We start from the raw sequence: 144,179 nt of genomic DNA, 5'->3' as shown, positions 1-144,179 counted from the left end.
AAGCTGAGAGAAGCTTGATTTGGATGGTTTTGCAATATCTTCATTCTGTAAAGTTAGATGTGCTCAACTGCATTACATATGCTCACAAATGCAATTTTACAACATTTCATGTTGTTTCAGGTCAGAACTGACTTGGTTTCAAGAGTTTGATGAATTGTAATGTAAACTTGCAAATACACATGTAAACTCTTCACCTATGATAGAGAATGCCCTTATGTACAGTGTGGAAGCATATCAAGCTGAGAGAAGCTTGATTTGGATGGTTTTGCAATATCTTCATTCTGTAAAGTTAGATGTGCTCAACTGCATTACATATGCTCACAAATGCAATTGTACAACATTTCATGTTGTTTCAGGTCAGAACTGACTTGGTTTCAAGAGTTTGATGAATTGTAATGTAAACTTGCAAATACACATGTAAACTCTTCACCTATGATAGAGAATGTCCTTATGTACAGTGTGGAAGCATATCAAGCTGAGAGAAGCTTGATTTGGATGGTTTTGCAATATCTTCATTCTGCAAAGATAGATGTGCTCAACTGCATTACATATGCTTACAATTGCAATTTTACAACATTTCATGTTGTTTCAGGTCAGAACTGACTTGGTTTCAAGAGTTTGATGAATTGTAATGTAAACTTGCAAATACACATGTAAACTCTTCACCTATGATAGAGAATGCCCTTATGTACAGTGTGGAAGCATATCAAGCTGAGAGAAGCTTGATATGGATGGTTTTGCAATATCTTCATTCTGTAAAGTTAGATGTGCTCAACTGCATTACATATGCTCACAAATGCAATTGTACAACATTTCATGTTGTTTCAGGTCAAAACTGACTTGGTTTCAAGAGTTTGATGAATTGTAATGTAAACTTGCAAATACACATGTAAACTCTTCAGCTATGATAGAGAATGCCCTTATGTACAGTGTGGAAGCATATCAAGCTGAGAGAAGCATGATTTGGATGGTTTTGCAATATCTTCAATCTGTAAAGTTAGATGTGCTCAACTGCATTACATATGCTCACAAATGCAATTCTACAACATTTCATGTTGTTTCAGGTCAAAACTGACTTGGTTTCAAGAGTTTGATGAATTGTAATGTAAACTTGCAAATACACATGTAAACTCTTTAGCTGTGATAGAGAATGCCCTTATGTACAGTGTGGAAGCATATCAAGCTGAGAGAAGCTTGATTTGGATGGTTTTGCAATATCTTCATTCTGCAAAGATAGATGTGCTCAACTGCATTACATATGCTTACAATTGCAATTTTACAACATTTCATGTTGTTTCAGGTCAGAACTGACTTGGTTTCAAGAGTTTGATGAAATGTAATGTAAACTTGCAAATACACATGTAAACTCTTTAGCTATGATAGAGAATGCCCTTATGTACAGTGTGGAAGCATATCAAGCAGAGAGAAGCTTGATTTGGATGGTTTTGCAATATCTTCATTCTGTAAAGTTGGATGTGCTCAACTGCATTACATATGCTCACAAATGCAATTTTACAACATTTCATGTTGTTTCAGGTCAGAACTGACTTGGTTTCAAGAGTTTGATGAATTGTAATGTAAACTTGCAAATACACATGTAAACTCTTCACCTATGATAGAGAATGCCCTTATGTACAGTGTGGAAGCATATCAAGCTGAGAGAAGCTTGATTTGGATGGTTTTGCAATATCTTCATTCTGTAAAGTTAGATGTGCTCAACTGCATTACATATGCTCACAAATGCAATTCTACAACATTTCAAGTTGTTTCAGGTCAAAACTGACTTGGTTTCAAGAGTTTGATGAATTGTAATGTAAACTTGCAAATACACATGTAAACTCTTCACCTATGATAGAGAATGTCCTTATGTACAGTGTGGAAGCATATCAAGCTGAGAGAAGCTTGATTTGGATGGTTTTGCAATATCTTCATTCTGTAAAGTTGGATGTGCTCAACTGCATTACATATGCTCACAAATGCAATTTTACAACATTTCATGTTGTTTCAGGTCAGAACTGACTTGGTTTCAAGAGTTTGATGAATTGTAATGTAAACTTGCAAATACACATGTAAACTCTTCACCTATGATAGAGAATGCCCTTATGTACAGTGTGGAAGCATATCAAGCTGAGAGAAGCATGATTTGGAATGTTTTGCAATATCTTCAATCTGTAAAGTTAGATGTGCTCAACTGCATTACATATGCTCACAAATGCAATTGTACAACATTTCATGTTGTTTCAGGTCAGAACTGACTTGGTTTCAAGAGTTTGATGAAATGTAATGTAAACTTGCAAATACACATGTAAACTCTTCACCTATTATAGAGAGAGCCCTTATGTACAGTGTGGAAGCATATCAAGCTGAGAGAAGCATGATTTGGAATGTTTTGCAATATCTTCAATCTGTAAAGTTAGATGTGCTCAACTGCATTACATATGCTCACAAATGCAATTGTACAACATTTCATGTTGTTTCAGGTCAGAACTGACTTGGTTTCAAGAGTTTGATGAAATGTAATGTAAACTTGCAAATACACATGTAAACTCTTCACCTATTATAGAGAGAGCCCTTATGTACAGTGTGGAAGAATATCAAGCAGAGAGAAGCTTGATTTGGATGGTTTTGCAATATCTTCATTCTGTAAAGTTGGATGTGCTCAACTGCATTACATATGCTTACAATTGCAATTTTACAACATTTCATGTTGTTTCAGGTCAGAACTGACTTGGTTTCAAGAGTTTGATGAAATGTAATGTAAACTTGCAAATACACATGTAAACTCTTCACCTATGATAGAGAATGCCCTTATGTACAGTGTGGAAGCATATCAAGCTGAGAGAAGCTTGATTTGGATGGTTTTGCAATATCTTCATTCTGTAAAGTTAGATGTGCTCAACTGCATTACATATGCTCACAAATGCAATTGTACAACATTTCATGTTGTTTCAGGTCAGAACTGACTTGGTTTCAAGAGTTTGATGAATTGTAATGTAAACTTGCAAATACACATGTAAACTCTTCACCTATGATAGAGAATGTCCTTATGTACAGTGTGGAAGCATATCAAGCTGAGAGAAGCTTGATTTGGATGGTTTTGCAATATCTTCATTCTGCAAAGATAGATGTGCTCAACTGCATTACATATGCTTACAATTGCAATTTTACAACATTTCATGTTGTTTCAGGTCAGAACTGACTTGGTTTCAAGAGTTTGATGAATTGTAATGTAAACTTGCAAATACACATGTAAACTCTTCACCTATGATAGAGAATGCCCTTATGTACAGTGTGGAAGCATATCAAGCTGAGAGAAGCTTGATATGGATGGTTTTGCAATATCTTCATTCTGTAAAGTTAGATGTGCTCAACTGCATTACATATGCTCACAAATGCAATTGTACAACATTTCATGTTGTTTCAGGTCAAAACTGACTTGGTTTCAAGAGTTTGATGAATTGTAATGTAAACTTGCAAATACACATGTAAACTCTTCAGCTATGATAGAGAATGCCCTTATGTACAGTGTGGAAGCATATCAAGCTGAGAGAAGCATGATTTGGATGGTTTTGCAATATCTTCAATCTGTAAAGTTAGATGTGCTCAACTGCATTACATATGCTCACAAATGCAATTCTACAACATTTCATGTTGTTTCAGGTCAAAACTGACTTGGTTTCAAGAGTTTGATGAATTGTAATGTAAACTTGCAAATACACATGTAAACTCTTTAGCTGTGATAGAGAATGCCCTTATGTACAGTGTGGAAGCATATCAAGCTGAGAGAAGCTTGATTTGGATGGTTTTGCAATATCTTCATTCTGCAAAGATAGATGTGCTCAACTGCATTACATATGCTTACAATTGCAATTTTACAACATTTCATGTTGTTTCAGGTCAGAACTGACTTGGTTTCAAGAGTTTGATGAAATGTAATGTAAACTTGCAAATACACATGTAAACTCTTTAGCTATGATAGAGAATGCCCTTATGTACAGTGTGGAAGCATATCAAGCAGAGAGAAGCTTGATTTGGATGGTTTTGCAATATCTTCATTCTGTAAAGTTGGATGTGCTCAACTGCATTACATATGCTCACAAATGCAATTTTACAACATTTCATGTTGTTTCAGGTCAGAACTGACTTGGTTTCAAGAGTTTGATGAATTGTAATGTAAACTTGCAAATACACATGTAAACTCTTCACCTATGATAGAGAATGCCCTTATGTACAGTGTGGAAGCATATCAAGCTGAGAGAAGCTTGATTTGGATGGTTTTGCAATATCTTCATTCTGTAAAGTTAGATGTGCTCAACTGCATTACATATGCTCACAAATGCAATTCTACAACATTTCAAGTTGTTTCAGGTCAAAACTGACTTGGTTTCAAGAGTTTGATGAATTGTAATGTAAACTTGCAAATACACATGTAAACTCTTCACCTATGATAGAGAATGTCCTTATGTACAGTGTGGAAGCATATCAAGCTGAGAGAAGCTTGATTTGGATGGTTTTGCAATATCTTCATTCTGTAAAGTTGGATGTGCTCAACTGCATTACATATGCTCACAAATGCAATTTTACAACATTTCATGTTGTTTCAGGTCAGAACTGACTTGGTTTCAAGAGTTTGATGAATTGTAATGTAAACTTGCAAATACACATGTAAACTCTTCACCTATGATAGAGAATGCCCTTATGTACAGTGTGGAAGCATATCAAGCTGAGAGAAGCTTGATTTGGATGGTTTTGCAATATCTTCATTCTGTAAAGTTAGATGTGCTCAACTGCATTACATATGCTCACAAATGCAATTCTACAACATTTCAAGTTGTTTCAGGTCAAAACTGACTTGGTTTCAAGAGTTTGATGAATTGTAATGTAAACTTGCAAATACACATGTAAACTCTTCACCTATGATAGAGAATGCCCTTATGTACAGTGTGGAAGCATATCAAGCTGAGAGAAGCTTGATTTGGATGGTTTTGCAATATCTTCATTCTGTAAAGTTAGATGTGCTCAACTGCATTACATATGCTCACAAATGCAATTCTACAACATTTCAAGTTGTTTCAGGTCAAAACTGACTTGGTTTCAAGAGTTTGATGAATTGTAATGTAAACTTGCAAATACACATGTAAACTCTTCACCTATGATAGAGAATGTCCTTATGTACAGTGTGGAAGCATATCAAGCTGAGAGAAGCTTGATTTGGATGGTTTTGCAATATCTTCATTCTGCAAAGATAGATGTGCTCAACTGCATTACATATGCTTACAATTGCAATTTTACAACATTTCATGTTGTTTCAGGTCAGAACTGACTTGGTTTCAAGAGTTTGATGAATTGTAATGTAAACTTGCAAATACACATGTAAACTCTTCACCTATGATAGAGAATGCCCTTATGTACAGTGTGGAAGCATATCAAGCTGATAGAAGCTTGATTTGGATGGTTTTGCAATATCTTCATTCTGTAAAGTTAGATGTGCTCAACTGCATTACATATGCTCACAAATGCAATTGTACAACATTTCATGTTGTTTCAGGTCCAAACTGACTTGGTTTCAAGAGTTTGATGAATTGTAATGTAAACTTGCAAATACACATGTAAACTCTTCACCTATGATAGAGAATGCCCTTATGTACAGTGTGGAAGCATATCAAGCTGAGAGAAGCATGATTTGGAATGTTTTGCAATATCTTCAATCTGTAAAGTTAGATGTGCTCAACTGCATTACATATGCTCACAAATGCAATTGTACAACATTTCATGTTGTTTCAGGTCAGAACTGACTTGGTTTCAAGAGTTTGATGAAATGTAATGTAAACTTGCAAATACACATGTAAACTCTTCACCTATTATAGAGAGAGCCCTTATGTACAGTGTGGAAGAATATCAAGCAGAGAGAAGCTTGATTTGGATGGTTTTGCAATATCTTCATTCTGTAAAGTTGGATGTGCTCAACTGCATTACATATGCTTACAATTGCAATTTTACAACATTTCATGTTGTTTCAGGTCAGAACTGACTTGGTTTCAAGAGTTTGATGAAATGTAATGTAAACTTGCAAATACACATGTAAACTCTTCACCTATGATAGAGAATGCCCTTATGTACAGTGTGGAAGCATATCAAGCTGAGAGAAGCTTGATTTGGATGGTTTTGCAATATCTTCATTCTGTAAAGTTGGATGTGCTCAACTGCATTACATATGCTCACAAATGCAATTTTACAACATTTCATGTTGTTTCAGGTCAGAACTGACTTGGTTTCAAGAGTTTGATGAATTGTAATGTAAACTTGCAAATACACATGTAAACTCTTCACCTATGATAGAGAATGCCCTTATGTACAGTGTGGAAGCATATCAAGCTGAGAGAAGCTTGATTTGGATGGTTTTGCAATATCTTCATTCTGTAAAGTTAGATGTGCTCAACTGCATTACATATGCTCACAAATGCAATTTTACAACATTTCATGTTGTTTCAGGTCAGAACTGACTTGGTTTCAAGAGTTTGATGAATTGTAATGTAAACTTGCAAATACACATGTAAACTCTTCACCTATGATAGAGAATGCCCTTATGTACAGTGTGGAAGCATATCAAGCTGAGAGAAGCTTGATTTGGATGGTTTTGCAATATCTTCATTCTGTAAAGTTAGATGTGCTCAACTGCATTACATATGCTCACAAATGCAATTGTACAACATTTCATGTTGTTTCAGGTCAGAACTGACTTGGTTTCAAGAGTTTGATGAATTGTAATGTAAACTTGCAAATACACATGTAAACTCTTCACCTATGATAGAGAATGTCCTCATGTACAGTGTGGAAGCATATCAAGCTGAGAGAAGCTTGATTTGGATGGTTTTGCAATATCTTCATTCTGCAAAGATAGATGTGCTCAACTGCATTACATATGCTTACAATTGCAATTTTACAACATTTCATGTTGTTTCAGGTCAGAACTGACTTGGTTTCAAGAGTTTGATGAATTGTAATGTAAACTTGCAAATACACATGTAAACTCTTCACCTATGATAGAGAATGCCCTTATGTACAGTGTGGAAGCATATCAAGCTGAGAGAAGCTTGATATGGATGGTTTTGCAATATCTTCATTCTGTAAAGTTAGATGTGCTCAACTGCATTACATATGCTCACAAATGCAATTGTACAACATTTCATGTTGTTTCAGGTCAAAACTGACTTGGTTTCAAGAGTTTGATGAATTGTAATGTAAACTTGCAAATACACATGTAAACTCTTCAGCTATGATAGAGAATGCCCTTATGTACAGTGTGGAAGCATATCAAGCTGAGAGAAGCATGATTTGGATGGTTTTGCAATATCTTCAATCTGTAAAGTTAGATGTGCTCAACTGCATTACATATGCTCACAAATGCAATTCTACAACATTTCATGTTGTTTCAGGTCAAAACTGACTTGGTTTCAAGAGTTTGATGAATTGTAATGTAAACTTGCAAATACACATGTAAACTCTTCACCTATGATAGAGAATGCCCTTATGTACAGTGTGGAAGCATATCAAGCTGAGAGAAGCTTGATATGGATGGTTTTGCAATATCTTCATTCTGTAAAGTTAGATGTGCTCAACTGCATTACATATGCTCACAAATGCAATTGTACAACATTTCATGTTGTTTCAGGTCCAAACTGACTTGGTTTCAAGAGTTTGATGAATTGTAATGTAAACTTGCAAATACACATGTAAACTCTTCACCTATGATAGAGAATGCCCTTATGTACAGTGTGGAAGCATATCAAGCTGAGAGAAGCATGATTTGGAATGTTTTGCAATATCTTCAATCTGTAAAGTTAGATGTGCTCAACTGCATTACATATGCTCACAAATGCAATTGTACAACATTTCATGTTGTTTCAGGTCAGAACTGACTTGGTTTCAAGAGTTTGATGAAATGTAATGTAAACTTGCAAATACACATGTAAACTCTTCACCTATTATAGAGAGAGCCCTTATGTACAGTGTGGAAGAATATCAAGCAGAGAGAAGCTTGATTTGGATGGTTTTGCAATATCTTCATTCTGTAAAGTTGGATGTGCTCAACTGCATTACATATGCTTACAATTGCAATTTTACAACATTTCATGTTGTTTCAGGTCAGAACTGACTTGGTTTCAAGAGTTTGATGAAATGTAATGTAAACTTGCAAATACACATGTAAACTCTTCACCTATGATAGAGAATGCCCTTATGTACAGTGTGGAAGCATATCAAGCTGAGAGAAGCTTGATTTGGATGGTTTTGCAATATCTTCATTCTGTAAAGTTGGATGTGCTCAACTGCATTACATATGCTCACAAATGCAATTTTACAACATTTCATGTTGTTTCAGGTCAGAACTGACTTGGTTTCAAGAGTTTGATGAATTGTAATGTAAACTTGCAAATACACATGTAAACTCTTCACCTATGATAGAGAATGCCCTTATGTACAGTGTGGAAGCATATCAAGCTGAGAGAAGCTTGATTTGGATGGTTTTGCAATATCTTCATTCTGTAAAGTTAGATGTGCTCAACTGCATTACATATGCTCACAAATGCAATTTTACAACATTTCATGTTGTTTCAGGTCAGAACTGACTTGGTTTCAAGAGTTTGATGAATTGTAATGTAAACTTGCAAATACACATGTAAACTCTTCACCTATGATAGAGAATGCCCTTATGTACAGTGTGGAAGCATATCAAGCTGAGAGAAGCTTGATTTGGATGGTTTTGCAATATCTTCATTCTGTAAAGTTAGATGTGCTCAACTGCATTACATATGCTCACAAATGCAATTGTACAACATTTCATGTTGTTTCAGGTCAGAACTGACTTGGTTTCAAGAGTTTGATGAATTGTAATGTAAACTTGCAAATACACATGTAAACTCTTCACCTATGATAGAGAATGTCCTTATGTACAGTGTGGAAGCATATCAAGCTGAGAGAAGCTTGATTTGGATGGTTTTGCAATATCTTCATTCTGCAAAGATAGATGTGCTCAACTGCATTACATATGCTTACAATTGCAATTTTACAACATTTCATGTTGTTTCAGGTCAGAACTGACTTGGTTTCAAGAGTTTGATGAATTGTAATGTAAACTTGCAAATACACATGTAAACTCTTCACCTATGATAGAGAATGCCCTTATGTACAGTGTGGAAGCATATCAAGCTGAGAGAAGCTTGATATGGATGGTTTTGCAATATCTTCATTCTGTAAAGTTAGATGTGCTCAACTGCATTACATATGCTCACAAATGCAATTGTACAACATTTCATGTTGTTTCAGGTCAAAACTGACTTGGTTTCAAGAGTTTGATGAATTGTAATGTAAACTTGCAAATACACATGTAAACTCTTCAGCTATGATAGAGAATGCCCTTATGTACAGTGTGGAAGCATATCAAGCTGAGAGAAGCATGATTTGGATGGTTTTGCAATATCTTCAATCTGTAAAGTTAGATGTGCTCAACTGCATTACATATGCTCACAAATGCAATTCTACAACATTTCATGTTGTTTCAGGTCAAAACTGACTTGGTTTCAAGAGTTTGATGAATTGTAATGTAAACTTGCAAATACACATGTAAACTCTTTAGCTGTGATAGAGAATGCCCTTATGTACAGTGTGGAAGCATATCAAGCTGAGAGAAGCTTGATTTGGATGGTTTTGCAATATCTTCATTCTGCAAAGATAGATGTGCTCAACTGCATTACATATGCTTACAATTGCAATTTTACAACATTTCATGTTGTTTCAGGTCAGAACTGACTTGGTTTCAAGAGTTTGATGAAATGTAATGTAAACTTGCAAATACACATGTAAACTCTTTAGCTATGATAGAGAATGCCCTTATGTACAGTGTGGAAGCATATCAAGCAGAGAGAAGCTTGATTTGGATGGTTTTGCAATATCTTCATTCTGTAAAGTTGGATGTGCTCAACTGCATTACATATGCTCACAAATGCAATTTTACAACATTTCATGTTGTTTCAGGTCAGAACTGACTTGGTTTCAAGAGTTTGATGAATTGTAATGTAAACTTGCAAATACACATGTAAACTCTTCACCTATGATAGAGAATGCCCTTATGTACAGTGTGGAAGCATATCAAGCTGAGAGAAGCTTGATTTGGATGGTTTTGCAATATCTTCATTCTGTAAAGTTAGATGTGCTCAACTGCATTACATATGCTCACAAATGCAATTCTACAACATTTCAAGTTGTTTCAGGTCAAAACTGACTTGGTTTCAAGAGTTTGATGAATTGTAATGTAAACTTGCAAATACACATGTAAACTCTTCACCTATGATAGAGAATGTCCTTATGTACAGTGTGGAAGCATATCAAGCTGAGAGAAGCTTGATTTGGATGGTTTTGCAATATCTTCATTCTGTAAAGTTGGATGTGCTCAACTGCATTACATATGCTCACAAATGCAATTTTACAACATTTCATGTTGTTTCAGGTCAGAACTGACTTGGTTTCAAGAGTTTGATGAATTGTAATGTAAACTTGCAAATACACATGTAAACTCTTCACCTATGATAGAGAATGCCCTTATGTACAGTGTGGAAGCATATCAAGCTGAGAGAAGCATGATTTGGAATGTTTTGCAATATCTTCAATCTGTAAAGTTAGATGTGCTCAACTGCATTACATATGCTCACAAATGCAATTGTACAACATTTCATGTTGTTTCAGGTCAGAACTGACTTGGTTTCAAGAGTTTGATGAAATGTAATGTAAACTTGCAAATACACATGTAAACTCTTCACCTATTATAGAGAGAGCCCTTATGTACAGTGTGGAAGAATATCAAGCAGAGAGAAGCTTGATTTGGATGGTTTTGCAATATCTTCATTCTGTAAAGTTGGATGTGCTCAACTGCATTACATATGCTTACAATTGCAATTTTACAACATTTCATGTTGTTTCAGGTCAGAACTGACTTGGTTTCAAGAGTTTGATGAAATGTAATGTAAACTTGCAAATACACATGTAAACTCTTCACCTATGATAGAGAATGCCCTTATGTACAGTGTGGAAGCATATCAAGCTGAGAGAAGCTTGATTTGGATGGTTTTGCAATATCTTCATTCTGTAAAGTTGGATGTGCTCAACTGCATTACATATGCTCACAAATGCAATTTTACAACATTTCATGTTGTTTCAGGTCAGAACTGACTTGGTTTCAAGAGTTTGATGAATTGTAATGTAAACTTGCAAATACACATGTAAACTCTTCACCTATGATAGAGAATGCCCTTATGTACAGTGTGGAAGCATATCAAGCTGAGAGAAGCTTGATTTGGATGGTTTTGCAATATCTTCATTCTGTAAAGTTAGATGTGCTCAACTGCATTACATATGCTCACAAATGCAATTTTACAACATTTCATGTTGTTTCAGGTCAGAACTGACTTGGTTTCAAGAGTTTGATGAATTGTAATGTAAACTTGCAAATACACATGTAAACTCTTCACCTATGATAGAGAATGCCCTTATGTACAGTGTGGAAGCATATCAAGCTGAGAGAAGCTTGATTTGGATGGTTTTGCAATATCTTCATTCTGTAAAGTTAGATGTGCTCAACTGCATTACATATGCTCACAAATGCAATTGTACAACATTTCATGTTGTTTCAGGTCAGAACTGACTTGGTTTCAAGAGTTTGATGAATTGTAATGTAAACTTGCAAATACACATGTAAACTCTTCACCTATGATAGAGAATGTCCTTATGTACAGTGTGGAAGCATATCAAGCTGAGAGAAGCTTGATTTGGATGGTTTTGCAATATCTTCATTCTGCAAAGATAGATGTGCTCAACTGCATTACATATGCTTACAATTGCAATTTTACAACATTTCATGTTGTTTCAGGTCAGAACTGACTTGGTTTCAAGAGTTTGATGAATTGTAATGTAAACTTGCAAATACACATGTAAACTCTTCACCTATGATAGAGAATGCCCTTATGTACAGTGTGGAAGCATATCAAGCTGAGAGAAGCTTGATATGGATGGTTTTGCAATATCTTCATTCTGTAAAGTTAGATGTGCTCAACTGCATTACATATGCTCACAAATGCAATTGTACAACATTTCATGTTGTTTCAGGTCAAAACTGACTTGGTTTCAAGAGTTTGATGAATTGTAATGTAAACTTGCAAATACACATGTAAACTCTTCAGCTATGATAGAGAATGCCCTTATGTACAGTGTGGAAGCATATCAAGCTGAGAGAAGCATGATTTGGATGGTTTTGCAATATCTTCAATCTGTAAAGTTAGATGTGCTCAACTGCATTACATATGCTCACAAATGCAATTCTACAACATTTCATGTTGTTTCAGGTCAAAACTGACTTGGTTTCAAGAGTTTGATGAATTGTAATGTAAACTTGCAAATACACATGTAAACTCTTTAGCTGTGATAGAGAATGCCCTTATGTACAGTGTGGAAGCATATCAAGCTGAGAGAAGCTTGATTTGGATGGTTTTGCAATATCTTCATTCTGCAAAGATAGATGTGCTCAACTGCATTACATATGCTTACAATTGCAATTTTACAACATTTCATGTTGTTTCAGGTCAGAACTGACTTGGTTTCAAGAGTTTGATGAAATGTAATGTAAACTTGCAAATACACATGTAAACTCTTTAGCTATGATAGAGAATGCCCTTATGTACAGTGTGGAAGCATATCAAGCAGAGAGAAGCTTGATTTGGATGGTTTTGCAATATCTTCATTCTGTAAAGTTGGATGTGCTCAACTGCATTACATATGCTCACAAATGCAATTTTACAACATTTCATGTTGTTTCAGGTCAGAACTGACTTGGTTTCAAGAGTTTGATGAATTGTAATGTAAACTTGCAAATACACATGTAAACTCTTCACCTATGATAGAGAATGCCCTTATGTACAGTGTGGAAGCATATCAAGCTGAGAGAAGCTTGATTTGGATGGTTTTGCAATATCTTCATTCTGTAAAGTTAGATGTGCTCAACTGCATTACATATGCTCACAAATGCAATTCTACAACATTTCAAGTTGTTTCAGGTCAAAACTGACTTGGTTTCAAGAGTTTGATGAATTGTAATGTAAACTTGCAAATACACATGTAAACTCTTCACCTATGATAGAGAATGTCCTTATGTACAGTGTGGAAGCATATCAAGCTGAGAGAAGCTTGATTTGGATGGTTTTGCAATATCTTCATTCTGTAAAGTTGGATGTGCTCAACTGCATTACATATGCTCACAAATGCAATTTTACAACATTTCATGTTGTTTCAGGTCAGAACTGACTTGGTTTCAAGAGTTTGATGAATTGTAATGTAAACTTGCAAATACACATGTAAACTCTTCACCTATGATAGAGAATGTCCTTATGTACAGTGTGGAAGCATATCAAGCTGAGAGAAGCTTGATTTGGATGGTTTTGCAATATCTTCATTCTGCAAAGACAGATGTGCTCAACTGCATTACATATGCTTACAATTGCAATTTTACAACATTTCATGTTGTTTCAGGTCAGAACTGACTTGGTTTCAAGAGTTTCCAGAATTGTAATGTAAACTTGCAAATACACATGTAAACTCTTCACCTATAATAGAGAATGCCCTTATGTACAGTGTGGAAGCATATCAAGCTGATAGAAGCTTGATTTGGATGGTTTTGCAATATCTTCATTCTGTAAAGTTAGATGTGCTCAACTGCATTACATATGCTCACAAATGCAATTGTACAACATTTCATGTTGTTTCAGGTCCAAACTGACTTGGTTTCAAGAGTTTGATGAATTGTAATGTAAACTTGCAAATACACATGTAAACTCTTCACCTATGATAGAGAATGCCCTTATGTACAGTGTGGAAGCATATCAAGCTGAGAGAAGCATGATTTGGATGGTTTTGCAATATCTTCAATCTGTAAAGTTAGATGTGCTCAACTGCATTACACATGCTCACAAATGCAATTGTACAACATTTCATGTTGTTTCAGGTCAGAACTGACTTGGTTTCAAGAGTTTGATGAAATGTAATGTAAACTTGCAAATACACATGTAAACTCTTCACCTATTATAGAGAGAGCCCTTATGTACAGTGTGGAAGAATATCAAGCAGAGAGAAGCTTGATTTGGATGGTTTTGCAATATCTTCATTCTGTAAAGTTGGATGTGCTCAACTGCATTACATATGCTTACAATTGCAATTTTACAACATTTCATGTTGTTTCAGGTCAGAACTGACTTGGTTTCAAGAGTTTGATGAATTGTAATGTAAACTTGCAAATACACATGTAAACTCTTCACCTATGATAGAGAATGCACTTATGTACAGTGTGGAAGCATATCAAGCTGAGAGAAGCTTGATTTGGATGGTTTTGCAATATCTTCATTCTGTAAAGTTAGATGTGCTCAACTGCATTACATATGCTCACAAATGCAATTGTACAACATTTCATGTTGTTTCAGGTCAAAACTGACTTGGTTTCAAGAGTTTGATGAATTGTAATGTAAACTTGCAAATTCACATGTAAACTCTTCACCTATGATAGAGAATGCCCTTATGTACAGTGTGGAAGCATATCAAGCTGAGAGAAGCTTGATTTGGATGGTTTTGCAATATCTTCATTCTGTAAAGTTAGATGTGCTCAACTGCATTACATATGCTCACAAATGCAATTGTACAACATTTCATGTTGTTTCAGGAACTGACTTGGTTACAAGAGTTTGATGAAATGTAATGTAAACTTGCAAATACACATGTAAACTCTTCACCTATGATAGAGAATGCCCTTATGTACAGTGTGGAAGCATATCAAGCAGAGAGAAGCTTGATTTGGATGGTTTTGCAATATCTTCATTCTGTAAAGTTGGATGTGCTCAACTGCATTACATATGCTCACAAATGCAATTTTACAACATTTCATGTTGTTTCAGGTCAGAACTGACTTGGTTTCAAGAGTTTCCAGAATTGTAATGTAAACTTGCAAATACACATGTAAACTCTTCACCTATGATAGAGAATGCCCTTATGTACAGTGTGGAAGCATATCAAGCTGATAGAAGCTTGATTTGGATGGTTTTGCAATATCTTCATTCTGTAAAGTTAGATGTGCTCAACTGCATTACATATGCTCACAAATGCAATTGTACAACATCTCATCTTGTTTCAGGTCCAAACTGACTTGGTTTCAAGAGTTTGATGAATTGTAATGTAAACTTGCAAATACACATGTAAACTCTTCACCTATGATAGAGAATGCCCTTATGTACAGTGTGGAAGCATATCAAGCTGAGAGAAGCATGATTTGGATGGTTTTGCAATATCTTCAATCTGTAAAGTTAGATGTGCTCAACTGCATTACATATGCTCACAAATGCAATTGTACAACATTTCATGTTGTTTCAGGTCAGAACTGACTTGGTTTCAAGAGTTTGATGAAATGTAATGTAAACTTGCAAATACACATGTAAACTCTTCACCTATGATAGAGAATGCCCTTATGTATAGTGTGGAAGCATTTCAAGCTGAGAGAAGCTTGATTTGGATGGTTTTGCAATATCTTCATTCTGTAAAGTTACATGTGCTCAACTGCATTACATATGCTCACAAATGCAATTGTACAACATTTCATGTTGTTTCAGGTCAAAACTGACTTGGTTTCAAGAGTTTGATTAATTGTTATGTAAACTTGCAAATACACATGTAAACTCTTCACCTATGATAGAGAATGCCCTTATGTTACAGTGTGGAAGCATATCAAGCTGAGAGAAGCTTGATTTGGATGGTTTTGCAATATCTTCATTCTGTAAAGTAAGATGTGCTCAACTGCATTACATATGCTCACAAATGCAATTGTACAACATTTCATGTTGTTTCAGGTCAAAACTGACTTGGTTTCAAGAGTTTGATGAATTGTAATGTAAACTTGCAAATACACATGTAAACTCTTCACCTATGATAGAGAATGCCCTTATGTACAGTGTGGAAGCATATCAAGCTGAGAGAAGCATGATTTGGATGGTTTTGCAATATCTTCAATCTGTAAAGTTAGATGTGCTCAACTGCATTACATATGCTCACAAATGCAATTGTACAACATTTCATGTTGTTTCAGGTCAGAACTGACTTGGTTTCAAGAGTTTGATGAAATGTAATGTAAACTTGCAAATACACATGTAAACTCTTCACCTATGATAGAGAATGCCCTTATGTACAGTGTGGAAGCATATCAAGCTGATAGAAGCTTGATTTGGATGGTTTTGCAATATCTTCATTCTGCAAAGTTAGATGTGCTCAACTGCATTACATATGCTCACAAATGCAATTGTACAACATTTCATGTTGTTTCAGGTCCAAACTGACTTGGTTTCAAGAGTTTGATGAATTGTAATGTAAACTTGCAAATACACATGTAAACTCTTCACCTATTATAGAGAGAGCCCTTATGTACAGTGTGGAAGAATATCAAGCAGAGAGAAGCTTGATTTGGATGGTTTTGCAATATCTTCATTCTGTAAAGTTGGATGTGCTCAACTGCATTACATATGCTTACAATTGCAATTTTACAACATTTCATGTTGTTTCAGGTCAGAACTGACTTGGTTTCAAGAGTTTGATGAATTGTAATGTAAACTTGCAAATACACATGTAAACTCTTCACCTATGATAGAGAATGCCCTTATGTACAGTGTGGAAGCATATCAAGCTGAGAGAAGCTTGATTTGGATGGTTTTGCAATATCTTCATTCTGTAAAGTTAGATGTGCTCAACTGCATTACATATGCTCACAAATGCAATTTTACAACATTTCATGTTGTTTCAGGTCAAAACTGACTTGGTTTCAAGAGTTTGATGAATTGTAATGTAAACTTGCAAATACACATGTAAACTCTTCACCTATGATAGAGAATGCCCTTATGTACAGTGTGGAAGCATATCAAGCTGAGAGAAGCTTGATTTGGATGGTTTTGCAATATCTTCATTCTGTAAAGTTAGATGTGCTCAACTGCATTACATATGCTCACAAATGCAATTTTACAACATTTCATGTTGTTTCAGGTCAGAACTGACTTGGTTTCAAGAGTTTGATGAATTGTAATGTAAACTTGCAAATACACATGTAAACTCTTCACCTATGATAGAGAATGCCCTTATGTACAGTGTGGAAGCATATCAAGCTGAGAGAAGCATGATTTGGATGGTTTTGCAATATCTTCAATCTGTAAAGTTAGATGTGCTCAACTGCATTACATATGCTCACAAATGCAATTGTACAACATTTCATGTTGTTTCAGGTCAGAACTGACTTGGTTTCAAGAGTTTGATGAAATGTAATGTAAACTTGCAAATACACATGTAAACTCTTCACCTATGATAGAGAATGCCCTTATGTTACAGTGTGGAAGCATATCAAGCTGAGAGAAGCTTGATTTGGATGGTTTTGCAATATCTTCATTCTGTAAAGTAAGATGTGCTCAACTGCATTACATATGCTCACAAATGCAATTGTACAACATTTCATGTTGTTTCAGGTCAAAACTGACTTGGTTTCAAGAGTTTGATGAATTGTAATGTAAACTTGCAAATACACATGTAAACTCTTCACCTATGATAGAGAATGCCCTTATGTTACAGTGTGGAAGCATATCAAGCTGAGAGAAGCATGATTTGGATGGTTTTGCAATATCTTCAATCTGTAAAGTTAGATGTGCTCAACTGCATTACATATGCTCACAAATGCAATTGTACAACATTTCATGTTGTTTCAGGTCAGAACTGACTTGGTTTCAAGAGTTTGATGAAATGTAATGTAAACTTGCAAATACACATGTAAACTCTTCACCTATGATAGAGAATGCCCTTATGTACAGTGTGGAAGCATTTCAAGCTGAGAGAAGCTTGATTTGGATGGTTTTGCAATATCTTCATTCTGCAAAGATAAATGTGCTCAACTGAATTACATATGCTTACAAATGCCATTTTACAACATTTCATGTTGTTTCAGGTCAGAACTGACTTGGTTTCAAGAGTTTGATGAATTGTAATGTAAACTTGCAAATACACATGTAAACTCTTCACCTATGATAGAGAATGCCCTTATGTACAGTGTGGAAGCACATCAAGCTGAGAGAAGCATGATTTGGATGGTTTTGCAATATCTTCAATCTGTAAAGTTAGATGTGCTCAACTGCATTACATATGCTTACAATTGCAATTTTACAACATTTCATGTTGTTTCAGGTCAGAACTGACTTGGTTTCAAGAGTTTGATGAATTGTAATGTAAACTTGCAAATACACATGTAAACTCTTTAGCTATGATAGAGAATGCCCTTATGTACAGTGTGGAAGCATATCAAGCAGAGAGAAGCTTGATTTGGATGGTTTTGCAATATCTTCATTCTGTAAAGTTGGATGTGCTCAACTGCATTACATATGCTCACAAATGTAATTTTACAACATTTCATGTTGTTTCAGGTCAGAACTGACTTGGTTTCAAGAGTTTGATGAATTGTAATGTAAACTTGCAAATACACATGTAAACTCTTCACCTATGATAGAGAATGCCCTTATGTACAGTGTGGAAGCATATCAAGCTGAGAGAAGCTTGATTTGGATGGTTTTGCAATATCTTCATTCTGTAAAGTTAGATGTGCTCAACTGCATTACATATGCTCACAAATGCAATTCTACAACATTTCAAGTTGTTTCAGGTCAAAACTGACTTGGTTTCAAGAGTTTGATGAATTGTAATGTAAACTTGCAAATACACATGTAAACTCTTCACCTATGATAGAGAATGTCCTTATGTACAGTGTGGAAGCATATCAAGCTGAGAGAAGCTTGATTTGGATGGTTTTGCAATATCTTCATTCTGTAAAGTTGGATGTGCTCAACTTCATTACATATGCTCACAAATGCAATTTTACAACATTTCATGTTGTTTCAGGTCAGAACTGACTTGGTTTCAAGAGTTTGATGAATTGTAATGTAAACTTGCAAATACACATGTAAACTCTTCACCTATGATAGAGAATGTCCTTATGTACAGTGTGGAAGCATATCAAGCTGAGAGAAGCTTGATTTGGATGGTTTTGCAATATCTTCATTCTGCAAAGACAGATGTGCTCAACTGCATTACATATGCTTACAATTGCAATTTTACAACATTTCATGTTGTTTCAGGTCAGAACTGACTTGGTTTCAAGAGTTTCCAGAATTGTAATGTAAACTTGCAAATACACATGTAAACTCTTCACCTATGATAGAGAATGCCCTTATGTACAGTGTGGAAGCATATCAAGCTGATAGAAGCTTGATTTGGATGGTTTTGCAATATCTTCATTCTGTAAAGTTAGATGTGCTCAACTGCATTACATATGCTCACAAATGCAATTGTACAACATTTCATGTTGTTTCAGGTCCAAACTGACTTGGTTTCAAGAGTTTGATGAATTGTAATGTAAACTTGCAAATACACATGTAAACTCTTCACCTATGATAGAGAATGCCCTTATGTACAGTGTGGAAGCATATCAAGCTGAGAGAAGCATGATTTGGATGGTTTTGCAATATCTTCAATCTGTAAAGTTAGATGTGCTCAACTGCATTACACATGCTCACAAATGCAATTGTACAACATTTCATGTTGTTTCAGGTCAGAACTGACTTGGTTTCAAGAGTTTGATGAAATGTAATGTAAACTTGCAAATACACATGTAAACTCTTCACCTATTATAGAGAGAGCCCTTATGTACAGTGTGGAAGAATATCAAGCAGAGAGAAGCTTGATTTGGATGGTTTTGCAATATCTTCATTCTGTAAAGTTGGATGTGCTCAACTGCATTACATATGCTTACAATTGCAATTTTACAACATTTCATGTTGTTTCAGGTCAGAACTGACTTGGTTTCAAGAGTTTGATGAATTGTAATGTAAACTTGCAAATACACATGTAAACTCTTCACCTATGATAGAGAATGCACTTATGTACAGTGTGGAAGCATATCAAGCTGAGAGAAGCTTGATTTGGATGGTTTTGCAATATCTTCATTCTGTAAAGTTAGATGTGCTCAACTGCATTACATATGCTCACAAATGCAATTTTACAACATTTCATGTTGTTTCAGGTCAAAACTGACTTGGTTTCAAGAGTTTGATGAATTGTAATGTAAACTTGCAAATTCACATGTAAACTCTTCACCTATGATAGAGAATGCCCTTATGTACAGTGTGGAAGCATATCAAGCTGAGAGAAGCTTGATTTGGATGGTTTTGCAATATCTTCATTCTGTAAAGTTAGATGTGCTCAACTGCATTACATATGCTCACAAATGCAATTGTACAACATTTCATGTTGTTTCAGGAACTGACTTGGTTTCAAGAGTTTGATGAAATGTAATGTAAACTTGCAAATACACATGTAAACTCTTCACCTATGATAGAGAATGCCCTTATGTACAGTGTGGAAGCATATCAAGCAGAGAGAAGCTTGATTTGGATGGTTTTGCAATATCTTCATTCTGTAAAGTTGGATGTGCTCAACTGCATTACATATGCTCACAAATGCAATTTTACAACATTTCATGTTGTTTCAGGTCAGAACTGACTTGGTTTCAAGAGTTTCCAGAATTGTAATGTAAACTTGCAAATACACATGTAAACTCTTCACCTATGATAGAGAATGCCCTTATGTACAGTGTGGAAGCATATCAAGCTGATAGAAGCTTGATTTGGATGGTTTTGCAATATCTTCATTCTGTAAAGTTAGATGTGCTCAACTGCATTACATATGCTCACAAATGCAATTGTACAACATCTCATCTTGTTTCAGGTCCAAACTGACTTGGTTTCAAGAGTTTGATGAATTGTAATGTAAACTTGCAAATACACATGTAAACTCTTCACCTATGATAGAGAATGCCCTTATGTACAGTGTGGAAGCATATCAAGCTGAGAGAAGCATGATTTGGATGGTTTTGCAATATCTTCAATCTGTAAAGTTAGATGTGCTCAACTGCATTACATATGCTCACAAATGCAATTGTACAACATTTCATGTTGTTTCAGGTCAGAACTGACTTGGTTTCAAGAGTTTGATGAAATGTAATGTAAACTTGCAAATACACATGTAAACTCTTCACCTATGATAGAGAATGCCCTTATGTATAGTGTGGAAGCATTTCAAGCTGAGAGAAGCTTGATTTGGATGGTTTTGCAATATCTTCATTCTGTAAAGTTAGATGTGCTCAACTGCATTACATATGCTCACAAATGCAATTGTACAACATTTCATGTTGTTTCAGGTCAAAACTGACTTGGTTTCAAGAGTTTGATTAATTGTTATGTAAACTTGCAAATACACATGTAAACTCTTCACCTATGATAGAGAATGCCCTTATGTTACAGTGTGGAAGCATATCAAGCTGAGAGAAGCTTGATTTGGATGGTTTTGCAATATCTTCATTCTGTAAAGTAAGATGTGCTCAACTGCATTACATATGCTCACAAATGCAATTGTACAACATTTCATGTTGTTTCAGGTCAAAACTGACTTGGTTTCAAGAGTTTGATGAATTGTAATGTAAACTTGCAAATACACATGTAAACTCTTCACCTATGATAGAGAATGCCCTTATGTACAGTGTGGAAGCATATCAAGCTGAGAGAAGCATGATTTGGATGGTTTTGCAATATCTTCAATCTGTAAAGTTAGATGTGCTCAACTGCATTACATATGCTCACAAATGCAATTGTACAACATTTCATGTTGTTTCAGGTCAGAACTGACTTGGTTTCAAGAGTTTGATGAAATGTAATGTAAACTTGCAAATACACATGTAAACTCTTCACCTATGATAGAGAATGCCCTTATGTACAGTGTGGAAGCATATCAAGCTGATAGAAGCTTGATTTGGATGGTTTTGCAATATCTTCATTCTGCAAAGTTAGATGTGCTCAACTGCATTACATATGCTCACAAATGCAATTGTACAACATTTCATGTTGTTTCAGGTCCAAACTGACTTGGTTTCAAGAGTTTGATGAATTGTAATGTAAACTTGCAAATACACATGTAAACTCTTCACCTATTATAGAGAGAGCCCTTATGTACAGTGTGGAAGAATATCAAGCAGAGAGAAGCTTGATTTGGATGGTTTTGCAATATCTTCATTCTGTAAAGTTGGATGTGCTCAACTGCATTACATATGCTTACAATTGCAATTTTACAACATTTCATGTTGTTTCAGGTCAGAACTGACTTGGTTTCAAGAGTTTGATGAATTGTAATGTAAACTTGCAAATACACATGTAAACTCTTCACCTATGATAGAGAATGCCCTTATGTACAGTGTGGAAGCATATCAAGCTGAGAGAAGCTTGATTTGGATGGTTTTGCAATATCTTCATTCTGTAAAGTTAGATGTGCTCAACTGCATTACATATGCTCACAAATGCAATTTTACAACATTTCATGTTGTTTCAGGTCAAAACTGACTTGGTTTCAAGAGTTTGATGAATTGTAATGTAAACTTGCAAATACACATGTAAACTCTTCACCTATGATAGAGAATGCCCTTATGTACAGTGTGGAAGCATATCAAGCTGAGAGAAGCTTGATTTGGATGGTTTTGCAATATCTTCATTCTGTAAAGTTAGATGTGCTCAACTGCATTACATATGCTCACAAATGCAATTTTACAACATTTCATGTTGTTTCAGGTCAGAACTGACTTGGTTTCAAGAGTTTGATGAATTGTAATGTAAACTTGCAAATACACATGTAAACTCTTCACCTATGATAGAGAATGCCCTTATGTACAGTGTGGAAGCATATCAAGCTGAGAGAAGCATGATTTGGATGGTTTTGCAATATCTTCAATCTGTAAAGTTAGATGTGCTCAACTGCATTACATATGCTCACAAATGCAATTGTACAACATTTCATGTTGTTTCAGGTCAGAACTGACTTGGTTTCAAGAGTTTGATGAAATGTAATGTAAACTTGCAAATACACATGTAAACTCTTCACCTATGATAGAGAATGCCCTTATGTATAGTGTGGAAGCATTTCAAGCTGAGAGAAGCTTGATTTGGATGGTTTTGCAATATCTTCATTCTGTAAAGTTAGATGTGCTCAACTGCATTACATATGCTCACAAATGCAATTGTACAACATTTCATGTTGTTTCAGGTCAAAACTGACTTGGTTTCAAGAGTTTGATGAATTGTAATGTAAACTTGCAAATACACATGTAAACTCTTCACCTATGATAGAGAATGCCCTTATGTTACAGTGTGGAAGCATATCAAGCTGAGAGAAGCATGATTTGGATGGTTTTGCAATATCTTCAATCTGTAAAGTTAGATGTGCTCAACTGCATTACATATGCTCACAAATGCAATTGTACAACATTTCATGTTGTTTCAGGTCAGAACTGACTTGGTTTCAAGAGTTTGATGAAATGTAATGTAAACTTGCAAATACACATGTAAACTCTTCACCTATGATAGAGAATGCCCTTATGTACAGTGTGGAAGCATATCAAGCTGAGAGAAGCTTGATTTGGATGGTTTTGCAATATCTTCATTCTGTAAAGTTAGATGTGCTCAACTGCATTACATATGCTCACAAATGCAATTGTACAACATTTCATGTTGTTTCAGGTCAAAACTGACTTGGTTTCAAGAAATTGATTAGTTATGTAAACTTGCAAATACACATGTAAACTCTTCACCTATGATAGAGAATGCCCTTATGTACAGTGTGAAAGCATATCAAGCTGAGAGAAGCTTGATTTGGATGGTTTTGCAATATCTTCATTCTGCAAAGATAGATGTGCTCAACTGCATTACATATGCTTACAATTGCAATTTTACAACATTTCATGCTGTTTCAGGTCAAAATTGACTTGGTTTCAAGAGTTTGATGAATTGTAATGTAAACTTGCAAATACACATGTAAACTCTTCACCTATGATAGAGAATGCCCTTATGTACAGTGTGGAAGCATATCAAGCTGAGAGAAGCTTGATTTGGATGGTTTTGCAATATCTTCATTCTGCAAAGATAGATGTGCTCAACTGCATTACATATGCTTACAATTGCAATTTTACAACATTTCATGTTGTTTCAGGTCAGAACTGACTTGGTTTCAAGAGTTTGATGAATTGTAATGTAAACTTGCAAATACACATGTAAACTCTTCACCTATGATAGAGAATGCCCTTATGTACACTGTGGAAGCATATCAAGCTGAGAGAAGCATGATTTGGATGGTTTTGCAATATCTTCAATCTGTAAAGTTAGATGTGCTCAACTGCATTACATATGCTCACAAATGCAATTGTACAACATTTCATGTTGTTTCAGGTCAAAATTGACTTGGTTTCAAGAGTTTGATGAATTGTAATGTAAACTTGCAAATACACATGTAAACTCTTCACCTATGATAGAGAATGCCCTTATGTACAGTGTGGAAGAATATCAAGCAGAGAGAAGCTTGATTTGGATGGTTTTGCAATATCTTCATTCTGTAAAGTTGGATGTGCTCAACTGCATTTCATATGCTTACAATTGCAAATTTACAACATTTCATGTTGTTTCAGGTCAGAACTGACTTGGTTTCAAGATTTTGATGAATTGTAATGTAAACTTGCAAATACACATGTAAACGCTTCAGCTATGATAGAGAATGCCCTTATGTACAGTGTGGAAGCATATCAAGCTGAGAGAAGCTTGATTTGGATGGTTTTGCAATATCTTCATTCTGCAAAGATAGATGTGCTCAACTGCATTACATATGCTTACAATTGCAATTTTACAACATTTCATGTTGTTTCAGGTCAGAACTGACTTGGTTTCAAGAGTTTGATGAATTGTAATGTAAACTTGCAAATACACATGTAAACTCTTCACCTATGATAGAGAATGCCCTTATGTACACTGTGGAAGCATATCAAGCTGAGAGAAGCATGATTTGGATGGTTTTGCAATATCTTCAATCTGTAAAGTTAGATGTGCTCAACTGCATTACATATGCTCACAAATGCAATTGTACAACATTTCATGTTGTTTCAGGTCAAAACTGACTTGGTTTCAAGAGTTTGATGAATTGTAATGTAAACTTGCAAATACACATGTAAACTCTTTAGCTATGATAGAGAATGCCCTTATGTACAGTGTGGAAGCATATCAAGCTGAGAGAAGCTTGATTTGGATGGTTTTGCAATATCTTCATTCTGCAAAGATAGATGTGCTCAACTGCATTACATATGCTTACAATTGCAATTGTACAACATTTCATGTTGTTTCAGGTCAGAACTGACTTGGTTTCAAGAGTTTGATGAAATGTAATGTAAACTTGCAAATACACATGTAAACTCTTCACCTATGATAGAGAATGCCCTTATGTACAGTGTGGAAGCATATCAAGCAGAGAGAAGCTTGATTTGGATGGTTTTGCAATATCTTCAATCTGTAAAGTTAGATGTGCTCAACTGCATTACATATGCTCACAAATGCAATTGTACAACATTTCATGTTGTTTCAGGTCAGAACTGACTTGGTTTCAAGAGTTTGATGAAATGTAATGTAAACTTGCAAATACACATGTAAACTCTTCACCTATTATAGAGAGAGCCCTTATGTACAGTGTGGAAGAATATCAAGCAGAGAGAAGCTTGATTTGGATGGTTTTGCAATATCTTCATTCTGTAAAGTTGGATGTGCTCAACTGCATTACATATGCTTACAATTGCAATTTTACAACATTTCATGTTGTTTCAGGTCAGAACTGACTTGGTTTCAAGAGTTTGATGAAATGTAATGTAAACTTGCAAATACACATGTAAACTCTTCACCTATGATAGAGAATGCCCTTATGTACAGTGTGGAAGCATATCAAGCTGAGAGAAGCTTGATTTGGATGGTTTTGCAATATCTTCATTCTGCAAAGATAGATGTGCTCAACTGCATTACATATGCTTACAATTGCAATTTTACAACATTTCATGTTGTTTCAGGTCAGAACTGACTTGGTTTCAAGAGTTTGATGAATTGTAATGTAAACTTGCAAATACACATGTAAACTCTTCACCTATGATAGAGAATGCCCTTATGTACAGTGTGGAAGAATATCAAGCAGAGAGAAGCTTGATTTGGATGGTTTTGCAATATCTTCATTCTGTAAAGTTGGATGTGCTCAACTGCATTACATATGCTTACAATTGCAAATTTACAACATTTCATGTTGTTTCAGGTCAAAACTGACTTGGTTTCAAGATTTTGATGAATTGTAATGTAAACTTGCAAATACACATGTAAACTCTTCACCTATTATAGAGAGAGCCCTTATGTACAGTGTGGAAGAATATCAAGCAGAGAGAAGCTTGATTTGGATGGTTTTGCAATATCTTCATTCTGTAAAGTTGGATGTGCTCAACTGCATTACATATGCTTACAATTGCAATTTTACAACATTTCATGTTGTTTCAGGTCAGAACTGACTTGGTTTCAAGAGTTTGATGAATTGTAATGTAAACTTGCAAATACACATGTAAACTCTTCACCTATGATAGAGAATGCCCTTATGTACACTGTGGAAGCATATCAAGCTGAGAGAAGCATGATTTGGATGGTTTTGCAATATCTTCAATCTGTAAAGTTAGATGTGCTCAACTGCATTACATATGCTCACAAATGCAATTGTACAACATTTCATGTTGTTTCAGGTCAAAACTGACTTGGTTTCAAGAGTTTGATGAATTGTAATGTAAACTTGCAAATACACATGTAAACTCTGTAGCTATGATAGAGAATGCCCTTATGTACAGTGTGGAAGCATATCAAGCTGAGAGAAGCTTGATTTGGATGGTTTTGCAATATCTTCATTCTGCAAAGATAGATGTGCTCAACTGCATTACATATGCTTACAATTGCAATTTTACAACATTTCATGTTGTTTCAGGTCAGAACTGACTTGGTTTCAAGAGTTTGATGAAATGTAATGTAAACTTGCAAATACACATGTAAACTCTTCACCTATGATAGAGAATGCCCTTATGTACAGTGTGGAAGCATATCAAGCAGAGAGAAGCTTGATTTGGATGGTTTTGCAATATCTTCAATCTGTAAAGTTAGATGTGCTCAACTGCATTACATATGCTCACAAATGCAATTGTACAACATTTCATGTTGTTTCAGGTCAGAACTGACTTGGTTTCAAGAGTTTGATGAAATGTAATGTAAACTTGCAAATACACATGTAAACTCTTCACCTATTATAGAGAGAGCCCTTATGTACAGTGTGGAAGAATATCAAGCAGAGAGAAGCTTGATTTGGATGGTTTTGCAATATCTTCATTCTGTAAAGTTGGATGTGCTCAACTGCATTACATATGCTTACAATTGCAATTTTACAACATTTCATGTTGTTTCAGGTCAGAACTGACTTGGTTTCAAGAGTTTGATGAAATGTAATGTAAACTTGCAAATACACATGTAAACTCTTCACCTATGATAGAGAATGCCCTTATGTACAGTGTGGAAGCATATCAAGCTGAGAGAAGCTTGATTTGGATGGTTTTGCAATATCTTCATTCTGTAAAGTTGGATGTGCTCAACTGCATTACATATGCTCACAAATGCAATTTTACAACATTTCATGTTGTTTCAGGTCAGAACTGACTTGGTTTCAAGAGTTTGATGAATTGTAATGTAAACTTGCAAATACACATGTAAACTCTTCACCTATGATAGAGAATGCCCTTATGTACAGTGTGGAAGCATATCAAGCTGAGAGAAGCTTGATTTGGATGGTTTTGCAATATCTTCATTCTGTAAAGTTAGATGTGCTCAACTGCATTACATATGCTCACAAATGCAATTCTACAACATTTCAAGTTGTTTCAGGTCAAAACTGACTTGGTTTCAAGAGTTTGATGAATTGTAATGTAAACTTGCAAATACACATGTAAACTCTTCACCTATGATAGAGAATGTCCTTATGTACAGTGTGGAAGCATATCAAGCTGAGAGAAGCTTGATTTGGATGGTTTTGCAATATCTTCATTCTGCAAAGATAGATGTGCTCAACTGCATTACATATGCTTACAATTGCAATTTTACAACATTTCATGTTGTTTCAGGTCAGAACTGACTTGGTTTCAAGAGTTTGATGAATTGTAATGTAAACTTGCAAATACACATGTAAACTCTTCACCTATGATAGAGAATGCCCTTATGTACAGTGTGGAAGCATATCAAGCTGAGAGAAGCTTGATTTGGATGATTTTGCAATATCTTCATTCTGTAAAGTTAGATGTGCTCAACTGCATTACGTATGCTCACAAATGCAATTCTACAACATTTCAAGTTGTTTCAGGTCAAAACTGACTTGGTTTCAAGAGTTTGATGAATTGTAATGTAAACTTGCAAATACACATGTAAACTCTTCACCTATGATAGAGAATGCCCTCATGTACAGTGTGGAAGCATATCAAGCTGAGAGAAGCTTGATTTGGATGGTTTTGCAATATCTTCATTCTGCAAAGATAGATGTGCTCAACTGCATTACATATGCTTACAATTGCAATTTTACAACATTTCATGTTGTTTCAGGTCAGAACTGACTTGGTTTCAAGAGTTTGATGAATTGTAATGTAAACTTGCAAATACACATGTAAACTCTTCACCTATGATAGAGAATGCCCTTATGTACAGTGTGGAAGAATATCAAGCAGAGAGAAGCTTGATTTGGATGGTTTTGCAATATCTTCATTCTGTAAAGTTGGATGTGCTCAACTGCATTACATATGCTTACAATTGCAAATTTACAACATTTCATGTTGTTTCAGGTCAGAACTGACTTGGTTTCAAGATTTTGATGAATTGTAATGTAAACTTGCAAATACACATGTAAACGCTTCAGCTATGATAGAGAATGCCCTTATGTACAGTGTGGAAGCATATCAAGCTGAGAGAAGCTTGATTTGGATGGTTTTGCAATATCTTCATTCTGCAAAGATAGATGTGCTCAACTGCATTACATATGCTTACAATTGCAATTTTACAACATTTCATGTTGTTTCAGGTCAGAACTGACTTGGTTTCAAGAGTTTGATGAATTGTAATGTAAACTTGCAAATACACATGTAAACTCTTCACCTATGATAGAGAATGCCCTTATGTACAGTGTGGAAGCATATCAAGCTGAGAGAAGCATGATTTGGATGGTTTTGCAATATCTTCAATCTGTAAAGTTAGATGTGCTCAACTGCATTACATATGCTCACAAATGCAATTGTACAACATTTCATGTTGTTTCAGGTCAAAACTGACTTGGTTTCAAGAGTTTGATGAATTGTAATGTAAACTTGCAAATACACATGTAAACTCTTTAGCTATGATAGAGAATGCCCTTATGTACAGTGTGGAAGCATATCAAGCTGAGAGAAGCTTGATTTGGATGGTTTTGCAATATCTTCATTCTGCAAAGATAGATGTGCTCAACTGCATTACATATGCTTACAATTGCAATTTTACATCATTTCATGTTGTTTCAGGTCAGAACTGACTTGGTTTCAAGAGTTTGATGAAATGTAATGTAAACTTGCAAATACACATGTAAACTCTTCACCTATGATAGAGAATGCCCTTATGTACAGTGTGGAAGCATATCAAGCAGAGAGAAGCTTGATTTGGATGGTTTTGCAATATCTTCAATCTGTAAAGTTAGATGTGCTCAACTGCATTACATATGCTCACAAATGCAATTGTACAACATTTCATGTTGTTTCAGGTCAGAACTGACTTGGTTTCAAGAGTTTGATGAAATGTAATGTAAACTTGCAAATACACATGTAAACTCTTCACCTATTATAGAGAGAGCCCTTATGTACAGTGTGGAAGAATATCAAGCAGAGAGAAGCTTGATTTGGATGGTTTTGCAATATCTTCATTCTGTAAAGTTGGATGTGCTCAACTGCATTACATATGCTTACAATTGCAATTTTACAACATTTCATGTTGTTTCAGGTCAGAACTGACTTGGTTTCAAGAGTTTGATGAAATGTAATGTAAACTTGCAAATACACATGTAAACTCTTCACCTATGATAGAGAATGCCCTTATGTACAGTGTGGAAGCATATCAAGCTGAGAGAAGCTTGATTTGGATGGTTTTGCAATATCTTCATTCTGTAAAGTTAGATGTGCTCAACTGCATTACATATGCTCACAAATGCAATTCTACAACATTTCAAGTTGTTTCAGGTCAAAACTGACTTGGTTTCAAGAGTTTGATGAATTGTAATGTAAACTTGCAAATACACATGTAAACTCTTCACCTATGATAGAGAATGTCCTTATGTACAGTGTGGAAGCATATCAAGCTGAGAGAAGCTTGATTTGGATGGTTTTGCAATATCTTCATTCTGCAAAGATAGATGTGCTCAACTGCATTACATATGCTTACAATTGCAATTTTACAACATTTCATGTTGTTTCAGGTCAGAACTGACTTGGTTTCAAGAGTTTGATGAATTGTAATGTAAACTTGCAAATACACATGTAAACTCTTCACCTATGATAGAGAATGCCCTTATGTACAGTGTGGAAGCATATCAAGCTGAGAGAAGCTTGATTTGGATGGTTTTGCAATATCTTCATTCTGTAAAGTTAGATGTGCTCAACTGCATTACATATGCTCACAAATGCAATTGTACAACATTTCATGTTGTTTCAGGTCAGAACTGACTTGGTTTCAAGAGTTTGATGAAATGTAATGTAAACTTGCAAATACACATGTAAACTCTTCACCTATGATAGAGAATGCCCTTATGTACAGTGTGGAAGCATATCAAGCAGAGAGAAGCTTGATTTGGATGGTTTTGCAATATCTTCATTCTGTAAAGTTGGATGTGCTCAACTGCATTACATATGCTCACAAATGCAATTTTACAACATTTCATGTTGTTTCAGGTCAGAACTGACTTGGTTTCAAGAGTTTGATGAATTGTAATGTAAACTTGCAAATACACATGTAAACTCTTCACCTATGATAGAGAATGCCCTTATGTACAGTGTGGAAGCATATCAAGCTGAGAGAAGCTTGATTTGGATGATTTTGCAATATCTTCATTCTGTAAAGTTAGATGTGCTCAACTGCATTACTTATGCTCACAAATGCAATTCTACAACATTTCAAGTTGTTTCAGGTCAAAACTGACTTGGTTTCAAGAGTTTGATTAATTGTAATGTAAACTTGCAAATACACATGTAAACTCTTCACCTATGATAGAGAATGTCCTTATGTACAGTGTGGAAGCATATCAAGCTGAGAGAAGCTTGATTTGGATGGTTTTGCAATATCTTCATTCTGCAAAGATAGATGTGCTCAACTGCATTACATATGCTTACACTTGCAATTTTACAACATTTCATGTTGTTTCAGGTCAGAACTGACTTGGTTTCAAGAGTTTGATGAATTGTAATGTAAACTTGCAAATACACATGTAAACTCTTCAGCTATGATAGAGAATGCCCTTATGTACAGTGTGGAAGCATATCAAGCTGAGAGAAGCTTGATTTGGATGGTTTTGCAATATCTTCATTCTGTAAAGTTAGATGTGCTCAACTGCATTACATATGCTCACAAATGCAATTCTACAACATTTCATGTTGTTTCAGGTCAGAACTGACTTGGTTTCAAGAGTTTGATGAAATGTAATGTAAACTTGCAAATACACATGTAAACTCTTCACCTATGATAGAGAATGCCCTTATGTACAGTGTGGAAGCATATCAAGCAGAGAGAAGCTTGATTTGGATGGTTTTGCAATATCTTCATTCTGTAAAGTTGGATGTGCTCAACTGCATTACATATGCTCACAAATGCAATTTTACAACATTTCATGTTGTTTCAGGTCAGAACTGACTTGGTTTCAAGAGTTTGATGAATTGTAATGTAAACTTGCAAATACACATGTAAACTCTTCACCTATGATAGAGAATGCCCTTATGTACAGTGTGGAAGCATATCAAGCTGAGAGAAGCTTGATTTGGATGATTTTGCAATATCTTCATTCTGTAAAGTTAGATGTGCTCAACTGCATTACGTATGCTCACAAATGCAATTTTACAACATTTCATGTTGTTTCAGGTCAAAACTGACTTGGTTTCAAGAGTTTGATGAATTGTAATGTAAACTTGCAAATACACATGTAAACTCTTCACCTATGATAGAGAATGTCCTTATGTACAGTGTGGAAGCATATCAAGCTGAGAGAAGCTTGATTTGGATGGTTTTGCAATATCTTCATTCTGCAAAGATAGATGTGCTCAACTGCATTACATATGCTTACAATTGCAATTTTACAACATTTCATGTTGTTTCAGGTCAGAACTGACTTGGTTTCAAGAGTTTGATGAATTGTAATGTAAACTTGCAAATACACATGTAAACTCTTCACCTATGATAGAAAATGCCCTTATGTACAGTGTGGAAGCATATCAAGCTGAGAGAAGCTTGATTTGGATGGTTTTGCAATATCTTCATTCTGTAAAGTTAGATGTGCTCAACTGCATTACATATGCTCACAAATGCAATTGTACAACATTTCATGTTGTTTCAGGTCAAAACTGACTTGGTTTCAAAAGTTTGATGAATTGTAATGTAAACTTGCAAATACACATGTAAACTCTTCACCTATGATAGAGAATGCCCTTATGTACAGTGTGGAAGCATATCAAGCTGAGAGAAGCTTGATTTGGATGGTTTTGCAATATCTTCATTCTGCAAAGATAGATGTGCTCAACTGCATTACATATGCTCACAATTGCAATTTTACAACATTTCATGTTGTTTCAGGTCAGAACTGACTTGGTTTCAAGAGTTTGATGAATTGTAATGTAAACTTGCAAATACACATGTAAACTCTTCACCTATGATAGAGAATGCCCTTATGTACAGTGTGGAATCATATCAAGCTGAGACAAGCTTGATTTGGATGGTTTTGCAATATCTTCATTCTGTAAAGTTAGATGTGCTCAACTGCATTACATATGCTCACAAATGCAATTGTACAACATTTCATGTTGTTTCAGGTCAAAACAGACTTGGTTTCAAGAGTTTGATGAATTGTAATGTAAACTTGCAAATACACATGTAAACTCTTCACCTATGATAGAGAATGCCCTTATGTACAGTGTGGAAGCATATCAAGCTGAGAGAAGCTTGATTTGGATGATTTTGCAATATCTTCATTCTGCAAAGATAAATGTGCTCAACTGAATTACATATGCTTACAAATGCCATTTTACAACATTTCATGTTGTTTCAGGTCAGAACTGACTTGGTTTCAAGAGTTTGATGAATTGTAATGTAAACTTGCAAATACTAATGTAAACTCTTCACCTATGATAGAGAATGCCCTGATGTACAGTGTGGAAGCATATCAAGCTGAGAGAAGCTTGATTTGGATGGTTTTGCAATATCTTCATTCTGTAAAGTTAGATGTGCTCAACTGCATTACATATGCTCACAAATGCAATTGTACAACATTTCATGTTGTTTCAGGTCCAAACTGACTTGATTTCAAGAGTTTGATGAATTGTAATGTAAACTTGCAAATACACATGTAAACTCTTCACCTATGATAGAGAATGCCCTTATGTACAGTGTGGAAGCATATCAAGCTGAGAGAAGCTTGATTTGGATGGTTTTGCAATATCTTCATTCTGTAAAGTTAGATGTGCTCAACTGCATTACATATGCTCACAAATGCAATTGTACAACATTTAATGTTGTTTCAGGTCAAAACTGACTTGGTTTCAAGAGTTTGATTAATTGTTATGTAAACTTGCAAATACACATGTAAACTCTTCACCTATGATAGAGAATGCCCTTATGTACAGTGTGGAAGCATATCAAGCTGAGAGAAGCTTGATTTGGATGGTTTTGCAATATCTTCATTCTGCAAAGATAAATGTGCTCAACTGAATTACATATGCTTACAATTGCAATTTTACAACATTTCATGTTGTTTCAGGTCAGAACTGACTTGGTTTCAAGAGTTTGATGAATTGTAATGTAAACTTGCAAATACACATGTAAACTCTTCACCTATGATAGAGAATGCCCTTATGTACAGTGTGGAAGCATATCAAGCTGAGAGAAGCTTGATTTGGATGGTTTTGCAATATCTTCATTCTGTAAAGTTAGATGTGCTCAACTGCATTACATATGCTCACAAATGCAATTTTACAACATTTCATGTTGTTTCAGGTCAAAACTGACTTGGTTTCAAGAGTTTGATTAATTGTTATGTAAACTTGCAAATACACATGTAAACTCTTCACCTATGATAGAGAATGCCCTTATGTACAGTGTGGAAGCATATCAAGCTGAGAGAAGCTTGATTTGGATGGTTTTGCAATATCTTCATTCTGTAAAGTTAGATGTGCTCAACTGAATTACATATGCTCACAAATGCAATTGTACAACATTTCATGTTGTTTCAGGTCAAAACTGACTTGGTTTCAAGAGTTTGATTAATTGTCATGTAAACTTGCAAATACACATGTAAACTCTTCACCTATGATAGAGAATGCCCTTATGTACAGTGTGGAAGCATATCAAGCTGAGAGAAGCTTGATTTGGATGGTTTTGCAATATCTTCATTCTGCAAAGATAAATGTGCTCAACTGCATTACATATGCTCACAAATGCAATTTTACAACATTTCATGTTGTTTCAGGTCAAAACTGACTTGGTTTCAAGAGTTTGATGAATTGTAATGTAAACTTGCAAATACACATGTAAACTCTTCACCTATGATAGAGAATGCCCTTATGTACAGTGTGGAAGCATATCAAGCTGAGAGAAGCTTGATTTGGATGGTTTTGCAATATCTTCATTCTGTAAAGTTAGATGTGCTCAACTGCATTACATATGCTCACAAATGCAATTTTACAACATTTCATGTTGTTTCAGGTCAAAACTGATTTGGTTTCAAGAGTTTGATGAATTGTAATGTAAACTTGCAAATACACATGTAAACTCTTCACCTATGATAGAGAATGCCCTTATGTACAGTGTGGAAGCATATCAAGCTGAGAGAAGCTTGATTTGGATGGTTTTGCAATATCTTCATTCTGCAAAGATAGATGTGCTCAACTGCATTACATATGCTTACAATTGCAATTTTACAACATTTCATGTTGTTTCAGGTCAGAACTGACTTGGTTTCAAGAGTTTCCAGAATTGTAATGTAAACTTGCAAATACACATGTAAACTCTTCACCTATGATAGAGAATGCCCTTATGTACAGTGTGGAAGCATATCAAGCTGAGAGAAGCTTGATTTGGATGGTTTTGCAATATCTTCATTCTGTAAAGTTAGATGTGCTCAACTGCATTACATATGCTCACAAATGCAATTGTACAACATTTCATGTTGTTTCAGGTCCAAACTGACTTGGTTTCAAGAGTTTGATGAATTGTAATGTAAACTTGCAAATACACATGTAAACTCTTCACCTATGATAGAGAATGCCCTTATGTACAGTGTGGAAGCATATCAAGCTGAGAGAAGCATGATTTGGATGGTTTTGCAATATCTTCAATCTGTAAAGTTAGATGTCCTCAACTGCTTTACATATGCTCACACATGCAATTGTACAACATTTCATGTTGTTTCAGGTCAGAACTGACTTGGTTTCAAGAGTTTGATGAAATGTAATGTAAACTTGCAAATACACATGTAAACTCTTCACCTATGATAGAGAATGCCCTTATGTACAGTGTGGAAGAATATCAAGCAGAGAGAAGCTTGATTTGGATGGTTTTGCAATATCTTCATTCTGTAAAGTTGGATGTGCTCAACTGCATTACATATGCTTACAATTGCAATTTTACAACATTTCATGTTGTTTCAGGTCAGAACTGACTTGGTTTCAAGAGTTTGATTAATTGTTATGTAAACTTGCAAATACACATGTAAACTCTTCACCTATGATAGAGAATGCCCTTATGTACAGTGTGGAAGCATATCAAGCTGAGAGAAGCTTGATTTGGATGGTTTTGCAATATCTTCATTCTGCAAAGATAAATGTGCTCAACTGAATTACATATGCTTACAATTGCAATTTTACAACATTTCATGTTGTTTCAGGTCAGAACTGACTTGGTTTCAAGAGTTTGATGAATTGTAATGTAAACTTGCAAATACTAATGTAAACTCTTCACCTATGATAGAGAATGCCCTGATGTACAGTGTGGAAGCATATCAAGCTGAGAGAAGCTTGATTTGGATGGTTTTGCAATATCTTCATTCTGTAAAGTTAGATGTGCTCAACTGCATTACATATGCTCACAAATGCAATTGTACAACATTTCATGTTGTTTCAGGTCCAAACTGACTTGATTTCAAGAGTTTGATGAATTGTAATGTAAACTTGCAAATACACATGTAAACTCTTCACCTATGATAGAGAATGCCCTTATGTACAGTGTGGAAGCATATCAAGCTGAGAGAAGCTTGATTTGGATGGTTTTGCAATATCTTCATTCTGTAAAGTTAGATGTGCTCAACTGCATTACATATGCTCACAAATGCAATTGTACAACATTTAATGTTGTTTCAGGTCAAAACTGACTTGGTTTCAAGAGTTTGATTAATTGTTATGTAAACTTGCAAATACACATGTAAACTCTTCACCTATGATAGAGAATGCCCTTATGTACAGTGTGGAAGCATATCAAGCTGAGAGAAGCTTGATTTGGATGGTTTTGCAATATCTTCATTCTGCAAAGATAAATGTGCTCAACTGAATTACATATGCTTACAATTGCAATTTTACAACATTTCATGTTGTTTCAGGTCAGAACTGACTTGGTTTCAAGAGTTTGATGAATTGTAATGTAAACTTGCAAATACACATGTAAACTCTTCACCTATGATAGAGAATGCCCTTATGTACAGTGTGGAAGCATATCAAGCTGAGAGAAGCTTGATTTGGATGGTTTTGCAATATCTTCATTCTGTAAAGTTAGATGTGCTCAACTGCATTACATATGCTCACAAATGCAATTTTACAACATTTCATGTTGTTTCAGGTCAAAACTGACTTGGTTTCAAGAGTTTGATTAATTGTTATGTAAACTTGCAAATACACATGTAAACTCTTCACCTATGATAGAGAATGCCCTTATGTACAGTGTGGAAGCATATCAAGCTGAGAGAAGCTTGATTTGGATGGTTTTGCAATATCTTCATTCTGTAAAGTTAGATGTGCTCAACTGAATTACATATGCTCACAAATGCAATTGTACAACATTTCATGTTGTTTCAGGTCAAAACTGACTTGGTTTCAAGAGTTTGATTAATTGTCATGTAAACTTGCAAATACACATGTAAACTCTTCACCTATGATAGAGAATGCCCTTATGTACAGTGTGGAAGCATATCAAGCTGAGAGAAGCTTGATTTGGATGGTTTTGCAATATCTTCATTCTGCAAAGATAAATGTGCTCAACTGCATTACATATGCTCACAAATGCAATTTTACAACATTTCATGTTGTTTCAGGTCAAAACTGACTTGGTTTCAAGAGTTTGATGAATTGTAATGTAAACTTGCAAATACACATGTAAACTCTTCACCTATGATAGAGAATGCCCTTATGTACAGTGTGGAAGCATATCAAGCTGAGAGAAGCTTGATTTGGATGGTTTTGCAATATCTTCATTCTGTAAAGTTAGATGTGCTCAACTGCATTACATATGCTCACAAATGCAATTTTACAACATTTCATGTTGTTTCAGGTCAAAACTGACTTGGTTTCAAGAGTTTGATGAATTGTAATGTAAACTTGCAAATACACATGTAAACTCTTCACCTATGATAGAGAATGCCCTTATGTACAGTGTGGAAGCATATCAAGCTGAGAGAAGCTTGATTTGGATGGTTTTGCAATATCTTCATTCTGCAAAGATAGATGTGCTCAACTGCATTACATATGCTTACAATTGCAATTTTACAACATTTCATGTTGTTTCAGGTCAGAACTGACTTGGTTTCAAGAGTTTCCAGAATTGTAATGTAAACTTGCAAATACACATGTAAACTCTTCACCTATGATAGAGAATGCCCTTATGTACAGTGTGGAAGCATATCAAGCTGAGAGAAGCTTGATTTGGATGGTTTTGCAATATCTTCATTCTGTAAAGTTGGATGTGCTCAACTGCATTACATATGCTCACAAATGCAATTGTACAACATTTCATGTTGTTTCAGGTCCAAACTGACTTGGTTTCAAGAGTTTGATGAATTGTAATGTAAACTTGCAAATACACATGTAAACTCTTCACCTATGATAGAGAATGCCCTTATGTACAGTGTGGAAGCATATCAAGCTGAGAGAAGCATGATTTGGATGGTTTTGCAATATCTTCAATCTGTAAAGTTAGATGTCCTCAACTGCATTACATATGCTCACACATGCAATTGTACAACATTTCATGTTGTTTCAGGTCAGAACTGACTTGGTTTCAAGAGTTTGATGAAATGTAATGTAAACTTGCAAATACACATGTAAACTCTTCACCTATGATAGAGAATGCCCTTATGTACAGTGTGGAAGAATATCAAGCAGAGAGAAGCTTGATTTGGATGGTTTTGCAATATCTTCATTCTGTAAAGTTGGATGTGCTCAACTGCATTACATATGCTTACAATTGCAATTTTACAACATTTCATGTTGTTTCAGGTCAGAACTGACTTGGTTTCAAGATTTTGATGAATTGTAATGTAAACTTGCAAATACACATGTAAACGCTTCAGCTATGATAGAGAATGCCCTTATGTACAGTGTGGAAGCATATCAAGCTGAGAGAAGCTTGATTTGGATGGTTTTGCAATATCTTCATTCTGTAAAGTTAGATGTGCTCAACTGCATTACATATGCTCACAAATGCAATTGTACAACATTTAATGTTGTTTCAGGTCAAAACTGACTTGGTTTCAAGAGTTTGATTAATTGTTATGTAAACTTGCAAATACACATGTAAACTCTTCACCTATGATAGAGAATGCCCTTATGTACAGTGTGGAAGCATATCAAGCTGAGAGAAGCTTGATTTGGATGGTTTTGCAATATCTTCATTCTGCAAAGATAAATGTGCTCAACTGAATTACATATGCTTACAATTGCAATTTTACAACATTTCATGTTGTTTCAGGTCAGAACTGACTTGGTTTCAAGAGTTTGATGAATTGTAATGTAAACTTGCAAATACACATGTAAACTCTTCACCTATGATAGAGAATGCCCTTATGTACAGTGTGGAAGCATATCAAGCTGAGAGAAGCTTGATTTGGATGGTTTTGCAATATCTTCATTCTGTAAAGTTAGATGTGCTCAACTGCATTACATATGCTCACAAATGCAATTTTACAACATTTCATGTTGTTTCAGGTCAAAACTGACTTGGTTTCAAGAGTTTGATTAATTGTTATGTAAACTTGCAAATACACATGTAAACTCTTCACCTATGATAGAGAATGCCCTTATGTACAGTGTGGAAGCATATCAAGCAGAGAGAAGCTTGATTTGGATGGTTTTGCAATATCTTCATTCTGTAAAGTTGGATGTGTTCAACTGCATTACATATGCTCACAAATGCAATTTTACAACATTTCATGTTGTTTCAGGTCAGAACTGACTTGGTTTCAAGAGTTTCCAGAATTGTAATGTAAACTTGGAAATACACATGTAAACTCTTCACCTATGATAGAGAATGCCCTTATGTACAGTGTGGAAGCATATCAAGCTGAGAGAAGCTTGATTTGGATGGTTTTGCAATATCTTCATTCTGCAAAGATAGATCTGCTCAACTGCATTATAAATGCTCACAAATGCAATTGTACAACATTTCATGTTGTTTCAGGTCAAAACTGACTTGGTTTCAAGAGTTTGATGAATTGTAATGTAAACTTGCAAATACACATGTAAACTCTTCACCTATGATAGAGAATGCCCTTATGTACAGTGTGGAAGCATATCAAGCTGAGAGAAGCTTGATTTGGATGGTTTTGCAATATCTTCATTCTGCAAAGATAGATGTGCTCAACTGCATTACATATGCTTACAATTGCAATTTTACAACATTTCATGTTGTTTCAGGTCAGAACTGACTTGGTTTCAAGAGTTTGATGAATTGTAATGTAAACTTGCAAATACACATGTAAACTCTTCACCTATGATAGAGAATGCCCTTATGTACAGTGTGGAATCATATCAAGCTGAGACAAGCTTGATTTGGATGGTTTTGCAATATCTTCATTCTGTAAAGTTAGATGTGCTCAACTGCATTACATATGCTCACAAATGCAATTGTACAACATTTCATGTTGTTTCAGGTCAAAACTGACTTGGTTTCAAGAGTTTGATGAATTGTAATGTAAACTTGCAAATACACATGTAAACTCTTCACCTATGATAGAGAATGCCCTTATGTACAGTGTGGAAGCATATCAAGCTGAGAGAAGCTTGATTTGGATGATTTTGCAATATCTTCATTCTGCAAAGATAAATGTGCTCAACTGAATTACATATGCTTACAAATGCCATTTTACAACATTTCATGTTGTTTCAGGTCAGAACTGACTTGGTTTCAAGAGTTTGATGAATTGTTATGTAAACTTGCAAATACTAATGTAAACTCTTCACCTATGATAGAGAATGCCCTGATGTACAGTGTGGAAGCATATCAAGCTGAGAGAAGCTTGATTTGGATGGTTTTGCAATATCTTCATTCTGTAAAGTTAGATGTGCTCAACTGCATTACATATGCTCACAAATGCAATTGTACAACATTTCATGTTGTTTCAGGTCCAAACTGACTTGGTTTCAAGAGTTTGATGAATTGTAATGTAAACTTGCAAATACACATGTAAACTCTTCACCTATGATAGAGAATGCCCTTATGTACAGTGTGGAAGCATATCAAGCAGAGAGAAGCTTGATTTGGATGGTTTTGCATATCTTCATTCTGTAAAGTTGGATGTGCTCAACTGCATTACATATGCTTACAATTGCAATTTTACAACATTTCATGTTGTTTCAGGTCAGAACTGACTTGGTTTCAAGAGTTTGATGAATTGTAATGTAAACTTGCAAATACACATGTAAACTCTTCACCTATGATAGAGAATGCCCTTATGTACAGTGTGGAAGCATATCAAGCTGAGAGAAGCTTGATTTGGATGGTTTTGCAATATCTTCATTCTGTGAAGTTAGATGTGCTCAACTGCATTACATATGCTCACAAATGCAATTTTACAACATTTCATGTTGTTTCAGGTCAGAACTGACTTGGTTTCAAGAGTTTCCAGAATTGTAATGTAAACTTGCAAATACACATGTAAACTCTTCACCTATGATAGAGAATGCCCTTATGTACAGTGTGGAAGCATATCAAGCTGAGAGAAGCTTGATTTGGATGGTTTTGCAATATCTTCATTCTGTGAAGTTAGATGTGCTCAACTGCATTACATATGCTCACAAATGCAATTTTACAACATTTCATGTTGTTTCAGGTCAGAACTGACTTGGTTTCAAGAGTTTCCAGAATTGTAATGTAAACTTGCAAATACACATGTAAACTCTTCACCTATGATAGAGAATGCCCTTATGTACAGTGTGGAAGCATATCAAGCTGAGAGAAGCTTGATTTGGATGGTTTTGCAATATCTTCATTCTGTAAAGTTAGATGTGCTCAACTGCATTACATATGCTCACAAATGCAATTGTACAACATTTCATGTTGTTTCAGGTCCAAACTGACTTGGTTTCAAGAGTTTGATGAATTGTAATGTAAACTTGCAAATACACATGTAAACTCTTCACCTATGATAGAGAATGCCCTTATGTACAGTGTGGAAGCATATCAAGCTGAGAGAAGCATGATTTGGATGGTTTTGCAATATCTTCAATCTGTAAAGTTAGATGTCCTCAACTGCATTACATATGCTCACACATGCAATTGTACAACATTTCATGTTGTTTCAGGTCAGAACTGACTTGGTTTCAAGAGTTTGATGAAATGTAATGTAAACTTGCAAATACACATGTAAACTCTTCACCTATGATAGAGAATGCCCTTATGTACAGTGTGGAAGAATATCAAGCAGAGAGAAGCTTGATTTGGATGGTTTTGCAATATCTTCATTCTGTAAAGTTGGATGTGCTCAACTGCATTACATATGCTTACAATTGCAATTTTACAACATTTCATGTTGTTTCAGGTCAGAACTGACTTGGTTTCAAGATTTTGATGAATTGTAATGTAAACTTGCAAATACACATGTAAACGCTTCAGCTATGATAGAGAATGCCCTTATGTACAGTGTGTTAGCATATCAAGCTGAGAGAAGCTTGATTTGGATGGTTTTGCAATATCTTCATTCTGCAAAGATAGATGTGCTCAACTGCATTACATATGCTCACAAATGCAATTTTACAACATTTCATGTTGTTTCAGGTCAAAACTGACTTGGTTTCAAGAGTTTGATGAATTGTAATGTAAACTTGCAAATACACATGTAAACTCTTCACCTATGATAGAGAATGCCCTTATGTACAGTGTGGAAGCATATCAAGCTGAGAGAAGCTTGATTTGGATGGTTTTGCAATATCTTCATTCTGTAAAGTTAGATGTGCTCAACTGCATTACATATGCTCACAAATGCAATTGTACAACATTTAATGTTGTTTCAGGTCAAAACTGACTTGGTTTCAAGAGTTTGATTAATTGTTATGTAAACTTGCAAATACACATGTAAACTCTTCACCTATGATAGAGAATGCCCTTATGTACAGTGTGGAAGCATATCAAGCTGAGAGAAGCTTGATTTGGATGGTTTTGCAATATCTTCATTCTGCAAAGATAAATGTGCTCAACTGAATTACATATGCTTACAATTGCAATTTTACAACATTTCATGTTGTTTCAGGTCAGAACTGACTTGGTTTCAAGAGTTTGATGAATTGTAATGTAAACTTGCAAATACACATGTAAACTCTTCACCTATGATAGAGAATGCCCTTATGTACAGTGTGGAAGCATATCAAGCTGAGAGAAGCTTGATTTGGATGGTTTTGCAATATCTTCATTCTGTAAAGTTAGATGTGCTCAACTGCATTACATATGCTCACAAATGCAATTTTACAACATTTCATGTTGTTTCAGGTCAAAACTGACTTGGTTTCAAGAGTTTGATTAATTGTTATGTAAACTTGCAAATACACATGTAAACTCTTCACCTATGATAGAGAATGCCCTTATGTACAGTGTGGAAGCATATCAAGCAGAGAGAAGCTTGATTTGGATGGTTTTGCAATATCTTCATTCTGTAAAGTTGGATGTGTTCAACTGCATTACATATGCTCACAAATGCAATTTTACAACATTTCATGTTGTTTCAGGTCAGAACTGACTTGGTTTCAAGAGTTTCCAGAATTGTAATGTAAACTTGGAAATACACATGTAAACTCTTCACCTATGATAGAGAATGCCCTTATGTACAGTGTGGAAGCATATCAAGCTGAGAGAAGCTTGATTTGGATGGTTTTGCAATATCTTCATTCTGCAAAGATAGATGTGCTCAACTGCATTATAAATGCTCACAAATGCAATTGTACAACATTTCATGTTGTTTCAGGTCAAAACTGACTTGGTTTCAAGAGTTTGATGAATTGTAATGTAAACTTGCAAATACACATGTAAACTCTTCACCTATGATAGAGAATGCCCTTATGTACAGTGTGGAAGCATATCAAGCTGAGAGAAGCTTGATTTGGATGGTTTTGCAATATCTTCATTCTGCAAAGATAGATGTGCTCAACTGCATTACATATGCTTACAATTGCAATTTTACAACATTTCATGTTGTTTCAGGTCAGAACTGACTTGGTTTCAAGAGTTTGATGAATTGTAATGTAAACTTGCAAATACACATGTAAACTCTTCACCTATGATAGAGAATGCCCTTATGTACAGTGTGGAATCATATCAAGCTGAGACAAGCTTGATTTGGATGGTTTTGCAATATCTTCATTCTGTAAAGTTAGATGTGCTCAACTGCATTACATATGCTCACAAATGCAATTGTACAACATTTCATGTTGTTTCAGGTCAAAACTGACTTGGTTTCAAGAGTTTGATGAATTGTAATGTAAACTTGCAAATACACATGTAAACTCTTCACCTATGATAGAGAATGCCCTTATGTACAGTGTGGAAGCATATCAAGCTGAGAGAAGCTTGATTTGGATGATTTTGCAATATCTTCATTCAGCAAAGATAAATGTGCTCAACTGAATTACATATGCTTACAAATGCCATTTTACAACATTTCATGTTGTTTCAGGTCAGAACTGACTTGGTTTCAAGAGTTTGATGAATTGTTATGTAAACTTGCAAATACTAATGTAAACTCTTCACCTATGATAGAGAATGCCCTGATGTACAGTGTGGAAGCATATCAAGCTGAGAGAAGCTTGATTTGGATGGTTTTGCAATATCTTCATTCTGTGAAGTTAGATGTGCTCAACTGCATTACATATGCTCACAAATGCAATTTTACAACATTTCATGTTGTTTCAGGTCAGAACTGACTTGGTTTCAAGAGTTTCCAGAATTGTAATGTAAACTTGCAAATACACATGTAAACTCTTCACCTATGATAGAGAATGCCCTTATGTACAGTGTGGAAGCATATCAAGCTGAGAGAAGCTTGATTTGGATGGTTTTGCAATATCTTCATTCAGTGAAGTTAGATGTGCTCAACTGCATTACATATGCTCACAAATGCAATTTTACAACATTTCATGTTGTTTCAGGTCAGAACTGACTTGGTTTCAAGAGTTTCCAGAATTGTAATGTAAACTTGCAAATACACATGTAAACTCTTCACCTATGATAGAGAATGCCCTTATGTACAGTGTGGAAGCATATCAAGCTGAGAGAAGCTTGATTTGGATGGTTTTGCAATATCTTCATTCTGTAAAGTTAGATGTGCTCAACTGCATTACATATGCTCACAAATGCAATTGTACAACATTTCATGTTGTTTCAGGTCCAAACTGACTTGGTTTCAAGAGTTTGATGAATTGTAATGTAAACTTGCAAATACACATGTAAACTCTTCACCTATGATAGAGAATGCCCTTATGTACAGTGTGGAAGCATATCAAGCTGAGAGAAGCATGATTTGGATGGTTTTGCAATATCTTCAATCTGTAAAGTTAGATGTCCTCAACTGCATTACATATGCTCACACATGCAATTGTACAACATTTCATGTTGTTTCAGGTCAGAACTGACTTGGTTTCAAGAGTTTGATGAAATGTAATGTAAACTTGCAAATACACATGTAAACTCTTCACCTATGATAGAGAATGCCCTTATGTACAGTGTGGAAGAATATCAAGCAGAGAGAAGCTTGATTTGGATGGTTTTGCAATATCTTCATTCTGTAAAGTTGGATGTGCTCAACTGCATTACATATGCTTACAATTGCAATTTTACAACATTTCATGTTGTTTCAGGTCAGAACTGACTTGGTTTCAAGATTTTGATGAATTGTAATGTAAACTTGCAAATACACATGTAAACGCTTCAGCTATGATAGAGAATGCCCTTATGTACAGTGTGGAAGCATATCAAGCTGAGAGAAGCTTGATTTGGATGGTTTTGCAATATCTTCATTCTGCAAAGATAGATGTGCTCAACTGCATTACATATGCTCACAAATGCAATTTTACAACATTTCATGTTGTTTCAGGTCAGAACTGACTTGGTTTCAAGATTTTGATGAATTGTAATGTAAACTTGCAAATACACATGTAAACGCTTCAGCTATGATAGAGAATGCCCTTATGTACAGTGTGGAAGCATATCAAGCTGAGAGAAGCTTGATTTGGATGGTTTTGCAATATCTTCATTCTGCAAAGATAGATGTGCTCAACTGCATTACATATGCTCACAAATGCAATTTTACAACATTTCATGTTGTTTCAGGTCAAAACTGACTTGGTTTCAAGAGTTTGATGAATTGTAATGTAAACTTGCAAATACACATGTAAACTCTTCACCTATGATAGAGAATGCCCTTATGTACAGTGTGGAAGCATATCAAGCTGAGAGAAGCTTGATTTGGATGGTTTTGCAATATCTTCATTCTGTAAAGTTAGATGTGCTCAACTGCATTACATATGCTCACAAATGCAATTGTACAACATTTAATGTTGTTTCAGGTCAAAACTGACTTGGTTTCAAGAGTTTGATTAATTGTTATGTAAACTTGCAAATACACATGTAAACTCTTCACCTATGATAGAGAATGCCCTTATGTACAGTGTGGAAGCATATCAAGCTGAGAGAAGCTTGATTTGGATGGTTTTGCAATATCTTCATTCTGCAAAGATAAATGTGCTCAACTGAATTACATATGCTTACAATTGCAATTTTACAACATTTCATGTTGTTTCAGGTCAGAACTGACTTGGTTTCAAGAGTTTGATGAATTGTAATGTAAACTTGCAAATACACATGTAAACTCTTCACCTATGATAGAGAATGCCCTTATGTACAGTGTGGAAGCATATCAAGCTGAGAGAAGCTTGATTTGGATGGTTTTGCAATATCTTCATTCTGTAAAGTTAGATGTGCTCAACTGCATTACATATGCTCACAAATGCAATTTTACAACATTTCATGTTGTTTCAGGTCAAAACTGACTTGGTTTCAAGAGTTTGATGAATTGTTATGTAAACTTGCAAATACACATGTAAACTCTTCACCTATGATAGAGAATGCCCTTATGTACAGTGTGGAAGCATATCAAGCAGAGAGAAGCTTGATTTGGATGGTTTTGCAATATCTTCATTCTGTAAAGTTGGATGTGTTCAACTGCATTACATATGCTCACAAATGCAATTTTACAACATTTCATGTTGTTTCAGGTCAGAACTGACTTGGTTTCAAGAGTTTCCAGAATTGTAATGTAAACTTGCAAATACACATGTAAACTCTTCACCTATGATAGAGAATGCCCTTATGTACAGTGTGGAAGCATATCAAGCTGAGAGAAGCTTGATTTGGATGGTTTTGCAATATCTTCATTCTGCAAAGATAAATGTGCTCAACTGAATTACATATGCTTACAATTGCAATTTTACAACATTTCATGTTGTTTCAGGTCAGAACTGACTTGGTTTCAAGAGTTTGATGAATTGTAATGTAAACTTGCAAATACACATGTAAACTCTTCACCTATGATAGAGAATGCCCTTATGTACAGTGTGGAAGCATATCAAGCTGAGAGAAGCTTGATTTGGATGGTTTTGCAATATCTTCATTCTGTAAAGTTAGATGTGCTCAACTGCATTACATATGCTCACAAATGCAATTTTACAACATTTCATGTTGTTTCAGGTCAAAACTGACTTGGTTTCAAGAGTTTGATTAATTGTTATGTAAACTTGCAAATACACATGTAAACTCTTCACCTATGATAGAGAATGCCCTTATGTACAGTGTGGAAGCATATCAAGCAGAGAGAAGCTTGATTTGGATGGTTTTGCAATATCTTCATTCTGTAAAGTTGGATGTGTTCAACTGCATTACATATGCTCACAAATGCAATTTTACAACATTTCATGTTGTTTCAGGTCAGAACTGACTTGGTTTCAAGAGTTTCCAGAATTGTAATGTAAACTTGGAAATACACATGTAAACTCTTCACCTATGATAGAGAATGCCCTTATGTAAAGTGTGGAAGCATATCAAGCTGAGAGAAGCTTGATTTGGATGGTTTTGCAATATCTTCATTCTGCAAAGATAGATGTGCTCAACTGCATTATAAATGCTCACAAATGCAATTGTACAACATTTCATGTTGTTTCAGGTCAAAACTGACTTGGTTTCAAGAGTTTGATGAATTGTAATGTAAACTTGCAAATACACATGTAAACTCTTCACCTATGATAGAGAATGCCCTTATGTACAGTGTGGAAGCATATCAAGCTGAGAGAAGCTTGATTTGGATGGTTTTGCAATATCTTCATTCTGCAAAGATAGATGTGCTCAACTGCATTACATATGCTTACAATTGCAATTTTACAACATTTCATGTTGTTTCAGGTCAGAACTGACTTGGTTTCAAGAGTTTGATGAATTGTAATGTAAACTTGCAAATACACATGTAAACTCTTCACCTATGATAGAGAATGCCCTTATGTACAGTGTGGAATCATATCAAGCTGAGACAAGCTTGATTTGGATGGTTTTGCAATATCTTCATTCTGTAAAGTTAGATGTGCTCAACTGCATTACATATGCTCACAAATGCAATTGTACAACATTTCATGTTGTTTCAGGTCAAAACTGACTTGGTTTCAAGAGTTTGATGAATTGTAATGTAAACTTGCAAATACACATGTAAACTCTTCACCTATGATAGAGAATGCCCTTATGTACAGTGTGGAAGCATATCAAGCTGAGAGAAGCTTGATTTGGATGATTTTGCAATATCTTCATTCAGCAAAGATAAATGTGCTCAACTGAATTACATATGCTTACAAATGCCATTTTACAACATTTCATGTTGTTTCAGGTCAGAACTGACTTGGTTTCAAGAGTTTGATGAATTGTTATGTAAACTTGCAAATACTAATGTAAACTCTTCACCTATGATAGAGAATGCCCTGATGTACAGTGTGGAAGCATATCAAGCTGAGAGAAGCTTGATTTGGATGGTTTTGCAATATCTTCATTCTGTGAAGTTAGATGTGCTCAACTGCATTACATATGCTCACAAATGCAATTTTACAACATTTCATGTTGTTTCAGGTCAGAACTGACTTGGTTTCAAGAGTTTCCAGAATTGTAATGTAAACTTGCAAATACACATGTAAACTCTTCACCTATGATAGAGAATGCCCTTATGTACAGTGTGGAAGCATATCAAGCTGAGAGAAGCTTGATTTGGATGGTTTTGCAATATCTTCATTCAGTGAAGTTAGATGTGCTCAACTGCATTACATATGCTCACAAATGCAATTTTACAACATTTCATGTTGTTTCAGGTCAGAACTGACTTGGTTTCAAGAGTTTCCAGAATTGTAATGTAAACTTGCAAATACACATGTAAACTCTTCACCTGTGATAGAGAATGCCCTTATGTACAGTGTGGAAGCATATCAAGCTGAGAGAAGCTTGATTTGGATGGTTTTGCAATATCTTCATTCTGTAAAGTTAGATGTGCTCAACTGCATTACATATGCTCACAAATGCAATTGTACAACATTTCATGTTGTTTCAGGTCCAAACTGACTTGGTTTCAAGAGTTTGATGAATTGTAATGTAAACTTGCAAATACACATGTAAACTCTTCACCTATGATAGAGAATGCCCTTATGTACAGTGTGGAAGCATATCAAGCTGAGAGAAGCATGATTTGGATGGTTTTGCAATATCTTCAATCTGTAAAGTTAGATGTCCTCAACTGCATTACATATGCTCACACATGCAATTGTACAACATTTCATGTTGTTTCAGGTCAGAACTGACTTGGTTTCAAGAGTTTGATGAAATGTAATGTAAACTTGCAAATACACATGTAAACTCTTCACCTATGATAGAGAATGCCCTTATGTACAGTGTGGAAGAATATCAAGCAGAGAGAAGCTTGATTTGGATGGTTTTGCAATATCTTCATTCTGTAAAGTTGGATGTGCTCAACTGCATTACATATGCTTACAATTGCAATTTTACAACATTTCATGTTGTTTCAGGTCAGAACTGACTTGGTTTCAAGATTTTGATGAATTGTAATGTAAACTTGCAAATACACATGTAAACGCTTCAGCTATGATAGAGAATGCCCTTATGTACAGTGTGGAAGCATATCAAGCTGAGAGAAGCTTGATTTGGATGGTTTTGCAATATCTTCATTCTGCAAAGATAGATGTGCTCAACTGCATTACATATGCTCACAAATGCAATTTTACAACATTTCATGTTGTTTCAGGTCAAAACTGACTTGGTTTCAAGAGTTTGATGAATTGTAATGTAAACTTGCAAATACACATGTAAACTCTTCACCTATGATAGAGAATGCCCTTATGTACAGTGTGGAAGCATATCAAGCTGAGAGAAGCTTGATTTGGATGGTTTTGCAATATCTTCATTCTGTAAAGTTAGATGTGCTCAACTGCATTACATATGCTCACAAATGCAATTGTACAACATTTAATGTTGTTTCAGGTCAAAACTGACTTGGTTTCAAGAGTTTGATTAATTGTTATGTAAACTTGCAAATACACATGTAAACTCTTCACCTATGATAGAGAATGCCCTTATGTACAGTGTGGAAGCATATCAAGCTGAGAGAAGCTTGATTTGGATGGTTTTGCAATATCTTCATTCTGCAAAGATAAATGTGCTCAACTGAATTACATATGCTTACAATTGCAATTTTACAACATTTCATGTTGTTTCAGGTCAGAACTGACTTGGTTTCAAGAGTTTGATGAATTGTAATGTAAACTTGCAAATACACATGTAAACTCTTCACCTATGATAGAGAATGCCCTTATGTACAGTGTGGAAGCATATCAAGCTGAGAGAAGCTTGATTTGGATGGTTTTGCAATATCTTCATTCTGTAAAGTTAGATGTGCTCAACTGCATTACATATGCTCACAAATGCAATTTTACAACATTTCATGTTGTTTCAGGTCAAAACTGACTTGGTTTCAAGAGTTTGATGAATTGTTATGTAAACTTGCAAATACACATGTAAACTCTTCACCTATGATAGAGAATGCCCTTATGTACAGTGTGGAAGCATATCAAGCAGAGAGAAGCTTGATTTGGATGGTTTTGCAATATCTTCATTCTGTAAAGTTGGATGTGTTCAACTGCATTACATATGCTCACAAATGCAATTTTACAACATTTCATGTTGTTTCAGGTCAGAACTGACTTGGTTTCAAGAGTTTCCAGAATTGTAATGTAAACTTGGAAATACACATGTAAACTCTTCACCTATGATAGAGAATGCCCTTATGTACAGTGTGGAAGCATATCAAGCTGAGAGAAGCTTGATTTGGATGGTTTTGCAATATCTTCATTCTGCAAAGATAGATGTGCTCAACTGCATTATAAATGCTCACAAATGCAATTGTACAACATTTCATGTTGTTTCAGGTCAAAACTGACTTGGTTTCAAGAGTTTGATGAATTGTAATGTAAACTTGCAAATACACATGTAAACTCTTCACCTATGATAGAGAATGCCCTTATGTACAGTGTGGAAGCATATCAAGCTGAGAGAAGCTTGATTTGGATGGTTTTGCAATATCTTCATTCTGCAAAGATAGATGTGCTCAACTGCATTACATATGATTACAATTGCAATTTTACAACATTTCATGTTGTTTCAGGTCAGAACTGACTTGGTTTCAAGAGTTTGATGAATTGTAATGTAAACTTGCAAATACACATGTAAACTCTTCACCTATGATAGAGAATGCCCTTATGTACAGTGTGGAATCATATCAAGCTGAGACAAGCTTGATTTGGATGGTTTTGCAATATCTTCATTCTGTAAAGTTAGATGTGCTCAACTGCATTACATATGCTCACAATTGCAATTGTACAACATTTCATGTTGTTTCAGGTCAAAACTGACTTGGTTTCAAGAGTTTGATGAATTGTAATGTAAACTTGCAAATACACATGTAAACTCTTCACCTATGATAGAGAATGCCCTTATGTACAGTGTGGAAGCATATCAAGCTGAGAGAAGCTTGATTTGGATGATTTTGCAATATCTTCATTCTGCAAAGATAAATGTGCTCAACTGAATTACATATGCTTACAAATGCCATTTTACAACATTTCATGTTGTTTCAGGTCAGAACTGACTTGGTTTCAAGAGTTTGATGAATTGTTATGTAAACTTGCAAATACTAATGTAAACTCTTCACCTATGATAGAGAATGCCCTGATGTACAGTGTGGAAGCATATCAAGCTGAGAGAAGCTTGATTTGGATGGTTTTGCAATATCTTCATTCTGTAAAGTTAGATGTGCTCAACTGCATTACATATGCTCACAAATGCAATTGTACAACATTTCATGTTGTTTCAGGTCCAAACTGACTTGGTTTCAAGAGTTTGATGAATTGTAATGTAAACTTGCAAATACACATGTAAACTCTTCACCTATGATAGAGAATGCCCTTATGTACAGTGTGGAAGCATATCAAGCAGAGAGAAGCTTGATTTGGATGGTTTTGCATATCTTCATTCTGTAAAGTTGGATGTGCTCAACTGCATTACATATGCTTACAATTGCAATTTTACAACATTTCATGTTGTTTCAGGTCAGAACTGACTTGGTTTCAAGAGTTTGATGAATTGTAATGTAAACTTGCAAATACACATGTAAACTCTTCACCTATGATAGAGAATGCCCTTATGTACAGTGTGGAAGCATATCAAGCTGAGAGAAGCTTGATTTGGATGGTTTTGCAATATCTTCATTCTGTAAAGTTAGATGTGCTCAACTGCATTACATATGCTCACAAATGCAATTGTACAACATTTAATGTTGTTTCAGGTCAAAACTGACTTGGTTTCAAGAGTTTGATTAATTGTTATGTAAACTTGCAAATACACATGTAAACTCTTCACCTATGATAGAGAATGCCCTTATGTACAGTGTGGAAGCATATCAAGCTGAGAGAAGCTTGATTTGGATGGTTTTGCAATATCTTCATTCTGTGAAGTTAGATGTGCTCAACTGCATTACATATGCTCACAAATGCAATTTTACAACATTTCATGTTGTTTCAGGTCAGAACTGACTTGGTTTCAAGAGTTTCCAGAATTGTAATGTAAACTTGCAAATACACATGTAAACTCTTCACCTATGATAGAGAATGCCCTTATGTACAGTGTGGAAGCATATCAAGCTGAGAGAAGCTTGATTTGGATGGTTTTGCAATATCTTCATTCTGTAAAGTTAGATGTGCTCAACTGCATTACATATGCTCACAAATGCAATTGTACAACATTTCATGTTGTTTCAGGTCAAAACTGACTTGGTTTGAAGAGTTTGATGAATTGTAATGTAAACTTGCAAATACACATGTAAACTCTTCACCTATGATAGAGAATGCCCTTATGTACAGTGTGGAAGCATATCAAGCTGAGAGAAGCTTGATTTGGATGATTTTGCAATATCTTCATTCTGCAAAGATAAATGTGCTCAACTGAATTACATATGCTTACAAATGCCATTTTACAACATTTCATGTTGTTTCAGGTCAGAACTGACTTGGTTTCAAGAGTTTGATGAATTGTTATGTAAACTTGCAAATACTAATGTAAACTCTTCACCTATGATAGAGAATGCCCTGATGTACAGTGTGGAAGCATATCAAGCTGAGAGAAGCTTGATTTGGATGGTTTTGCAATATCTTCATTCTGTAAAGTTAGATGTGCTCAACTGCATTACATATGCTCACAAATGCAATTGTACAACATTTCATGTTGTTTCAGGTCCAAACTGACTTGGTTTCAAGAGTTTGATGAATTGTAATGTAAACTTGCAAATACACATGTAAACTCTTCACCTATGATAGAGAATGCCCTTATGTACAGTGTGGAAGCATATCAAGCAGAGAGAAGCTTGATTTGGATGGTTTTGCATATCTTCATTCTGTAAAGTTGGATGTGCTCAACTGCATTACATATGCTTACAATTGCAATTTTACAACATTTCATGTTGTTTCAGGTCAGAACTGACTTGGTTTCAAGAGTTTGATGAATTGTAATGTAAACTTGCAAATACACATGTAAACTCTTCACCTATGATAGAGAATGCCCTTATGTACAGTGTGGAAGCATATCAAGCTGAGAGAAGCTTGATTTGGATGGTTTTGCAATATCTTCATTCTGTAAAGTTAGATGTGCTCAACTGCATTACATATGCTCACAAATGCAATTGTACAACATTTAATGTTGTTTCAGGTCAAAACTGACTTGGTTTCAAGAGTTTGATTAATTGTTATGTAAACTTGCAAATACACATGTAAACTCTTCACCTATGATAGAGAATGCCCTTATGTACAGTGTGGAAGCATATCAAGCTGAGAGAAGCTTGATTTGGATGGTTTTGCAATATCTTCATTCTGTGAAGTTAGATGTGCTCAACTGCATTACATATGCTCACAAATGCAATTTTACAACATTTCATGTTGTTTCAGGTCAGAACTGACTTGGTTTCAAGAGTTTCCAGAATTGTAATGTAAACTTGCAAATACACATGTAAACTCTTCACCTATGATAGAGAATGCCCTTATGTACAGTGTGGAAGCATATCAAGCTGAGAGAAGCTTGATTTGGATGGTTTTGCAATATCTTCATTCTGTAAAGTTAGATGTGCTCAACTGCATTACATATGCTCACAAATGCAATTGTACAACATTTCATGTTGTTTCAGGTCCAAACTGACTTGGTTTCAAGAGTTTGATGAATTGTAATGTAAACTTGCAAATACACATGTAAACTCTTCACCTATGATAGAGAATGGCCTTATGTACAGTGTGGAAGCATATCAAGCTGAGAGAAGCATGATTTGGATGGTTTTGCAATATCTTCAATCTGTAAAGTTAGATGTCCTCAACTGCATTACATATGCTCACACATGCAATTGTACAACATTTCATGTTGTTTCAGGTCAGAACTGACTTGGTTTCAAGAGTTTGATGAATTGTAATGTAAACTTGCAAATACACATGTAAACTCTTCACCTATGATAGAGAATGCCCTTATGTACAGTGTGGAAGCATATCAAGCTGAGAGAAGCTTGATTTGGATGGTTTTGCAATATCTTCATTCTGTAAAGTTAGATGTGCTCAACTGCATTACATATGCTCACAAATGCAATTTTACAACATTGCATGTTGTTTCAGGTCAAAACTGACTTGGTTTCAAGAGTTTGATTAATTGTTATGTAAACTTGCAAATACACATGTAAACTCTTCACCTATGATAGAGAATGCCCTTATGTACAGTGTGGAAGCATATCAAGCTGAGAGAAGCTTGATTTGGATGGTTTTGCAATATCTTCATTCTGTGAAGTTAGATGTGCTCAACTGCATTACATATGCTCACAAATGCAATTTTACAACATTTCATGTTGTTTCAGGTCAGAACTGACTTGGTTTCAAGAGTTTCCAGAATTGTAATGTAAACTTGCAAATACACATGTAAACTCTTCACCTATGATAGAGAATGCCCTTATGTACAGTGTGGAAGCATATCAAGCTGAGAGAAGCATGATTTGGATGGTTTTGCAATATCTTCAATCTGTAAAGTTAGATGTCCTCAACTGCATTACATATGCTCACACATGCAATTGTACAACATTTCATGTTGTTTCAGGTCAGAACTGACTTGGTTTCAAGAGTTTGATGAATTGTAATGTAAACTTGCAAATACACATGTAAACTCTTCACCTATGATAGAGAATGCCCTTATGTACAGTGTGGAAGCATATCAAGCTGAGAGAAGCTTGATTTGGATGGTTTTGCAATATCTTCATTCTGTAAAGTTAGATGTGCTCAACTGCATTACATATGCTCACAAATGCAATTTTACAACATTTCATGTTGTTTCAGGTCAAAACTGACTTGGTTTCAAGAGTTTGATTAATTGTTATGTCAACTTGCAAATACACATGTAAACTCTTCACCTATGATAGAGAATGCCCTTATGTACAGTGTGGAAGCATATCAAGCAGAGAGAAGCTTGATTTGGATGGTTTTGCAATATCTTCATTCTGTAAAGTTGGATGTGTTCAACTGCATTACATATGCTCACAAATGCAATTTTACAACATTTCATGTTGTTTCAGGTCAGAACTGACTTGGTTTCAAGAGTTTCCAGAATTGTAATGTAAACTTGGAAATACACATGTAAACTCTTCACCTATGATAGAGAATGCCCTTATGTACAGTGTGGAAGAATATCAAGCAGAGAGAAGCTTGATTTGGATGGTTTTGCAATATCTTCATTCTGTAAAGTTGGATGTGCTCAACTGCATTACATATGCTTACAATTGCAATTTTACAACATTTCATGTTGTTTCAGGTCAGAACTGACTTGGTTTCAAGATTTTGATGAATTGTAATGTAAACTTGCAAATACACATGTAAACGCTTCAGCTATGATAGAGAATGCCCTTATGTACAGTGTGGAAGCATATCAAGCTGAGAGAAGCTTGATTTGGATGGTTTTGCAATATCTTCATTCTGCAAAGATAGATGTGCTCAACTGCATTACATATGCTCACAAATGCAATTTTACAACATTTCATGTTGTTTCAGGTCAAAACTGACTTGGTTTCAAGAGTTTGATGAATTGTAATGTAAACTTGCAAATACACATGTAAACTCTTCACCTATGATAGAGAATGCCCTTATGTACAGTGTGGAAGCATATCAAGCTGAGAGAAGCTTGATTTGGATGGTTTTGCAATATCTTCATTCTGTAAAGTTAGATGTGCTCAACTGCATTACATATGCTCACAAATGCAATTGTACAACATTTAATGTTGTTTCAGGTCAAAACTGACTTGGTTTCAAGAGTTTGATTAATTGTTATGTAAACTTGCAAATACACATGTAAACTCTTCACCTATGATAGAGAATGCCCTTATGTACAGTGTGGAAGCATATCAAGCTGAGAGAAGCTTGATTTGGATGGTTTTGCAATATCTTCATTCTGCAAAGATAAATGTGCTCAACTGAATTACATATGCTTACAATTGCAATTTTACAACATTTCATGTTGTTTCAGGTCAGAACTGACTTGGTTTCAAGAGTTTGATGAATTGTAATGTAAACTTGCAAATACACATGTAAACTCTTCACCTATGATAGAAAATGCCCTTATGTACAGTGTGGAAGCATATCAAGCTGAGAGAAGCTTGATTTGGATGGTTTTGCAATATCTTCATTCTGTAAAGTTAGATGTGCTCAACTGCATTACATATGCTCACAAATGCAATTTTACAACATTTCATGTTGTTTCAGGTCAAAACTGACTTGGTTTCAAGAGTTTGATTAATTGTTATGTAAACTTGCAAATACACATGTAAACTCTTCACCTATGATAGAGAATGCCCTTATGTACAGTGTGGAAGCATATCAAGCAGAGAGAAGCTTGATTTGGATGGTTTTGCAATATCTTCATTCTGTAAAGTTGGATGTGTTCAACTGCATTACATATGCTCACAAATGCAATTTTACAACATTTCATGTTGTTTCAGGTCAGAACTGACTTGGTTTCAAGAGTTTCCAGAATTGTAATGTAAACTTGGAAATACACATGTAAACTCTTCACCTATGATAGAGAATGCCCTTATGTACAGTGTGGAAGCATATCAAGCTGATAGAAGCTTGATTTGGATGGTTTTGCAATATCTTCATTCTGCAAAGATAGATGTGCTCAACTGCATTACATATGCTTACAATTGCAATTTTACAACATTTCATGTTGTTTCAGGTCAGAACTGACTTGGTTTCAAGATTTTGATGAATTGTAATGTAAACTTGCAAATACACATGTAAACGCTTCAGCTATGATAGAGAATGCCCTTATGTACAGTGTGGAAGCATATCAAGCTGAGAGAAGCTTGATTTGGATGGTTTTGCAATATCTTCATTCTGCAAAGATAGATGTGCTCAACTGCATTACATATGCTCACAAATGCAATTTTACAACATTTCATGTTGTTTCAGGTCAAAACTGACTTGGTTTCAAGAGTTTGATGAATTGTAATGTAAACTTGCAAATACACATGTAAACTCTTCACCTATGATAGAGAATGCCCTTATGTACAGTGTGGAAGCATATCAAGCTGAGAGAAGCTTGATTTGGATGGTTTTGCAATATCTTCATTCTGTAAAGTTAGATGTGCTCAACTGCATTACATATGCTCACAAATGCAATTGTACAACATTTAATGTTGTTTCAGGTCAAAACTGACTTGGTTTCAAGAGTTTGATTAATTGTTATGTAAACTTGCAAATACACATGTAAACTCTTCACCTATGATAGAGAATGCCCTTATGTACAGTGTGGAAGCATATCAAGCTGAGAGAAGCTTGATTTGGATGGTTTTGCAATATCTTCATTCTGCAAAGATAAATGTGCTCAACTGAATTACATATGCTTACAATTGCAATTTTACAACATTTCATGTTGTTTCAGGTCAGAACTGACTTGGTTTCAAGAGTTTGATGAATTGTAATGTAAACTTGCAAATACACATGTAAACTCTTCACCTATGATAGAAAATGCCCTTATGTACAGTGTGGAAGCATATCAAGCTGAGAGAAGCTTGATTTGGATGGTTTTGCAATATCTTCATTCTGTAAAGTTAGATGTGCTCAACTGCATTACATATGCTCACAAATGCAATTTTACAACATTTCATGTTGTTTCAGGTCAAAACTGACTTGGTTTCAAGAGTTTGATTAATTGTTATGTAAACTTGCAAATACACATGTAAACTCTTCACCTATGATAGAGAATGCCCTTATGTACAGTGTGGAAGCATATCAAGCAGAGAGAAGCTTGATTTGGATGGTTTTGCAATATCTTCATTCTGTAAAGTTGGATGTGTTCAACTGCATTACATATGCTCACAAATGCAATTTTACAACATTTCATGTTGTTTCAGGTCAGAACTGACTTGGTTTCAAGAGTTTCCAGAATTGTAATGTAAACTTGGAAATACACATGTAAACTCTTCACCTATGATAGAGAATGCCCTTATGTACAGTGTGGAAGCATATCAAGCTGATAGAAGCTTGATTTGGATGGTTTTGCAATATCTTCATTCTGCAAAGATAGATGTGCTCAACTGCATTATAAATGCTCACAAATGCAATTGTACAACATTTCATGTTGTTTCAGGTCAAAACTGACTTGGTTTCAAGAGTTTGATGAATTGTAATGTAAACTTGCAAATACACATGTAAACTCTTCACCTATGATAGAGAATGCCCTTATGTACAGTGTGGAAGCATATCAAGCTGAGAGAAGCTTGATTTGGATGGTTTTGCAATATCTTCATTCTGCAAAGATAGATGTGCTCAACTGCATTACATATGATTACAATTGCAATTTTACAACATTTCATGTTGTTTCAGGTCAGAACTGACTTGGTTTCAAGAGTTTGATGAATTGTAATGTAAACTTGCAAATACACATGTAAACTCTTCACCTATGATAGAGAATGCCCTTATGTACAGTGTGGAATCATATCAAGCTGAGACAAGCTTGATTTGGATGGTTTTGCAATATCTTCATTCTGTAAAGTTAGATGTGCTCAACTGCATTACATATGCTCACAAATGCAATTGTACAACATTTCATGTTGTTTCAGGTCAAAACTGACTTGGTTTCAAGAGTTTGATGAATTGTAATGTAAACTTGCAAATACACATGTAAACTCTTCACCTATGATAGAGAATGCCCTTATGTACAGTGTGGAAGCATATCAAGCTGAGAGAAGCTTGATTTGGATGATTTTGCAATATCTTCATTCTGCAAAGATAAATGTGCTCAACTGAATTACATATGCTTACAAATGCCATTTTACAACATTTCATGTTGTTTCAGGTCAGAACTGACTTGGTTTCAAGAGTTTGATGAATTGTTATGTAAACTTGCAAATACTAATGTAAACTCTTCACCTATGATAGAGAATGCCCTGATGTACAGTGTGGAAGCATATCAAGCTGAGAGAAGCTTGATTTGGATGGTTTTGCAATATCTTCATTCTGTAAAGTTAGATGTGCTCAACTGCATTACATATGCTCACAAATGCAATTGTACAACATTTCATGTTGTTTCAGGTCCAAACTGACTTGGTTTCAAGAGTTTGATGAATTGTAATGTAAACTTGCAAATACACATGTAAACTCTTCACCTATGATAGAGAATGCCCTTATGTACAGTGTGGAAGCATATCAAGCAGAGAGAAGCTTGATTTGGATGGTTTTGCATATCTTCATTCTGTAAAGTTGGATGTGCTGAACTGCATTACATATGCTTACAATTGCAATTTTACAACATTTCATGTTGTTTCAGGTCAGAACTGACTTGGTTTCAAGAGTTTGATGAATTGTAATGTAAACTTGCAAATACACATGTAAACTCTTCACCTATGATAGAGAATGCCCTTATGTACAGTGTGGAAGCATATCAAGCTGAGAGAAGCTTGATTTGGATGGTTTTGCAATATCTTCATTCTGTAAAGTTAGATGTGCTCAACTGCATTACATATGCTCACAAATGCAATTGTACAACATTTAATGTTGTTTCAGGTCAAAACTGACTTGGTTTCAAGAGTTTGATTAATTGTTATGTAAACTTGCAAATACACATGTAAACTCTTCACCTATGATAGAGAATGCCCTTATGTACAGTGTGGAAGCATATCAAGCTGAGAGAAGCTTGATTTGGATGGTTTTGCAATATCTTCATTCTGTGAAGTTAGATGTGCTCAACTGCATTACATATGCTCACAAATGCAATTGTACAACATTTCATGTTGTTTCAGGTCCAAACTGACTTGGTTTCAAGAGTTTGATGAATTGTAATGTAAACTTGCAAATACACATGTAAACTCTTCACCTATGATAGAGAATGCCCTTATGTACAGTGTGGAAGCATATCAAGCTGAGAGAAGCATGATTTGGATGGTTTTGCAATATCTTCAATCTGTAAAGTTAGATGTCCTCAACTGCATTACATATGCTCACACATGCAATTGTACAACATTTCATGTTGTTTCAGGTCAGAACTGACTTGGTTTCAAGAGTTTGATGAATTGTAATGTAAACTTGGAAATACACATGTAAACTCTTCACCTATGATAGAGAATGCCCTTATGTACAGTGTGGAAGAATATCAAGCAGAGAGAAGCTTGATTTGGATGGTTTTGCAATATCTTCATTCTGTAAAGTTGGATGTGCTCAACTGCATTACATATGCTTACAATTGCAATTTTACAACATTTCATGTTGTTTCAGGTCAGAACTGACTTGGTTTCAAGATTTTGATGAATTGTAATGTAAACTTGCAAATACACATGTAAACGCTTCAGCTATGATAGAGAATGCCCTTATGTACAGTGTGGAAGCATATCAAGCTGAGAGAAGCTTGATTTGGATGGTTTTGCAATATCTTCATTCTGCAAAGATAGATGTGCTCAATTGCATTACATATGCTCACAAATGCAATTTTACAACATTTCATGTTGTTTCAGGTCAAAACTGACTTGGTTTCAAGAGTTTGATGAATTGTAATGTAAACTTGCAAATACACATGTAAACTCTTCACCTATGATAGAGAATGCCCTTATGTACAGTGTGGAAGCATATCAAGCTGAGAGAAGCTTGATTTGGATGGTTTTGCAATATCTTCATTCTGTAAAGTTAGATGTGCTCAACTGCATTACATATGCTCACAAATGCAATTGTACAACATTTAATGTTGTTTCAGGTCAAAACTGACTTGGTTTCAAGAGTTTGATTAATTGTTATGTAAACTTGCAAATACACATGTAAACTCTTCACCTATGATAGAGAATGCCCTTATGTACAGTGTGGAAGCATATCAAGCTGAGAGAAGCTTGATTTGGATGGTTTTGCAATATCTTCATTCTGCAAAGATAAATGTGCTCAACTGAATTACATATGCTTACAATTGCAATTTTACAACATTTCATGTTGTTTCAGGTCAGAACTGACTTGGTTTCAAGAGTTTGATGAATTGTAATGTAAACTTGCAAATACACATGTAAACTCTTCACCTATGATAGAGAATGCCCTTATGTACAGTGTGGAAGCATATCAAGCTGAGAGAAGCTTGATTTGGATGGTTTTGCAATATCTTCATTCTGTAAAGTTAGATGTGCTCAACTGCATTACATATGCTCACAAATGCAATTTTACAACATTTCATGTTGTTTCAGGTCAAAACTGACTTGGTTTCAAGAGTTTGATGAATTGTAATGTAAACTTGCAAATACACATGTAAACTCTTCACCTATGATAGAGAATGCCCTTATGTACAGTGTGGAAGCATATCAAGCTGAGAGAAGCTTGATTTGGATGGTTTTGCAATATCTTCATTCTGCAAAGATAGATGTGCTCAACTGCATTACATATGCTCACAAATGCAATTGTACAACATTTCATGTTGTTTCAGGTCCAAACTGACTTGGTTTCAAGAGTTTGATGAATTGTAATGTAAACTTGCAAATACACATGTAAACTCTTCACCTATGATAGAGAATGCCCTTATGTACAGTGTGGAAGCATATCAAGCAGAGAGAAGCTTGATTTGGATGGTTTTGCATATCTTCATTCTGTAAACTTGGATGTGCTCAACTGCATTACATATGCTTACAATTGCAATTTTACAACATTTCATGTTGTTTCAGGTCAGAACTGACTTGGTTTCAAGAGTTTGATGAATTGTAATGTAAACTTGCAAATACACATGTAAACTCTTCACCTATGATAGAGAATGCCCTTATGTACAGTGTGGAAGCATATCAAGCTGAGAGAAGCTTGATTTGGATGGTTTTGCAATATCTTCATTCTGCAAAGATAAATGTGCTCAACTGCATTACATATGCTCACAAATGCAATTTTACAACATTTCATGTTGTTTCAGGTGTAAACTGACTTGGTTTCAAGAGTTTGATGAATTGTAATGTAAACTTGCAAATACACATGTAAACTCTTCACCTATGATAGAGAATGCCCTTATGTACAGTGTGGAAGCATATCAAGCTGAGAGAAGCTTGATTTGGATGGTTTTGCAATGTCTTCATTCTGTAAAGTTAGATGTGCTCAACTGCATTACATATGCTCACAAATGCAATTTTACAACATTTCATGTTGTTTCAGGTCAAAACTGACTTGGTTTGAAGAGTTTGATGAATTGTAATGTAAACTTGCAAATACACATGTAAACTCTTCACCTATGATAGAGAATGCCCTTATGTACAGTGTGGAAGCATATCAAGCTGAGAGAAGCTTGATTTGGATGGTTTTGCAATATCTTCATTCTGCAAAGATAGATGTGCTCAACTGCATTACATATGCTCACAAATGCAATTGTACAACATTTCATGTTGTTTCAGGTCCAAACTGACTTGGTTTCAAGAGTTTGATGAATTGTAATGTAAACTTGCAAATACACATGTAAACTCTTCACCTATGATAGAGAATGCCCTTATGTACAGTGTGGAAGCATATCAAGCAGAGAGAAGCTTGATTTGGATGGTTTTGCATATCTTCATTCTGTAAAGTTGGATGTGCTCAACTGCATTACATATGCTTACAATTGCAATTTTACAACATTTCATGTTGTTTCAGGTCAGAACTGACTTGGTTTGAAGAGTTTGATGAATTGTAATGTAAACTTGCAAATACACATGTAAACTCTTCACCTATGATAGAGAATGCCCTTATGTACAGTGTGGAAGCATATCAAGCTGAGAGAAGCTTGATTTGGATGGTTTTGCAATATCTTCATTCTGCAAAGATAAATGTGCTCAACTGCATTACATATGCTCACAAATGCAATTTTACAACATTTCATGTTGTTTCAGGTCAAAACTGACTTGGTTTCAAGAGTTTGATGAATTGTAATGTAAACTTGCAAATACACATGTAAACTCTTCACCTATGATAGAGAATGCCCTTATGTACAGTGTGGAAGCATATCAAGCTGAGAGAAGCTTGATTTGGATGGTTTTGCAATGTCTTCATTCTGTAAAGTTAGATGTGCTCAACTGCATTACATATGCTCACAAATGCAATTTTACAACATTTCATGTTGTTTCAGGTCAAAACTGACTTGGTTTGAAGAGTTTGATGAATTGTAATGTAAACTTGCAAATACACATGTAAACTCTTCACCTATGATAGAGAATGCCCTTATGTACAGTGTGGAAGCATATCAAGCTGAGAGAAGCTTGATTTGGATGGTTTTGCAATGTCTTCATTCTGTAAAGTTAGATGTGCTCAACTGCATTACATATGCTCACAAATGCAATTTTACAACATTTCATGTTTTTTCAGGTCAAAACTGACTTGGTTTGAAGAGTTTGATGAATTGTAATGTAAACTTGCAAATACACATGTAAACTCTTCACCTATGATAGAGAATGCCCTTATGTACAGTGTGGAAGCATATCAAGCTGAGAGAAGCTTGATTTGGATGGTTTTGCAATATCTTCATTCTGCAAAGATAGATGTGCTCAACTGCATTACATATGCTTACAATTGCAATTTTACAACATTTCATGTTGTTTCAGGTCAGAACTGACTTGGTTTCAAGAGTTTCCAGAATTGTAATGTAAACTTGCAAATACACATGTAAACTCTTCACCTATGATAGAGAATGCCCTTATGTACAGTGTGGAAGCATATCAAGCTGAGAGAAGCTTGATTTGGATGGTTTTGCAATATCTTCATTCTGTGAAGTTAGATGTGCTCAACTGCATTACATATGCTCACAAATGCAATTTTACAACATTTCATGTTGTTTCAGGTCAGAACTGACTTGGTTTCAAGAGTTTGATGAATTGTAATGTAAACTTGCAAATACACATGTAAACTCTTCACCTATGATAGAGAATGCCCTTATGTACAGTGTGGAAGCATATCAAGCTGAGAGAAGCTTGATTTGGATGGTTTTGCAATATCTTCATTCTGTAAAGTTAGATGTGCTCAACTGCATTACATATGCTCACAAATGCAATTGTACAACATTTCATGTTGTTTCAGGTCCAAACTGACTTGGTTTCAAGAGTTTGATGAATTGTAATGTAAACTTGCAAATACACATGTAAACTCTTCACCTATGATAGAGAATGCCCTTATGTACAGTGTGGAAGCATATCAAGCTGAGAGAAGCATGATTTGGATGGTTTTGCAATATCTTCAATCTGTAAAGTTAGATGTCCTCAACTGCATTACATATGCTCACACATGCAATTGTACAACATTTCATGTTGTTTCAGGTCAGAACTGACTTGGTTTCAAGAGTTTGATGAAATGTAATGTAAACTTGCAAATACACATGTAAACTCTTCACCTATGATAGAGAATGCCCTTATGTACAGTGTGGAAGAATATCAAGCAGAGAGAAGCTTGATTTGGATGGTTTTGCAATATCTTCATTCTGTAAAGTTGGATGTGCTCAACTGCATTACATATGCTTACAATTGCAATTTTACAACATTTCATGTTGTTTCAGGTCAGAACTGACTTGGTTTCAAGATTTTGATGAATTGTAATGTAAACTTGCAAATACACATGTAAACGCTTCAGCTATGATAGAGAATGCCCTTATGTACAGTGTGGAAGCATATCAAGCTGAGAGAAGCTTGATTTGGATGGTTTTGCAATATCTTCATTCTGCAAAGATAGATGTGCTCAACTGCATTACATATGCTCACAAATGCAATTTTACAACATTTCATGTTGTTTCAGGTCAAAACTGACTTGGTTTCAAGAGTTTGATGAATTGTAATGTAAACTTGCAAATACACATGTAAACTCTTCACCTATGATAGAGAATGCCCTTATGTACAGTGTGGAAGCATATCAAGCTGAGAGAAGCTTGATTTGGATGGTTTTGCAATATCTTCATTCTGTAAAGTTAGATGTGCTCAACTGCATTACATATGCTCACAAATGCAATTGTACAACATTTAAATTTGTTTCAGGTCAAAACTGACTTGGTTTCAAGAGTTTGATTAATTGTTATGTAAACTTGCAAATACACATGTAAACTCTTCACCTATGATAGAGAATGCCCTTATGTACAGTGTGGAAGCATATCAAGCTGAGAGAAGCTTGATTTGGATGGTTTTGCAATATCTTCATTCTGCAAAGATAAATGTGCTCAACTGAATTACATATGCTTACAATTGCAATTTTACAACATTTCATGTTGTTTCAGGTCAGAACTGACTTGGTTTCAAGAGTTTGATGAATTGTAATGTAAACTTGCAAATACACATGTAAACTCTTCACCTATGATAGAGAATGCCCTTATGTACAGTGTGGAAGCATATCAAGCTGAGAGAAGCTTGATTTGGATGGTTTTGCAATATCTTCATTCTGTAAAGTTAGATGTGCTCAACTGCATTACATATGCTCACAAATGCAATTTTACAACATTTCATGTTGTTTCAGGTCAAAACTGACTTGGTTTCAAGAGTTTGATTAATTGTTATGTCAACTTGCAAATACACATGTAAACTCTTCACCTATGATAGAGAATGCCCTTATGTACAGTGTGGAAGCATATCAAGCAGAGAGAAGCTTGATTTGGATGGTTTTGCAATATCTTCATTCTGTAAAGTTGGATGTGTTCAACTGCATTACATATGCTCACAAATGCAATTTTACAACATTTCATGTTGTTTCAGGTCAGAACTGACTTGGTTTCAAGAGTTTCCAGAATTGTAATGTAAACTTGGAAATACACATGTAAACTCTTCACCTATGATAGAGAATGCCCTTATGTACAGTGTGGAAGCATATCAAGCTGAGAGAAGCTTGATTTGGATGGTTTTGCAATATCTTCATTCTGCAAAGATAGATGTGCTCAACTGCATTATAAATGCTCACAAATGCAATTGTACAACATTTCATGTTGTTTCAGGTCAAAACTGACTTGGTTTCAAGAGTTTGATGAATTGTAATGTAAACTTGCAAATACACATGTAAACTCTTCACCTATGATAGAGAATGCCCTTATGTACAGTGTGGAAGCATATCAAGCTGAGAGAAGCTTGATTTGGATGGTTTTGCAATATCTTCATTCTGCAAAGATAGATGTGCTCAACTGCATTACATATGCTCACAAATGCAATTGTACAACATTTCATGTTGTTTCAGGTCCAAACTGACTTGGTTTCAAGAGTTTGATGAATTGTAATGTAAACTTGCAAATACACATGTAAACTCTTCACCTATGATAGAGAATGCCCTTATGTACAGTGTGGAAGCATATCAAGCAGAGAGAAGCTTGATTTGGATGGTTTTGCATATCTTCATTCTGTAAAGTTGGATGTGCTCAACTGCATTACATATGCTTACAATTGCAATTTTACAACATTTCATGTTGTTTCAGGTCAGAACTGACTTGGTTTCAAGAGTTTGATGAATTGTAATGTAAACTTGCAAATACACATGTAAACTCTTCACCTATGATAGAGAATGCCCTTATGTACAGTGTGGAAGCATATCAAGCTGAGAGAAGCTTGATTTGGATGGTTTTGCAATATCTTCATTCTGCAAAGATAAATGTGCTCAACTGCATTACATATGCTCACAAATGCAATTTTACAACATTTCATGTTGTTTCAGGTCAAAACTGACTTGGTTTCAAGAGTTTGATGAATTGTAATGTAAACTTGCAAATACACATGTAAACTCTTCACCTATGATAGAGAATGCCCTTATGTACAGTGTGGAAGCATATCAAGCAGAGAGAAGCTTGATTTGGATGGTTTTGCATATCTTCATTCTGTAAAGTTGGATGTGCTCAACTGCATTACATATGCTTACAATTGCAATTTTACAACATTTCATGTTGTTTCAGGTCAGAACTGACTTGGTTTCAAGAGTTTGATGAATTGTAATGTAAACTTGCAAATACACATGTAAACTCTTCACCTATGATAGAGAATGCCCTTATGTACAGTGTGGAAGCATATCAAGCTGAGAGAAGCTTGATTTGGATGGTTTTGCAATATCTTCATTCTGCAAAGATAAATGTGCTCAACTGCATTACATATGCTCACAAATGCAATTTTACAACATTTCATGTTGTTTCAGGTCAAAACTGACTTGGTTTCAAGAGTTTGATGAATTGTAATGTAAACTTGCAAATACACATGTAAACTCTTCACCTATGATAGAGAATGCCCTTATGTACAGTGTGGAAGCATATCAAGCTGAGAGAAGCTTGATTTGGATGGTTTTGCAATGTCTTCATTCTGTAAAGTTAGATGTGCTCAACTGCATTACATATGCTCACAAATGCAATTTTACAACATTTCATGTTGTTTCAGGTCAAAACTGACTTGGTTTGAAGAGTTTGATGAATTGTAATGTAAACTTGCAAATACACATGTAAACTCTTCACCTATGATAGAGAATGCCCTTATGTACAGTGTGGAAGCATATCAAGCTGAGAGAAGCTTGATTTGGATGGTTTTGCAATGTCTTCATTCTGTAAAGTTAGATGTGCTCAACTGCATTACATATGCTCACAAATGCAATTTTACAACATTTCATGTTTTTTCAGGTCAAAACTGACTTGGTTTGAAGAGTTTGATGAATTGTAATGTAAACTTGCAAATACACATGTAAACTCTTCACCTATGATAGAGAATGCCCTTATGTACAGTGTGGAAGCATATCAAGCTGAGAGAAGCTTGATTTGGATGGTTTTGCAATATCTTCATTCTGAAAAGATAGATGTGCTCAACTGCATTACATATGCTTACAATTGCAATTTTACAACATTTCATGTTGTTTCAGGTCAGAACTGACTTGGTTTCAAGAGTTTCCAGAATTGTAATGTAAACTTGCAAATACACATGTAAACTCTTCACCTATGATAGAGAATGCCCTTATGTACAGTGTGGAAGCATATCAAGCTGAGAGAAGCTTGATTTGGATGGTTTTGCAATATCTTCATTCTGTGAAGTTAGATGTGCTCAACTGCATTACATATGCTCACAAATGCAATTTTACAACATTTCATGTTGTTTCAGGTCAGAACTGACTTGGTTTCAAGAGTTTCCAGAATTGTAATGTAAACTTGCAAATACACATGTAAACTCTTCACCTATGATAGAGAATGCCCTTATGTACAGTGTGGAAGCATATCAAGCTGAGAGAAGCTTGATTTGGATGGTTTTGCAATATCTTCATTCTGTAAAGTTAGATGTGCTCAACTGCATTACATATGCTCACAAATGCAATTGTACAACATTTCATGTTGTTTCAGGTCCAAACTGACTTGGTTTCAAGAGTTTGATGAATTGTAATGTAAACTTGCAAATACACATGTAAACTCTTCACCTATGATAGAGAATGCCCTTATGTACAGTGTGGAAGCATATCAAGCTGAGAGAAGCATGATTTGGATGGTTTTGCAATATCTTCAATCTGTAGAGTTAGATGTCCTCAACTGCATTACATATGCTCAAACATGCAATTGTACAACATTTCATGTTGTTTCAGGTCAGAACTGACTTGGTTTCAAGAGTTTGATGAAATGTAATGTAAACTTGCAAATACACATGTAAACTCTTCACCTATGATAGAGAATGCCCTTATGTACAGTGTGGAAGCATATCAAGCTGAGAGAAGCTTGATTTGGATGGTTTTGCAATATCTTCATTCTGTGAAGTTAGATGTGCTCAACTGCATTACATATGCTCACAAATGCAATTTTACAACATTTCATGTTGTTTCAGGTCAGAACTGACTTGGTTTCAAGAGTTTCCAGAATTGTAATGTAAACTTGCAAATACACATGTAAACTCTTCACCTATGATAGAGAATGCCCTTATGTACAGTGTGGAAGCATATCAAGCTGAGAGAAGCTTGATTTGGATGGTTTTGCAATATCTTCATTCTGTAAAGTTAGATGTGCTCAACTGCATTACATATGCTCACAAATGCAATTGTACAACATTTCATGTTGTTTCAGGTCCAAACTGACTTGGTTTCAAGAGTTTGATGAATTGTAATGTAAACTTGCAAATACACATGTAAACTCTTCACCCTATGATAGAGAATGCCCTTATGTACAGTGTGGAAGCATATCAAGCTGAGAGAAGCATGATTTGGATGGTTTTGCAATATCTTCAATCTGTAGAGTTAGATGTCCTCAACTGCATTACATATGCTCAAACATGCAATTGTACAACATTTCATGTTGTTTCAGGTCAGAACTGACTTGGTTTCAAGAGTTTGATGAAATGTAATGTAAACTTGCAAATACACATGTAAACTCTTCACCTATGATAGAGAATGCCCTTATGTACAGTGTGGAAGAATATCAAGCAGAGAGAAGCTTGATTTGGATGGTTTTGCAATATCTTCATTCTGTAAAGTTGGATGTGCTCAACTGCATTACATATGCTTACAATTGCAATTTTACAACATTTCATGTTGTTTCAGGTCAGAACTGACTTGGTTTCAAGATTTTGATGAATTGTAATGTAAACTTGCAAATACACATGTAAACGCTTCAGCTATGATAGAGAATGCCCTTATGTACAGTGTGGAAGCATATCAAGCTGAGAGAAGCTTGATTTGGATGGTTTTGCAATATCTTCATTCTGCAAAGATAAATGTGCTCAACTGCATTACATATGCTCACAAATGCAATTTTACAACATTTCATGTTGTTTCAGGTCAAAACTGACTTGGTTTCAAGAGTTTGATGAATTGTAATGTAAACTTGCAAATACACATGTAAACTCTTCACCTATGATAGAGAATGCCCTTATGTACAGTGTGGAAGCATATCAAGCAGAGAGAAGCTTGATTTGGATGGTTTTGCATATCTTCATTCTGTAAAGTTGGATGTGCTCAACTGCATTACATATGCTTACAATTGCAATTTTACAACATTTCATGTTGTTTCAGGTCAGAACTGACTTGGTTTCAAGAGTTTGATGAATTGTAATGTAAACTTGCAAATACACATGTAAACTCTTCACCTATGATAGAGAATGCCCTTATGTACAGTGTGGAAGCATATCAAGCTGAGAGAAGCTTGATTTGGATGGTTTTGCAATATCTTCATTCTGCAAAGATAAATGTGCTCAACTGCATTACATATGCTCACAAATGCAATTTTACAACATTTCATGTTGTTTCAGGTCAAAACTGACTTGGTTTCAAGAGTTTGATGAATTGTAATGTAAACTTGCAAATACACATGTAAAACTCTTCACCTATGATAGAGAATGCCCTTATGTACAGTGTGGAAGCATATCAAGCTGATAGAAGCTTGATTTGGATGGTTTTGCAATGTCTTCATTCTGTAAAGTTAGATGTGCTCAACTGCATTACATATGCTCACAAATGCAATTTTACAACATTTCATGTTGTTTCAGGTCAAAACTGACTTGGTTTGAAGAGTTTGATGAATTGTAATGTAAACTTGCAAATACACATGTAAACTCTTCACCTATGATAGAGAATGCCCTTATGTACAGTGTGGAAGCATATCAAGCTGAGAGAAGCTTGATTTGGATGGTTTTGCAATGTCTTCATTCTGTAAAGTTAGATGTGCTCAACTGCATTACATATGCTCACAAATGCAATTTTACAACATTTCATGTTTTTTCAGGTCAAAACTGACTTGGTTTGAAGAGTTTGATGAATTGTAATGTAAACTTGCAAATACACATGTAAACTCTTCACCTATGATAGAGAATGCCCTTATGTACAGTGTGGAAGCATATCAAGCTGAGAGAAGCTTGATTTGGATGGTTTTGCAATATCTTCATTCTGAAAAGATAGATGTGCTCAACTGCATTACATATGCTTACAATTGCAATTTTACAACATTTCATGTTGTTTCAGGTCAGAACTGACTTGGTTTCAAGAGTTTCCAGAATTGTAATGTAAACTTGCAAATACACATGTAAACTCTTCACCTATGATAGAGAATGCCCTTATGTACAGTGTGGAAGCATATCAAGCTGAGAGAAGCTTGATTTGGATGGTTTTGCAATATCTTCATTCTGTGAAGTTAGATGTGCTCAACTGCATTACATATGCTCACAAATGCAATTTTACAACATTTCATGTTGTTTCAGGTCAGAACTGACTTGGTTTCAAGAGTTTCCAGAATTGTAATGTAAACTTGCAAATACACATGTAAACTCTTCACCTATGATAGAGAATGCCCTTATGTACAGTGTGGAAGCATATCAAGCTGAGAGAAGCTTGATTTGGATGGTTTTGCAATATCTTCATTCTGTAAAGTTAGATGTGCTCAACTGCATTACATATGCTCACAAATGCAATTGTACAACATTTCATGTTGTTTCAGGTCCAAACTGACTTGGTTTCAAGAGTTTGATGAATTGTAATGTAAACTTGCAAATACACATGTAAACTCTTCACCTATGATAGAGAATGCCCTTATGTACAGTGTGGAAGCATATCAAGCTGAGAGAAGCATGATTTGGATGGTTTTGCAATATCTTCAATCTGTAGAGTTAGATGTCCTCAACTGCATTACATATGCTCAAACATGCAATTGTACAACATTTCATGTTGTTTCAGGTCAGAACTGACTTGGTTTCAAGAGTTTGATGAAATGTAATGTAAACTTGCAAATACACATGTAAACTCTTCACCTATGATAGAGAATGCCCTTATGTACAGTGTGGAAGCATATCAAGCTGAGAGAAGCTTGATTTGGATGGTTTTGCAATATCTTCATTCTGTGAAGTTAGATGTGCTCAACTGCATTACATATGCTCACAAATGCAATTTTACAACATTTCATGTTGTTTCAGGTCAGAACTGACTTGGTTTCAAGAGTTTCCAGAATTGTAATGTAAACTTGCAAATACACATGTAAACTCTTCACCTATGATAGAGAATGCCCTTATGTACAGTGTGGAAGCATATCAAGCTGAGAGAAGCTTGATTTGGATGGTTTTGCAATATCTTCATTCTGTAAAGTTAGATGTGCTCAACTGCATTACATATGCTCACAAATGCAATTGTACAACATTTCATGTTGTTTCAGGTCCAAACTGACTTGGTTTCAAGAGTTTGATGAATTGTAATGTAAACTTGCAAATACACATGTAAACTCTTCACCTATGATAGAGAATGCCCTTATGTACAGTGTGGAAGCATATCAAGCTGAGAGAAGCATGATTTGGATGGTTTTGCAATATCTTCAATCTGTAGAGTTAGATGTCCTCAACTGCATTACATATGCTCAAACATGCAATTGTACAACATTTCATGTTGTTTCAGGTCAGAACTGACTTGGTTTCAAGAGTTTGATGAAATGTAATGTAAACTTGCAAATACACATGTAAACTCTTCACCTATGATAGAGAATGCCCTTATGTACAGTGTGGAAGAATATCAAGCAGAGAGAAGCTTGATTTGGATGGTTTTGCAATATCTTCATTCTGTAAAGTTGGATGTGCTCAACTGCATTACATATGCTTACAATTGCAATTTTACAACATTTCATGTTGTTTCAGGTCAGAACTGACTTGGTTTCAAGATTTTGATGAATTGTAATGTAAACTTGCAAATACACATGTAAACGCTTCAGCTATGATAGAGAATGCCCTTATGTACAGTGTGGAAGCATATCAAGCTGAGAGAAGCTTGATTTGGATGGTTTTGCAATATCTTCATTCTGCAAAGATAGATGTGCTCAACTGCATTACATATGCTCACAAATGCAATTTTACAACATTTCATGTTGTTTCAGGTCAAAACTGACTTGGTTTCAAGAGTTTGATGAATTGTAATGTAAACTTGCAAATACACATGTAAACTCTTCACCTATGATAGAGAATGCCCTTATGTACAGTGTGGAAGCATATCAAGCTGAGAGAAGCTTGATTTGGATGGTTTTGCAATATCTTCATTCTGTAAAGTTAGATGTGCTCAACTGCATTACATATGCTCACAAATGCAATTGTACAACATTTAATGTTGTTTCAGGTCAAAACTGACTTGGTTTCAAGAGTTTGATTAATTGTTATGTAAACTTGCAAATACACATGTAAACTCTTCACCTATGATAGAGAATGCCCTTATGTACAGTGTGGAAGCATATCAAGCTGAGAGAAGCTTGATTTGGATGGTTTTGCAATATCTTCATTCTGCAAAGATAAATGTGCTCAACTGAATTACATATGCTTACAATTGCAATTTTACAACATTTCATGTTGTTTCAGGTCAGAACTGACTTGGTTTCAAGAGTTTGATGAATTGTAATGTAAACTTGCAAATACACATGTAAACTCTTCACCTATGATAGAGAATGCCCTTATGTACAGTGTGGAAGCATATCAAGCAGAGAGAAGCTTGATTTGGATGGTTTTGCAATATCTTCATTCTGTAAAGTTAGATGTGCTCAACTGCATTACATATGCTCACAAATGCAATTTTACAACATTTCATGTTGTTTCAGGTCAAAACTGACTTGGTTTCAAGAGTTTGATGAATTGTAATGTAAACTTGCAAATACACATGTAAACTCTTCACCTATGATAGAGAATGCCCTTATGTACAGTGTGGAAGCATATCAAGCTGAGAGAAGCTTGATTTGGATGGTTTTGCAATATCTTCATTCTGCAAAATAGATGTGCTCAACTGCATTACATATGCTTACAATTGCAATTTTACAACATTTCATGTTGTTTCAGGTCAGAACTGACTTGGTTTCAAGAGTTTGATGAATTGTAATGTAAACTTGCAAATACACATGTAAACTCTTCACCTATGATAGAGAATGCCCTTATGTACAGTGTGGAAGCATATCAAGCTGAGAGAAGCTTGATTTGGATGGTTTTGCAATATCTTCATTCTGCAAAGATAAATGTGCTCAACTGCATTACATAAGCTCACAAATGCAATTTTACAACATTTCATGTTGTTTCAGGTCAAAACTGACTTGGTTTGAAGAGTTTGATGAATTGTAATGTAAACTTGCAAATACACATGTAAACTCTTCACCTATGATAGAGAATGCCCTTATGTACAGTGTGGAAGCATATCAAGCTGAGAGAAGCTTGATTTGGATGGTTTTGCAATATCTTCATTCTGCAAAGATAGATGTGCTCAACTGCATTACATATGCTCACAAATGCAATTGTACAACATTTCATGTTGTTTCAGGTCCAAACTGACTTGGTTTCAAGAGTTTGATGAATTGTAATGTAAACTTGCAAATACACATGTAAACTCTTCACCTATGATAGAGAATGCCCTTATGTACAGTGTGGAAGCATATCAAGCAGAGAGAAGCTTGATTTGGATGGTTTTGCATATCTTCATTCTGTAAAGTTGGATGTGCTCAACTGCATTACATATGCTTACAATTGCAATTTTACAACATTTCATGTTGTTTCAGGTCAGAACTGACTTGGTTTCAAGAGTTTGATGAATTGTAATGTAAACTTGCAAATACACATGTAAACTCTTCACCTATGATAGAGAATGCCCTTATGTACAGTGTGGAAGCATATCAAGCTGAGAGAAGCTTGATTTGGATGGTTTTGCAATATCTTCATTCTGCAAAGATAAATGTGCTCAACTGCATTACATATGCTCACAAATGCAATTTTACAACATTTCATGTTGTTTCAGGTCAAAACTGACTTGGTTTCAAGAGTTTGATGAATTGTAATGTAAACTTGCAAATACACATGTAAACTCTTCACCTATGATAGAGAATGCCCTTATGTACAGTGTGGAAGCATATCAAGCTGAGAGAAGCTTGATTTGGATGGTTTTGCAATGTCTTCATTCTGTAAAGTTAGATGTGCTCAACTGCATTACATATGCTCACAAATGCAATTTTACAACATTTCATGTTGTTTCAGGTCAAAACTGACTTGGTTTGAAGAGTTTGATGAATTGTAATGTAAACTTGCAAATACACATGTAAACTCTTCACCTATGATAGAGAATGCCCTTATGTACAGTGTGGAAGCATATCAAGCTGAGAGAAGCTTGATTTGGATGGTTTTGCAATGTCTTCATTCTGTAAAGTTAGATGTGCTCAACTGCATTACATATGCTCACAAATGCAATTTTACAACATTTCATGTTTTTTCAGGTCAAAACTGACTTGGTTTCAAGAGTTTGATGAATTGTAATGTAAACTTGCAAATACACATGTAAACTCTTCACCTATGATAGAGAATGCCCTTATGTACAGTGTGGAAGCATATCAAGCTGAGAGAAGCTTGATTTGGATGGTTTTGCAATATCTTCATTCTGCAAAGATAAATGTGCTCAACTGAATTACATATGCTTACAATTGCAATTTTACAACATTTCATGTTGTTTCAGGTCAGAACTGACTTGGTTTCAAGAGTTTGATGAATTGTAATGTAAACTTGCAAATACACATGTAAACTCTTCACCTATGATAGAGAATGCCCTTATGTACAGTGTGGAAGCATATCAAGCAGAGAGAAGCTTGATTTGGATGGTTTTGCAATATCTTCATTCTGTAAAGTTAGATGTGCTCAACTGCATTACATATGCTCACAAATGCAATTTTACAACATTTCATGTTGTTTCAGGTCAGAACTGACTTGGTTTCAAGAGTTTGATGAATTGTAATGTAAACTTGCAAATACACATGTAAACTCTTCACCTATGATAGAGAATGCCCTTATGTACAGTGTGGAAGCATATCAAGCAGAGAGAAGCTTGATTTGGATGGTTTTGCATATCTTCATTCTGTAAAGTTGGATGTGCTCAACTGCATTACATATGCTTACAATTGCAATTTTACAACATTTCATGTTGTTTCAGGTCAGAACTGACTTGGTTTCAAGAGTTTGATGAATTGTAATGTAAACTTGCAAATACACATGTAAACTCTTCACCTATGATAGAGAATGCCCTTATGTACAGTGTGGAAGCATATCAAGCTGAGAGAAGCTTGATTTGGATGGTTTTGCAATATCTTCATTCTGCAAAGATAAATGTGCTCAACTGCATTACATATGCTCACAAATGCAATTTTACAACATTTCATGTTGTTTCAGGTCAAAACTGACTTGGTTTCAAGAGTTTGATGAATTGTAATGTAAACTTGCAAATACACATGTAAACTCTTCACCTATGATAGAGAATGCCCTTATGTACAGTGTGGAAGCATATCAAGCTGAGAGAAGCTTGATTTGGATGGTTTTGCAATGTCTTCATTCTGTAAAGTTAGATGTGCTCAACTGCATTACATATGCTCACAAATGCAATTTTACAACATTTCATGTTGTTTCAGGTCAAAACTGACTTGGTTTGAAGAGTTTGATGAATTGTAATGTAAACTTGCAAATACACATGTAAACTCTTCACCTATGATAGAGAATGCCCTTATGTACAGTGTGGAAGCATATCAAGCTGAGAGAAGCTTGATTTGGATGGTTTTGCAATATCTTCATTCTGCAAAGATAGATGTGCTCAACTGCATTACATATGCTCACAAATGCAATTGTACAACATTTCATGTTGTTTCAGGTCCAAACTGACTTGGTTTCAAGAGTTTGATGAATTGTAATGTAAACTTGCAAATACACATGTAAACTCTTCACCTATGATAGAGAATGCCCTTATGTACAGTGTGGAAGCATATCAAGCAGAGAGAAGCTTGATTTGGATGGTTTTGCATATCTTCATTCTGTAAAGTTGGATGTGCTCAACTGCATTACATATGCTTACAATTGCAATTTTACAACATTTCATGTTGTTTCAGGTCAGAACTGACTTGGTTTCAAGAGTTTGATGAATTGTAATGTAAACTTGCAAATACACATGTAAACTCTTCACCTATGATAGAGAATGCCCTTATGTACAGTGTGGAAGCATATCAAGCTGAGAGAAGCTTGATTTGGATGGTTTTGCAATGTCTTCATTCTGTAAAGTTAGATGTGCTCAACTGCATTACATATGCTCACAAATGCAATTTTACAACATTTCATGTTGTTTCAGGTCAAAACTGACTTGGTTTGAAGAGTTTGATGAATTGTAATGTAAACTTGCAAATACACATGTAAACTCTTCACCTATGATAGAGAATGCCCTTATGTACAGTGTGGAAGCATATCAAGCTGAGAGAAGCTTGATTTGGATGGTTTTGCAATGTCTTCATTCTGTAAAGTTAGATGTGCTCAACTGCATTACATATGCTCACAAATGCAATTTTACAACATTTCATGTTTTTTCAGATCAAAACTGACTTGGTTTGAAGAGTTTGATGAATTGTAATGTAAACTTGCAAATACACATGTAAACTCTTCACCTATGATAGAGAATGCCCTTATGTACAGTGTGGAAGCATATCAAGCTGAGAGAAGCTTGATTTGGATGGTTTTGCAATATCTTCATTCTGAAAAGATAGATGTGCTCAACTGCATTACATATGCTTACAATTGCAATTTTACAACATTTCATGTTGTTTCAGGTCAGAACTGACTTGGTTTCAAGAGTTTCCAGAATTGTAATGTAAACTTGCAAATACACATGTAAACTCTTCACCTATGATAGAGAATGCCCTTATGTACAGTGTGGAAGCATATCAAGCTGAGAGAAGCTTGATTTGGATGGTTTTGCAATATCTTCATTCTGTGAAGTTAGATGTGCTCAACTGCATTACATATGCTCACAAATGCAATTTTACAACATTTCATGTTGTTTCAGGTCAGAACTGACTTGGTTTCAAGAGTTTCCAGAATTGTAATGTAAACTTGCAAATACACATGTAAACTCTTCACCTATGATAGAGAATGCCCTTATGTACAGTGTGGAAGCATATCAAGCTGAGAGAAGCTTGATTTGGATGGTTTTGCAATATCTTCATTCTGTAAAGTTAGATGTGCTCAACTGCATTACATATGCTCACAAATGCAATTGTACAACATTTCATGTTGTTTCAGGTCCAAACTGACTTGGTTTCAAGAGTTTGATGAATTGTAATGTAAACTTGCAAATACACATGTAAACTCTTCACCTATGATAGAGAATGCCCTTATGTACAGTGTGGAAGCATATCAAGCTGAGAGAAGCATGATTTGGATGGTTTTGCAATATCTTCAATCTGTAGAGTTAGATGTCCTCAACTGCATTACATATGCTCAAACATGCAATTGTACAACATTTCATGTTGTTTCAGGTCAGAACTGACTTGGTTTCAAGAGTTTGATGAAATGTAATGTAAACTTGCAAATACACATGTAAACTCTTCACCTATGATAGAGAATGCCCTTATGTACAGTGTGGAAGCATATCAAGCTGAGAGAAGCTTGATTTGGATGGTTTTGCAATATCTTCATTCTGTGAAGTTAGATGTGCTCAACTGCATTACATATGCTCACAAATGCAATTTTACAACATTTCATGTTGTTTCAGGTCAGAACTGACTTGGTTTCAAGAGTTTCCAGAATTGTAATGTAAACTTGCAAATACACATGTAAACTCTTCACCTATGATAGAGAATGCCCTTATGTACAGTGTGGAAGCATATCAAGCTGAGAGAAGCTTGATTTGGATGGTTTTGCAATATCTTCATTCTGTAAAGTTAGATGTGCTCAACTGCATTACATATGCTCACAAATGCAATTGTACAACATTTCATGTTGTTTCAGGTCCAAACTGACTTGGTTTCAAGAGTTTGATGAATTGTAATGTAAACTTGCAAATACACATGTAAACTCTTCACCTATGATAGAGAATGCCCTTATGTACAGTGTGGAAGCATATCAAGCTGAGAGAAGCATGATTTGGATGGTTTTGCAATATCTTCAATCTGTAGAGTTAGATGTCCTCAACTGCATTACATATGCTCAAACATGCAATTGTACAACATTTCATGTTGTTTCAGGTCAGAACTGACTTGGTTTCAAGAGTTTGATGAAATGTAATGTAAACTTGCAAATACACATGTAAACTCTTCACCTATGATAGAGAATGCCCTTATGTACAGTGTGGAAGAATATCAAGCAGAGAGAAGCTTGATTTGGATGGTTTTGCAATATCTTCATTCTGTAAAGTTGGATGTGCTCAACTGCATTACATATGCTTACAATTGCAATTTTACAACATTTCATGTTGTTTCAGGTCAGAACTGACTTGGTTTCAAGATTTTGATGAATTGTAATGTAAACTTGCAAATACACATGTAAACGCTTCAGCTATGATAGAGAATGCCCTTATGTACAGTGTGGAAGCATATCAAGCTGAGAGAAGCTTGATTTGGATGGTTTTGCAATATCTTCATTCTGCAAAGATAGATGTGCTCAACTGCATTACATATGCTCACAAATGCAATTTTACAACATTTCATGTTGTTTCAGGTCAAAACTGACTTGGTTTCAAGAGTTTGATGAATTGTAATGTAAACTTGCAAATACACATGTAAACTCTTCACCTATGATAGAGAATGCCCTTATGTACAGTGTGGAAGCATATCAAGCTGAGAGAAGCTTGATTTGGATGGTTTTGCAATATCTTCATTCTGTAAAGTTAGATGTGCTCAACTGCATTACATATGCTCACAAATGCAATTGTACAACATTTAATGTTGTTTCAGGTCAAAACTGACTTGGTTTCAAGAGTTTGATTAATTGTTATGTAAACTTGCAAATACACATGTAAACTCTTCACCTATGATAGAGAATGCCCTTATGTACAGTGTGGAAGCATATCAAGCTGAGAGAAGCTTGATTTGGATGGTTTTGCAATATCTTCATTCTGCAAAGATAAATGTGCTCAACTGAATTACATATGCTTACAATTGCAATTTTACAACATTTCATGTTGTTTCAGGTCAGAACTGACTTGGTTTCAAGAGTTTGATGAATTGTAATGTAAACTTGCAAATACACATGTAAACTCTTCACCTATGATAGAGAATGCCCTTATGTACAGTGTGGAAGCATATCAAGCAGAGAGAAGCTTGATTTGGATGGTTTTGCAATATCTTCATTCTGTAAAGTTAGATGTGCTCAACTGCATTACATATGCTCACAAATGCAATTTTACAACATTTCATGTTGTTTCAGGTCAAAACTGACTTGGTTTCAAGAGTTTGATGAATTGTAATGTAAACTTGCAAATACACATGTAAACTCTTCACCTATGATAGAGAATGCCCTTATGTACAGTGTGGAAGCATATCAAGCTGAGAGAAGCTTGATTTGGATGGTTTTGCAATATCTTCATTCTGCAAAATAGATGTGCTCAACTGCATTACATATGCTTACAATTGCAATTTTACAACATTTCATGTTGTTTCAGGTCAGAACTGACTTGGTTTCAAGAGTTTGATGAATTGTAATGTAAACTTGCAAATACACATGTAAACTCTTCACCTATGATAGAGAATGCCCTTATGTACAGTGTGGAAGCATATCAAGCAGAGAGAAGCTTGATTTGGATGGTTTTGCATATCTTCATTCTGTAAAGTTGGATGTGCTCAACTGCATTACATATGCTTACAATTGCAATTTTACAACATTTCATGTTGTTTCAGGTCAGAACTGACTTGGTTTCAAGAGTTTGATGAATTGTAATGTAAACTTGCAAATACACATGTAAACTCTTCACCTATGATAGAGAATGCCCTTATGTACAGTGTGGAAGCATATCAAGCTGAGAGAAGCTTGATTTGGATGGTTTTGCAATATCTTCATTCTGCAAAGATAAATGTGCTCAACTGCATTACATATGCTCACAAATGCAATTTTACAACATTTCATGTTGTTTCAGGTCAAAACTGACTTGGTTTGAAGAGTTTGATGAATTGTAATGTAAACTTGCAAATACACATGTAAACTCTTCACCTATGATAGAGAATGCCCTTATGTACAGTGTGGAAGCATATCAAGCTGAGAGAAGCTTGATTTGGATGGTTTTGCAATATCTTCATTCTGCAAAGATAGATGTGCTCAACTGCATTACATATGCTCACAAATGCAATTGTACAACATTTCATGTTGTTTCAGGTCCAAACTGACTTGGTTTCAAGAGTTTGATGAATTGTAATGTAAACTTGCAAATACACATGTAAACTCTTCACCTATGATAGAGAATGCCCTTATGTACAGTGTGGAAGCATATCAAGCAGAGAGAAGCTTGATTTGGATGGTTTTGCATATCTTCATTCTGTAAAGTTGGATGTGCTCAACTGCATTACATATGCTTACAATTGCAATTTTACAACATTTCATGTTGTTTCAGGTCAGAACTGACTTGGTTTCAAGAGTTTGATGAATTGTAATGTAAACTTGCAAATACACATGTAAACTCTTCACCTATGATAGAGAATGCCCTTATGTACAGTGTGGAAGCATATCAAGCTGAGAGAAGCTTGATTTGGATGGTTTTGCAATATCTTCATTCTGCAAAGATAAATGTGCTCAACTGCATTACATATGCTCACAAATGCAATTTTACAACATTTCATGTTGTTTCAGGTCAAAACTGACTTGGTTTCAAGAGTTTGATGAATTGTAATGTAAACTTGCAAATACACATGTAAACTCTTCACCTATGATAGAGAATGCCCTTATGTACAGTGTGGAAGCATATCAAGCTGAGAGAAGCTTGATTTGGATGGTTTTGCAATGTCTTCATTCTGTAAAGTTAGATGTGCTCAACTGCATTACATATGCTCACAAATGCAATTTTACAACATTTCATGTTGTTTCAGGTCAAAACTGACTTGGTTTGAAGAGTTTGATGAATTGTAATGTAAACTTGCAAATACACATGTAAACTCTTCACCTATGATAGAGAATGCCCTTATGTACAGTGTGGAAGCATATCAAGCTGAGAGAAGCTTGATTTGGATGGTTTTGCAATGTCTTCATTCTGTAAAGTTAGATGTGCTCAACTGCATTACATATGCTCACAAATGCAATTTTACAACATTTCATGTTTTTTCAGGTCAAAACTGACTTGGTTTCAAGAGTTTGATGAATTGTAATGTAAACTTGCAAATACACATGTAAACTCTTCACCTATGATAGAGAATGCCCTTATGTACAGTGTGGAAGCATATCAAGCTGAGAGAAGCTTGATTTGGATGGTTTTGCAATATCTTCATTCTGCAAAGATAAATGTGCTCAACTGAATTACATATGCTTACAATTGCAATTTTACAACATTTCATGTTGTTTCAGGTCAGAACTGACTTGGTTTCAAGAGTTTGATGAATTGTAATGTAAACTTGCAAATACACATGTAAACTCTTCACCTATGATAGAGAATGCCCTTATGTACAGTGTGGAAGCATATCAAGCAGAGAGAAGCTTGATTTGGATGGTTTTGCAATATCTTCATTCTGTAAAGTTAGATGTGCTCAACTGCATTACATATGCTCACAAATGCAATTTTACAACATTTCATGTTGTTTCAGGTCAGAACTGACTTGGTTTCAAGAGTTTGATGAATTGTAATGTAAACTTGCAAATACACATGTAAACTCTTCACCTATGATAGAGAATGCCCTTATGTACAGTGTGGAAGCATATCAAGCAGAGAGAAGCTTGATTTGGATGGTTTTGCATATCTTCATTCTGTAAAGTTGGATGTGCTCAACTGCATTACATATGCTTACAATTGCAATTTTACAACATTTCATGTTGTTTCAGGTCAGAACTGACTTGGTTTCAAGAGTTTGATGAATTGTAATGTAAACTTGCAAATACACATGTAAACTCTTCACCTATGATAGAGAATGCCCTTATGTACAGTGTGGAAGCATATCAAGCTGAGAGAAGCTTGATTTGGATGGTTTTGCAATATCTTCATTCTGCAAAGATAAATGTGCTCAACTGCATTACATATGCTCACAAATGCAATTTTACAACATTTCATGTTGTTTCAGGTCAAAACTGACTTGGTTTCAAGAGTTTGATGAATTGTAATGTAAACTTGCAAATACACATGTAAACTCTTCACCTATGATAGAGAATGCCCTTATGTACAGTGTGGAAGCATATCAAGCTGAGAGAAGCTTGATTTGGATGGTTTTGCAATGTCTTCATTCTGTAAAGTTAGATGTGCTCAACTGCATTACATATGCTCACAAATGCAATTTTACAACATTTCATGTTGTTTCAGGTCAAAACTGACTTGGTTTGAAGAGTTTGATGAATTGTAATGTAAACTTGCAAATACACATGTAAACTCTTCACCTATGATAGAGAATGCCCTTATGTACAGTGTGGAAGCATATCAAGCTGAGAGAAGCTTGATTTGGATGGTTTTGCAATATCTTCATTCTGCAAAGATAGATGTGCTCAACTGCATTACATATGCTCTCAAATGCAATTGTACAACATTTCATGTTGTTTCAGGTCCAAACTGACTTGGTTTCAAGAGTTTGATGAATTGTAATGTAAACTTGCAAATACACATGTAAACTCTTCACCTATGATAGAGAATGCCCTTATGTACAGTGTGGAAGCATATCAAGCAGAGAGAAGCTTGATTTGGATGGTTTTGCATATCTTCATTCTGTAAAGTTGGATGTGCTCAACTGCATTACATATGCTTACAATTGCAATTTTACAACATTTCATGTTGTTTCAGGTCAGAACTGACTTGGTTTCAAGAGTTTGATGAATTGTAATGTAAACTTGCAAATACACATGTAAACTCTTCACCTATGATAGAGAATGCCCTTATGTACAGTGTGGAAGCATATCAAGCTGAGAGAAGCTTGATTTGGATGGTTTTGCAATATCTTCATTCTGCAAAGATAAATGTGCTCAACTGCATTACATATGCTCACAAATGCAATTTTACAACATTTCATGTTGTTTCAGGTCAAAACTGACTTGGTTTCAAGAGTTTGATGAATTGTAATGTAAACTTGCAAATACACATGTAAACTCTTCACCTATGATAGAGAATGCCCTTATGTACAGTGTGGAAGCATATCAAGCTGAGAGAAGCTTGATTTGGATGGTTTTGCAATGTCTTCATTCTGTAAAGTTAGATGTGCTCAACTGCATTACATATGCTCACAAATGCAATTTTACAACATTTCATGTTGTTTCAGGTCAAAACTGACTTGGTTTGAAGAGTTTGATGAATTGTAATGTAAACTTGCAAATACACATGTAAACTCTTCACCTATGATAGAGAATGCCCTTATGTACAGTGTGGAAGCATATCAAGCTGAGAGAAGCTTGATTTGGATGGTTTTGCAATGTCTTCATTCTGTAAAGTTAGATGTGCTCAACTGCATTACATATGCTCACAAATGCAATTTTACAACATTTCATGTTTTTTCAGGTCAAAACTGACTTGGTTTGAAGAGTTTGATGAATTGTAATGTAAACTTGCAAATACACATGTAAACTCTTCACCTATGATAGAGAATGCCCTTATGTACAGTGTGGAAGCATATCAAGCTGAGAGAAGCTTGATTTGGATGGTTTTGCAATATCTTCATTCTGCAAAGATAGATGTGCTCAACTGCATTACATATGCTTACAATTGCAATTTTACAACATTTCATGTTGTTTCAGGTCAGAACTGACTTGGTTTCAAGAGTTTCCAGAATTGTAATGTAAACTTGCAAATACACATGTAAACTCTTCACCTATGATAGAGAATGCCCTTATGTACAGTGTGGAAGCATATCAAGCTGAGAGAAGCTTGATTTGGATGGTTTTGCAATATCTTCATTCTGTGAAGTTAGATGTGCTCAACTGCATTACATATGCTCACAAATGCAATTTTACAACATTTCATGTTGTTTCAGGTCAGAACTGACTTGGTTTCAAGAGTTTCCAGAATTGTAATGTAAACTTGCAAATACACATGTAAACTCTTCACCTATGATAGAGAATGCCCTTATGTACAGTGTGGAAGCATATCAAGCTGAGAGAAGCTTGATTTGGATGGTTTTGCAATATCTTCATTCTGTAAAGTTAGATGTGCTCAACTGCATTACATATGCTCACAAATGCAATTGTACAACATTTCATGTTGTTTCAGGTCCAAACTGACTTGGTTTCAAGAGTTTGATGAATTGTAATGTAAACTTGCAAATACACATGTAAACTCTTCACCTATGATAGAGAATGCCCTTATGTACAGTGTGGAAGCATATCAAGCTGAGAGAAGCATGATTTGGATGGTTTTGCAATATCTTCAATCTGTAAAGTTAGATGTCCTCAACTGCATTACATATGCTCACACATGCAATTGTACAACATTTCATGTTGTTTCAGGTCAGAACTGACTTGGTTTCAAGAGTTTGATGAAATGTAATGTAAACTTGCAAATACACATGTAAACTCTTCACCTATGATAGAGAATGCCCTTATGTACAGTGTGGAAGAATATCAAGCAGAGAGAAGCTTGATTTGGATGGTTTTGCAATATCTTCATTCTGTAAAGTTGGATGTGCTCAACTGCATTACATATGCTTACAATTGCAATTTTACAACATTTCATGTTGTTTCAGGTCAGAACTGACTTGGTTTCAAGATTTTGATGAATTGTAATGTAAACTTGCAAATACACATGTAAACGCTTCAGCTATGATAGAGAATGCCCTTATGTACAGTGTGGAAGCATATCAAGCTGAGAGAAGCTTGATTTGGATGGTTTTGCAATATCTTCATTCTGTAAAGTTAGATGTGCTCAACTGCATTACATATGCTCACAAATGCAATTTTACAACATTTCATGTTGTTTCAGGTCAAAACTGACTTGGTTTCAAGAGTTTGATTAATTGTTATGTCAACTTGCAAATACACATGTAAACTCTTCACCTATGATAGAGAATGCCCTTATGTACAGTGTGGAAGCATATCAAGCAGAGAGAAGCTTGATTTGGATGGTTTTGCAATATCTTCATTCTGTAAAGTTGGATGTGTTCAACTGCATTACATATGCTCACAAATGCAATTTTACAACATTTCATGTTGTTTCAGGTCAGAACTGACTTGGTTTCAAGAGTTTCCAGAATTGTAATGTAAACTTGGAAATACACATGTAAACTCTTCACCTATGATAGAGAATGCCCTTATGTACAGTGTGGAAGCATATCAAGCTGAGAGAAGCTTGATTTGGATGGTTTTGCAATATCTTCATTCTGCAAAGATAGATGTGCTCAACTGCATTATAAATGCTCACAAATGCAATTGTACAACATTTCATGTTGTTTCAGGTCAAAACTGACTTGGTTTCAAGAGTTTGATGAATTGTAATGTAAACTTGCAAATACACATGTAAACTCTTCACCTATGATAGAGAATGCCCTTATGTACAGTGTGGAAGCATATCAAGCTGAGAGAAGCTTGATTTGGATGGTTTTGCAATATCTTCATTCTGCAAAGATAGATGTGCTCAACTGCATTACATATGCTCACAAATGCAATTGTACAACATTTCATGTTGTTTCAGGTCCAAACTGACTTGGTTTCAAGAGTTTGATGAATTGTAATGTAAACTTGCAAATACACATGTAAACTCTTCACCTATGATAGAGAATGCCCTTATGTACAGTGTGGAAGCATATCAAGCAGAGAGAAGCTTGATTTGGATGGTTTTGCATATCTTCATTCTGTAAAGTTGGATGTGCTCAACTGCATTACATATGCTTACAATTGCAATTTTACAACATTTCATGTTGTTTCAGGTCAGAACTGACTTGGTTTCAAGAGTTTGATGAATTGTAATGTAAACTTGCAAATACACATGTAAACTCTTCACCTATGATAGAGAATGCCCTTATGTACAGTGTGGAAGCATATCAAGCTGAGAGAAGCTTGATTTGGATGGTTTTGCAATATCTTCATTCTGCAAAGATAAATGTGCTCAACTGCATTACATATGCTCACAAATGCAATTTTACAACATTTCATGTTGTTTCAGGTCAAAACTGACTTGGTTTGAAGAGTTTGATGAATTGTAATGTAAACTTGCAAATACACATGTAAACTCTTCACCTATGATAGAGAATGCCCTTATGTACAGTGTGGAAGCATATCAAGCTGAGAGAAGCTTGATTTGGATGGTTTTGCAATATCTTCATTCTGCAAAGATAGATGTGCTCAACTGCATTACATATGCTCACAAATGCAATTGTACAACATTTCATGTTGTTTCAGGTCCAAACTGACTTGGTTTCAAGAGTTTGATGAATTGTAATGTAAACTTGCAAATACACATGTAAACTCTTCACCTATGATAGAGAATGCCCTTATGTACAGTGTGGAAGCATATCAAGCAGAGAGAAGCTTGATTTGGATGGTTTTGCATATCTTCATTCTGTAAAGTTGGATGTGCTCAACTGCATTACATATGCTTACAATTGCAATTTTACAACATTTCATGTTGTTTCAGGTCAGAACTGACTTGGTTTCAAGAGTTTGATGAATTGTAATGTAAACTTGCAAATACACATGTAAACTCTTCACCTATGATAGAGAATGCCCTTATGTACAGTGTGGAAGCATATCAAGCTGAGAGAAGCTTGATTTGGATGGTTTTGCAATATCTTCATTCTGCAAAGATAAATGTGCTCAACTGCATTACATATGCTCACAAATGCAATTTTACAACATTTCATGTTGTTTCAGGTCAAAACTGACTTGGTTTCAAGAGTTTGATGAATTGTAATGTAAACTTGCAAATACACATGTAAACTCTTCACCTATGATAGAGAATGCCCTTATGTACAGTGTGGAAGCATATCAAGCTGAGAGAAGCTTGATTTGGATGGTTTTGCAATGTCTTCATTCTGTAAAGTTAGATGTGCTCAACTGCATTACATATGCTCACAAATGCAATTTTACAACATTTCATGTTGTTTCAGGTCAAAACTGACTTGGTTTGAAGAGTTTGATGAATTGTAATGTAAACTTGCAAATACACATGTAAACTCTTCACCTATGATAGAGAATGCCCTTATGTACAGTGTGGAAGCATATCAAGCTGAGAGAAGCTTGATTTGGATGGTTTTGCAATGTCTTCATTCTGTAAAGTTAGATGTGCTCAACTGCATTACATATGCTCACAAATGCAATTTTACAACATTTCATGTTTTTTCAGGTCAAAACTGACTTGGTTTCAAGAGTTTGATGAATTGTAATGTAAACTTGCAAATACACATGTAAACTCTTCACCTATGATAGAGAATGCCCTTATGTACAGTGTGGAAGCATATCAAGCTGAGAGAAGCTTGATTTGGATGGTTTTGCAATATCTTCATTCTGCAAAGATAAATGTGCTCAACTGAATTACATATGCTTACAATTGCAATTTTACAACATTTCATGTTGTTTCAGGTCAGAACTGACTTGGTTTCAAGAGTTTGATGAATTGTAATGTAAACTTGCAAATACACATGTAAACTCTTCACCTATGATAGAGAATGCCCTTATGTACAGTGTGGAAGCATATCAAGCAGAGAGAAGCTTGATTTGGATGGTTTTGCAATATCTTCATTCTGTAAAGTTAGATGTGCTCAACTGCATTACATATGCTCACAAATGCAATTTTACAACATTTCATGTTGTTTCAGGTCAGAACTGACTTGGTTTCAAGAGTTTGATGAATTGTAATGTAAACTTGCAAATACACATGTAAACTCTTCACCTATGATAGAGAATGCCCTTATGTACAGTGTGGAAGCATATCAAGCAGAGAGAAGCTTGATTTGGATGGTTTTGCATATCTTCATTCTGTAAAGTTGGATGTGCTCAACTGCATTACATATGCTTACAATTGCAATTTTACAACATTTCATGTTGTTTCAGGTCAGAACTGACTTGGTTTCAAGAGTTTGATGAATTGTAATGTAAACTTGCAAATACACATGTAAACTCTTCACCTATGATAGAGAATGCCCTTATGTACAGTGTGGAAGCATATCAAGCTGAGAGAAGCTTGATTTGGATGGTTTTGCAATATCTTCATTCTGCAAAGATAAATGTGCTCAACTGCATTACATATGCTCACAAATGCAATTTTACAACATTTCATGTTGTTTCAGGTCAAAACTGACTTGGTTTCAAGAGTTTGATGAATTGTAATGTAAACTTGCAAATACACATGTAAACTCTTCACCTATGATAGAGAATGCCCTTATGTACAGTGTGGAAGCATATCAAGCTGAGAGAAGCTTGATTTGGATGGTTTTGCAATGTCTTCATTCTGTAAAGTTAGATGTGCTCAACTGCATTACATATGCTCACAAATGCAATTTTACAACATTTCATGTTGTTTCAGGTCAAAACTGACTTGGTTTCAAGAGTTTGATGAATTGTAATGTAAACTTGCAAATACACATGTAAACTCTTCACCTATGATAGAGAATGCCCTTATGTACAGTGTGGAAGCATATCAAGCTGAGAGAAGCTTGATTTGGATGGTTTTGCAATATCTTCATTCTGCAAAGATAGATGTGCTCAACTGCATTACATATGCTCACAAATGCAATTGTACAACATTTCATGTTGTTTCAGGTCCAAACTGACTTGGTTTCAAGAGTTTGATGAATTGTAATGTAAACTTGCAAATACACATGTAAACTCTTCACCTATGATAGAGAATGCCCTTATGTACAGTGTGGAAGCATATCAAGCAGAGAGAAGCTTGATTTGGATGGTTTTGCATATCTTCATTCTGTAAAGTTGGATGTGCTCAACTGCATTACATATGCTTACAATTGCAATTTTACAACATTTCATGTTGTTTCAGGTCAGAACTGACTTGGTTTCAAGAGTTTGATGAATTGTAATGTAAACTTGCAAATACACATGTAAACTCTTCACCTATGATAGAGAATGCCCTTATGTACAGTGTGGAAGCATATCAAGCTGAGAGAAGCTTGATTTGGATGGTTTTGCAATATCTTCATTCTGCAAAGATAAATGTGCTCAACTGCATTACATATGCTCACAAATGCAATTTTACAACATTTCATGTTGTTTCAGGTCAAAACTGACTTGGTTTCAAGAGTTTGATGAATTGTAATGTAAACTTGCAAATACACATGTAAACTCTTCACCTATGATAGAGAATGCCCTTATGTACAGTGTGGAAGCATATCAAGCTGAGAGAAGCTTGATTTGGATGGTTTTGCAATGTCTTCATTCTGTAAAGTTAGATGTGCTCAACTGCATTACATATGCTCACAAATGCAATTTTACAACATTTCATGTTGTTTCAGGTCAAAACTGACTTGGTTTGAAGAGTTTGATGAATTGTAATGTAAACTTGCAAATACACATGTAAACTCTTCACCTATGATAGAGAATGCCCTTATGTACAGTGTGGAAGCATATCAAGCTGAGAGAAGCTTGATTTGGATGGTTTTGCAATGTCTTCATTCTGTAAAGTTAGATGTGCTCAACTGCATTACATATGCTCACAAATGCAATTTTACAACATTTCATGTTTTTTCAGGTCAAAACTGACTTGGTTTGAAGAGTTTGATGAATTGTAATGTAAACTTGCAAATACACATGTAAACTCTTCACCTATGATAGAGAATGCCCTTATGTACAGTGTGGAAGCATATCAAGCTGAGAGAAGCTTGATTTGGATGGTTTTGCAATATCTTCATTCTGCAAAGATAGATGTGCTCAACTGCATTACATATGCTTACAATTGCAATTTTACAACATTTCATGTTGTTTCAGGTCAGAACTGACTTGGTTTCAAGAGTTTCCAGAATTGTAATGTAAACTTGCAAATACACATGTAAACTCTTCACCTATGATAGAGAATGCCCTTATGTACAGTGTGGAAGCATATCAAGCTGAGAGAAGCTTGATTTGGATGGTTTTGCAATATCTTCATTCTGTGAAGTTAGATGTGCTCAACTGCATTACATATGCTCACAAATGCAATTTTACAACATTTCATGTTGTTTCAGGTCAGAACTGACTTGGTTTCAAGAGTTTCCAGAATTGTAATGTAAACTTGCAAATACACATGTAAACTCTTCACCTATGATAGAGAATGCCCTTATGTACAGTGTGGAAGCATATCAAGCTGAGAGAAGCTTGATTTGGATGGTTTTGCAATATCTTCATTCTGTAAAGTTAGATGTGCTCAACTGCATTACATATGCTCACAAATGCAATTGTACAACATTTCATGTTGTTTCAGGTCCAAACTGACTTGGTTTCAAGAGTTTGATGAATTGTAATGTAAACTTGCAAATACACATGTAAACTCTTCACCTATGATAGAGAATGCCCTTATGTACAGTGTGGAAGCATATCAAGCTGAGAGAAGCATGATTTGGATGGTTTTGCAATATCTTCAATCTGTAAAGTTAGATGTCCTCAACTGCATTACATATGCTCACACATGCAATTGTACAACATTTCATGTTGTTTCAGGTCAGAACTGACTTGGTTTCAAGAGTTTGATGAAATGTAATGTAAACTTGCAAATACACATGTAAACTCTTCACCTATGATAGAGAATGCCCTTATGTACAGTGTGGAAGAATATCAAGCAGAGAGAAGCTTGATTTGGATGGTTTTGCAATATCTTCATTCTGTAAAGTTGGATGTGCTCAACTGCATTACATATGCTTACAATTGCAATTTTACAACATTTCATGTTGTTTCAGGTCAGAACTGACTTGGTTTCAAGATTTTGATGAATTGTAATGTAAACTTGCAAATACACATGTAAACGCTTCAGCTATGATAGAGAATGCCCTTATGTACAGTGTGGAAGCATATCAAGCTGAGAGAAGCTTGATTTGGATGGTTTTGCAATATCTTCATTCTGTAAAGTTAGATGTGCTCAACTGCATTACATATGCTCACAAATGCAATTTTACAACATTTCATGTTGTTTCAGGTCAAAACTGACTTGGTTTCAAGAGTTTGATTAATTGTTATGTCAACTTGCAAATACACATGTAAACTCTTCACCTATGATAGAGAATGCCCTTATGTACAGTGTGGAAGCATATCAAGCAGAGAGAAGCTTGATTTGGATGGTTTTGCAATATCTTCATTCTGTAAAGTTGGATGTGTTCAACTGCATTACATATGCTCACAAATGCAATTTTACAACATTTCATGTTGTTTCAGGTCAGAACTGACTTGGTTTCAAGAGTTTCCAGAATTGTAATGTAAACTTGGAAATACACATGTAAACTCTTCACCTATGATAGAGAATGCCCTTATGTACAGTGTGGAAGCATATCAAGCTGAGAGAAGCTTGATTTGGATGGTTTTGCAATATCTTCATTCTGCAAAGATAGATGTGCTCAACTGCATTATAAATGCTCACAAATGCAATTGTACAACATTTCATGTTGTTTCAGGTCAAAACTGACTTGGTTTCAAGAGTTTGATGAATTGTAATGTAAACTTGCAAATACACATGTAAACTCTTCACCTATGATAGAGAATGCCCTTATGTACAGTGTGGAAGCATATCAAGCTGAGAGAAGCTTGATTTGGATGGTTTTGCAATATCTTCATTCTGCAAAGATAGATGTGCTCAACTGCATTACATATGCTCACAAATGCAATTGTACAACATTTCATGTTGTTTCAGGTCCAAACTGACTTGGTTTCAAGAGTTTGATGAATTGTAATGTAAACTTGCAAATACACATGTAAACTCTTCACCTATGATAGAGAATGCCCTTATGTACAGTGTGGAAGCATATCAAGCAGAGAGAAGCTTGATTTGGATGGTTTTGCATATCTTCATTCTGTAAAGTTGGATGTGCTCAACTGCATTACATATGCTTACAATTGCAATTTTACAACATTTCATGTTGTTTCAGGTCAGAACTGACTTGGTTTCAAGAGTTTGATGAATTGTAATGTAAACTTGCAAATACACATGTAAACTCTTCACCTATGATAGAGAATGCCCTTATGTACAGTGTGGAAGCATATCAAGCTGAGAGAAGCTTGATTTGGATGGTTTTGCAATATCTTCATTCTGCAAAGATAAATGTGCTCAACAGCATTACATATGCTCACAAATGCAATTTTACAACATTTCATGTTGTTTCAGGTCAAAACTGACTTGGTTTCAAGAGTTTGATGAATTGTAATGTAAACTTGCAAATACACATGTAAACTCTTCACCTATGATAGAGAATGCCCTTATGTACAGTGTGGAAGCATATCAAGCAGAGAGAAGCTTGATTTGGATGGTTTTGCATATCTTCATTCTGTAAAGTTGGATGTGCTCAACTGCATTACATATGCTTACAATTGCAATTTTACAACATTTCATGTTGTTTCAGGTCAGAACTGACTTGGTTTCAAGAGTTTGATGAATTGTAATGTAAACTTGCAAATACACATGTAAACTCTTCACCTATGATAGAGAATGCCCTTATGTACAGTGTGGAAGCATATCAAGCTGAGAGAAGCTTGATTTGGATGGTTTTGCAATATCTTCATTCTGCAAAGATAAATGTGCTCAACTGCATTACATATGCTCACAAATGCAATTTTACAACATTTCATGTTGTTTCAGGTCAAAACTGACTTGGTTTCAAGAGTTTGATGAATTGTAATGTAAACTTGCAAATACACATGTAAACTCTTCACCTATGATAGAGAATGCCCTTATGTACAGTGTGGAAGCATATCAAGCTGAGAGAAGCTTGATTTGGATGGTTTTGCAATGTCTTCATTCTGTAAAGTTAGATGTGCTCAACTGCATTACATATGCTCACAAATGCAATTTTACAACATTTCATGTTGTTTCAGGTCAAAACTGACTTGGTTTGAAGAGTTTGATGAATTGTAATGTAAACTTGCAAATACACATGTAAACTCTTCACCTATGATAGAGAATGCCCTTATGTACAGTGTGGAAGCATATCAAGCTGAGAGAAGCTTGATTTGGATGGTTTTGCAATGTCTTCATTCTGTAAAGTTAGATGTGCTCAACTGCATTACATATGCTCACAAATGCAATTTTACAACATTTCATGTTTTTTCAGGTCAAAACTGACTTGGTTTGAAGAGTTTGATGAATTGTAATGTAAACTTGCAAATACACATGTAAACTCTTCACCTATGATAGAGAATGCCCTTATGTACAGTGTGGAAGCATATCAAGCTGAGAGAAGCTTGATTTGGATGGTTTTGCAATATCTTCATTCTGCAAAGATAGATGTGCTCAACTGCATTACATATGCTTACAATTGCAATTTTACAACATTTCATGTTGTTTCAGGTCAGAACTGACTTGGTTTCAAGAGTTTCCAGAATTGTAATGTAAACTTGCAAATACACATGTAAACTCTTCACCTATGATAGAGAATGCCCTTATGTACAGTGTGGAAGCATATCAAGCTGAGAGAAGCTTGATTTGGATGGTTTTGCAATATCTTCATTCTGTGAAGTTAGATGTGCTCAACTGCATTACATATGCTCACAAATGCAATTTTACAACATTTCATGTTGTTTCAGGTCAGAACTGACTTGGTTTCAAGAGTTTCCAGAATTGTAATGTAAACTTGCAAATACACATGTAAACTCTTCACCTATGATAGAGAATGCCCTTATGTACAGTGTGGAAGCATATCAAGCTGAGAGAAGCTTGATTTGGATGGTTTTGCAATATCTTCATTCTGTAAAGTTAGATGTGCTCAACTGCATTACATATGCTCACAAATGCAATTGTACAACATTTCATGTTGTTTCAGGTCCAAACTGACTTGGTTTCAAGAGTTTGATGAATTGTAATGTAAACTTGCAAATACACATGTAAACTCTTCACCTATGATAGAGAATGCCCTTATGTACAGTGTGGAAGCATATCAAGCTGAGAGAAGCATGATTTGGATGGTTTTGCAATATCTTCAATCTGTAAAGTTAGATGTCCTCAACTGCATTACATATGCTCAAACATGCAATTGTACAACATTTCATGTTGTTTCAGGTCAGAACTGACTTGGTTTCAAGAGTTTGATGAAATGTAATGTAAACTTGCAAATACACATGTAAACGCTTCAGCTATGATAGAGAATGCCCTTATGTACAGTGTGGAAGCATATCAAGCTGAGAGAAGCTTGATTTGGATGGTTTTGCAATATCTTCATTCTGCAAAGATAGATGTGCTCAACTGCATTACATATGCTCACAAATGCAATTTTACAACATTTAATGTTGTTTCAGGTCAAAACTGACTTGGTTTCAAGAGTTTGATTAATTGTTATGTAAACTTGCAAATACACATGTAAACTCTTCACCTATGATAGAGAATGCCCTTATGTACAGTGTGGAAGCATATCAAGCTGAGAGAAGCTTGATTTGGATGGTTTTGCAATATCTTCATTCTGCAAAGATAAATGTGCTCAACTGAATTACATATGCTTACAATTGCAATTTTACAACATTTCATGTTGTTTCAGGTCAGAACTGACTTGGTTTCAAGAGTTTGATGAATTGTAATGTAAACTTGCAAATACACATGTAAACTCTTCACCTATGATAGAGAATGCCCTTATGTACAGTGTGGAAGCATATCAAGCAGAGAGAAGCTTGATTTGGATGGTTTTGCAATATCTTCATTCTGTAAAGTTAGATGTGCTCAACTGCATTACATATGCTCACAAATGCAATTTTACAACATTTCATGTTGTTTCAGGTCAGAACTGACTTGGTTTCAAGAGTTTGATGAATTGTAATGTAAACTTGCAAATACACATGTAAACTCTTCACCTATGATAGAGAATGCCCTTATGTACAGTGTGGAAGCATATCAAGCAGAGAGAAGCTTGATTTGGATGGTTTTGCATATCTTCATTCTGTAAAGTTGGATGTGCTCAACTGCATTACATATGCTTACAATTGCAATTTTACAACATTTCATGTTGTTTCAGGTCAGAACTGACTTGGTTTCAAGAGTTTGATGAATTGTAATGTAAACTTGCAAATACACATGTAAACTCTTCACCTATGATAGAGAATGCCCTTATGTACAGTGTGGAAGCATATCAAGCTGAGAGAAGCTTGATTTGGATGGTTTTGCAATATCTTCATTCTGCAAAGATAAATGTGCTCAACTGCATTACATATGCTCACAAATGCAATTTTACAACATTTCATGTTGTTTCAGGTCAAAACTGACTTGGTTTCAAGAGTTTGATGAATTGTAATGTAAACTTGCAAATACACATGTAAACTCTTCACCTATGATAGAGAATGCCCTTATGTACAGTGTGGAAGCATATCAAGCTGAGAGAAGCTTGATTTGGATGGTTTTGCAATGTCTTCATTCTGTAAAGTTAGATGTGCTCAACTGCATTACATATGCTCACAAATGCAATTTTACAACATTTCATGTTGTTTCAGGTCAAAACTGACTTGGTTTCAAGAGTTTGATGAATTGTAATGTAAACTTGCAAATACACATGTAAACTCTTCACCTATGATAGAGAATGCCCTTATGTACAGTGTGGAAGCATATCAAGCTGAGAGAAGCTTGATTTGGATGGTTTTGCAATATCTTCATTCTGCAAAGATAGATGTGCTCAACTGCATTACATATGCTCACAAATGCAATTGTACAACATTTCATGTTGTTTCAGGTCCAAACTGACTTGGTTTCAAGAGTTTGATGAATTGTAATGTAAACTTGCAAATACACATGTAAACTCTTCACCTATGATAGAGAATGCCCTTATGTACAGTGTGGAAGCATATCAAGCAGAGAGAAGCTTGATTTGGATGGTTTTGCATATCTTCATTCTGTAAAGTTGGATGTGCTCAACTGCATTACATATGCTTACAATTGCAATTTTACAACATTTCATGTTGTTTCAGGTCAGAACTGACTTGGTTTCAAGAGTTTGATGAATTGTAATGTAAACTTGCAAATACACATGTAAACTCTTCACCTATGATAGAGAATGCCCTTATGTACAGTGTGGAAGCATATCAAGCTGAGAGAAGCTTGATTTGGATGGTTTTGCAATATCTTCATTCTGCAAAGATAAATGTGCTCAACTGCATTACATATGCTCACAAATGCAATTTTACAACATTTCATGTTGTTTCAGGTCAAAACTGACTTGGTTTCAAGAGTTTGATGAATTGTAATGTAAACTTGCAAATACACATGTAAACTCTTCACCTATGATAGAGAATGCCCTTATGTACAGTGTGGAAGCATATCAAGCTGAGAGAAGCTTGATTTGGATGGTTTTGCAATGTCTTCATTCTGTAAAGTTAGATGTGCTCAACTGCATTACATATGCTCACAAATGCAATTTTACAACATTTCATGTTGTTTCAGGTCAAAACTGACTTGGTTTGAAGAGTTTGATGAATTGTAATGTAAACTTGCAAATACACATGTAAACTCTTCACCTATGATAGAGAATGCCCTTATGTACAGTGTGGAAGCATATCAAGCTGAGAGAAGCTTGATTTGGATGGTTTTGCAATGTCTTCATTCTGTAAAGTTAGATGTGCTCAACTGCATTACATATGCTCACAAATGCAATTTTACAACATTTCATGTTTTTTCAGGTCAAAACTGACTTGGTTTGAAGAGTTTGATGAATTGTAATGTAAACTTGCAAATACACATGTAAACTCTTCACCTATGATAGAGAATGCCCTTATGTACAGTGTGGAAGCATATCAAGCTGAGAGAAGCTTGATTTGGATGGTTTTGCAATATCTTCATTCTGCAAAGATAGATGTGCTCAACTGCATTACATATGCTTACAATTGCAATTTTACAACATTTCATGTTGTTTCAGGTCAGAACTGACTTGGTTTCAAGAGTTTCCAGAATTGTAATGTAAACTTGCAAATACACATGTAAACTCTTCACCTATGATAGAGAATGCCCTTATGTACAGTGTGGAAGCATATCAAGCTGAGAGAAGCTTGATTTGGATGGTTTTGCAATATCTTCATTCTGTGAAGTTAGATGTGCTCAACTGCATTACATATGCTCACAAATGCAATTTTACAACATTTCATGTTGTTTCAGGTCAGAACTGACTTGGTTTCAAGAGTTTCCAGAATTGTAATGTAAACTTGCAAATACACATGTAAACTCTTCACCTATGATAGAGAATGCCCTTATGTACAGTGTGGAAGCATATCAAGCTGAGAGAAGCTTGATTTGGATGGTTTTGCAATATCTTCATTCTGTAAAGTTAGATGTGCTCAACTGCATTACATATGCTCACAAATGCAATTGTACAACATTTCATGTTGTTTCAGGTCCAAACTGACTTGGTTTCAAGAGTTTGATGAATTGTAATGTAAACTTGCAAATACACATGTAAACTCTTCACCTATGATAGAGAATGCCCTTATGTACAGTGTGGAAGCATATCAAGCTGAGAGAAGCATGATTTGGATGGTTTTGCAATATCTTCAATCTGTAAAGTTAGATGTCCTCAACTGCATTACATATGCTCACACATGCAATTGTACAACATTTCATGTTGTTTCAGGTCAGAACTGACTTGGTTTCAAGAGTTTGATGAAATGTAATGTAAACTTGCAAATACACATGTAAACTCTTCACCTATGATAGAGAATGCCCTTATGTACAGTGTGGAAGAATATCAAGCAGAGAGAAGCTTGATTTGGATGGTTTTGCAATATCTTCATTCTGTAAAGTTGGATGTGCTCAACTGCATTACATATGCTTACAATTGCAATTTTACAACATTTCATGTTGTTTCAGGTCAGAACTGACTTGGTTTCAAGATTTTGATGAATTGTAATGTAAACTTGCAAATACACATGTAAACGCTTCAGCTATGATAGAGAATGCCCTTATGTACAGTGTGGAAGCATATCAAGCTGAGAGAAGCTTGATTTGGATGGTTTTGCAATATCTTCATTCTGTAAAGTTAGATGTGCTCAACTGCATTACATATGCTCACAAATGCAATTTTACAACATTTCATGTTGTTTCAGGTCAAAACTGACTTGGTTTCAAGAGTTTGATTAATTGTTATGTCAACTTGCAAATACACATGTAAACTCTTCACCTATGATAGAGAATGCCCTTATGTACAGTGTGGAAGCATATCAAGCAGAGAGAAGCTTGATTTGGATGGTTTTGCAATATCTTCATTCTGCAAAGATAGATGTGCTCAACAGCATTACATATGCTCACAAATGCAATTTTACAACATTTCATGTTGTTTCAGGTCAAAACTGACTTGGTTTCAAGAGTTTGATGAATTGTAATGTAAACTTGCAAATACACATGTAAACTCTTCACCTATGATAGAGAATGCCCTTATGTACAGTGTGGAAGCATATCAAGCTGAGAGAAGCTTGATTTGGATGGTTTTGCAATATCTTCATTCTGTAAAGTTAGATGTGCTCAACTGCATTACATATGCTCACAAATGCAATTGTACAACATTTAATGTTGTTTCAGGTCAAAACTGACTTGGTTTCAAGAGTTTGATTAATTGTTATGTAAACTTGCAAATACACATGTAAACTCTTCACCTATGATAGAGAATGCCCTTATGTACAGTGTGGAAGCATATCAAGCTGAGAGAAGCTTGATTTGGATGGTTTTGCAATATCTTCATTCTGCAAAGATAAATGTGCTCAACTGAATTACATATGCTTACAATTGCAATTTTACAACATTTCATGTTGTTTCAGGTCAGAACTGACTTGGTTTCAAGAGTTTGATGAATTGTAATGTAAACTTGCAAATACACATGTAAACTCTTCACCTATGATAGAGAATGCCCTTATGTACAGTGTGGAAGCATATCAAGCAGAGAGAAGCTTGATTTGGATGGTTTTGCAATATCTTCATTCTGTAAAGTTAGATGTGCTCAACTGCATTACATATGCTCACAAATGCAATTTTACAACATTTCATGTTGTTTCAGGTCAAAACTGACTTGGTTTCAAGAGTTTGATGAATTGTAATGTAAACTTGCAAATACACATGTAAACTCTTCACCTATGATAGAGAATGCCCTTATGTACAGTGTGGAAGCATATCAAGCTGAGAGAAGCTTGATTTGGATGGTTTTGCAATATCTTCATTCTGCAAAATAGATGTGCTCAACTGCATTACATATGCTTACAATTGCAATTTTACAACATTTCATGTTGTTTCAGGTCAGAACTGACTTGGTTTCAAGAGTTTGATGAATTGTAATGTAAACTTGCAAATACACATGTAAACGCTTCAGCTATGATAGAGAATGCCCTTATGTACAGTGTGGAAGCATATCAAGCAGAGAGAAGCTTGATTTGGATGGTTTTGCATATCTTCATTCTGAAAAGTTGGATGTGCTCAACTGCATTACATATGCTTACAATTGCAATTTTACAACATTTCATGTTGTTTCAGGTCAGAACTGACTTGGTTTCAAGAGTTTGATGAATTGTAATGTAAACTTGCAAATACACATGTAAACTCTTCACCTATGATAGAGAATGCCCTTATGTACAGTGTGGAAGCATATCAAGCTGAGAGAAGCTTGATTTGGATGGTTTTGCAATATCTTCATTCTGTAAAGTTAGATGTTCTCAACTGCATTACATATGCTCACAAATGCAATTGTACAACATTTAATGTTGTTTCAGGTCAAAACTGACTTGGTTTCAAGAGTTTGATTAATTGTTATGTAAACTTGCAAATACACATGTAAACTCTTCACCTATGATAGAGAATGCCCTTATGTACAGTGTGGAAGCATATCAAGCTGAGAGAAGCTTGATTTGGATGGTTTTGCAATATCTTCATTCTGCAAAGATAAATGTGCTCAACTGAATTACATATGCTTACAATTGCAATTTTACAACATTTCATGTTGTTTCAGGTCAGAACTGACTTGGTTTCAAGAGTTTGATGAATTGTAATGTAAACTTGCAAATACACATGTAAACTCTTCACCTATGATAGAGAATGCCCTTATGTACAGTGTGGAAGCATATCAAGCTGAGAGAAGCTTGATTTGGATGGTTTTGCAATATCTTCATTCTGTAAAGTTAGATGTGCTCAACTGCATTACATATGCTCACAAATGCAATTTTACAACATTTCATGTTGTTTCAGGTCAAAACTGACTTGGTTTCAAGAGTTTGATTAATTGTTATGTAAACTTGCAAATACACATGTAAACTCTTCACCTATGATAGAGAATGCCCTTATGTACAGTGTGGAAGCATATCAAGCTGAGAGAAGCTTGATTTGGATGGTTTTGCAATATCTTCATTCTGTAAAGTTAGATGTGCTCAACTGAATTACATATGCTCACAAATGCAATTGTACAACATTTCATGTTGTTTCAGGTCAAAACTGACTTGGTTTCAAGAGTTTGATTAATTGTCATGTAAACTTGCAAATACACATGTAAACTCTTCACCTATGATAGAGAATGCCCTTATGTACAGTGTGGAAGCATATCAAGCTGAGAGAAGCTTGATTTGGATGGTTTTGCAATATCTTCATTCTGCAAAGATAAATGTGCTCAACTGCATTACATATGCTCACAAATGCAATTTTACAACATTTCATGTTGTTTCAGGTCAAAACTGACTTGGTTTCAAGAGTTTGATGAATTGTAATGTAAACTTGCAAATACACATGTAAACTCTTCACCTATGATAGAGAATGCCCTTATGTACAGTGTGGAAGCATATCAAGCTGAGAGAAGCTTGATTTGGATGGTTTTGCAATATCTTCATTCTGTAAAGTTAGATGTGCTCAACTGCATTACATATGCTCACAAATGCAATTTTACAACATTTCATGTTGTTTCAGGTCAAAACTGACTTGGTTTCAAGAGTTTGATGAATTGTAATGTAAACTTGCAAATACACATGTAAACTCTTCACCTATGATAGAGAATGCCCTTATGTACAGTGTGGAAGCATATCAAGCTGAGAGAAGCTTGATTTGGATGGTTTTGCAATATCTTCATTCTGCAAAGATAGATGTGCTCAACTGCATTACATATGCTTACAATTGCAATTTTACAACATTTCATGTTGTTTCAGGTCAGAACTGACTTGGTTTCAAGAGTTTCCAGAATTGTAATGTAAACTTGCAAATACACATGTAAACTCTTCACCTATGATAGAGAATGCCCTTATGTACAGTGTGGAAGCATATCAAGCTGAGAGAAGCTTGATTTGGATGGTTTTGCAATATCTTCATTCTGTGAAGTTAGATGTGCTCAACTGCATTACATATGCTCACAAATGCAATTTTACAACATTTCATGTTGTTTCAGGTCAGAACTGACTTGGTTTCAAGAGTTTCCAGAATTGTAATGTAAACTTGCAAATACACATGTAAACTCTTCACCTATGATAGAGAATGCCCTTATGTACAGTGTGGAAGCATATCAAGCTGAGAGAAGCTTGATTTGGATGGTTTTGCAATATCTTCATTCTGTAAAGTTAGATGTGCTCAACTGCATTACATATGCTCACAAATGCAATTGTACAACATTTCATGTTGTTTCAGGTCCAAACTGACTTGGTTTCAAGAGTTTGATGAATTGTAATGTAAACTTGCAAATACACATGTAAACTCTTCACCTATGATAGAGAATGCCCTTATGTACAGTGTGGAAGCATATCAAGCTGAGAGAAGCATGATTTGGATGGTTTTGCAATATCTTCAATCTGTAAAGTTAGATGTCCTCAACTGCATTACATATGCTCACACATGCAATTGTACAACATTTCATGTTGTTTCAGGTCAGAACTGACTTGGTTTCAAGAGTTTGATGAAATGTAATGTAAACTTGCAAATACACATGTAAACTCTTCACCTATGATAGAGAATGCCCTTATGTACAGTGTGGAAGAATATCAAGCAGAGAGAAGCTTGATTTGGATGGTTTTGCAATATCTTCATTCTGTAAAGTTGGATGTGCTCAACTGCATTACATATGCTTACAATTGCAATTTTACAACATTTCATGTTGTTTCAGGTCAGAACTGACTTGGTTTCAAGATTTTGATGAATTGTAATGTAAACTTGCAAATACACATGTAAACGCTTCAGCTATGATAGAGAATGCCCTTATGTACAGTGTGGAAGCATATCAAGCTGAGAGAAGCTTGATTTGGATGGTTTTGCAATATCTTCATTCTGCAAAGATAGATGTGCTCAACTGCATTACATATGCTCACAAATGCAATTTTACAACATTTCATGTTGTTTCAGGTCAAAACTGACTTGGTTTCAAGAGTTTGATGAATTGTAATGTAAACTTGCAAATACACATGTAAACTCTTCACCTATGATAGAGAATGCCCTTATGTACAGTGTGGAAGCATATCAAGCTGAGAGAAGCTTGATTTGGATGGTTTTGCAATATCTTCATTCTGTAAAGTTAGATGTGCTCAACTGCATTACATATGCTCACAAATGCAATTGTACAACATTTAATGTTGTTTCAGGTCAAAACTGACTTGGTTTCAAGAGTTTGATTAATTGTTATGTAAACTTGCAAATACACATGTAAACTCTTCACCTATGATAGAGAATGCCCTTATGTACAGTGTGGAAGCATATCAAGCTGAGAGAAGCTTGATTTGGATGGTTTTGCAATATCTTCATTCTGCAAAGATAAATGTGCTCAACTGAATTACATATGCTTACAATTGCAATTTTACAACATTTCATGTTGTTTCAGGTCAGAACTGACTTGGTTTCAAGAGTTTGATGAATTGTAATGTAAACTTGCAAATACACATGTAAACTCTTCACCTATGATAGAGAATGCCCTTATGTACAGTGTGGAAGCATATCAAGCTGAGAGAAGCTTGATTTGGATGGTTTTGCAATATCTTCATTCTGTAAAGTTAGATGTGCTCAACTGCATTACATATGCTCACAAATGCAATTTTACAACATTTCATGTTGTTTCAGGTCAAAACTGACTTGGTTTCAAGAGTTTGATGAATTGTAATGTAAACTTGCAAATACACATGTAAACTCTTCACCTATGATAGAGAATGCCCTTATGTACAGTGTGGAAGCATATCAAGCTGAGAGAAGCTTGATTTGGATGGTTTTGCAATATCTTCATTCTGCAAAGATAGATGTGCTCAACTGCATTACATATGCTTACAATTGCAATTTTACAACATTTCATGTTGTTTCAGGTCAGAACTGACTTGGTTTCAAGAGTTTGATGAATTGTAATGTAAACTTGCAAATACACATGTAAACGCTTCAGCTATGATAGAGAATGCCCTTATGTACAGTGTGGAAGCATATCAAGCTGAGAGAAGCTTGATTTGGATGGTTTTGCAATATCTTCATTCTGTAAAGTTAGATGTGCTCAACTGCATTACATATGCTCACAAATGCAATTGTACAACATTTCATGTTGTTTCAGGTCAAAACTGACTTGGTTTCAAGAGTTTGATTAATTGTTATGTAAACTTGCAAATACACATGTAAACTCTTCACCTATGATAGAGAATGCCCTTATGTACAGTGTGGAAGCATATCAAGCTGAGAGAAGCTTGATTTGGATGGTTTTGCAATATCTTCATTCTGCAAAGATAAATGTGCTCAACTGAATTACATATGCTTACAATTGCAATTTTACAACATTTCATGTTGTTTCAGGTCAGAACTGACTTGGTTTCAAGAGTTTGATGAATTGTAATGTAAACTTGCAAATACACATGTAAACTCTTCAGCTATGATAGAGAATGCCCTTATGTACAGTGTGGAAGCATATCAAGCTGAGAGAAGCTTGATTTGGATGGTTTTGCAATATCTTCATTCTGTAAAGTTAGATGTGCTCAACTGCATTACATATGCTCACAAATGCAATTGTACAACATTTAATGTTGTTTCAGGTCAAAACTGACTTGGTTTCAAGAGTTTGATTAATTGTTATGTAAACTTGCAAATACACATGTAAACTCTTCACCTATGATAGAGAATGCCCTTATGTACAGTGTGGAAGCATATCAAGCTGAGAGAAGCTTGATTTGGATGGTTTTGCAATATCTTCATTCTGCAAAGATAAATGTGCTCAACTGAATTACATATGCTTACAATTGCAATTTTACAACATTTCATGTTGTTTCAGGTCAGAACTGACTTGGTTTCAAGAGTTTGATGAATTGTAATGTAAACTTGCAAATACACATGTAAACTCTTCACCTATGATAGAGAATGCCCTTATGTACAGTGTGGAAGCATATCAAGCAGAGAGAAGCTTGATTTGGATGGTTTTGCAATATCTTCATTCTGTAAAGTTAGATGTGCTCAACTGCATTACATATGCTCACAAATGCAATTTTACAACATTTCATGTTGTTTCAGGTCAAAACTGACTTGGTTTCAAGAGTTTGATGAATTGTAATGTAAACTTGCAAATACACATGTAAACTCTTCACCTATGATAGAGAATGCCCTTATGTACAGTGTGGAAGCATATCAAGCTGAGAGAAGCTTGATTTGGATGGTTTTGCAATATCTTCATTCTGCAAAATAGATGTGCTCAACTGCATTACATATGCTTACAATTGCAATTTTACAACATTTCATGTTGTTTCAGGTCAGAACTGACTTGGTTTCAAGAGTTTGATGAATTGTAATGTAAACTTGCAAATACACATGTAAACGCTTCAGCTATGATAGAGAATGCCCTTATGTACAGTGTGGAAGCATATCAAGCAGAGAGAAGCTTGATTTGGATGGTTTTGCATATCTTCATTCTGAAAAGTTGGATGTGCTCAACTGCATTACATATGCTTACAATTGCAATTTTACAACATTTCATGTTGTTTCAGGTCAGAACTGACTTGGTTTCAAGAGTTTGATGAATTGTAATGTAAACTTGCAAATACACATGTAAACTCTTCACCTATGATAGAGAATGCCCTTATGTACAGTGTGGAAGCATATCAAGCTGAGAGAAGCTTGATTTGGATGGTTTTGCAATATCTTCATTCTGTAAAGTTAGATGTTCTCAACTGCATTACATATGCTCACAAATGCAATTGTACAACATTTAATGTTGTTTCAGGTCAAAACTGACTTGGTTTCAAGAGTTTGATTAATTGTTATGTAAACTTGCAAATACACATGTAAACTCTTCACCTATGATAGAGAATGCCCTTATGTACAGTGTGGAAGCATATCAAGCTGAGAGAAGCTTGATTTGGATGGTTTTGCAATATCTTCATTCTGCAAAGATAAATGTGCTCAACTGAATTACATATGCTTACAATTGCAATTTTACAACATTTCATGTTGTTTCAGGTCAGAACTGACTTGGTTTCAAGAGTTTGATGAATTGTAATGTAAACTTGCAAATACACATGTAAACTCTTCACCTATGATAGAGAATGCCCTTATGTACAGTGTGGAAGCATATCAAGCTGAGAGAAGCTTGATTTGGATGGTTTTGCAATATCTTCATTCTGTAAAGTTAGATGTGCTCAACTGCATTACATATGCTCACAAATGCAATTTTACAACATTTCATGTTGTTTCAGGTCAAAACTGACTTGGTTTCAAGAGTTTGATTAATTGTTATGTAAACTTGCAAATACACATGTAAACTCTTCACCTATGATAGAGAATGCCCTTATGTACAGTGTGGAAGCATATCAAGCTGAGAGAAGCTTGATTTGGATGGTTTTGCAATATCTTCATTCTGTAAAGTTAGATGTGCTCAACTGAATTACATATGCTCACAAATGCAATTGTACAACATTTCATGTTGTTTCAGGTCAAAACTGACTTGGTTTCAAGAGTTTGATTAATTGTCATGTAAACTTGCAAATACACATGTAAACTCTTCACCTATGATAGAGAATGCCCTTATGTACAGTGTGGAAGCATATCAAGCTGAGAGAAGCTTGATTTGGATGGTTTTGCAATATCTTCATTCTGCAAAGATAAATGTGCTCAACTGCATTACATATGCTCACAAATGCAATTTTACAACATTTTATGTTGTTTCAGGTCAAAACTGACTTGGTTTCAAGAGTTTGATGAATTGTAATGTAAACTTGCAAATACACATGTAAACTCTTCACCTATGATAGAGAATGCCCTTATGTACAGTGTGGAAGCATATCAAGCTGAGAGAAGCTTGATTTGGATGGTTTTGCAATATCTTCATTCTGCAAAGATAGATGTGCTCAACTGCATTACATATGCTTACAATTGCAATTTTACAACATTTCATGTTGTTTCAGGTCAGAACTGACTTGGTTTCAAGAGTTTCCAGAATTGTAATGTAAACTTGCAAATACACATGTAAACTCTTCACCTATGATAGAGAATGCCCTTATGTACAGTGTGGAAGCATATCAAGCTGAGAGAAGCTTGATTTGGATGGTTTTGCAATATCTTCATTCTGTGAAGTTAGATGTGCTCAACTGCATTACATATGCTCACAAATGCAATTTTACAACATTTCATGTTGTTTCAGGTCAGAACTGACTTGGTTTCAAGAGTTTCCAGAATTGTAATGTAAACTTGCAAATACACATGTAAACTCTTCACCTATGATAGAGAATGCCCTTATGTACAGTGTGGAAGCATATCAAGCTGAGAGAAGCTTGATTTGGATGGTTTTGCAATATCTTCATTCTGTAAAGTTAGATGTGCTCAACTGCATTACATATGCTCACAAATGCAATTGTACAACATTTCATGTTGTTTCAGGTCCAAACTGACTTGGTTTCAAGAGTTTGATGAATTGTAATGTAAACTTGCAAATACACATGTAAACTCTTCACCTATGATAGAGAATGCCCTTATGTACAGTGTGGAAGCATATCAAGCTGAGAGAAGCATGATTTGGATGGTTTTGCAATATCTTCAATCTGTAAAGTTAGATGTCCTCAACTGCATTACATATGCTCACACATGCAATTGTACAACATTTCATGTTGTTTCAGGTCAGAACTGACTTGGTTTCAAGAGTTTGATGAAATGTAATGTAAACTTGCAAATACACATGTAAACTCTTCACCTATGATAGAGAATGCCCTTATGTACAGTGTGGAAGAATATCAAGCAGAGAGAAGCTTGATTTGGATGGTTTTGCAATATCTTCATTCTGTAAAGTTGGATGTGCTCAACTGCATTACATATGCTTACAATTGCAATTTTACAACATTTCATGTTGTTTCAGGTCAGAACTGACTTGGTTTCAAGATTTTGATTAATTGTAATGTAAACTTGCAAATACACATGTAAACGCTTCAGCTATGATAGAGAATGCCCTTATGTACAGTGTGGAAGCATATCAAGCTGAGAGAAGCTTGATTTGGATGGTTTTGCAATATCTTCATTCTGCAAAGATAGATGTGCTCAACTGCATTACATATGCTCACAAATGCAATTTTACAACATTTCATGTTGTTTCAGGTCAAAACTGACTTGGTTTCAAGAGTTTGATGAATTGTAATGTAAACTTGCAAATACACATGTAAACTCTTCACCTATGATAGAGAATGCCCTTATGTACAGTGTGGAAGCATATCAAGCTGAGAGAAGCTTGATTTGGATGGTTTTGCAATATCTTCATTCTGTAAAGTTAGATGTGCTCAACTGCATTACATATGCTCACAAATGCAATTGTACAACATTTAATGTTGTTTCAGGTCAAAACTGACTTGGTTTCAAGAGTTTGATTAATTGTTATGTAAACTTGCAAATACACATGTAAACTCTTCACCTATGATAGAGAATGCCCTTATGTACAGTGTGGAAGCATATCAAGCTGAGAGAAGCTTGATTTGGATGGTTTTGCAATATCTTCATTCTGCAAAGATAAATGTGCTCAACTGAATTACATATGCTTACAATTGCAATTTTACAACATTTCATGTTGTTTCAGGTCAGAACTGACTTGGTTTCAAGAGTTTGATGAATTGTAATGTAAACTTGCAAATACACATGTAAACTCTTCACCTATGATAGAGAATGCCCTTATGTACAGTGTGGAAGCATATCAAGCTGAGAGAAGCTTGATTTGGATGGTTTTGCAATATCTTCATTCTGTAAAGTTAGATGTGCTCAACTGCATTACATATGCTCACAAATGCAATTTTACAACATTTCATGTTGTTTCAGGTCAAAACTGACTTGGTTTCAAGAGTTTGATGAATTGTAATGTAAACTTGCAAATACACATGTAAACTCTTCACCTATGATAGAGAATGCCCTTATGTACAGTGTGGAAGCATATCAAGCTGAGAGAAGCTTGATTTGGATGGTTTTGCAATATCTTCATTCTGCAAAGATAGATGTGCTCAACTGCATTACATATGCTTACAATTGCAATTTTACAACATTTCATGTTGTTTCAGGTCAGAACTGACTTGGTTTCAAGAGTTTGATGAATTGTAATGTAAACTTGCAAATACACATGTAAACGCTTCAGCTATGATAGAGAATGCCCTTATGTACAGTGTGGAAGCATATCAAGCTGAGAGAAGCTTGATTTGGATGGTTTTGCAATATCTTCATTCTGCAAAGATAGATGTGCTCAACTGCATTACATATGCTCACAAATGCAATTTTACAACATTTCATGTTGTTTCAGGTCAAAACTGACTTGGTTTCAAGAGTTTGATGAATTGTAATGTAAACTTGCAAATACACATGTAAACTCTTCACCTATGATAGAGAATGCCCTTATGTACAGTGTGGAAGCATATCAAGCTGAGAGAAGCTTGATTTGGATGGTTTTTGCAATATCTTCATTCTGTAAAGTTAGATGTGCTCAACTGCATTACATATGCTCACAAATGCAATTGTACAACATTTAATGTTGTTTCAGGTCAAAACTGACTTGGTTTCAAGAGTTTGATGAATTGTAATGTAAACTTGCAAATACACATGTAAACTCTTCACCTATGATAGAGAATGCCCTTATGTACAGTGTGGAAGCATATCAAGCTGAGAGAAGCTTGATTTGGATGGTTTTGCAATATCTTCATTCTGCAAAGATAAATGTGCTCAACTGCATTACATATGCTCACAAATGCAATTTTACAACATTTCATGTTGTTTCAGGTCAAAACTGACTTGGTTTCAAGAGTTTGATGAATTGTAATGTAAACTTGCAAATACACATGTAAACTCTTCACCTATGATAGAGAATGCCCTTATGTACAGTGTGGAAGCATATCAAGCTGAGAGAAGCTTGATTTGGATGGTTTTGCAATATCTTCATTCTGTAAAGTTAGATGTGCTCAACTGCATTACATATGCTCACAAATGCAATTTTACAACATTTCATGTTGTTTCAGGTCAAAACTGACTTGGTTTGAAGAGTTTGATGAATTGTAATGTAAACTTGCAAATACACATGTAAACTCTTCACCTATGATAGAGAATGCCCTTATGTACAGTGTGGAAGCATATCAAGCTGAGAGAAGCTTGATTTGGATGGTTTTGCAATATCTTCATTCTGCAAAGATAGATGTGCTCAACTGCATTACATATGCTTACAATTGCAATTTTACAACATTTCATGTTGTTTCAGGTCAGAACTGACTTGGTTTCAAGAGTTTCCAGAATTGTAATGTAAACTTGCAAATACACATGTAAACTCTTCACCTATGATAGAGAATGCCCTTATGTACAGTGTGGAAGCATATCAAGCTGAGAGAAGCTTGATTTGGATGGTTTTGCAATATCTTCATTCTGTAAAGTTAGATGTGCTCAACTGCATTACATATGCTCACAAATGCAATTGTACAACATTTCATGTTGTTTCAGGTCCAAACTGACTTGGTTTCAAGAGTTTGATGAATTGTAATGTAAACTTGCAAATACACATGTAAACTCTTCACCTATGATAGAGAATGCCCTTATGTACAGTGTGGAAGAATATCAAGCAGAGAGAAGCTTGATTTGGATGGTTTTGCAATATCTTCATTCTGTAAAGTTGGATGTGCTCAATTGCATTACATATGCTTACAATTGCAATTTTACAACATTTCATGTTGTTTCAGGTCAGAACTGACTTGGTTTCAAGATTTTGATGAATTGTAATGTAAACTTGCAAATACACATGTAAACGCTTCAGCTATGATAGAGAATGCCCTTATGTACAGTGTGGAAGCATATCAAGCTGAGAGAAGCTTGATTTGGATGGTTTTGCAATATCTTCATTCTGCAAAGATAGATGTGCTCAACTGCATTACATATGCTCACAAATGCAATTTTACAACATTTCATGTTGTTTCAGGTTAAAACTGACTTGGTTTCAAGAGTTTGATGAATTGTAATGTAAACTTGCAAATACAAATGTAAACTCTTCACCTATGATAGAGAATGCCCTTATGTACAGTGTGGAAGCATATCAAGCTGAGAGAAGCTTGATTTGGATGGTTTTGTAATATCTTCATTCTGTAAAGTTAGATGTGCTCAACTGCATTACATATGCTCACAAATGCAATTGTACAACATTTAATGTTGTTTCAGGTCAAAACTGACTTGGTTTCAAGAGTTTGATTAATTGTTATGTAAACTTGCAAATACACATGTAAACTCTTCACCTATGATAGAGAATGCCCTTATGTACAGTGTGGAAGCATATCAAGCTGAGAGAAGCTTGATTTGGATGGTTTTGCAATATCTTCATTCTGCAAAGATAAATGTGCTCAACTGAATTACATATGCTTACAATTGCAATTTTACAACATTTCATGTTGTTTCAGGTCAGAACTGACTTGGTTTCAAGAGTTTGATGAATTGTAATGTAAACTTGCAAATACACATGTAAACTCTTCACCTATGATAGAGAATGCCCTTATGTACAGTGTGGAAGCATATCAAGCTGAGAGAAGCTTGATTTGGATGGTTTTGCAATATCTTCATTCTGTAAAGTTAGATGTGCTCAACTGCATTACATATGCTCACAAATGCAATTGTACAACATTTCATGTTGTTTCAGGTCAGAACTGACTTGGTTTCAAGAGTTTGATGAAATGTAATGTAAACTTGCAAATACACATGTAAACTCTTCACCTATGATAGAGAATGCCCTTATGTACAGTGTGGAAGCATATCAAGCAGAGAGAAGCTTGATTTGGATGGTTTTGCAATATCTTCATTCTGTAAAGTTGGATGTGTTCAACTGCATTACATATGCTCACAAATGCAATTTTACAACATTTCATGTTGTTTCAGGTCAGAACTGACTTGGTTTCAAGAGTTTCCAGAATTGTAATGTAAACTTGCAAATACACATGTAAACTCTTCACCTATGATAGAGAATGCCCTTATGTACAGTGTGGAAGCATATCAAGCTGAGAGAAGCTTGATTTGGATGGTTTTGCAATATCTTCATTCTGTAAAGTTAGATGTGCTCAACTGCATTACATATGCTCACAAATGCAATTGTACAACATTTCATGTTGTTTCAGGTCAATACTGACTTGGTTTCAAGAGTTTGATGAATTGTAATGTAAACTTTCAAATACACATGTAAACTCTTCACCTATGATAGAGAATGCCCTTATGTACAGTGTGGAAGCATATCAAGCTGAGAGAAGCTTGATTTGGATGGTTTTGCAATATCTTCATTCTGTAAAGTTGGATGTGTTCAACTGCATTACATATGCTCACAAATGCAATTTTACAACATTTCATGTTGTTTCAGGTCAGAACTGACTTGGTTTCAAGAGTTTCCAGAATTGTAATGTAAACTTGCAAATACACATGTAAACTCTTCACCTATGATAATGCCCTTATGTACAGTGTGGAAGCATATCAAGCTGAGAGAAGCTTGATTTGGATGGTTTTGCAATATCTTCATTCTGCAAAGATAGATGTGCTCAACTGCATTACATATGCTCACAAATGCAATTGTACAACATTTCATGTTGTTTCAGGTCAAAACTGACTTGGTTTCAAGAGTTTGATGAATTGTAATGTAAACTTGCAAATACACATGTAAACTCTTCACCTATGATAGAGAATGCCCTTATGTACAGTGTGGAAGCATATCAAGCTGAGAGAAGCTTGATTTGGATGGTTTTGCAATATCTTCATTCTGCAAAGATAGATGTGCTCAACTGCATTACATATGCTTACAATTGCAATTTTACAACATTTCATGTTGTTTCAGGTCAGAACTGACTTGGTTTCAAGAGTTTGATGAATTGTAATGTAAACTTGCAAATACACATGTAAACTCTTCACCTATGATAGAGAATGCCCTTATGTACAGTGTGGAATCATATCAAGCTGAGACAAGCTTGATTTGGATGGTTTTGCAATATCTTCATTCTGTAAAGTTAGATGTGCTCAACTGCATTACATAGGCTCACAAATGCAATTGTACAACATTTCATGTTGTTTCAGGTCAGAACTGACTTGGTTTCAAGAGTTTGATGAATTGTAATGTAAACTTGCAAATACACATGTAAACTCTTCACCTATGATAGAGAATGCCCTTATGTACAGTGTGGAAGCATATCAAGCTGAGAGAAGCTTGATTTGGATGATTTTGCAATATCTTCATTCTGCAAAGATAAATGTGCTCAACTGAATTACATATGCTTACAAATGCCATTTTACAACATTTCATGTTGTTTCAGGTCAGAACTGACTTGGTTTCAAGAGTTTGATGAATTGTTATGTAAACTTGCAAATACTAATGTAAACTCTTCACCTATGATAGAGAATGCCCTGATGTACAGTGTGGAAGCATATCAAGCTGAGAGAAGCTTGATTTGGATGGTTTTGCAATATCTTCATTCTGTAAAGTTAGATGTGCTCAACTGCATTACATATGCTCACAAATGCAATTGTACAACATTTCATGTTGTTTCAGGTCCAAACTGACTTGGTTTCAAGAGTTTGATGAATTGTAATGTAAACTTGCAAATACACATGTAAACGCTTCACCTATGATAGAGAATGCCCTTATGTACAGTGTGGAAGCATATCAAGCAGAGAGAAGCTTGATTTGGATGGTTTTGCATATCTTCATTCTGTAAAGTTGGATGTGCTCAACTGCATTACATATGCTTACAATTGCAATTTTACAACATTTCATGTTGTTTCAGGTCAGAACTGACTTGGTTTCAAGAGTTTGATGAATTGTAATGTAAGCTTGCAAATACACATGTAAACTCTTCACCTATGATAGAGAATGCCCTTATGTACAGTGTGGAAGCATATCAAGCTGAGAGAAGCTTGATTTGGATGGTTTTGCAATATCTTCATTCTGTAAAGTTAGATGTGCTCAACTGCATTACATATGCTCACAAATGCAATTTTACAACATTTCATGTTGTTTCAGGTCAAAACTGACTTGGTTTGAAGAGTTTGATGAATTGTAATGTAAACTTGCAAATACACATGTAAACTCTTCACCTATGATAGAGAATGCCCTTATGTACAGTGTGGAAGCATATCAAGCTGAGAGAAGCTTGATTTGGATGGTATTGCATTATCTTCATTCTGCAAAGATAGATGTGCTCAACTGCATTACATATGCTTTCAATTGCAATTTTACAACATTTCATGTTGTTTCAGGTCAGAACTGACTTGGTTTCAAGAGTTTGATGAATTGTAATGTAAACTTGCAAATACACATGTAAACTCTTCACCTATGATAGAGAATGCCCTCATGTACAGTGTGGAAGCATATCAAGCTGAGAGAAGCTTGATTTGGATGGTTTTGCAATATCTTCATTCTGCAAAGATAGATGTGCTCAACTGCATTACATATGCTTACAATTGCAATTTTACAACATTTCATGTTGTTTCAGGTCAGAACTGACTTGGTTTCAAGAGTTTGATGAATTGTAATGTAAACTTGCAAATACACATGTAAACTCTTCACCTATGATAAGAGAATGCCCTTATGTACAGTGTGGAAGCATATCAAGCTGAGAGAAGCTTGATTTGGATGGTTTTGCAATATCTTCATTCTGCAAAGATAGATGTGCTCAACTGCATTACATATGCTCACAAATGCAATTGTACAACATTTCATGTTGTTTCAGGTCAAAACTGACTTGGTTTCAAGAGTTTGATGAATTGTAATGTAAACTTGCAAATACACATGTAAACTCTTCACCTATGACAGAGAATGCCCTTATGTACAGTGTGGAAGCATATCAAGCTGAGAGAAGCTTGATTTGGATGGTTTTGCAATATCTTCATTCTGCAAAGATAGATGTGCTCAACTGCATTACATATGCTTACAATTGCAATTTTACAACATTTCATGTTGTTTCAGGTCAGAACTGACTTGGTTTCAAGAGTTTGATGAATTGTAATGTAAACTTGCAAATACACATGTAAACTCTTCACCTATGATAGAGAATGCCCTTATGTACAGTGTGGAAGCATATCAAGCTGAGAGAAGCTTGATTTGGATGGTTTTGCAATATCTTCATTCTGTAAAGTAAGATGTGCTCAACTGCATTACATATGCTCACAAATGCAATTGTACAACATTTCATGTTGTTTCAGGTCAAAACTGACTTGGTTTCAAGAGTTTGATGAATTGTAATGTAAACTTGCAAATACACATGTAAACTCTTCACCTATGATAGAGAATGCCCTTATGTACAGTGTGGAAGCATATCAAGCTGAGAGAAGCTTGATTTGGATGGTTTTGCAATATCTTCATTCTGTAAAGTTAGATGTGCTCAACTGCATTACATATGCTCACAAATGCAATTGTACAACATTTAATGTTTTTTCAGGTCAGAACTGACTTGGTTTCAAGAGTTTGATGAAATGTAATGTAAACTTGCAAATACACATGTAAACTCTTCACCTATGATAGAGAATGCCCTTATGTACAGTGTGGAAGCATATCAAGCAGAGAGAAGCTTGATTTGGATGGTTTTGCAATATCTTCATTCTGCAAAGATAGATGTGCTCAACTGCATTACATATGCTTACAATTGCAATTTTACAACATTTCATGTTGTTTCAGGTCAGAACCGACTTGGTTTCAAGAGTTTGATGAATTGTAATGTAAACTTGCAAATACACATGTAAACCCTTCACCTATGATAGAGAATGCCCTTATGTACAGTGTGGAAGCATATCAAGCTGAGAGAAGCTTGATTTGGATGGTTTTGCAATATCTTCATTCTGTAAAGTTGGATGTGTTCAACTGCATTACATATGCTCACAAATGCAATTTTACAACATTTCATGTTGTTTCAGGTCAGAACTGACTTGGTTTCAAGAGTTTCCAGAATTGTAATGTAAACTTGCTAATACACATGTAAACTCTTCACCTATGATAGAGAATGCCCTTATGTACAGTGTGGAAGCATATCAAGCTGAGAGAAGCTTGATTTGGATGGTTTTGCAATATCTTCATTCTGTAAAGTTAGATGTGCTCAACTGCATTACATATGCTCACAAATGCAATTGTACAACATTTCATGTTGTTTCAGGTCCAAACTGACTTGGTTTCAAGAGTTTGATGAATTGTAATGTAAACTTGCAAATACACATGTAAACCCTTCACCTATGATAGAGAATGCCCTTATGTACAGTGTGGAAGCATATCAAGCTGAGAGAAGCTTGATTTGGATGGTTTTGCAATATCTTCATTCTGTAAAGTTAGATGTGCTCAACTGCATTACATATGCTTACAAATGCAATTCAACAACATTTCATGTTGTTTCAGGTCAAAACTGACTTGGTTTCAAGAGTTTGATGAATTGTAATGTAAACTTGCTAATACACATGTAAACTCTTCACCTATGATAGAGAATGCCCTTATGTACAGTGTGGAAGCATATCAAGCTGAGAGAAGCTTGATTTGGATGGTTTTGCAATATCTTCATTCTGTAAAGTTGGATGTGTTCAACTGCATTACATATGCTCACAAATGCAATTTTACAACATTTCATGTTGTTTCAGGTCAGAACTGACTTGGTTTCAAGAGTTTCCAGAATTGTAATGTAAACTTGCAAATACACATGTAAACTCTTCACCTATGATAGAGAATGCCCTTATGTACAGTGTGGAAGCATATCAAGCTGAGAGAAGCTTGATTTGGATGGTTTTGCAATATCTTCATTCTGTAAAGTTAGATGTGCTCAACTGCATTACATATGCTCACAAATGCAATTGTACAACATTTCATGTTGTTTCAGGTCCAAACTGACTTGGTTTCAAGAGTTTGATGAATTGTAATGTAAACTTGCAAATACACATGTAAACTCTTCACCTATGATAGAGAATGCCCTTATGTACAGTGTGGAAGAATATCAAGCAGAGAGAAGCTTGATTTGGATGGTTTTGCAATATCTTCATTCTGTAAAGTTGGATGTGCTCAACTGCATTACATATGCTTACAATTGCAATTTTACAACATTTCATGTTGTTTCAGGTCAGAACTGACTTGGTTTCAAGATTTTGATGAATTGTAATGTAAACTTGCAAATACACATGTAAACGCTTCAGCTATGATAGAGAATGCCCTTATGTACAGTGTGGAAGCATATCAAGCTGAGAGAAGCTTGATTTGGATGGTTTTGCAATATCTTCATTCTGCAAAGATAGATGTGCTCAACTGCATTACATATGCTCACAAATGCAATTTTACAACATTTCATGTTGTTTCAGGTCAAAACTGACTTGGTTTCAAGAGTTTGATGAATTGTAATGTAAACTTGCAAATACAAATGTAAACTCTTCACCTATGATAGAGAATGCCCTTATGTACAGTGTGGAAGCATATCAAGCTGAGAGAAGCTTGATTTGGATGGTTTTGCAATATCTTCATTCTGTAAAGTTAGATGTGCTCAACTGCATTACATATGCTCACAAATGCAATTGTACAACATTTAATGTTGTTTCAGGTCAAAACTGACTTGGTTTCAAGAGTTTGATTAATTGTTATGTAAACTTGCAAATACACATGTAAACTCTTCACCTATGATAGAGAATGCCCTTATGTACAGTGTGGAAGCATATCAAGCTGAGAGAAGCTTGATTTGGATGGTTTTGCAATATCTTCATTCTGCAAAGATAAATGTGCTCAACTGAATTACATATGCTTACAATTGCAATTTTACAACATTTCATGTTGTTTCAGGTCAGAACTGACTTGGTTTCAAGAGTTTGATGAATTGTAATGTAAACTTGCAAATACACATGTAAACTCTTCACCTATGATAGAGAATGCCCTTATGTACAGTGTGGAAGCATATCAAGCTGAGAGAAGCTTGATTTGGATGGTTTTGCAATATCTTCATTCTGTAAAGTTAGATGTGCTCAACTGCATTACATATGCTCACAAATGCAATTGTACAACATTTCATGTTGTTTCAGGTCAGAACTGACTTGGTTTCAAGAGTTTGATGAAATGTAATGTAAACTTGCAAATACACATGTAAACTCTTCACCTATGATAGAGAATGCCCTTATGTACAGTGTGGAAGCATATCAAGCAGAGAGAAGCTTGATTTGGATGGTTTTGCAATATCTTCATTCTGTAAAGTTGGATGTGTTCAACTGCATTACATATGCTCACAAATGCAATTTTACAACATTTCATGTTGTTTCAGGTCAGAACTGACTTGGTTTCAAGAGTTTCCAGAATTGTAATGTAAACTTGCAAATACACATGTAAACTCTTCACCTATGATAGAGAATGCCCTTATGTACAGTGTGGAAGCATATCAAGCTGAGAGAAGCTTGATTTGGATGGTTTTGCAATATCTTCATTCTGTAAAGTTAGATGTGCTCAACTGCATTACATATGCTCACAAATGCAATTGTACAACATTTCATGTTGTTTCAGGTCAATACTGACTTGGTTTCAAGAGTTTGATGAATTGTAATGTAAACTTTCAAATACACATGTAAACTCTTCACCTATGATAGAGAATGCCCTTATGTACAGTGTGGAAGCATATCAAGCTGAGAGAAGCTTGATTTGGATGGTTTTGCAATATCTTCATTCTGTAAAGTTGGATGTGTTCAACTGCATTACATATGCTCACAAATGCAATTTTACAACATTTCATGTTGTTTCAGGTCAGAACTGACTTGGTTTCAAGAGTTTCCAGAATTGTAATGTAAACTTGCAAATACACATGTAAACTCTTCACCTATGATAGAGAATGCCCTTATGTACAGTGTGGAAGCATATCAAGCTGAGAGAAGCTTGATTTGGATGGTTTTGCAATATCTTCATTCTGCAAAGATAGATGTGCTCAACTGCATTACATATGCTCACAAATGCAATTGTACAACATTTCATGTTGTTTCAGGTCAAAACTGACTTGGTTTCAAGAGTTTGATGAATTGTAATGTAAACTTGCAAATACACATGTAAACTCTTCACCTATGATAGAGAATGCCCTTATGTACAGTGTGGAAGCATATCAAGCTGAGAGAAGCTTGATTTGGATGGTTTTGCAATATCTTCATTCTGCAAAGATAGATGTGCTCAACTGCATTACATATGCTTACAATTGCAATTTTACAACATTTCATGTTGTTTCAGGTCAGAACTGACTTGGTTTCAAGAGTTTGATGAATTGTAATGTAAACTTGCAAATACACATGTAAACTCTTCACCTATGATAGAGAATGCCCTTATGTACAGTGTGGAATCATATCAAGCTGAGACAAGCTTGATTTGGATGGTTTTGCAATATCTTCATTCTGTAAAGTTAGATGTGCTCAACTGCATTACATAGGCTCACAAATGCAATTGTACAACATTTCATGTTGTTTCAGGTCAGAACTGACTTGGTTTCAAGAGTTTGATGAATTGTAATGTAAACTTGCAAATACACATGTAAACTCTTCACCTATGATAGAGAATGCCCTTATGTACAGTGTGGAAGCATATCAAGCTGAGAGAAGCTTGATTTGGATGATTTTGCAATATCTTCATTCTGCAAAGATAAATGTGCTCAACTGAATTACATATGCTTACAAATGCCATTTTACAACATTTCATGTTGTTTCAGGTCAGAACTGACTTGGTTTCAAGAGTTTGATGAATTGTTATGTAAACTTGCAAATACTAATGTAAACTCTTCACCTATGATAGAGAATGCCCTGATGTACAGTGTGGAAGCATATCAAGCTGAGAGAAGCTTGATTTGGATGGTTTTGCAATATCTTCATTCTGTAAAGTTAGATGTGCTCAACTGCATTACATATGCTCACAAATGCAATTGTACAACATTTCATGTTGTTTCAGGTCAGAACTGACTTGGTTTCAAGAGTTTGATGAATTGTAATGTAAGCTTGCAAATACACATGTAAACTCTTCACCTATGATAGAGAATGCCCTTATGTACAGTGTGGAAGCATATCAAGCTGAGAGAAGCTTGATTTGGATGGTTTTGCAATATCTTCATTCTGTAAAGTTAGATGTGCTCAACTGCATTACATATGCTCACAAATGCAATTTTACAACATTTCATGTTGTTTCAGGTCAAAACTGACTTGGTTTGAAGAGTTTGATGAATTGTAATGTAAACTTGCAAATACACATGTAAACTCTTCACCTATGATAGAGAATGCCCTTATGTACAGTGTGGAAGCATATCAAGCTGAGAGAAGCTTGATTTGGATGGTTTTGCATTATCTTCATTCTGCAAAGATAGATGTGCTCAACTGCATTACATATGCTTTCAATTGCAATTTTACAACATTTCATGTTGTTTCAGGTCAGAACTGACTTGGTTTCAAGAGTTTGATGAATTGTAATGTAAACTTGCAAATACACATGTAAACTCTTCACCTATGATAGAGAATGCCCTCATGTACAGTGTGGAAGCATATCAAGCTGAGAGAAGCTTGATTTGGATGGTTTTGCAATATCTTCATTCTGCAAAGATAGATGTGCTCAACTGCATTACATATGCTTACAATTGCAATTTTACAACATTTCATGTTGTTTCAGGTCAGAACTGACTTGGTTTCAAGAGTTTGATGAATTGTAATGTAAACTTGCAAATACACATGTAAACTCTTCACCTATGATAAGAGAATGCCCTTATGTACAGTGTGGAAGCATATCAAGCTGAGAGAAGCTTGATTTGGATGGTTTTGCAATATCTTCATTCTGCAAAGATAGATGTGCTCAACTGCATTACATATGCTCACAAATGCAATTGTACAACATTTCATGTTGTTTCAGGTCAAAACTGACTTGGTTTCAAGAGTTTGATGAATTGTAATGTAAACTTGCAAATACACATGTAAACTCTTCACCTATGACAGAGAATGCCCTTATGTACAGTGTGGAAGCATATCAAGCTGAGAGAAGCTTGATTTGGATGGTTTTGCAATATCTTCATTCTGCAAAGATAGATGTGCTCAACTGCATTACATATGCTTACAATTGCAATTTTACAACATTTCATGTTGTTTCAGGTCAGAACTGACTTGGTTTCAAGAGTTTGATGAATTGTAATGTAAACTTGCAAATACACATGTAAACTCTTCACCTATGATAGAGAATGCCCTTATGTACAGTGTGGAAGCATATCAAGCTGAGAGAAGCTTGATTTGGATGGTTTTGCAATATCTTCATTCTGTAAAGTAAGATGTGCTCAACTGCATTACATATGCTCACAAATGCAATTGTACAACATTTCATGTTGTTTCAGGTCAAAACTGACTTGGTTTCAAGAGTTTGATGAATTGTAATGTAAACTTGCAAATACACATGTAAACTCTTCACCTATGATAGAGAATGCCCTTATGTACAGTGTGGAAGCATATCAAGCTGAGAGAAGCTTGATTTGGATGGTTTTGCAATATCTTCATTCTGTAAAGTTAGATGTGCTCAACTGCATTACATATGCTCACAAATGCAATTGTACAACATTTCATGTTTTTTCAGGTCAGAACTGACTTGGTTTCAAGAGTTTGATGAAATGTAATGTAAACTTGCAAATACACATGTAAACTCTTCACCTATGATAGAGAATGCCCTTATGTACAGTGTGGAAGCATATCAAGCTGAGAGAAGCTTGATTTGGATGGTTTTGCAATATCTTCATTCTGTAAAGTTGGATGTGTTCAACTGCATTACATATGCTCACAAATGCAATTTTACAACATTTCATGTTGTTTCAGGTCAGAACTGACTTGGTTTCAAGAGTTTCCAGAATTGTAATGTAAACTTGCAAATACACATGTAAACTCTTCACCTATGATAGAGAATGCCCTTATGTACAGTGTGGAAGCATATCAAGCTGAGAGAAGCTTGATTTGGATGGTTTTGCAATATCTTCATTCTGCAAAGATAGATGTGCTCAACTGCATTACATATGCTTACAATTGCAATTTTACAACATTTCATGTTGTTTCAGGTCAGAACTGACTTGGTTTCAAGAGTTTGATGAATTGTAATGTAAACTTGCAAATACACATGTAAACCCTTCACCTATGATAGAGAATGCCCTTATGTACAGTGTGGAAGCATATCAAGCTGAGAGAAGCTTGATTTGGATGGTTTTGCAATATCTTCATTCTGTAAAGTTAGATGTGCTCAACTGCATTACATATGCTTACAAATGCAATTCAACAACATTTCATGTTGTTTCAGGTCAAAACTGACTTGGTTTCAAGAGTTTGATGAATTGTAATGTAAACTTGCTAATACACATGTAAACTCTTCACCTATGATAGAGAATGCCCTTATGTACAGTGTGGAAGCATATCAAGCTGAGAGAAGCTTGATTTGGATGGTTTTGCAATATCTTCATTCTGCAAAGATAGATGTGCTCAACTGCATTACATATGCTCACAAATGCAATTGTACAACATTTCATGTTGTTTCAGGTCAAAACTGACTTGGTTTTAAGAGTTTGATGAATTGTAATGTAAACTTGCAAATACACATGTAAACTCTTCACCTATGATAGAGAATGCCCTTATGTACAGTGTGGAAGCATATCAAGCTGAGAGAAGCTTGATTTGGATGGTTTTGCAATATCTTCATTCTGCAAAGATAGATGTGCTCAACTGCATTACATATGCTTAACAATTGCAATTTTACAACATTTCATGTTGTTTCAGGTCAGAACTGACTTGGTTTCAAGAGTTTGATGAATTGTAATGTAAACTAGCAAATACACATGTAAACTCTTCACCTATGATAGAGAATGCCCTTATGTACAGTGTGGAAGCATATCAAGCTGAGAGAAGCTTGATTTGGATGGTTTTGCAATATCTTCATTCTGTAAAGTTAGATGTGCTCAACTGCATTACATATGCTTACAAATGCAATTCAACAACATTTCATGTTGTTTCAGGTCAAAACTGACTTGGTTTCAAGAGTTTGATGAATTGTAATGTAAACTTGCTAATACACATGTAAACTCTTCACCTATGATAGAGAATGCCCTTATGTACAGTGTGGAAGCATATCAAGCTGAGAGAAGCTTGATTTGGATGGTTTTGCAATATCTTCATTCTGCAAAGATAGATGTGCTCAACTGCATTACATATGCTTAACAATTGCAATTTTACAACATTTCATGTTGTTTCAGGTCAGAACTGACTTGGTTTCAAGAGTTTGATGAATTGTAATGTAAACTAGCAAATACACATGTAAACTCTTCACCTATGATAGAGAATGCCCTTATGTACAGTGTGGAAGCATATCAAGCTGAGAGAAGCTTGATTTGGATGGTTTTGCAATATCTTCATTCTGTAAAGTTAGATGTGCTCAACTGCATTACATATGCTTACAATTGCAATTTTACAACATTTCATGTTGTTTCAGGTCAGAACTGACTTGGTTTCAAGAGTTTGATGAATTGTAATGTAAACTTGCAAATACACATGTAAACTCTTCACCTATGATAGAGAATGCCCTTATGTACAGTGTGGAAGCATATCAAGCTGAGAGAAGCTTGATTTGGATGGTTTTGCAATATCTTCATTCTGTAAAGTTAGATGTGCTCAACTGCATTACATATGCTCACAAATGCAATTTTACAACATTTCATGTTGTTTCAGGTCAAAACTGACTTGGTTTCAAGAGTTTGATGAATTGTAATGTAAACTTGCAAATACACATGTAAACTCTTCACCTATGATAGAGAATGCCCTTATGTACAGTGTGGAAGCATATCAAGCTGAGAGAAGCTTGATTTGGATGGTTTTGCAATATCTTCATTCTGCAAAGATAGATGTGCTCAACTGCATTACATATGCTTACAATTGCAATTTTACAACATTTCATGTTTCAGGTCAGAACTGACTTGGTTTCAAGAGTTTGATGAATTGTAATGTAAACTTGCAAATACACATGTAAACTCTTCACCTATGATAGAGAATGCCCTTATGTACAGTGTGGAAGCATATCAAGCTGAGAGAAGCTTGATTTGGATGGTTTTGCAATATCTTCATTCTGTAAAGTTAGATGTGCTCAACTGCATTACATATGCTCACAAATGCAATTTTACAACATTTCATGTTGTTTCAGGTCAAAACTGACTTGGTTTCAAGAGTTTGATGAATTGTAATGTAAACTTGCAAATACACATGTAAACTCTTCACCTATGATAGAGAATGCCCTTATGTACAGTGTGGAAGCATATCAAGCTGAGAGAAGCTTGATTTGGATGGTTTTGCAATATCTTCATTCTGCAAAGATAGATGTGCTCAACTGCATTACATATGCTTACAATTAAATTTTACAACATTTCATGTTGTTTCAGGTCAGAACTGACTTGGTTTCAAGAGTTTGATGAATTGTAATGTAAACTTGCAAATACACATGTAAACTCTTCACCTATGATAGAGAATGCCCTCATGTACAGTGTGGAAGCATATCAAGCTGAGAGAAGCTTGATTTGGATGGTTTTGCAATATCTTCATTCTGCAAAGATAGATGTGCTCAACTGCATTACATATGCTTACAATTGCAATTTTACAACATTTCATGTTGTTTCAGGTCAGAACTGACTTGGTTTCAAGAGTTTGATGAATTGTAATGTAAACTTGCAAATACATATGTAAACTCTTCACCTATGATAGAGAATGCCCTTATGTACAGTGTGGAAGCATATCAAGCTGAGAGAAGCTTGATTTGGATGGTTTTGCAATATCTTCATTCTGTAAAGTTAGATGTGCTCAACTGCATTACATATGCTCACAAATGCAATTGTACAACATTTCATGTTGTTTCAGGTCAAAACTGACTTGGTTTCAAGAGTTTGATGAATTGTAATGTAAACTTGCAAATACACATGTAAACTCTTCACCTATGATAGAGAATGCCCTGATGTACAGTGTGGAAGCATATCAAGCTGAGAGAAGCTTGATTTGGATGGTTTTGCAATATCTTCATTCTGTAAAGTTAGATGTGCTCAACTGCATTACATATGCTCACAAATGCAATTGTACAACATTTCATGTTGTTTCAGGTCAGAACTGACTTGGTTTCAAGAGTTTGATGAATTGTAATGTAAGCTTGCAAATACACATGTAAACTCTTCACCTATGATAGAGAATGCCCTTATGTACAGTGTGGAAGCATATCAAGCTGAGAGAAGCTTGATTTGGATGGTTTTGCAATATCTTCATTCTGTAAAGTTAGATGTGCTCAACTGCATTACATATGCTCACAAATGCAATTTTACAACATTTCATGTTGTTTCAGGTCAAAACTGACTTGGTTTGAAGAGTTTGATGAATTGTAATGTAAACTTGCAAATACACATGTAAACTCTTCACCTATGATAGAGAATGCCCTTATGTACAGTGTGGAAGCATATCAAGCTGAGAGAAGCTTGATTTGGATGGTTTTGCATTATCTTCATTCTGCAAAGATAGATGTGCTCAACTGCATTACATATGCTTTCAATTGCAATTTTACAACATTTCATGTTGTTTCAGGTCAGAACTGACTTGGTTTCAAGAGTTTGATGAATTGTAATGTAAACTTGCAAATACACATGTAAACTCTTCACCTATGATAGAGAATGCCCTCATGTACAGTGTGGAAGCATATCAAGCTGAGAGAAGCTTGATTTGGATGGTTTTGCAATATCTTCATTCTGCAAAGATAGATGTGCTCAACTGCATTACATATGCTTACAATTGCAATTTTACAACATTTCATGTTGTTTCAGGTCAGAACTGACTTGGTTTCAAGAGTTTGATGAATTGTAATGTAAACTTGCAAATACACATGTAAACTCTTCACCTATGATAAGAGAATGCCCTTATGTACAGTGTGGAAGCATATCAAGCTGAGAGAAGCTTGATTTGGATGGTTTTGCAATATCTTCATTCTGCAAAGATAGATGTGCTCAACTGCATTACATATGCTCACAAATGCAATTGTACAACATTTCATGTTGTTTCAGGTCAAAACTGACTTGGTTTCAAGAGTTTGATGAATTGTAATGTAAACTTGCAAATACACATGTAAACTCTTCACCTATGACAGAGAATGCCCTTATGTACAGTGTGGAAGCATATCAAGCTGAGAGAAGCTTGATTTGGATGGTTTTGCAATATCTTCATTCTGCAAAGATAGATGTGCTCAACTGCATTACATATGCTTACAATTGCAATTTTACAACATTTCATGTTGTTTCAGGTCAGAACTGACTTGGTTTCAAGAGTTTGATGAATTGTAATGTAAACTTGCAAATACACATGTAAACTCTTCACCTATGATAGAGAATGCCCTTATGTACAGTGTGGAAGCATATCAAGCTGAGAGAAGCTTGATTTGGATGGTTTTGCAATATCTTCATTCTGTAAAGTAAGATGTGCTCAACTGCATTACATATGCTCACAAATGCAATTGTACAACATTTCATGTTGTTTCAGGTCAAAACTGACTTGGTTTCAAGAGTTTGATGAATTGTAATGTAAACTTGCAAATACACATGTAAACTCTTCACCTATGATAGAGAATGCCCTTATGTACAGTGTGGAAGCATATCAAGCTGAGAGAAGCTTGATTTGGATGGTTTTGCAATATCTTCATTCTGTAAAGTTAGATGTGCTCAACTGCATTACATATGCTCACAAATGCAATTGTACAACATTTCATGTTTTTTCAGGTCAGAACTGACTTGGTTTCAAGAGTTTGATGAAATGTAATGTAAACTTGCAAATACACATGTAAACTCTTCACCTATGATAGAGAATGCCCTTATGTACAGTGTGGAAGCATATCAAGCTGAGAGAAGCTTGATTTGGATGGTTTTGCAATATCTTCATTCTGTAAAGTTGGATGTGTTCAACTGCATTACATATGCTCACAAATGCAATTTTACAACATTTCATGTTGTTTCAGGTCAGAACTGACTTGGTTTCAAGAGTTTCCAGAATTGTAATGTAAACTTGCAAATACACATGTAAACTCTTCACCTATGATAGAGAATGCCCTTATGTACAGTGTGGAAGCATATCAAGCTGAGAGAAGCTTGATTTGGATGGTTTTGCAATATCTTCATTCTGCAAAGATAGATGTGCTCAACTGCATTACATATGCTTACAATTGCAATTTTACAACATTTCATGTTGTTTCAGGTCAGAACTGACTTGGTTTCAAGAGTTTGATGAATTGTAATGTAAACTTGCAAATACACATGTAAACCCTTCACCTATGATAGAGAATGCCCTTATGTACAGTGTGGAAGCATATCAAGCTGAGAGAAGCTTGATTTGGATGGTTTTGCAATATCTTCATTCTGTAAAGTTAGATGTGCTCAACTGCATTACATATGCTTACAAATGCAATTCAACAACATTTCATGTTGTTTCAGGTCAAAACTGACTTGGTTTCAAGAGTTTGATGAATTGTAATGTAAACTTGCTAATACACATGTAAACTCTTCACCTATGATAGAGAATGCCCTTATGTACAGTGTGGAAGCATATCAAGCTGAGAGAAGCTTGATTTGGATGGTTTTGCAATATCTTCATTCTGCAAAGATAGATGTGCTCAACTGCATTACATATGCTCACAAATGCAATTGTACAACATTTCATGTTGTTTCAGGTCAAAACTGACTTGGTTTTAAGAGTTTGATGAATTGTAATGTAAACTTGCAAATACACATGTAAACTCTTCACCTATGATAGAGAATGCCCTTATGTACAGTGTGGAAGCATATCAAGCTGAGAGAAGCTTGATTTGGATGGTTTTGCAATATCTTCATTCTGCAAAGATAGATGTGCTCAACTGCATTACATATGCTTAACAATTGCAATTTTACAACATTTCATGTTGTTTCAGGTCAGAACTGACTTGGTTTCAAGAGTTTGATGAATTGTAATGTAAACTAGCAAATACACATGTAAACTCTTCACCTATGATAGAGAATGCCCTTATGTACAGTGTGGAAGCATATCAAGCTGAGAGAAGCTTGATTTGGATGGTTTTGCAATATCTTCATTCTGTAAAGTTAGATGTGCTCAACTGCATTACATATGCTTACAAATGCAATTCAACAACATTTCATGTTGTTTCAGGTCAAAACTGACTTGGTTTCAAGAGTTTGATGAATTGTAATGTAAACTTGCTAATACACATGTAAACTCTTCACCTATGATAGAGAATGCCCTTATGTACAGTGTGGAAGCATATCAAGCTGAGAGAAGCTTGATTTGGATGGTTTTGCAATATCTTCATTCTGCAAAGATAGATGTGCTCAACTGCATTACATATGCTCACAAATGCAATTGTACAACATTTCATGTTGTTTCAGGTCAAAACTGACTTGGTTTTAAGAGTTTGATGAATTGTAATGTAAACTTGCAAATACACATGTAAACTCTTCACCTATGATAGAGAATGCCCTTATGTACAGTGTGGAAGCATATCAAGCTGAGAGAAGCTTGATTTGGATGGTTTTGCAATATCTTCATTCTGCAAAGATAGATGTGCTCAACTGCATTACATATGCTTAACAATTGCAATTTTACAACATTTCATGTTGTTTCAGGTCAGAACTGACTTGGTTTCAAGAGTTTGATGAATTGTAATGTAAACTAGCAAATACACATGTAAACTCTTCACCTATGATAGAGAATGCCCTTATGTACAGTGTGGAAGCATATCAAGCTGAGAGAAGCTTGATTTGGATGGTTTTGCAATATCTTCATTCTGTAAAGTTAGATGTGCTCAACTGCATTACATATGCTTACAATTGCAATTTTACAACATTTCATGTTGTTTCAGGTCAGAACTGACTTGGTTTCAAGAGTTTGATGAATTGTAATGTAAACTTGCAAATACACATGTAAACTCTTCACCTATGATAGAGAATGCCCTTATGTACAGTGTGGAAGCATATCAAGCTGAGAGAAGCTTGATTTGGATGGTTTTGCAATATCTTCATTCTGTAAAGTTAGATGTGCTCAACTGCATTACATATGCTCACAAATGCAATTTTACAACATTTCATGTTGTTTCAGGTCAAAACTGACTTGGTTTCAAGAGTTTGATGAATTGTAATGTAAACTTGCAAATACACATGTAAACTCTTCACCTATGATAGAGAATGCCCTTATGTACAGTGTGGAAGCATATCAAGCTGAGAGAAGCTTGATTTGGATGGTTTTGCAATATCTTCATTCTGCAAAGATAGATGTGCTCAACTGCATTACATATGCTTACAATTGCAATTTTACAACATTTCATGTTTCAGGTCAGAACTGACTTGGTTTCAAGAGTTTGATGAATTGTAATGTAAACTTGCAAATACACATGTAAACTCTTCACCTATGATAGAGAATGCCCTTATGTACAGTGTGGAAGCATATCAAGCTGAGAGAAGCTTGATTTGGATGGTTTTGCAATATCTTCATTCTGTAAAGTTAGATGTGCTCAACTGCATTACATATGCTCACAAATGCAATTTTACAACATTTCATGTTGTTTCAGGTCAAAACTGACTTGGTTTCAAGAGTTTGATGAATTGTAATGTAAACTTGCAAATACACATGTAAACTCTTCACCTATGATAGAGAATGCCCTTATGTACAGTGTGGAAGCATATCAAGCTGAGAGAAGCTTGATTTGGATGGTTTTGCAATATCTTCATTCTGCAAAGATAGATGTGCTCAACTGCATTACATATGCTTACAATTAAATTTTACAACATTTCATGTTGTTTCAGGTCAGAACTGACTTGGTTTCAAGAGTTTGATGAATTGTAATGTAAACTTGCAAATACACATGTAAACTCTTCACCTATGATAGAGAATGCCCTCATGTACAGTGTGGAAGCATATCAAGCTGAGAGAAGCTTGATTTGGATGGTTTTGCAATATCTTCATTCTGCAAAGATAGATGTGCTCAACTGCATTACATATGCTTACAATTGCAATTTTACAACATTTCATGTTGTTTCAGGTCAGAACTGACTTGGTTTCAAGAGTTTGATGAATTGTAATGTAAACTTGCAAATACATATGTAAACTCTTCACCTATGATAGAGAATGCCCTTATGTACAGTGTGGAAGCATATCAAGCTGAGAGAAGCTTGATTTGGATGGTTTTGCAATATCTTCATTCTGTAAAGTTAGATGTGCTCAACTGCATTACATATGCTCACAAATGCAATTGTACAACATTTCATGTTGTTTCAGGTCAAAACTGACTTGGTTTCAAGAGTTTGATGAATTGTAATGTAAACTTGCAAATACACATGTAAACTCTTCACCTATGATAGAGAATGCCCTTATGTACAGTGTGGAAGCATATCAAGCTGAGAGAAGCTTGATTTGGATGGTTTTGCAATATCTTCATTCTGCAAAGATAGATGTGCTCAACTGCATTACATATGCTTACAATTGCAATTTTACAACATTTCATGTTGTTTCAGGTCAGAACTGACTTGGTTTCAAGAGTTTGATGAATTGTAATGTAAACTTGCAAATACACATGTAAACTCTTCACCTATGATAGAGAATGCCCTTATGTACAGTGTGGAAGCATATCAAGCTGAGAGAAGCTTGATTTGGATGGTTTTGCAATATCTTCATTCTGTAAAGTAAGATGTGCTCAACTGCATTACATATGCTCACAAATGCAATTGTACAACATTTCATGTTGTTTCAGGTCAAAACTGACTTGGTTTCAAGAGTTTGATGAATTGTAATGTAAACTTGCAAATACACATGTAAACTCTTCACCTATGATAGAGAATGCCCTTATGTACAGTGTGGAAGCATATCAAGCTGAGAGAAGCTTGATTTGGATGGTTTTGCAATATCTTCATTCTGCAAAGATAAATGTGCTCAACTCAATTACATATGCTTACAATTGCAATTTTACAACATTTCATGTTGTTTCAGGTCAGAACTGACTTGGTTTCAAGAGTTTGATGAATTGTAATGTAAACTTGCAAATACACATGTAAACTCTTCACCTATGATAGAGAATGCCCTTATGTACAGTGTGGAAGCATATCAAGCTGAGAGAAGCTTGATTTGGATGGTTTTGCAATATCTTCATTCTGTAAAGTTAGATGTGCTCAACTGCATTACATATGCTCACAAATGCAATTGTACAACATTTCATGTTGTTTCAGGTCAAAACTGACTTGGTTTCAAGAGTTTGATGAATTGTAATGTAAACTTGCAAATACACATGTAAACTCTTCACCTATGATAGAGAATGCCCTTATGTACAGTGTGGAAGCATATCAAGCTGAGAGAAGCTTGATTTGGATGGTTTTGCAATATCTTCATTCTGCAAAGATAGATGTGCTCAACTGCATTACATATGCTTACAATTGCAATTTTACAACATTTCATGTTGTTTCAGGTCAGAACTGACTTGGTTTCAAGAGTTTGATGAATTGTAATGTAAACTTGCAAATACACATGTAAACTCTTCACCTATGATAGAGAATGCCCTTATGTACAGTGTGGAAGCATATCAAGCTGAGAGAAGCTTGATTTGGATGGTTTTGCAATATCTTCATTCTGTAAAGTAAGATGTGCTCAACTGCATTACATATGCTCACAAATGCAATTGTACAACATTTCATGTTGTTTCAGGTCAAAACTGACTTGGTTTCAAGAGTTTGATGAATTGTAATGTAAACTTGCAAATACACATGTAAACTCTTCACCTATGATAGAGAATGCCCTTATGTACAGTGTGGAAGCATATCAAGCTGAGAGAAGCTTGATTTGGATGGTTTTGCAATATCTTCATTCTGCAAAGATAAATGTGCTCAACTCAATTACATATGCTTACAATTGCAATTTTACAACATTTCATGTTGTTTCAGGTCAGAACTGACTTGGTTTCAAGAGTTTGATGAATTGTAATGTAAACTTGCAAATACACATGTAAACTCTTCACCTATGATAGAGAATGCCCTTATGTACAGTGTGGAAGCATATCAAGCTGAGAGAAGCTTGATTTGGATGGTTTTGCAATATCTTCATTCTGTAAAGTTAGATGTGCTCAACTGCATTACATATGCTCACAAATGCAATTGTACAACATTTCATGTTGTTTCAGGTCAATACTGACTTGGTTTCAAGAGTTTGATGAATTGTAATGTAAACTTGCAAATACACATGTAAACTCTTCACCTATGATAGAGAATGCCCTTATGTACAGTGTGGAAGCATATCAAGCTGAGAGAAGCTTGATTTGGATGGTTTTGCAATATCTTCATTCTGTAAAGTTAGATGTGCTCAACTGCATTACATATGCTCACAAATGCAATTTTACAACATTTCATGTTGTTTCAGGTCAAAACTGACTTGGTTTCAAGAGTTTGATGAATTGTAATGTAAACTTGCAAATACACATGTAAACTCTTCACCTATGATAGAGAATGCCCTTATGTACAGTGTGGAAGCATATCAAGCTGAGAGAAGCTTGATTTGGATGGTTTTGCAATATCTTCATTCTGCAAAGATAGATGTGCTCAACTGCATTACATATGCTTACAATTGCAATTTTACAACATTTCATGTTTCAGGTCAGAACTGACTTGGTTTCAAGAGTTTGATGAATTGTAATGTAAACTTGCAAATACACATGTAAACTCTTCACCTATGATAGAGAATGCCCTTATGTACAGTGTGGAAGCATATCAAGCTGAGAGAAGCTTGATTTGGATGGTTTTGCAATATCTTCATTCTGTAAAGTTAGATGTGCTCAACTGCATTACATATGCTCACAAATGCAATTTTACAACATTTCATGTTGTTTCAGGTCAAAACTGACTTGGTTTCAAGAGTTTGATGAATTGTAATGTAAACTTGCAAATACACATGTAAACTCTTCACCTATGATAGAGAATGCCCTTATGTACAGTGTGGAAGCATATCAAGCTGAGAGAAGCTTGATTTGGATGGTTTTGCAATATCTTCATTCTGCAAAGATAGATGTGCTCAACTGCATTACATATGCTTACAATTAAATTTTACAACATTTCATGTTGTTTCAGGTCAGAACTGACTTGGTTTCAAGAGTTTGATGAATTGTAATGTAAACTTGCAAATACACATGTAAACTCTTCACCTATGATAGAGAATGCCCTCATGTACAGTGTGGAAGCATATCAAGCTGAGAGAAGCTTGATTTGGATGGTTTTGCAATATCTTCATTCTGCAAAGATAGATGTGCTCAACTGCATTACATATGCTTACAATTGCAATTTTACAACATTTCATGTTGTTTCAGGTCAGAACTGACTTGGTTTCAAGAGTTTGATGAATTGTAATGTAAACTTGCAAATACATATGTAAACTCTTCACCTATGATAGAGAATGCCCTTATGTACAGTGTGGAAGCATATCAAGCTGAGAGAAGCTTGATTTGGATGGTTTTGCAATATCTTCATTCTGTAAAGTTAGATGTGCTCAACTGCATTACATATGCTCACAAATGCAATTGTACAACATTTCATGTTGTTTCAGGTCAAAACTGACTTGGTTTCAAGAGTTTGATGAATTGTAATGTAAACTTGCAAATACACATGTAAACTCTTCACCTATGATAGAGAATGCCCTTATGTACAGTGTGGAAGCATATCAAGCTGAGAGAAGCTTGATTTGGATGGTTTTGCAATATCTTCATTCTGCAAAGATAGATGTGCTCAACTGCATTACATATGCTTACAATTGCAATTTTACAACATTTCATGTTGTTTCAGGTCAGAACTGACTTGGTTTCAAGAGTTTGATGAATTGTAATGTAAACTTGCAAATACACATGTAAACTCTTCACCTATGATAGAGAATGCCCTTATGTACAGTGTGGAAGCATATCAAGCTGAGAGAAGCTTGATTTGGATGGTTTTGCAATATCTTCATTCTGTAAAGTAAGATGTGCTCAACTGCATTACATATGCTCACAAATGCAATTGTACAACATTTCATGTTGTTTCAGGTCAAAACTGACTTGGTTTCAAGAGTTTGATGAATTGTAATGTAAACTTGCAAATACACATGTAAACTCTTCACCTATGATAGAGAATGCCCTTATGTACAGTGTGGAAGCATATCAAGCTGAGAGAAGCTTGATTTGGATGGTTTTGCAATATCTTCATTCTGCAAAGATAAATGTGCTCAACTCAATTACATATGCTTACAATTGCAATTTTACAACATTTCATGTTGTTTCAGGTCAGAACTGACTTGGTTTCAAGAGTTTGATGAATTGTAATGTAAACTTGCAAATACACATGTAAACTCTTCACCTATGATAGAGAATGCCCTTATGTACAGTGTGGAAGCATATCAAGCTGAGAGAAGCTTGATTTGGATGGTTTTGCAATATCTTCATTCTGTAAAGTTAGATGTGCTCAACTGCATTACATATGCTCACAAATGCAATTGTACAACATTTCATGTTGTTTCAGGTCAATACTGACTTGGTTTCAAGAGTTTGATGAATTGTAATGTAAACTTTCAAATACACATGTAAACTCTTCACGTATGATAGAGAATGCCCTTATGTACAGTGTGGAAGCATATCAAGCTGAGAGAAGCTTGATTTGGATGGTTTTGCAATATCTTCATTCTGTAAAGTAAGATGTGCTCAACTGCATTACATATGCTCACAAATGCAATTGTACAACATTTCATGTTGTTTCAGGTCAGAACTGACTTGGTTTCAAGAGTTTGATGAATTGTAATGTAAACTTGCAAATACACATGTAAACTCTTCACCTATGATAGAGAATGCCCTTATGTACAGTGTGGAAGCATATCAAGCTGAGAGAAGCTTGATTTGGATGGTTTTGCAATATCTTCATTCTGCAAAGATAGATGTGCTCAACTGCATTACATATGCTTACAATTGCAATTTTACAACATTTCATGTTGTTTCAGGTCAGAACTGACTTGGTTTCAAGAGTTTGATGAATTGTAATGTAAACTTGCAAATACACATGTAAACCCTTCACCTATGATAGAGAATGCCCTTATGTACAGTGTGGAAGCATATCAAGCTGAGAGAAGCTTGATTTGGATGGTTTTGCAATATCTTCATTCTGTAAAGTTAGATGTGCTCAACTGCATTACATATGCTTACAAATGCAATTCTACAACATTTCATGTTGTTTCAGGTCAAAACTGACTTGGTTTCAAGAGTTTGATGAATTGTAATGTAAACTTGCAAATACACATGTAAACTCTTCACCTATGATAGAGAATGCCCTTATGTACAGTGTGGAAGCATATCAAGCTGAGAGAAGCTTGATTTGGATGGTTTTGCAATATCTTCATTCTGCAAAGATAGATGTGCTCAACTGCATTACATATGCTTACAATTGCAATTTTACAACATTTCATGTTGTTTCAGGTCAGAACTGACTTGGTTTCAAGAGTTTGATGAATTGTAATGTAAACTTGCAAATACATATGTAAACTCTTCACCTATGATAGAGAATGCCCTTATGTACAGTGTGGAAGCATATCAATCTGAGAGAAGCTTGATTTGGATGGTTTTGCAATATCTTCATTCTGTAAAGTTAGATGTGCTCAACTGCATTACATATGCTCACAAATGCAATTGTACAACATTTCATGTTGTTTCAGGTCAAAACTGACTTGGTTTCAAGAGTTTGATGAATTGTAATGTAAACTTGCAAATACACATGTAAACTCTTCACCTATGATAGAGAATGCCCTTATGTACAGTGTGGAAGCATATCAAGCTAAGAGAAGCATGATTTGGATGGTTTTGCAATATCTTCAATCTGGAAAGTTAGATGTGCTCAACTGCATTACATATGCTCACAAATGCAATTCTACAACATTTCATGTTGTTTCAGGTCAGAACTGACTTGGTTTCAAGAGTTTGATGAAATGTAATGTAAACTTGCACATACACATGTAAACTCTTCACCTATGATAGAGAATGCCCTTATGTACAGTGTGGAAGCATATCAAGCTGAGAGAAGCTTGATTTGGATGGTTTTGCAATATCTTCATTCTGTAAAGTTAGATGTGCTCAACTGCATTACATATGCTCACACATGCAATTGTACAACATTTCATGTTGTTTCAGGTCAGAACTGACTTGGTTTCAAGAGTTTGATGAAATGTAATGTAAACTTGCAAATACACATGTAAACTCTTCACCTATGATAGAGAATGCCCTTATGTACAGTGTGGAAGCATATCAAGCAGAGAGAAGCTTGATTTGGATGGTTTTGCAATATCTTCATTCTGTAAAGTTGGATGTGCTCAACTGCATACATATGCTCACAAATGCAATTTTACAACATTTCATGTTGTTTCAGGTCAGAACTGACTTGGTTTCAAGAGTTTCCAGAATTGTAATGTAAACTTGCAAATACACATGTAAACTCTTCACCTATGATAGAGAATGCCCTTATGTACAGTGTGGAAGCATATCAAGCTGAGAGAAGCTTGATTTGGATGGTTTTGCAATATCTTCATTCTGTAAAGTTAGATGTGCTCAACTGCATTACATATGCTCACAAATGCAATTGTACAACATTTCATGTTGTTTCAGGTCAAAACTGACTTGGTTTCAAGAGTTTGATGAATTGTAATGTAAACTTGCAAATACACATGTAAACTCTTCACCTATGATAGAGAATGCCCTTATGTACAGTGTGGAAGCATATCAAGCTGAGAGAAGCTTGATTTGGATGGTTTTGCAATATCTTCATTCTGCAAAGATAGATGTGCTCAACTGCATTACATATGCTTACAATTGCAATTTTACAACATTTCATGTTGTTTCAGGTCAGAACTGACTTGGTTTCAAGAGTTTGATGAATTGTAATGTAAACTTGCAAATACACATGTAAACTCTTCACCTATGATAGAGAATGCCCTTATGTACAGTGTGGAAGCATATCAAGCTGAGAGAAGCTTGATTTGGATGGTTTTGCAATATCTTCATTCTGTAAAGTAAGATGTGCTCAACTGCATTACATATGCTCACAAATGCAATTGTACAACATTTCATGTTGTTTCAGGTCAAAACTGACTTGGTTTCAAGAGTTTGATGAATTGTAATGTAAACTTGCAAATACACATGTAAACTCTTCACCTATGATAGAGAATGCCCTTATGTACAGTGTGGAAGCATATCAAGCTGAGAGAAGCTTGATTTGGATGGTTTTGCAATATCTTCATTCTGCAAAGATAAATGTGCTCAACTCAATTACATATGCTTACAATTGCAATTTTACAACATTTCATGTTGTTTCAGGTCAGAACTGACTTGGTTTCAAGAGTTTGATGAATTGTAATGTAAACTTGCAAATACACATGTAAACTCTTCACCTATGATAGAGAATGCCCTTATGTACAGTGTGGAAGCATATCAAGCTGAGAGAAGCTTGATTTGGATGGTTTTGCAATATCTTCATTCTGTAAAGTTAGATGTGCTCAACTGCATTACATATGCTCACAAATGCAATTGTACAACATTTCATGTTGTTTCAGGTCAATACTGACTTGGTTTCAAGAGTTTGATGAATTGTAATGTAAACTTTCAAATACACATGTAAACTCTTCACGTATGATAGAGAATGCCCTTATGTACAGTGTGGAAGCATATCAAGCTGAGAGAAGCTTGATTTGGATGGTTTTGCAATATCTTCATTCTGTAAAGTAAGATGTGCTCAACTGCATTACATATGCTCACAAATGCAATTGTACAACATTTCATGTTGTTTCAGGTCAGAACTGACTTGGTTTCAAGAGTTTGATGAATTGTAATGTAAACTTGCAAATACACATGTAAACTCTTCACCTATGATAGAGAATGCCCTTATGTACAGTGTGGAAGCATATCAAGCTGAGAGAAGCTTGATTTGGATGGTTTTGCAATATCTTCATTCTGCAAAGATAGATGTGCTCAACTGCATTACATATGCTTACAATTGCAATTTTACAACATTTCATGTTGTTTCAGGTCAGAACTGACTTGGTTTCAAGAGTTTGATGAATTGTAATGTAAACTTGCAAATACACATGTAAACCCTTCACCTATGATAGAGAATGCCCTTATGTACAGTGTGGAAGCATATCAAGCTGAGAGAAGCTTGATTTGGATGGTTTTGCAATATCTTCATTCTGTAAAGTTAGATGTGCTCAACTGCATTACATATGCTTACAAATGCAATTCTACAACATTTCATGTTGTTTCAGGTCAAAACTGACTTGGTTTCAAGAGTTTGATGAATTGTAATGTAAACTTGCAAATACACATGTAAACTCTTCACCTATGATAGAGAATGCCCTTATGTACAGTGTGGAAGCATATCAAGCTGAGAGAAGCTTGATTTGGATGGTTTTGCAATATCTTCATTCTGCAAAGATAGATGTGCTCAACTGCATTACATATGCTTACAATTGCAATTTTACAACATTTCATGTTGTTTCAGGTCAGAACTGACTTGGTTTCAAGAGTTTGATGAATTGTAATGTAAACTTGCAAATACATATGTAAACTCTTCACCTATGATAGAGAATGCCCTTATGTACAGTGTGGAAGCATATCAATCTGAGAGAAGCTTGATTTGGATGGTTTTGCAATATCTTCATTCTGTAAAGTTAGATGTGCTCAACTGCATTACATATGCTCACAAATGCAATTGTACAACATTTCATGTTGTTTCAGGTCAAAACTGACTTGGTTTCAAGAGTTTGATGAATTGTAATGTAAACTTGCAAATACACATGTAAACTCTTCACCTATGATAGAGAATGCCCTTATGTACAGTGTGGAAGCATATCAAGCTAAGAGAAGCATGATTTGGATGGTTTTGCAATATCTTCAATCTGGAAAGTTAGATGTGCTCAACTGCATTACATATGCTCACAAATGCAATTCTACAACATTTCATGTTGTTTCAGGTCAGAACTGACTTGGTTTCAAGAGTTTGATGAAATGTAATGTAAACTTGCACATACACATGTAAACTCTTCACCTATGATAGAGAATGCCCTTATGTACAGTGTGGAAGCATATCAAGCTGAGAGAAGCTTGATTTGGATGGTTTTGCAATATCTTCATTCTGTAAAGTTAGATGTGCTCAACTGCATTACATATGCTCACACATGCAATTGTACAACATTTCATGTTGTTTCAGGTCAGAACTGACTTGGTTTCAAGAGTTTGATGAAATGTAATGTAAACTTGCAAATACACATGTAAACTCTTCACCTATGATAGAGAATGCCCTTATGTACAGTGTGGAAGCATATCAAGCAGAGAGAAGCTTGATTTGGATGGTTTTGCAATATCTTCATTCTGTAAAGTTGGATGTGCTCAACTGCATACATATGCTCACAAATGCAATTTTACAACATTTCATGTTGTTTCAGGTCAGAACTGACTTGGTTTCAAGAGTTTCCAGAATTGTAATGTAAACTTGCAAATACACATGTAAACTCTTCACCTATGATAGAGAATGCCCTTATGTACAGTGTGGAAGCATATCAAGCTGAGAGAAGCTTGATTTGGATGGTTTTGCAATATCTTCATTCTGTAAAGTTAGATGTGCTCAACTGCATTACATATGCTCACAAATGCAATTGTACAACATTTCATGTTGTTTCAGGTCAAAACTGACTTGGTTTCAAGAGTTTGATGAATTGTAATGTAAACTTGCAAATACACATGTAAACTCTTCACCTATGATAGAGAATGCACTTATGTACAGTGTGGAAGCATATCAAGCTGAGAGAAGCTTGATTTGGATGGTTTTGCAATATCTTCATTCTGCAAAGATAGATGTGCTCAACTGCATTACATATGCTTACAATTGCAATTTTACAACATTTCATGTTGTTTCAGGTCAGAACTGACTTGGTTTCAAGAGTTTGATGAATTGTAATGTAAACTTGCAAATACACATGTAAACTCTTCACCTATGATAGAGAATGCCCTTATGTACAGTGTGGAAGCATATCAAGCTGAGAGAAGCTTGATTTGGATGGTTTTGCAATATCTTCATTCTGTAAAGTAAGATGTGCTCAACTGCATTACATATGCTCACAAATGCAATTGTACAACATTTCATGTTGTTTCAGGTCAAAACTGACTTGGTTTCAAGAGTTTGATGAATTGTAATGTAAACTTGCAAATACACATGTAAACTCTTCACCTATGATAGAGAATGCCCTTATGTACAGTGTGGAAGCATATCAAGCTGAGAGAAGCTTGATTTGGATGGTTTTGCAATATCTTCATTCTGCAAAGATAAATGTGCTCAACTCAATTACATATGCTTACAATTGCAATTTTACAACATTTCATGTTGTTTCAGGTCAGAACTGACTTGGTTTCAAGAGTTTGATGAATTGTAATGTAAACTTGCAAATACACATGTAAACTCTTCACCTATGATAGAGAATGCCCTTATGTACAGTGTGGAAGCATATCAAGCTGAGAGAAGCTTGATTTGGATGGTTTTGCAATATCTTCATTCTGTAAAGTTAGATGTGCTCAACTGCATTACATATGCTCACAAATGCAATTGTACAACATTTCATGTTGTTTCAGGTCAATACTGACTTGGTTTCAAGAGTTTGATGAATTGTAATGTAAACTTTCAAATACACATGTAAACTCTTCACGTATGATAGAGAATGCCCTTATGTACAGTGTGGAAGCATATCAAGCTGAGAGAAGCTTGATTTGGATGGTTTTGCAATATCTTCATTCTGTAAAGTAAGATGTGCTCAACTGCATTACATATGCTCACAAATGCAATTGTACAACATTTCATGTTGTTTCAGGTCAGAACTGACTTGGTTTCAAGAGTTTGATGAATTGTAATGTAAACTTGCAAATACACATGTAAACTCTTCACCTATGATAGAGAATGCCCTTATGTACAGTGTGGAAGCATATCAAGCTGAGAGAAGCTTGATTTGGATGGTTTTGCAATATCTTCATTCTGCAAAGATAGATGTGCTCAACTGCATTACTTATGCTTACAATTGCAATTTTACAACATTTCATGTTGTTTCAGGTCAGAACTGACTTGGTTTCAAGAGTTTGATGAATTGTAATGTAAACTTGCAAATACACATGTAAACCCTTCACCTATGATAGAGAATGCCCTTATGTACAGTGTGGAAGCATATCAAGCTGAGAGAAGCTTGATTTGGATGGTTTTGCAATATCTTCATTCTGTAAAGTTAGATGTGCTCAACTGCATTACATATGCTTACAAATGCAATTCTACAACATTTCATGTTGTTTCAGGTCAAAACTGACTTGGTTTCAAGAGTTTGATGAATTGTAATGTAAACTTGCAAATACACATGTAAACTCTTCACCTATGATAGAGAATGCCCTTATGTACAGTGTGGAAGCATATCAAGCTGAGAGAAGCTTGATTTGGATGGTTTTGCAATATCTTCATTCTGCAAAGATAGATGTGCTCAACTGCATTACATATGCTTACAATTGCAATTTTACAACATTTCATGTTGTTTCAGGTCAGAACTGACTTGGTTTCAAGAGTTTGATGAATTGTAATGTAAACTTGCAAATACATATGTAAACTCTTCACCTATGATAGAGAATGCCCTTATGTACAGTGTGGAAGCATATCAATCTGAGAGAAGCTTGATTTGGATGGTTTTGCAATATCTTCATTCTGTAAAGTTAGATGTGCTCAACTGCATTACATATGCTCACAAATGCAATTGTACAACATTTCATGTTGTTTCAGGTCAAAACTGACTTGGTTTCAAGAGTTTGATGAATTGTAATGTAAACTTGCAAATACACATGTAAACTCTTCACCTATGATAGAGAATGCCCTTATGTACAGTGTGGAAGCATATCAAGCTAAGAGAAGCATGATTTGGATGGTTTTGCAATATCTTCAATCTGGAAAGTTAGATGTGCTCAACTGCATTACATATGCTCACAAATGCAATTCTACAACATTTCATGTTGTTTCAGGTCAGAACTGACTTGGTTTCAAGAGTTTGATGAAATGTAATGTAAACTTGCACATACACATGTAAACTCTTCACCTATGATAGAGAATGCCCTTATGTACAGTGTGGAAGCATATCAAGCTGAGAGAAGCTTGATTTGGATGGTTTTGCAATATCTTCATTCTGTAAAGTTAGATGTGCTCAACTGCATTACATATGCTCACACATGCAATTGTACAACATTTCATGTTGTTTCAGGTCAGAACTGACTTGGTTTCAAGAGTTTGATGAAATGTAATGTAAACTTGCAAATACACATGTAAACTCTTCACCTATGATAGAGAATGCCCTTATGTACAGTGTGGAAGCATATCAAGCAGAGAGAAGCTTGATTTGGATGGTTTTGCAATATCTTCATTCTGTAAAGTTGGATGTGCTCAACTGCATACATATGCTCACAAATGCAATTTTACAACATTTCATGTTGTTTCAGGTCAGAACTGACTTGGTTTCAAGAGTTTCCAGAATTGTAATGTAAACTTGCAAATACACATGTAAACTCTTCACCTATGATAGAGAATGCCCTTATGTACAGTGTGGAAGCATATCAAGCTGAGAGAAGCTTGATTTGGATGGTTTTGCAATATCTTCATTCTGTAAAGTTAGATGTGCTCAACTGCATTACATATGCTCACAAATGCAATTGTACAACATTTCATGTTGTTTCAGGTCAATACTGACTTGGTTTCAAGAGTTTGATGAATTGTAATGTAAACTTGCAAATACACATGTAAACTCTTCACCTATGATAGAGAATGCCCTTATGTACAGTGTGGAAGCATATCAAGCGGAGAGAAGCTTGATTTGGATGGTT

The sequence above is a fragment of the Amia ocellicauda genome, chromosome 8, assembly GCF_036373705.1.
Source record: "Amia ocellicauda isolate fAmiCal2 chromosome 8, fAmiCal2.hap1, whole genome shotgun sequence".
Taxonomy (NCBI): Eukaryota; Metazoa; Chordata; class Actinopteri; order Amiiformes; family Amiidae; genus Amia; species Amia ocellicauda.
Note: the sequence above shows the minus strand (reverse complement) of the source record.